The sequence below is a fragment of the Balearica regulorum genome, chromosome Z (assembly GCF_011004875.1).
Source record: "Balearica regulorum gibbericeps isolate bBalReg1 chromosome Z, bBalReg1.pri, whole genome shotgun sequence".
NCBI lineage: Eukaryota > Metazoa > Chordata > Aves > Gruiformes > Gruidae > Balearica > Balearica regulorum.
Window position 1 is genome coordinate 48,660,712 of NC_046220.1, and position 119,929 is coordinate 48,780,640.

Here is a 119,929-nt window from a genome sequence, read left to right on the forward strand (position 1 = left end):
CCTCCTCAATACCTCCGAGGAAGTACCTGATGTTGGGGGAATTAACAACTTGGATTTTTAGGTTTCTCAGCTTAGAGGTGCGCAGGCGGATGCTGCAGTAACAATTCTTATATGGTCATACGCGTCTCCTGGTGGCCATCTCAAAAGTAGTTTTATGTGAGAAGCAGTACCCAGAGTTCACATGCAATGAATGAGTGCAATCCTTGAGAAGCAAAGTGAGCGGCAAGGAACCGAGTACATGCCAGATCCTTGGGTCCAGGCTGACAGGCTTGGCCCTGCACAACTGGCAGAGTCCCTACTGCCAAAAACAGGCCAACATGTTCTGTCACACTTCAGTGCGCCACCATAGCCTTGCACACCAAAGCAGCGCATGGCCTTTCATGACCCCTGGCAGCCGTGTCCCCTGGGGAGCCAGGACCCCCAACCACCTGCCATCCACCTGCCTTGGGCCCCCATGGTACCCCAAAAAACTTCCTGCGCCGACAGTGCCCACAAACACAGGACAAGAAGTGGAAAGTGACGAGGGGGGGCAGCCAGGGCCACGGGGACGCCGGCCCGCGAGTGCCGTGGGAACGACACACTGGGCGCACACCGGGCAGCCCCAACTGCCTCGGCCCCCTGGGGCGGGCGGGAGGAGCCGGCCCGCGGGCGGGGCCTGGGCCGCGTCGCGTCGCGCCGCCCCGCCTCACGACGCCACACACCGGCACAAGAGGTGAGGGAACCGCGGCGCGGCCGTGAGCGCGGGCCGGGGGTGGCTGGGGCAGCAGCTCGGTTACCCGCTGCGACTTCGGGGGGCTTTGCCGGGCGCCGAAGGTGAGGCCTTCTGAGGGACCGGGGGCGCCTCACTAGAGGCCCTCACGGTCTAGCCGTGGGCACATACGTATGTGCAGTGCCTCTGTGTTTTCTTGCCGCCTTCTTCCCTCCCTGTGGGCTTGGGGGGGGGGGTGTCTCGCCGCGATGCGTGGGGAGCTTCGGCGCGTGCTGTCCGGTTTGGTGGGGATTTTTTTCTGATTTTATTTTTAGCGCTGTTTAGTTCCACGCCATGGAGGAGGTCTGTGGGGGAAGCCGGGCGGCGCGGGGCTGCGGGCTTAGCTGGGGGCGGTGGGCTCCCCGAGCTAGGCTCGGGCAGGTGCTGAGCCTGGCGCGGTTGGTCCCTGTCCGGCCGGGGGAGCCCCGCTTCCACCCGAGACCGTGACGGTTGCAGCCTGAAGGACTGGCAGAAAACGCGTCTCATTTCTGGGGTTTTCGTGTGTGTTTGTTTTGGGGAATTTTTCTGTGAACTTCCACGGACTTTCAAGTCTCTTAATTGTGGGATTGTAGTTTTTTAAGGAAAAACAAAACCAACAGCGTGTGAGGGAACTGTGAGGGGTAGGTTCCTGTATGCCTTAGGCTTTGGCTGTTCCAGGATTAAATTCAGCTGTGGCTGAAGGAGCTTATTCAGGTGCTCGCAGCCCATCCCCGTGGAGGTCCGACTGGGCGCCACAGGGCGACTCCTCGCTGCTGCCGGGGAGCCTCTGCAGAGCCGGGGTGCACTGACACCTTTCTGTCCGAGGTGGTGGTTTTGCTGAATAGCGTCCGACAGCAGGAAACTCTTTAAATAGTAAACTTACCTTTTAGTACCATAAATTGGCTTTCCTAAAGTAGCAGTATTTCCAATATACTGCTTAAGTGATCAGAGGTTGTGGTTGGGGTTTTTTGGTTGTTTTTTTCTGTTGTGGGTGGGGTTTTTTGCCCCTCCTTTTCTTTTCAATGCTGCTTCTTTAAAACAGAGCTCTGGTGCGTGCTGTTGCTTTAGGAAAACTTTGTGCGGATGTTATGTTAGCTCTCCCAAAGGAAATGTAAATATGCGTGTTTCATGTTGCTTCTAAAAGGATATTGCTTAAGGTGAAGAAACAGTGGTCTTGTTCCTTCTATTTTGTTAGAGAGTTATGTGTTTATGTAAATGTTTTGAGCTAACATTTGGATAACGTAAGGTGGAGGAGGGCTCAGATCAAAATTAAAACCACAGAAACTCATCTTAAAATGAGCCTAACATAAGGAGCATTGGCAGTTTGGGAATTAGTGAATGCATATTGCAGTACCCACAGGGTCTTTTATGTCTCAATGTAAATTTATAGGAAGTTTATCATGGTACAGGTGCTTTTTATTAAAGTCCATTAAATAGTCTCTCAAAATTATTTGATCTTCAAAGCAGAGAATATGCAGTCTGATGAATGCCTAATGTAGTTGTTACTCTGACTCTTTGAGAACGTAAAAAAACATAAATAATTTTTAATTTGTCACATCTCTTCTTCCACCCAGATACTTTCTCCCATCCTTAATGTATGTTTTGCCTTGTAGCCATCTCAAAATTGATTCATGACAACCAAAATTGAATACAAATATTTAAATCTGTTTTGCTTTTAAAGGTCAGTTTCTGCTAATTAATATATTGAGGGGAAAAAATAAAACATGATTGTAAAAATGATCCTTTTAACTCTTTTTGTTACTGCATTTCATATCTTTCCTGGATTCTTCCCTTCCCCTAATTAGATAAAACAGGGAGTAGAAAATAATGTTCTAAGTTTAGGAATTTATTCTTAAGCCATTAAAAACAGGAGGAGGTTTCTTTAACTGAGTTCAGTTAGTGCTAGTTTAGGGCTGTTTATAATCTTTAGTTATGTATTTAGGTCTTCTTGATATCAGGAGAATTGAAACACATGCCTAAAAATAAGCATGTGCTTACATGGTTTGCTGTTACAGTGTGTGTTTGTGGAATGGTGTTGACTTTTTCCAGTTTTGCTTCTTCTTTAGCCTGTGGGTAGCTAAGGGGTTTCTTTTTTTACTTTTGACATCAGCAGAATGGGCTAGAAACTGTTAAAAAAAAATGCATTCTCTGTTGCTCGCATAATGTAGTCCATATAGTGTTGAAAATGCGCTTACTGATTCTTGCAGCTCCATGTGTACAGTGTCTACTCTGTGTTTATGGTCTGTGTAACCAAGGTATGTTAAGGATGGGGCTACACTCTTTTCAGTGGTGCCCGGCGACAGGACAAGGGGCAACAGACACGAACTGGAACACAGGATGTTCTGTCTGAACGTGAGGGAAAAACTTCTTCACTGTGAGGGTGGCAGAACAGTGGAACAGGCTGCCCAGAGAGGTTGTGGAGTCTTCTTCTCTGGAGATATTCAAAACCCACCTGGAGGTGATCCTGTGCAGCCTGCTCTAGGTGATCCTGCTCTAGCAGGAGGGTTGGACTAGATGATCTCCAGAAGTCCCTTCTGACCCCTGCTATTCAGTGTTGGCATTATCAGCTACTTTAGGATAGAAGCTGGCAACAGCCTTTCCTTAAGACCTGGGCAGCTGTTCATAAGGCGCTGCTTCCCCTTCTCCTCCCTTCCCCCCTACCAGCTCCCACTTGTTTTTAAGGGAGGCTAAGAGTTGGCACACTTCTACGCAGTTCTCTGCACCCTGCAGGATATAGTGCTGTGCTAACAATTGCTGAGAGCCTACCTAAGTGTTTGTCTTCTACAATGATTGCAGAATGTATACTTGTTGGTGTTGCAGTGTGGTTACTTTGGTTACTGCTGGTAATTATATGGTGCAATAGTTGAAATTCATACAGTATGGAAGCTAAAAAGCAAACTTCAGTAATTGGGTGAAATAAAATGTGCACTTAGAAGCCTATAGGTGAGCAATTTGGTATATGCTGTAATGTTCAAAACTGCGTTGTTCAGAACTGAATAGCAAACTCTGCACAAGTTAAATGCAATTAAATGCTTTTCTAAATGAAGTCTAACTGACAGTGCTAGGTGGGGATTGGGAAGAGGGTCCTCATGCCTTCTCTGCCATCCAGTGTTAGATATAGCTTAGACCATTTTTCATTCTTTTAGGTTTGTGTTTGTTTCCATTTTATACTGTACCTGCTTGTTGTGGGCTTACACCACTGATACTCTGAATTTTATTTTCCCTAAATAGATCAAGTGTCTGATTTGTCATCGCACATTCCTGCTGTGGTTATGAGGTCATGCATCTTGTCTTATTCTTCAAGTTTGTACAGTCCAGAAAGAGCTTTTTCTTCTTATATGTGAGGAAGAAACTTCCAAGTCCTCCCTCAGTGAGCTGGAAATCCCATCTTTCACCTTCCCTCTTCATTCTCCAGTTGTGAACTAGAAAACCGTATCAGCCTGCTGCGAGGTACATATCTACCGTTTTACTGTTATTTCCTCCTTGCTGTAAATCTAGCTGTTTTATTTGTGGTCAGCAAAGTAGTTGTAGGGAAGTTGTAGGTGTTGCAAGTGCCTTGTATATTTTCACCATTGTCCCAGTGTGCTTGTGTTTTGGAGTTTGAAATACGAGATTTTCTAAAAACTAAAAGTAAGAGTAAGCTAACATTGGTTTCTTCAGTATGTCACAGCTATGATCTGCATCATAGTCAAGAAGTTAATTGTAAAATTTTGTGTGGTGCTGTGTGTGTGCATAGTCATAAGATGCTTCTGTCTAGTAATACAGGTGCTGGATGATGGCCATTGTATTATTTTTAATTGTGCTTATTTTTATTGCTAGCTCTTTTAGCTTGAGACTCCTGTCTTGTATGACTGCATGCTACCTGGCCAGCCCCTGTGTTTGGTATCTATTGCTTTTTATGTGACCCATGTTACTGCGGTATTTCAAATTCTACAGATCGTGATATACTTAGTAAAATATCTCTTTGAGGCCAGGGAACACCCGTATTACACACCCTGGAACTGAGACATAGAGGCTGAAAGATGCATCCAATGCTGTGTGTGAAGCGTGTGTCTGCAGGTCACGGCCCAGTGTTAGTAAGATGATTTTTATCCTCTTAGTGGAGACCAATTCACTGTGAATCAAAACTCATACCATGAAAAAAGTACCGGGGATCTGGAATCAGGTTCTGTGTGGCTCACTTTGTCTCAACAAACTTAGTGAGTTGGCAGTTTTCTGGCACATGAAGATATAAATTGGAAAGCCTAGCTTGGTGTCTTAAAAAATTGAATATCATACAGTACTAGAAATAGTGCTGTAATTTACAAATGCAGTTGTTAAATCTTGTTCACAACTTCAGAAACACAGCTGTGCCATTTGAACTGGAGGAAGCTGCTAGCATTTAAGTTTATAGCTTGATGAGCAGTGTGCTGTTTAATGGGATGTTGCCTTCATCACCAAAGTTGACTTAAAAATACTACAACTGTTATGGCTGTTTGCCGCTTTTTTGACTGTAGTTGCACAGTTGTTGGCAAGACTTTAATTAAATATTGGATCACTGAACTGGTCCAGGTTAAAAATAACTTTGCAAGATCAAAAATTGTCTGTAGGGCAGCTATTTTTCAACTGACGTTTTAACTAGTGCAGTTTGCTGGTATGGCCATTTGTGGGTTTGTGCTGTGGGGGTGTGTAAATGGCAGTGGAGAAGCAGAAAGAGAAGTGGAATTAGTAGAGTGGAGGCCTGTTAGCAGCTTTTGCTCTGAAGAAAATAGTATGTGCAGTTGCTGTTTGCTTTCCTGTAATCTAGTCAAGAGGGGGAAACTTGTTGCTTGTTTGCAACAGCTGTTTCCCCCCACCCTGTCCTCAGTCTTCATTGTAGTCCAAATCTTACTTTCTGTGCCCGTCAGGGTTTTTTTTTCCTCTTGTTGCCGTGAGCTATAGCAAAGCCTGTGGGCAGTCCTGTGTCTGCACAGGGAGTGAACAAGCTGAATTCTCTTTGGGTTGTTCTGTACCCAGAACTTCCCGTCCTTCTCTATCTGGGAAAGTAATTTGCTTTTTTCTCCTGCTGAGTTTGTTTTCATGAGAAGTTCTTGGCCTGGGTACCAGTGTGAGTCAGCTAAATGCCAGAGGATACATCCATGCAGCTAAATGATGGCTTGATTGTAGCAGGGGTTTGTCTGTCACTCTCCAGGTCCCAGGAGCAGCTGGAGGAACAAGGAGGTACCAAGGGTGGCAAGCTGATGGGAGCTGCAGGTCTGTACTGGGGCTGGTAGCCTGTGCTGGCGCCTGTCCTGTGTTAGTTTGCTGCTCTTGCTGACTGGTGTGTGTAGAAAGGTTTCCCTGTGCTGGAATGGCATTCCCATTTAGTTATATAAACTCTTGGAAAGTGTCCTGCCATTAGCCACAAGACCGTGATAGCCAATGAGCGTTTCCTTTTGGATTCATTACAAACTGTTGTTTCTTCCCCAAATCTAAGGTTAATTTTTTTTTCAGTTCATGAAGAGGATTAACTGCATGAGATAGCAAACCAGTTTGAGACATGCTGATTACTTATGATTTTTGAGGCAATAGTAGGGTCACAGGCTGTGTGTCAAATGTTGGATGTTTGGTGTTTTTTTTGGGGGGGGGGGGTGGAGAGTAGCTTACTAAAGGTATCTGCTGGTCTCTGAGTAATCTGTAATCTGTTGCTTTACAAAATTTGGGAAATGTGTATTCTTTGTTTGCTTTTTTTCCCCCCAGCAAACTCAGTTGTTGGTACACCATCCTAAGGAGTCAAGACCCAGAGAAATGGGGAGCAGCCAAGTTTTTATTTGGGTAATGTAAAATCCATTGCAGTCGCCCCTGTTGCCTACCTCAAATTAGAAGATTAATGAAAATACTTCTTGTGGGTCAAGATAGCAGTCTTCATGGTTATGTACCTTCCCTAACCCAAGCTGTGAAGTTCTAGGATTATTAGAAAGGAGTTCAGAAATACATAACTGTTACAGGAAGGCCATGAATGAAAATCTTCAGAGGATGATTGAACTAAATGGAAAGATTCTGGGATTCCCTGGATACTCCTAAGAACTTTCTGCCTTGAAAGGTTCTGCAGATGTTCTTTCCTTTTGTACCTAATTAGACTCTCAGTTTTATTGTGTCAAGGCTTTTTGCCTGAGACTAACGCAGTGTTTTTATGAGACCATGCCTAGGTTTACAGTGTGGCAGTTAGCACTGCTGCATGACAGATGTGCCTATGCAGTGCTATGTGTTTGGCTTGTCTGCTAATCACTGATGACCGTAACTTTTTTTAACCTCAGAAAAGAACTAAAACAATCTCAGATAAGAGCACTGAACTATATTTTTCAGTAGCGCTATCCAAGTTTTTTGGATCACTTTATTTAAAGTTACTTCAGGGTCAAGTTTGACATTCAGAGCTCTAGTAAGGGATGTGTCATGGACCTTTGTCTTTAGTGTGTGCTTCTCTTGTTCTAATGCCTTACAGATTTGAAAGGGCTTGTGTACTGATTTGTCTGAATACACAAATATTTTTGTATGCATAATTCTAAAAAAATATTGCTAAGGCAATAGCTGTTCGGCCTTTTCTCTCTAATGCGTCTGCTGACCATATTAGGAAAAGTTTATCTGAGGATGGAGGGGTGAGAATTTACCTTCTTGGCTGATGGAGAGGTTGCTATACAGTGTAGTCTTCTGGCTTATGAGTCAAGGTAAAGATTACTGTACCTTACCTTCTTCATACTGCAAAGCATAATCAGCAGATCCACACCTGCAGGTGCTGACTAGGATCTCCTCTGTTTTTCTTTGTGATATATTTTATGTGAGTCTCTTCAGAGAGCAGAAGGGGTGGTCCTGATTTGTGTGGTGTGGAGATTGCCTCTTACCCGGCTCCTGGTCACCAGGCTGCAGAGAGATAAAGTGATATTTCTGTGGCTCTGAGTGGTCTTATATAAAATCCCTCAGAGAGCTCTGGATAAGTAGTCTGGAAAGAAAAAGGCATGTGTGGCTTACCTTGCATGGAGAAGCACACCCTTAAGTCAAACTTAAGGTCAAACAGGTTCTGCCAAAACTGGTGTCTTTGCTTGAATTTGAGTGATACAGAAGTCAGTATGGATAATGGTATAAAGTGTGGTGCAGTGCATGAAGGCAGGCACACACAAGCCTTTGAGGGATTGGTACTGTAGTCCCTTATTTCCCCACTCAACCTTGCACACACTTTGAGGAAAAGAAACTTTCACATTCAGAGTGGTAGCAGAAGGTCCTGGGAGAGAAGAGATGTCCCACCAAATTCAGTCATGTTGTTCAACGCAGAAACAAAGGAAATATTATGAAGAGGTTTTTGGCTAGGAAACAGAAAATGTTTTCATGGGAGTCCACAGCTTCTGGTTTTGTTTCTAATACAAACATGATGATGTAACGAGTCATCTCATTAAATAATGATACTTGTACATTTCGTGTTATCAGGTTTTGTTTACAATATAAACATTTTGCCAGCTATTCACACATCACTATAGGAGGACACTAAAGCATTGCAAATGGAAAGAACATTCTTATGTATTTCTGAGTGGCAACAGAAATCTAAATTGGAACCTTACTTTGCTTCAAGGCTTTGCCAGTCTTTACACTAGGAATAGCTTGAAACTACTAGGAATGTGGATGAGTAAGGATCATCACCTTTTTCCTCTGGCTGTTAGACTTCTACTGAAATGTGTGGTGGTGATCCTGTACGGAGGCGTGGTGTTGCTGGGACTACTTTAATCTTCAGTCATGTCAATATGATTCTTAGCATATGCAGAAAGCAGGCATGACATTGTCAAAGAGGCAGTTTGACATCTCATTTCTACGCAGAAGAACACATGTAGAATATTTATTACTTGATGTGCAAATAATGGAACTCAAGTATGAGATATTAAAAGTACCTAAAATTAAAACACAAATACCTGTGTAATTTTAAGATACCTTTTAAAATTCTATTGTAACTAGATGAAACAATGAATTTAGAAAGAAGTTTTGGTGATACTGATTCTGAGAAGGAAGAGTTTCAGACCTCTTCAATAATCTATAGTAATTCAGAAGGACCTTTTAAATGGCAATGTGAATGGCAAGTTGCTTTTGTTTCATTTATGTAGGAATACTTGCTAAAATGTTCACTGTTTAACTAACATTTCATTTATTTGTTTTTAAATACAGTTTTTCGGAACCAGGACTAGAGAATGAGTAGCTTATAACCATAAATACTTAGGTTAAGATGGTTCACATGCTGCTTCCTATCTGAAATGTGTTCTTAAGGATGTCTTATTCAAAGTCTTGTGCTTCAGTGTTTGAAAAAAGAAATGCCAACAGTAGGAGTGTCCTACTTGTTAGGCCTCAAAACTTTAAGTCTTGGAGTATTGTAAACTGTCATCTTTGCTCCATCACAAGCTCTCTGGAGTTATGTAGAACACAGGCAACTAATTTTGACCTATCTGTAGAGAAATATTTTAATTGTCTGCATATTCAGTGTACTGCGCTGTTCTGATGCAAAATAGCAAGAAACGTACCAGTGCCTAGCTAGACTGGATGTTTTGTAAGGCTATCCCATGCCTTTGTTTAGGGTCTACAGGGTTGCTTCGCTTAAGGTTACTGTTGTGCTAGAAAACATAGCAGGTTTTGTTGTGTGTTATATACCTAGGTGTGACTTTTGTCATATGCTTTGCATACACTTACATTGGAGTCTGAAGTGTTAATGCAGACAAACCCCACCTAGGACTGTCTTTGTTATTTGACTACCTTTTTGTAGCAGAGTAGCAAAACCAGAGGTGTTGAGCAGCGAATGAATACTTTGAGTCATTTACAGCCTATACAGACTGCAGTGAAGGCAGTGTTTCCCTCATTTATGTCTCCTTACCTCAGCAGACTGGTTGTTATTGTTATGTGAACACAGGTCTTCCTCTTGTGCTTTAATTAGCCAAGAGTGAGCATACAAAGCTTCAGGATAAAAGAAGAAATACATTTGGAAGAGCTCTTCAGAGTTACTGGTTCTCAAATTGAGATTATTGCCTTCTGTGAGCAGCTGAACTGATCAGTTAATTTCTTTCCACCAGCAATCCAGTAAGTCATTAAACTAATTATTCCACTGCTAATTTGTACTCTCACTTTTTTCCTTTTCTATATAGGCTTAGTTGTAAAGGGTTGTCTGTAACATGCACTTGTCTCACTCTTAGTTTTAAAAGATACTATGCTTGCTGTGGGAAGGCTGATTATGTTGTAAGATAAATGTACCTTGCAACACAAAGGAATTTATCTCTGTTTCAGCAATGTACATTAACAGTATTTTTTTACTATATGAATAGTTAAAAATGTTGTTTAGAAAGGAAAAAAGAGCCATAGTCTGCTCTGTCTCTGGGGGCTCCAGTTTCTAGATTTAGCTGGATTTCTTTGGGATCTGAACTCCATTGTACTAAAGCCCAAACAGAGCATGTCTTGCGTGTTACAGACCTCTGAGTTTATTCTGACAAGTCTTTTCAATGTTTGAAAAGCTTCTTTGTGCTTCATATGCTTTATGTCACAGAGGTGGCAGGAACTCTGCAGGGCAGAAAATGCATCTGAAGATTGACATGTCAAGCTGACTGTCAGAGAGCAGTACTCTCTTTACCTTAGTTTCTCCAGAGGCAAAGTTGTGTAAAGGATCCCTACAGTAGTTGTATACTGCAGAACTCGTCTTTGAACCTGCTTGAGAAAGATCACTGTAATTTAAGAACATTGTGGTCAGACTTGTGACTTTGCAGCCCCAAAGCATTTGTGCATCATAGGAGTATCCTACCTCATATTTTGGTGCTTGAATTTGTTTACCTGTGATGTAAGAATGATAATTTTTTAACAGCTGTTTGACCTTGTGGAGGTCAATCATTAACTAGTAAGCAGCCATGAACATCTGCACAATTACTAAGTGCAGTTACCTTTAGCACTTGCCTTGACTCCTCCCAGTTTGTGCATACACATTGCAGAGAGTACCTGTCATTCAGAATTGCCCTTTGCATCTCACCACTTAAATCATGGTTTCAAGTTTGGTATGAAGTGATGATCTGCGACTGCAAAATGTTGAAACCTAATCAAGACCCTTTCATGCAGTCACATTGTTCATTTTCCCTTTGTTAATTTACTGCACAGGCTTCTCATCCACAGCTTCTCCGTCTGACGTATGTAGGAGCTGAAGTGGTGAGATCTGAGTTTGGGTGTTCTTTGGGCAAGCAAGAGAAGCCCCTGCTAGGATTAAGTGTGTGCCCTGATGCAAAGATTGGCCGGGTAGAAGCCTTGTTCCACAGCTCTTCCATACTTGCCCACACTTCTTTCATGTGGGCAAAAACCCCTCTGGCCCTTATTAGCAGTCTTCCCAATGTCAGCCTTGCTGGTGCCCTAAATCAGCTGTGTGGCACGGTGGTCTGGGCAGATGTGCCCCGGTTCACAGCTGGCAGAGGGAGACAATGCAGTGTTGATGCATGTCTATGATAGCAAGATGTGCATCTGGGGTACATGTAACATTATGATAAAGAACTGATGCACCTACATAATCTCTGGCTGGTTTGGCTCTATGTTTAACTCATAAATGAATTGTGAAAGTCACCTGTGTTTGAAGGACTGCCTGATCTCTTTCGCCACGAAGTGGTATTATACAATGAAGGGTAGCTTTGCATGTTTCATTCTTCTTATGTCAGATTGTGTTTTAGTAATTAAAAGTTCTGTCTGAGGGGAAAAAAAAAAGGCTAATGAACAAACATCTTTTTATTAAATGAAGGCATTTAGTGATAAGTGCTTAACTTCATTATTTTAAAGAATAACATATATTGCCAGGTCATAATCTAACTTTGATTGTACATTTGCCTTTCAAAAGAGAGATACTGTGGACTGACTTTTTTTTTCCCTTGCCCTGAGGCAGCCTACCAAGACACTGGAGTAGTTTATTTCGGAAATACACACACACCACAGTAGTTATGATAAAATCTCTTTAAAACTTTTTCCATGTATGGCATTATCACTGTTTTTATTTCAGCTGAATCTTACATAGAATTTATGCAGCTAATAAAAATCCCTCCATCTTCTAATTTATTTGCCCATGCAAGCCTTATCTATATTCTTAATGTGCAATATCAGGATAGCATCATTAGGTATAGCGAATGTAAAAGCATATGAGTACATAGCCTGTTTGGAATGGTTAAACTGGAGTTTAAAATGCCAGTGGCACTTTCAGCTGCCTTCAGATGAAGCTAGATGTGTAATAACAGACTGGGGTAGGAAGTAATTTATAAGTTGTTTGCTTGGTTTTGGGGTTTTTTTGGGGCACAACATGACATTAGTAGAAGAATTTAGTTTTGCTTTGCTATACCTGCAAATGATGATATAGTGCATGATGAGAAGTGTGGGTCACAAAAGTTGAGTGAAAAGCAAAAGATGCCTTAGGATATTTTTGTTGGCTGCTATTGAGCAGTGTCTGGATTTTTACATAGACCTTCAAAGCAGAAAGAATTTAACTTGAAACTTCAGGTCTAATTACAGGGATGGTAAATTTCTTTCAGGATTTTAACTTGTTTGTTGAAATGTAAATATTTTACTCAGCTTTTGCAACACTGTAATAGTGTGCTAAAGCATCACAAATTATATGAAAACTGCTAGAAATATATATGAGTTTATGAAGTAGTTTGAGGGGGTAAGTAGATAGGCATAGTGAAAAATGAGATTTTTTTCCCTTTTGCAATAATCTCTAGGAATATTAGTGATGAACCTCTGACTGGAATGTAGTAACTGCTTGGGTTAAAACTTTGTTGCAGGAGCAACCGCATTAAATACTTTGATTTTGCTTGCAGTGCTCATCTAGTATTGTTTATCTTATGTTTTTAAGCAGAATACATTTGAAACAGTAGGGACTGTTGCATTTAGAGGCAGCAAAGCTGAGGCTGAAAAGGTTGGGAGCAAACAATTTTTGATTTGGATGTTTTGGTAGTACTTCTGCTCATTGAAATCAGATGCAGCTGTTGACACAGGGAGGTGGAGGGTCAGTGTTTTTCTGTGTGACCTCAGAAGTATTCAGTATAAACATAAATTCTGTGAATTTGTTGCTTCCACCTATCAACTGTAAATGGTACTTAAAAAGTGCTTTGCAAACTCTGAAAAATACTATATAGTGTGTGTCTCTAAAGCAAGAATGGTAGTATGGCAGTAATATACTGGAGCACCCCCAAACTTGGAAGGGGGAGAGATAAAATTCTTCAGTTTTCTTAACTTATGTGAGTCTTGCTGGATACTGTGTCTTTGCCATTAAACTAAAATGTAAAGTTACAAACACAAATTTCATAGAGCACACCTGATGCAACTTTGCATTTTATTGAAGAATTAAAGCTAGCTGGTATGTGGAAATGAGTAGTTTGGCAAGCTGCAGCTGGCTCTTGTAACCTCAGTTCTGGTTGAGTAGGCTTGTTATATAGGGCACTGAAGTAAAAAACATTTCATGAAGTTCAGTATATAAGGCTGAGGCTAAATAAGTTTTTATTATTATTAAAAACTTGCACTTAGATTGTCAAGTTCAACTTGCTCTGCAACAAGCTGTCACTTAAAATGTGGGGTATGAGAAGATCAGGGCTTGCCATGAGAACTGTTAAGTCCCTGCAGCTTCTTCTGGCAGAAGTGAGGGATGCAAAGGTGCAGCCCTTTACGTGACAGTCTTAAGGACTAAACAAAAAAGTTGTAAGAGCTGTACCTTCTGAAAGAAGAAATACAGTGTACTGTGTGCAGGAACGGGTAATGTCTTTATGATAAGGGCTGCTGTCCACATTGTGTGTTTCCTTTGGTTTGTCACTGTATCGCAGTAGAGTGGTGCGCTCTGCCTGTTACCTGTCTGTGTGCATGATAAGCAAATGCAAGCTGTGAACCTGCTTGTGTTGTAGGGTCCTTAAACTCCAGCAGCACACACAGTTGGATGAAGCATCTATGTTATTTAGTGGACCTTGTGAATGTACTTCATGCTATGTTTTCTATTAAGTGACTTTTTATTTGTACGTATAAAGTATTGGGATATATTCTACTCTGCCATACGTGTTCTGTTGACCCACAGCATTGTATACATGTAACTGAGATTCAGACCTGGCATTCAGTGAATAATTAGCAAAGCCAGCAGTGGTGTTGGGAAGTTACAAGGTCATTCTTGATCCTTCCATCTGTTCATTTACTTTATCTTCAGGAGAATAAGGCTCTCTGCAGCGAAAGCAAACATTTCAGTGAGCTAAATCCTCACACAGTGAACTATCATTTCAGATGTGTGCAATGGCTATTAAATGTAGAGAGAGGAAAACAATACCATTTATTCCAGTTTTAATTTTGAGCTGACAGCAGATAAGAAAGGCAGGTGACAGCAGTAGCAAAAGTCAACTTGCAAGGAATATTACTCTAGGTAGCCTTAGAATGGTATGTGTGAGATTATTTGATCTCCACCATGTTGCATTCTGCTGAGTTAGCACCAAAGATGATTAATAAGGTCATCTTTAAAAATCTATGTACAGGGGTGAACTGTATACCCAGGTATCTGGGTTTCACTGTGAAGAAAAATTCCTGTCCCTGCTCAGCCAGAATTGGATAGATTTAGATGTGGTTCATGAAAGGTGATTGGCACTGCAGCTCCTGTACCTCCTATTGACAAGGATTTTTTTTTTCTTTTTGTGCAGCAATATTGCTTAAGAATGCCAGTAATTGACAGCAAGTTCAGTTAAAAAAGGACTTAAACAGGTGCAATGTGAAGTAATTTGTCTGTTTAGTTGCTGTCACAAAGATTTGAAAGCCAGGAGTCGATCAGATCTAATACTATGTTGCAGTGCCACATGATAAAATTGTAAATTATTCTGAATATGGTGTAAAATGAATTCCTTTTATGAAGTCACAAACTTCCAACATCAGCTCTAGTATGAGAGGCAACCTGTTATTCATTGATTGGTAATTCACACTATGCAATGATTTCAATAAATGTAGTAAAATATTTGCTTTGGTGTTCTTTGCATTTCAGATATTGTAAGAACATATCTTCGCATATGTGAGAATTGTATCTTCATTATGTAGTAAAAAATGTTAGTTTCCTAACATTTTTAGATAACTACTTTTCAATAAAAATTTATCTTTTTTAATATAAGAGTTATATGGGAACAAATTACTCTTCCATTTCACAGTTCTGATGTTATGTTCTCTTGAGGATATTTTACAGTTTGTCACTGCATGTTAGCAACAAGTTGTTTGTATTTTATAATCCTTTATCTGTGTGTGTATATATATGCACAGTATACATAGAAAGAACATAACAATTGTAGAATATGTAATATATAATTTAGAAAATATATAACATATATGTATGTAAATTGTATATGCATGTATAAAAACATTCTTCAGCTTGCTTCTGAAAGGACCTTTCTGGACTTGGGTAGGTTTTACACTTTGTGTATTTCTTTTCAGTCTAATATGCCTACCTATGGCTTAAATAAGTGCTTTTAGAGATTAAAAAGCATATGCTCTTTTCCTCTGTTTTCAAAAGCTTGCTCTGGCAATATTCTTAAAATCAAATTTGTTTCTAGTAAAATGGAAGTGATGACAGTAAGCTTGTTGATACAGTATAGGTTTTTTCTGTCTTGAATTATATTATGGAAGGGAAAAAAGGGCTGTTAAGGAGGTAATTTCAAGCCACATTGTCTTTGAAAATGTGGGAATCATTAGGAAGGCCTTCCCTGCCCCCCCCGCCCCAGTCTTACTTTGACCCTGTAAGAACTTCAACACATCTTGCATGATTTCATAGTTTTAAACATAGAATCTTCACAGGTTGCTTAGGCTATAGATGTCTGTCTCTTGCTACTTGTCCCACTGCTAGAAGGAAATCTAGAAGATGTTTTATAAGGTGCATAGGGCCTCTTTGAAGTTGTAACTCAAGACAGCATCTTGTAAGCAGCCAGCAAGTTGGAATTCTTATGTACTAGTTGTGCAACTCAGGCACTGGAATTTAAAAAATACTGTTTCAAGTCACACTGAAGCTTTATAAGCTTTGCAGGCATGAAACCAATGTGTTCTCTTTTCAGGTGTTCTTAGCTATCAAGTGAAGTGGGCAAAGCTGTATCCCAGGTGCTTGCAAACACTGATGTTTAAGCCTTGAGTTCCTTCGCCAAAAGAGTTTGTGCTAGGGGACAAAAGAATTAAGATAGAAAGTGTTTCCCGGGTCTCTTGCCAGCTAAGTGTGAGAAAGTATAGTGTACCCCTTTATAACATTTGAAAACATACAGAATTATGCTTCCTGCTCCCTTTAGTCAGCAGTCAGGAGAATGGCTAGAAAGCAAAACCCATAGCAACTTGTTTCTTGCTGATGTTTGGTGAAAACTTTGTTTTTCACAACAGAAAGGAGAAGTCTAAACCCTGTCAGGGAGTTCAGCATGGTCTCCTTCTAGGATGGTGGAAATTTACAATGCCCTTTTATCCTGCATCAAATCCAGCTTGCTTTACAATCCACAACTTTTCTGAATTGGTATGATTTTAGTTCATGAATTGAAGTATGGATACTTGGGGGGAGGGGGTGTTTATAGGGTCGTCTTGCCCCTCTCTGTCCTTCTAGCAAAGTAGTTGAACAGGTGATATACTTGCCTGTTGCTCTGCTGGCTGGTCTGCAAATTGTATTGCCAATAAGTTGGAGAAGATTGACAGTTTATCCTTGCCATCTGCTTGTGTAGTTAGACAATATGTTAGTTTAATAAAAAACTGAAGCAAACTGTAAGGATGAGGAGAACAATGACCTAGAGTAACTAGCTGGTTTATTTTCAGGAAAGCCTGCTTTCATATCACTTCTCTTCAACTCTCCCCCTCCTCTTCCAACCCCAAATGCAGACAGACCACAAACTGATATTTATCTGGTAGTGTGTAGGATTCAGGCAGTGATCAGTAACCAACAAAACTGGGGAAAAAAGATGACTGTTGTTCCTTCATGGTGTTTCAGCACCTGAAGTCATTGGAATAAGTGCAGTTAAAGCTTCAAAATACACTGTTTTCATACAGGATTGTAAACTGAGCTGCTTTTGTCAGTTTAAACATGTCCCCTGTGTGCTTATTGCTGTCCTCTCTTGTAAAAAGTGATACAGGTTAGTCCTGACTGGATCTACAGCATATTGCAGATGCAGCCACCAGGACCTCATATTTTTCCAACTGTTCAAAACCATATTTCTTAACTCCAGGACTTTGTTTTGAGTCTGTGCTACAAGCAGCCTCAAACTACTATTTCAACAAAAAATAATTTTAAAAAGTGTTTTCATGTGAGGTAGCTACAATTTTCTTTCTCAGGGTGTTTCCTTAAATACCATTCATCAGAGATGAAGTGCCTGTTGTTGGGTTCTGCAGTGTTGGTAGCTCATGCAAATTGTTTGGCAATAAACAGTTTAAACAGTGGAACATCTTAGAGGAGAGAGCCTCAGGTTGAGGATGGTACATGAAAAGAGTTTTCATTTTCTAGACTGTTACAGGTCCACACTTTTTTTTCTCTGGTTCTTCTACACTGTAGCAGGATGCATCCATAAGTCACCTGCCTGCTCTTTATTGAGCAAGGTGATCTTCTAGAGTGATGGACCTCTCTCTCCTGTCTTACGTTTTTCTTTGTTTTGCTTCATCTCTTAGTATTTGCATAATGTACTTGTTTGGGATGACATTTACAGAGATCTCTGTTAGATGTGAAATACACTGGACTCTCACTGTTTATGCTCTAAACTGGGGGAGAAGAGAGGCACTACATATGAGAATAAATGATAGTTTTATTTATGTGTATGTAAATATATAGTAAAAGTAACTTTTACAAAGAATAATGAGGTCTGAATTTTCAGACTAGAAGACACTGCATTGATATGACTTCATTGTATTTTTAATAACTAATGAAACAAAACTGAGATGTACATTTACCAACAAAATAATTCATTATGGAGTGAAAAATAACAGAAACCTGTGGAAAGTTCACAACTTCAAACTTGACATCTTTTCTTTTAATGGGCATCTTGATGAAATGTAAACATTCTACTGCTGTCTAGGCAGCCTATAATTAGTTACTACATGGTATTGTAACAGTGCTTTTTGTTGTAAAGGAAACTCAGGAACTATTTTTCTTTATGTTTAGGCCTGATTGCCCTAGAACACTTCTAGAACACCTGTTCTCCTCTTACCTCTTTTTGTGAATGTAAACATTTTTTGGTGCCATAAACTTGCTGTAACTCTCCCTTCTTCCTGACTGGAACAAAATTTTTGAGTCAATATTTTTATTACAACTCACTCTAAGTTCTAAATGAATCTTAAAATCACCCTTTTAAGGGTGACTGACCTGTTCCTCAGGATATGTAGTTACTTTGCTGTAACTATGTTCAAATAAAATCTGATTGAAAGTACATGTTTGCAAAATGTGTTCTGAAATACAAGTGGCTTGAACTCTCTGGAATGTACAGAGACATAGCAGTATCTCACAAAATTTTAGTTGCTGATGCTTATGCTCCATAAAATAGATGTTAGGAACAAGGAAATCAGTTGAACAGTGAAGCAAACTTCAACTACCTGTCTCACCCTCTTTTTAATTGATTTTAAGTTCATGACTGTTACAAAATTCCTTGAAATCGGAAATCAGATAAATTGCAGCCTGTATACACTGCAAGATTTTTCCACTTTGAAAAAATAATGCATTAAATCTTTTATGGACCATTAGCACTTAATATTAATAGACAAATAAAATCTCTTCTGCAGCATTTACCTCAAACGATGTAACTTAAACGGTAGTGTGCTGCCCTCTTCATTGCTGCTCTTGTCTACGGCATGATAAGTGGTAACCCATTTGAAACTCGTGTCTTAAGAATTGATGAGGCAGAAAGGGATATCTGAAAATGGAATAAGAGGGGAAAACCAATGAGGCAGTTGTTCTCAAACATACTAGCAGAGTTAACAAACACACATACAGTAGAGTAAAAAAAAAAAGGTTTCTGATATTATTTTTGAAGTCATTCCTTATTATACAGACATTTAAAAGAGTCTGAAGGAGTGAAACCAAAATTCTGCTGAAGTCCCAGTGCAGAACAGCATGATTAAATCTGCTGCCCTCCATGAATTCAGTGATTATGGGTTGTTCAGAATGCACTCTAATTTTGGCAGTCCAGTTTCTTCCAAAGCAAAGTCAAAACAGGCAATAGCAACAATAATGGCACTTTTAAAATATAGCTGATCCTTGCAGTAATGTGGCTTGTGTATAATTTCCATTTTTTGGAGGTGAGGAGTAAAGAAAGTGGCAGGAGTGCTATGACATGCTTCTGTAAAGGAAATAAGGATGTCAGAGACTCTGTACTTCCATCATTAGACATACCTCTTTGTCCTGTGGGCTCCAGGTTCTTGGCTATATAACTAAAATATAGACTTTTTTCCCTGTAAGAGATGGACCTGTTTTCTTATCTGAAGATACAATTGTTGATGGCATAGCATGTGAGAATTTCTCATTAAAGGGGAGTTTCATATGTGAGCCTGTCTCTATACTTACAACTAATAAAAGCATTCAAGTAGTTTCCCTTTTAGACTGCTCTGAACTGTGGAATTTCAGGAGGTGGTGGTTTACTATTAGTTGTTTCCTTGGGATTAGTTTTGCTGTTCCTGTTCTGTGTGGATACTTCTGTATCTATTGCAGTAAAGGTGAGGTTTTTCCTCAGTTTGACATAGGCCCTTCCACTTTCTTTTTTTTGAAACAGGGCCTGGTTCTGCAAACAGCTAAGCATTGGAGTAATGTTATTAAGGCCATAGTGATGCAGGAACTAAAAAAAGACACGTTTCTTTAGAACCAATATTGCTTCTCTTATTTTTAAGCTGCCTCTTGTGATACTTAAACTTGTTCTTAATTATTTTATAAATGTTGTCCAGAAAAACACTTCAAGGGAGTGGGTGTGGACTGTTCGTCACTTACTTAGTCAGTCTTGGCATTATCATTGCATTTTTGCAAATATTACAGGCCCATGGAAATAATGATGCATGGTGCCAAGTGATAGGAGAAAACTATATTGGGAAAAGAGTACAGTGACAAAGTTAGAGTATAAGAATGTAGTGGTGAAGCTTGCTCATAGAGGTTCACACACACTGTAGTCAAAATACTGTTGCTTTAATGAGCTGCAAAGGCAGTTCTTGGACTCATACCTCAAATTTAACACTGATAAAATGGTGAGTTCTGCAAGAACCCTACTCAGAATGTATTTATGGACTATCTTCATGTTCAAAAATATTAACAAATGTCATGTGACAGTGGGGGTGAGGGGAAAAAAAATGCTTTTTTTCCCCTTGTTATCAAATAATTATTTTTCTGGTAAGAATTATATTACAGCAAGCTGCAAAATGGGAAAAACAAATGTTTCCAGTTATCCTGGGACCACTAATATAGTGTAGTAGTAGAATTTGGAGATTAAGCTAGAAATTGTCTGGCAGGGGTATGAATCAATTGAAATAAGATAGTCCTGATACTGAATAGCACTCTGAAACGTCACCTGATGAATGACATATTCGCACCTAGGAGTTATGACATGTCCAGGATGAGGCACTGTGAGAACTTCAGGCTTCTGCATGGTGTCTCCTCTCCTGTGGGATGAGTAACAGAGCCCTAAAAGCACTGCATGGTGAGTGCAGTGCTTCATGTTTGGGCCTTGCAGCAGACAGCATGTGACTGAGGTCTGTTCAAAAATACAAGAGGTGGACCCCTTCTGTGGTTATAAACTGCTATGTCAAAATTCACACATGAATGCTGTTTGTTGAAATTGCATCTGTGAGATGTAAATGCAGGTATATTGCAATAGTGATAACTTGTATGTCTCCCTCTGGGTTTATAGTTAAACTTGTATGTGACCTAGAAGAAAAAAATAGTATGCATGCAACCTTTATATTCTCTAGTCTCTTTAATCTGTGATCTATTTTGCATGGTGTAATGACAGAGTAAAAGAAAGGGCGCGTGAGGCTTAGATGTCTATGGTAAAGACTCTGTTGTCAAAAAAGCATGTTGCAGAAGTAACTTCGCTGGTTTACTGTGATTGTGTGTCTCATCCCTGTAAGGCAAATCCTCGCCTCTGGTAACAGAGGTAGGAAAGGAGCTGAAATGTCTCCTGTTTGCAAGAACAGTGTGACACAACTTCTGCAAAATAAGTACAGGTTCACATCTTGCTCCTTTGACTGCTTTGCTTAGCTCGGAGGTACCTTTTGTCACCATCAGGTTATCCCACACAGAGAATATGCAAGCAAAAACTCTTCTCTGCATGCAAATGTTACTTTCTGCTACAGTGCACCGGGACTTCCAATTCTGTCTGTCTTGCATGGTAAAACACCATTTGGAGGGTCATCACAAATGTGGACAGTAATACAACCTTAGTTGCTTGACAGGGTTTAAAATTATGCTTTACCAGTATCTCCTACTAAAGATACTTGAAATAATAATGCAGGGGGAATGTTTCCCAATATTGACAGCATGTGCTACAAAAAATAGAAGTAGTGTTTAATATCTTGCTGAATTCCTCAGTACATTTGTCTGCTTTTGTAAAAGTTTCATCTGATTATTAAGCTATAGAACTGAAGCATTATTTCCTTCTGCTCTGATTTCCAGGTATCAGAATTCTTTGTATGTTTGCTTTTGTTTTAGCCAAAATTTTGCATGTGGATAATAGTTTAGATTGATCCACCTGCAAATATTGTTGTACTTGATGTATTCCTCACAGAGGTGCATCAAACTACGCAGTGGCTAAAAGGTACATTTGTATGGTGGTTGGTTTGGTTGTGGTTTTTTCTTAATTAAAGAAATGACAGCAGAAAAGGATATAAAGTGGTTGTCTTCAAGGTTGTGATACTCAACTGCCTACTGAAAGCAGATTAGGAGGCTTGATAGTAGAGGTGTGAAGAATTTAATAAAGACACTGAACTTTCCGAGAGAAGTGTAGGACTGATTTTTTCGGTTTTGACTGTCTAAAACTGCAACTACTTTTCATAACAGCACTGTGCCTATCATGCAGTGCAATTAAAAATCCTGTTTAAGAGTTTGGGATCACAGTGTTACCTATATGTGTGTATCTGTAATTTTTCACTGAATGTGAAGGCTTAACTTCTGTCTCTGTGTTCCACCTAATAATAGTTCATGGTAAATTTCTGAAAGTGATGAAGCCAAGGCAGGACAATCCTTTCTTTTAACAGTATCTTATTATAAGTAAATGTGATTTACTGGAGCAAGCTGCTCAGGTCTGCTGACCCATAACAGGCTTCTGCACAAGCCAGTTCTGGTTTGTTTGCACAGGCCTCCTCCAATGGTCCTTTGCAGATAGATCTCTTCAAGCTTTCCTGCAACACAGGAGCAAGTTACAATGGTTGTCTCTTGATAAGCTCTACTGCACTTTGGGTTTGGCTGGTTTCATTTGCTTTCATCTGTCTCCATCTTGACCATGGATTGATGCTATTTTGTATAGGTGGTAGTCACCTGACGATAGGCAAACAGGGCAGGACCAAATACCTCATGCCTTTTCTGTGAGATAAACGTAGTTATCTGTGTTTCGCAGTGAACTGACCTTTCTGTATGTTGGGACAAAACCACTTGTATTGTCCTGGGGATAAAAGTCAAGTTTGTTTTCTTTGCTCTATTCCCCATAGCATAATTTTATACTATCAACTGTTTATTGACTTCTTTTATTTATCTTTTCCCCTCCCCTGAGTATCCTTTTGACTATGCAAAGTTAATGGCACTGAATGCCTGTTTTTAATAGTCCAAAGCAGAAAGCCTTTCTTATCCATGTATTTCTTATTAACATGTATTTCCCTTCTACTTTGGCTCCCTTGCTCTTCATCCACTATTGCTTTCCATTTCTCCTTTCCTCCCAGTTCAACTGTGCAGAGTCTCTTGCTGAGTCTCTCCCTTCCTTTCTTGCCTGTTTTTATCTTTTTTCTTTGTTCCCCATCCCAACTTGCTCAGTGTTCACTTGTACCCTTCCTGTCCTATGTGTGAAAGTCTTCAAAGTGAAAGCAAGCATGCTTTTCAGCTAGTTCTACGTTTTTTCCCTGTTGTAAGGGCATAAACACAGCAAAGGAAATGAGCAAAGTGAAAGCCAGCCCAGAGAGACAGGGTTTGAATAGCCTTGGCTGCTTTCTTAGCAAAGAGTGCACACCCTCGTGGAGATATATGCCATGCAGGTATGAAATACCCCTATAGATTCCTCTTCCATCTGCCCACCCTGATACACATCAGCTCTTGGAAGCTGTATTTGTTATGCAGAGTACCCATGCTACCTTAAACTCAATGATATGGAAGGGAGATCCTTCCAAACCTGTGTACTCTGGCTGAGTTTGGGACCTGCCGGACCCCTTGATGCAAGAGGTTATTTAGAGACAGATGCAGCTACATAGACAAATTGTTTGGTGGAGCAAGTAAACAAGGATTATTTAATTAGAAAACCTAATTATTAATTCCATGATTCAGAGAAACTCCCATGTAAAGTGTCTACCAAAAACCATTGGAAAACTTCTCTTTTTCCCCTGTGAGGGGAGAGTGGTTTGCCATCCGCTGCTGGGTTAAGACTGTGTCTTTGTCCATCATAGCCTCATTTAGCATCACCCTGGCAACTCCATCCTCCTGAGCAAAAGTGCAAGCTTAGACCTGTATCTCTAAACCAGTGCTTTCTGCTGAAAGCCGTTTGCTTTGAAGGTAGATATGGATGTTGTCCAGTTTTTCGGGCTTTTATGCCAGACTAGTGTTAGTCACTGCTAGGTAACAGCAGGTTTTTTTAATGTGGTGCAGCACCTTCAGTCTGATCTTCTGAGGCATCTTACAGTGTCTAGCCTTTGTCTCTGTCACTTGCATGTGTGTACATTAACTTGCATACACACACAAACACACCAGCTGGAGCACCTCAGTAAAGATTTTTAGTTGATCTCCTAATCTGCTGCTTAAATGAATGGCCTTCTCTTACAAGCATTTGGATAATACCATGCTCTGCAAGAAAACCGTTCGTACCACCATGACCATTTTTGTGACCTTCTGCTGCACCTGCTCTGCAATGAAGGGGCCATCTCTGTCCTGTGCCCATCCTTGCTGCTAGAATGATGAGGAGAGGGGTAAGCATGCAGGGTAGCCTGGCTGGCTGTTGTTTCTCTCGCTGTTTTCTTGCCCTTTATTTGGTGATCCTTAGTAACTACTGCAGGGCTGCAGTTCGGTACTTTTATAATAGTATTGTATTGCAAGCAAAACTGAAGACCAGTCTCTTTATTTGCTATAATGCAAAAGCATAGTTAGCTAGTCCAAAATATTAGTGAGTATCCATTTTTTCTTACCTGGCTAATCATCAGGCTACTTATTCCTGGGAACGAGACACAAACCTGAGAGATTCAGAGGGTAGTGAGTGCACACTTCTAACAGCAACTATGGAAAGGCAATTTTCTATAAATGCATTTAAACATATGTGGTGTTCAGCATACTGATTTATGTCACCTTGGACTAAAAAATAACCCAGTAACCAGTAAAATCATAGGCTGCAAAAGGTATTTATTTAATCAAGTAAGGCATATCAGAAATGAGAGTATCACATTATATACTAATTCATAAGAACACTCTGTTCTTAAATGTATTAATTTTTTCCCACTTTGGTTTATGGAAAAGATATAATGTTCATAGCCAGTGACTATATTATGTTGTTGAAATTTTGTTCTCTTTCTAGCTAATGATTCATAAAACAGTATGCATTAGGCAAAAAGTATGATTACTGGGTGGGTTTTTTAAAAATGCTGAAAGCTGTATTTTTTTCTTTTGAGAACCATGGTGTGGGCCGTTAACTGACTTACAGATAATACTGTATGGCTTTTCTAACCTAGTCATAATGATGCTTTTAAGCCAGATATAATGATGCATTGAGAGGTGTAGATGGTCTTTGAGGGCTTCAGTGGGAAGGAAAGAGATTCTTATTCAGGCCTCTCAAGAATTCAGAGACCCTGTTCATTTGTGGGAAAACTTGCACTCATTTTCCTTGGAAGAGCGGACAGGTTCTGATCTGTTCTCTTTAAAATTCAGTGGTGTCAGGCTGTGTATGGTTCTGCTACAAAGTGCTCACCCACTGCTTGCTCTTGTTGCTGATAGAGAATTGTCTCCTTTTTGTTTTAAGTCCTATTGTCATTGTATTCACTAATTTTTTTTAATTGGAAAGCTAACTTATGTGCAGATGAATCCTATGCTAATAGTGATAGCTTAAGATTTTGAATTTTCATGTAATATTTCCAGCTATTTAGAAAAAAACAGCTAGCCATTTGCAGAGAATTTCCTGGGGAGGAAGACTCTGGTGGTGCTTCTATATTGTTTATGAACTTGCTTTTTTTTATACAAAAATAATCATATTTGTGCAATTGATGTGGAGTATTAACCACACCTAAAAATAATGGGGTGTTTCAGATTTGGCAAAAATATTTAGTAATGACTTCATTTCACTTTCTTGCTGCCAAAAATGTTCAGGGACAGGTTTTTCAATTCAGTTTGGCAAACTGTTGGAAAAACAATTTGCTTATATCATTTGGCTGTAAATAACTACTTGAAAATGTTTATTTGAAAACATTTGTATCACCATTTAAAAATTCTGTGGCTAGGTTTCCATGCCTTAAAACAGCTGTACATATTTCTTCATAAGATATACCTCATGTTCCTTAATGTCAGTAGGATAGGTATGTATGTGGACGTGGTTTTGTTTCTTAAAGTACTCTACAACTATATTCATAATTTCAGATGAGTGCCAAATTCAGCATACTGTCAGGCAAAAAAGTAGTCAGTTGCTTATTCTGATCTGCCCGTTGAAGACTGACTTGGAGAACAAAAGCATATGGTTCCTTATGAGGGTGGTAGTAACCTTTACTGTTAAGCAGCCAGGTGGTCAGAGAATGGCATAACTTTTTAAAAATTCAGCTGTGAAAGGGCTGTTTCAGTTTGACAACTAGACAGCAGCTATGACAAATAGCAGCTATTTCCTTACATGCTGAGCAGTTCTTTCTTTAATTGGTTTCTGAATTTTATTTTATTGTATTACTCTGTTTTTTTTAACTGCTCTTGCCTGATGTAGCCTCTGAAATTTGTTTTTCTCCTTTGATGCTTTCTCTGTAGTTAAAGATGTTAGGAAGCTCATTTAAACCAAGATGACTCCAGCTTTTGTGCTTTATAGGGCATTTGATAAAATGGGATAATGGTCTCCTTTGCATAGCTTTGCAAGTGGTTTGGGAAAGGTCTCAGAGGAACTTTTGCTCTATAGGAAATAGAGAGCTTGTAATCTAATGAAAGGAATTTTGGAGATGTAGGAGTTGCTCTGTGCTGAGAATGATATGAGAGAGTTTTTTAAAAGTAATTTTCAAGAATTAGGTGAGCTTTCTGTTAAATTCTAACTAAAATTAAGTTGGAAGGGTCCAAGGAAAACTACTAATTGCAGTTTGAACTTTCCTGAGGAAACTAGTGAGGTTTAATTAGTCATAATAGACTTATTATTTAGTACAATAACTTAAAGTGTCTCTCATCTTAATTTAGACATAACTTTCAAATTTGGTGCTTACATCAGTCTTCTGTATCCATTCTTGAGTGACCTTACTTTTCACACAAGCTAGGCCCCTGAAAAACAAGTTACTGTTTAAATAAACATTTGGGAACCTAACCTTAGTCGTGTGTTACTGTAGATATTTCCCCCTAGCTAATGTTGAGCTGAGTTCTGGTGCTGTGGCTAACACTTCTTTCCATCTGTCCCTCAGTCTTGCTTCCTGGTTTTGTCACAAGTGGACTTGCAACTCTGAGGTTATGTGAAAGCATGTGAGTGATTGAAATAGCGGGGACAATTGATCTCTCATTCAGCATGGGTCAAAGGGCTGAAATGTTGCATCACCTTCCTCATCTCCTTCCAAGCTTCTTGATCTTTGAGGAGTCCATGTAAAAGCTGCATTAGTGCACCATAATGAGGATGCTAGTGAGTGCATGTTTGGAAGGCAGGACCATAGCAGCACCAGCTTAGATCAACTGAAATTGTTGCAGATATACAACCCAAGTGGTACATGGTGATACTATGGAAACCAGGAGGAACGATGACAGGATATCTAGATCTTTCCCTTCCTTCAAGACAGTACCAACTGCATTTAAAACAGTTGTCTGTGTCAAAAAACTTCCAGTGTTACCTATCACATCCTCCAAGGTAATCTGTTCCACTCTTCAATATATTTTTGCAGCTGTATGGAAGGGCCCTCAAATGGAGACAAAAATAAGATTTTAATGTTAAAGGATTATCTACTGCCTGAGCAGTCACACACCATTCATGGTGTTGTGTGCGCGCGCACACACACACAGACTTACTCTTGGCCATGCTTTCTCCTCTTTCAGGCTTGACCCTAGGTTTCCCACAGCAGAGTCTCAGGTGTGAGATTTTATAATTAATTTAATTGAAAGGTGCAGCTGTAGGATCAGCCTGGGCTGGGTGCTGCCAAAGAGAGGGACCCAGGACAAAGAAACCCCGGGGCAATTATACCCTTGGGACCCACACGCCTGCCCCTGATGTGCCCCTCCTGTGCTGTCCATGTGTCCTTTAGTCCAATGGTGATTTTTGGTCTGAGGTCTTCTAACATCTAATTGGATTCTTCTTCTGTGACCAGGCAGGCTCTTATCTTGTTGACTTGCAGTTTCTGCAGTTTTCCCTGAAGGTTGGAGCCTCCGTGTCTTCTGGTTTACGGTCCTTGTGCATCTGCCCTTGCTGGTGGAACATGGAGAACTGAAGAGTCCTAGACTTGGGAAAAACAATACCAAAACATTAGTGTGATATCAAAATACTTTCCCATGCTGAAAGACTAAACACAGCATTGTACTAGCTGTTAGGAAAACTACTAGGAAAATTACTGAGAAACATACCTCTGTTGCTGCCTAAAGGCTTCAGCAAATCTAGCCACTCATGCTAAGTGAAGCTAAGCAAACAGCACAAATCACACTCTAATATAAGTAATTTATTCTAATTAAAACCTGCTTATTTATGTTAAACAAATAATATCCCTCAACATTTAAGACTTGAATTTCTTTCATAAGTGGGCTGCTGAAAAGCTTTACTTAGCATTCAGTAAAAGCTATATGTACAAAATTTATACTTGCAGGACCCAAGGTAAGAAAGTGTAGAGAGCTTGGAGATTATGATTTCATGATAATGAAATTATGCCCTCTGTTTTGGTGTATGTGAATTATTTTAACAGCTTTTGTATGTTGTCCATTCAACAATCTTTTTTTGAATATTCTAAGCAAATCTTCTTTGTTATGTGCTTCTGTTGTAAAGGTCTGTTTGCATAGCAATTTTGAGTTGGTGAGGAAAAATATAGCTGACCTTTTGTTGAGGTAGAAAAAGGTGGATGAGTAAAGAAAAGACAATGGTCTCAAAATATAGAGCATTACACTGTTGTAAAATTCTTGTTTCATCCACATTTTTCTTCATAGTAATTTGTTTCATGCTTTTCTGCTTTTGATCTTGTGTGTTCACTCTATACTTTTTATATTTATCCATTTCATCTATTTTCCTTTTTTTTTTGTATGGTTCTTTCTAGAATTTCAGATCACTACAGTTGTTGGTTTGACAATGTCCTCTTTTGTCTATATTCCCTGCCCAGCAAGGTGGGATTGTTTGCATGTCTGTTTCTGTCATTCCTTTAGAAAATAAGTAACACTTCCACTGACCTCCTTTTCCCCTTGTATGAGACTTAAGTACCCTTGGATCTTACCTACCAATTCTGTGAGTGATACATCTTGTCTCGCTTTGCTTCCAGAAATCATGACCACCATGTGATGTGATCCCTGTCACTCAATTTTGCATGTACTGTCAAAGGCAAATGTAGAAGAATTTTCCCTCTGCTTTTTGCTTGCTTAATCAACCATTTGTCCCAGCATGCTACAGTATTTTGTTGGACAGCATGCATTATGCGGTGGTGTTATCTCAAAGTGCAATCGCTGGTATGTGTTAGTAACGTTAGGACCATTGCCATATCAAAGTTGCCAAAGGAAAGGAGCAGAGCTCTGATTCTGGGCTCTGCAGTGTCTTCTACCTGTGCCCTTCACTGTGATCCTACAGTAACTTCTATTTTCTCCTATTGCATAGAGTTGTATATAGTGTGCAGACGTTTCCTTCTTTCACTTCTTTCAAAGAAAACACCATCTTGACAATTTTTATTCATTTTTAACTCCAGTTGGCTTTCTAGAAAGATTGCTAATCTTCTGAAAGCTACTGTTGTTGGCACATGAAATCTCAATTATGAGAACATAAGTAGCAATTGGGAAGTCGTCTTTGGCTATGTACAAATATGCCTTTCTACTTCGTATGCTTTCAATCTGTTACAAAATAATGAGAAATTAATGAAGCCATTTCACTTTGTAAAAGGAGGGCCTGTTAGTTCCTGCAAAATACACAATGTGACGTCAGTTATGTCAGGGATCAAATGTTTGCTCTTTCTGATTGCTGGTCTGGGATCAGTGATTTGGAGAAGTCTCATAGTTCTTAATACATGAACACCATCTACTAGGCAGTAGCAAGTTTGCTCTGCTTTAGTTGGTATTTGGAAGGACGTAAGGGATCCTTCAGTGCTTCTGGGAAGAGCAGAAGACACAGCAGTTGACAGTAGAGGCTAACAGGCAGAAGAGGAGTGTGACAGATTTAAGACTCTTGGAGTGAAGCTCTGAATTTGGAAATTCACGGAGGGGGAAAAAACCAAACAACCCACCTCTTCCTAGAGGGCTTTTAAATTATCTGTGAGGTGCAGAATTTAAAAATACAGAAGTTATAAATGGAAAGGGATGTTCTGTTGAAGGAGCATGGTATGCTATATTTACAAGGACTTCTAAACTTTGAATCCTTGAATAAATTTGCAGTTTTATTTCTATTGTTGTAAGCAAGTTTCCATCTGAAAAATCACAGCAGATTATTTTCAAAACAATGTGATTTGTTACAGAAAATAAAATATGTAACTATAGCTTGTGCTGTTACTGTGGCTGTTTCTGTGACTCTGGACACTACAGTTGTGGAGTAGTCTGTTTTGCCTTAGAGAGTAGATTAATGCATTAGGAATACCACTTTAAATGGGAGAGAGCAGAACTCTTGTAATCTGTCACATTACAGGTAATCAAACTGTATTCTGAGTATTTGTAAACTTTGGAGGGGGTATTTGCTGAAGTTCTAACTTTTTATTTGTTTTCCCTTTCTGAAAGCTAGAGTAGGATAGATGATCTGACACTTCTTGCAGTAAATAGAAGTATTACAGTAGAAACACATAGTTTATAATATAAGTAACACTGATAAATTACTTTTCAATTCAGCCTGCAAACTGAAAAACAATTGTACTCTATTTGATGATTTCTTTTAAAGTGGTAATAACTGCCGTATTCCTGGAAATAGGAGGTCACTGTAGAAATCAAACAGTGTCAGAATCTTACTATTGTGCTCGGGTTAGTTACTGACAGCCTTGAAAGATCTGGCAGAGCACTGAAACTACTGTGTGTTATTAAGCTAGGTAAATAAAGGTGGTGTGAATAGCTGAGATGACTTAGACTAGGTGAGCAGTCTGACAGTTTTGTGATGCTTTTTGCTTGCTGCTTTCTCCATAGCCTTTGTGCTGTCCTGAGGTTATCATGAAGGCCATGAGAAGGAGGAGATTTTTTTCCATTTTACTTTAGATGTGAATTTCATTGCTACTTGTGATCTCTATCTCCCTCTTATTTTTGAGGCAAAATAAAAAAGTAATTAAATTTAAAGGCTAATTGGGGCTTGAAACTGAACAACATCAGCAGGGTTGTCTTAAGAATAATTCTTTTTTTTTTTTTGCTGGGCATAACAGCTTAGTGCAGCTGTTCACTCTGAAATTGTTCATCCTAGCATTCATTAGCAAAACCAGACTCTTCCAGTTTTCACTAATGTAACAGTCCTATCACAAATTTCACCTGGAAGGTTTGACTTTCACTCACTCTTAAAACCTCCATAACCAGTTGGAGGTGGGGGTACTTGCCAAGATAACAGACTAAACCATTCTTTTTTTTTTCTTCAATCTTCTCCCCCTCTCCTTTACAATTCATACAATGTTTTTTATTCTGCCAGATAAGCAGAAAAGATAGATTTTTTTGTTTTAGCAGGATAAATGAGTAGTATCTACAACGCAGTAAAAAGTTTTCTCTGCTTTCACAGTTGGTGTCTGGAAAGATGCAAAAGATCTTTCAGTGCTTCTGGGAAGAGCAGAAGTCACAGTAGATGACAATAGAGGTTAAGCAGGCTAACAGGCATTATAGGAATCAAATTAAAGACTCTCAGATTGAAGTTCTGAATTTGCAAATTCGTGGAAGAAAATAGAGTTTTTCAGATCTGAAGCTTTTTCAGAATTTCTAATAATTGCCAGTGCATTGCAATATGTAAACATTGACTTCATTCTCAGGATATATTCGTGTAAAAAATATATACTAGCTTTTATTTCTTACATGTTTCAGATATAGGGACATACAGGTATGTTAGATCTTAGATGGCTACATGACCTCTGCTATAAAGAAGTGAATCTATTCCACAGACTAGTGTCTGGGGTAATACTTTAAATAAGAGAAAAAAAAACAAAGAAAAATAGCTGAACTGTATATGTATTTTGTTATAACTGAATGGCCACATACATTACCTCAGTTTTTACTTCAGGGCTATGTAACTGTCCAAATACTCACATACAAAGAATGTTCACTGACATTAAAATACATAAGGTTTTTGAAGAGGAGGTTAACTTGTGATGACTGAGAAAGCTGTAGGATGTTTCATTCTTGCTGTGTGCTCTACACCAAATTATGCTTATTCCTTTCACTTGTTTTCATCTGCCTAGCAGTGCTTGCAGGTTGTTAAACACAACTCTACGTTGTCTGGTCACCTCAGAATGAAGGGAATTAAATAATGAAAATTATAGTCAGCATTGCTTTAAAGCATAAAGAAAAGTTCTGTGAAGAAGCTAAAATGTAATAAAACCATTTTTAGTTTCACTTTTCCCCTGATGTTAACAATTCAGCTCTCTCCTTAGCATTCTGAAAATAATGCAAGGCAAAAAGCCTCCAAGGTTGCTTCTTCAGTTCCTGTTCCCAGGGACACCCAGAATTATGCTGATATTTTTCACTTTATTTCCTATGGAAACAAAATGTATGGTATGCAATTTTCTGTGTATGTCAGAGGATGTTTTGTGTGTCCCGAGCCCTTTGCTTTGCAAATAATCTTGTAAATAATCCTACTGTTCAAATTCTACTGGAGAGGGAAAGGGAAAGCTCTTGTTAGTTTTGATTGGCCTAAATTTGACAGTGGTCCGGAGTACCAGCAAGTTTCATGGAAGACTAGACAAGAGGAGATGATATCTAATGACTGGGAAAACTGGTGCTGATGCATATGTCTTATTAGGTGGCAGAGAATCCAGATGGGAAGGAGGCTTTATAAATGCATCATCTGCGAGAGAAGTTTCTTCATTTCCTAAGAAGGCATGAGCTCCAGTCTTGATCATCCCAAGGAAGTAGGGGAGTTAGCTTTTTTTGTGCCTTTAGATGTTGAAGCTACTCTCCTGTTGCGCCAAGGATACCGTGAATGGTTTTAGGGCACTTGGGGCAGGGGGGGATCACAAGAGGACAAGTACTTAGAGTAGTTTTTCATTAATGAATGTGTTGATGGATTTCTTCCACTGTGGAGCATTCTTGGTGTAGAAGCTTTTCCCCTTCCTGCATCACTGTGTAACAAAGATTTCCAGTTTCACACTAGAGGTGAAATCTGTCAGTGTATGACTCTGTCACCCAAGTGGAAGCATGTTGCCATATAGATCTGCAAGTCCTTTTAGTGAGTTGAGGGACTGACTTGTCAAGCTACTTTCATGCAACCACCAGGAAAAGTATAACTGGGCAAAATCTTACCAGTAAAAGTGAGTTTTGCAGAAAATGAAATGGCTGTGATTTTCATAGTTACAACTTTAAAGCAGCATCTTTTAATACAACAGAAGAGTGACAAGGGCTACCAAGGAATTTAACTGATTAACTCTTTTCAATGGAATACACTATAAATGCTCTTTATAGAATTAGAAATGCCTGGTAACATTTTTACACATCATGCTGACAAACTGCCGTTGTGAAGAATGAAGTCTTGTGTTGAAAACTTCTAGTCACTTAGGACGGATAAAGTGACTATTCTGATCATCTGCATTTTTTGTCTGGTGCTGACTTAATATCCTTGGTATGAATTCAACATGAGATTGTGTGCTTTTCTGAGGAGTCATCTGCCCTATTCCGGGGGTTTTGTGTCTTCCTGGAGGAAGAGAACTGTTCAAGGATTAGGAAGTGGCTATCTCTAATAAATAAGTTACCTGAAATGCATGGAAGAACAAGAACCAAATTTCTGGATTAATTCTAAAATTGTGTATTCCATCCCAATGCATTCACTTACCAGAGAAAAAAAAAGTGTTTCCTGAAAATCCAGTTGTGTGTTTCAGATTCTTAAAGATGAAAAATGTGCACCAAACAGCCTATTGTGTTTATATATTTTTGGTCTTAAACAGGCATAATTACTTCTTGTATTCATTAACTTATAATATTCTCCCTGTGTGCACTGGTAAATTTTAAGTGTAATTTTGTTTTGTTTTTTTTTACTCCTCATATCTAAAATGATAGATTATGGCAGGAGAAAAGATAGAAATATGTTTTCTTTCAAATGTGGTTTCTCTTTCTAAATGTAGAAACCTGCCAGCAGTAGAAGTTACATGGCTTGTATTTGGAATGTGATTCCTAAACAACATGTTTTATCTGTGCTTTTAAAAAAAAAAAAAAATTATTTAAGAAAATAATCTAAGAAAATAATGCTAAGAAATACGTTCTTCAAACAGATATTGTTTTCCTGATAATAGAAAGAAGGCAGAACTAATCTTTGGTTAGATGAATTAATGCATGAGGCCTGTAGGAACCTAACAACAGTGTTTGTCATGGATGTTGGCTTTTGTTAAAGTTGGTGGGAATTCTAAAGCTCACTTGAAATTGAGCTGAAAGGCCATTCAAGTGTTAGTACCAGTACCTGTTCCTGTGAGCTGGGCCTAAGCAATTAAGGTTGCATAAAACTAGATAGTTACTTATAATCTGGCAAAATTAATGCCTTGTGCTGTTAGTAAAAGGTGGATTTCTGCTATATAAGTGTCCTCGTTTTGGTAGGGATAGAGTTATTTTTTTTCCTAGCAGGTGGTATAGTGCTGTGTTTTGGATTTAGGATGAGAAAAATGTTGATAACACACTGATGTTTTCACTTGTGACCCAGCAGTCAAGGGCTTTCCAGCTTCCCATACTGCCCTGCCAATGAGAAAGCTGGGGGTGTCCAAGAAGCTGGGAGAGGACACAGCCAGGGCAGCTGACCCAAACTGGCCAAAGGGATGTTCCATACCATATGACGTCATGCCCTCTATATAGCTGGGAGGCAGATCAGCTCAGGGTCTTGCAGAGCATCAACTTTGTGTGGTGAGAAATTGTGCTGTTCATCTTACTCTTATTCTTTTTTCTCTTACTTTTTTTGTCCTATTAAATTGTCTGTATCTCAACCCACAAGTCTTAATTTTTTCCTCTCCCATTTTCAATTCTTTTTCCCATCGCACTGGGAGGCAGGCAAGGGGGAGGGTGATGAACGGCTGTGTGGTTGTTTTAGCTGCCTGCCAGGTTAAACCATGACCATAAGGAAAATGCAATTAAAAATTCAAGAACAAAAGAACAGTAGCTCTGGCTATGCATGATATAAAGCACATGAGAAGGCACCCAGTACCATTTCAGTTGCTGCAGAGCAGAGAGAAAATACATGAAGTAATACTTGCTTTGCAAACAATTAATAGCATGGATTAGGAGATAGTTGTCACAGCAAATATCTTGAAAGATGTTTAACACAACCCTAGTTAAGTTAGAGCTGTGTGCTCTGGTTCTCAAAAGATTAGGAACCAAAATAATTCTATTTATGCATATTCTAGGAATATAATGTATATTCTAGGAATATAACGCATATTCTAGGAATGAAATAAACTGGCATAGATAGGAAAAAATTACCTTCCTCATGGTGTGTGAGGTTTTTGTACTTGGTAGTTACTGAACTTGGGTTCTCATTGTCTGTTTTCCTATCCTTGGCAGTATTTCAGGGGTGTTTTTTCACATGAACGAAGCATTCTTGAATAATTTGTCTGACTGTGCTAGGAACATACAGGCTTTTCTTCCATGTCTGGCATGAGTGTTTTCTTTAGCTAACTTAGTGCTGAAAGTTCCCATGTTGGATTCATACTCAGCAAAAGTCAACTATTTATATCATATCTTATAAAGTTTTGGGAGTAGTAGATCAGCTTATTATATCAATAGTCTTGGGGTGCATGGAGAACAACAGTCTGGAGGGGGTTGGTGGTTTTATCCGGGTATCAGTTGATTAAACAGTCTTCCTCCTGCTAGTGATTAAAATGACATTTCTTTTCCTACAAAAGCTGTTTTAACAGAAGTTCTTGATGTCTGTGTTCATGTACTGATGGAGTTGCAAACATTGGATCAGTATTAATTTGTATTAAATGTGTGAATACAGGTAAGAAAACTCAGTTTTAAAAGCTATCAAAACTGAGTTGTTGCTTTTAAGTAGGAGTTTGCTGTGTAGGATGATGCTAGTACACATAGAAGTAAAGGAATTATTGATTAGATTAATTGCATGAGGACTACAATGAAGAATATAGCTCACTGCAGTAGGAAAACGTTGGTATGTAACATTAGAAGAATTTTTCTAAGGAGGCATTGTTTTGTTCTCAAAATCCAGGTTTCTATTTGTAGTCCCCTTTTTTCTCAGGTGCAATTAATAGTCTGCTCCTCTGAAGAGGAGGAAAATATTGTTTTGAAGACTTTTATGAAAAGGTTTCTTAGTGGTGTTACGTATACTTTTCAGATTACTGGAAAATTAAATTCAGGGAATGAGGCCTGGGAATTACAGGTTTTTAATCAATTTTTAGTTATGTACAAGATGCTATTTGTACTGATTAAAGACAAATGAGATTTTTTTCTTCTGGTGTGGTTGAGAAATGAAATTGAAGAATAGCTTTCCTGATGTGCCTTAAAACAGATGTGGAAGATGAGAGGTAGAGCTCATTCCAAAGAGTTGTCAAATAATATCTGATTATGTAATATTTTCTCATATGTTTAGTCAAACCATTTTAACTATGAAATAGCTCACCTCAACAACACTACTTGCAGAAATTGTGCTGCTAGTAACTACTGTTATGGAAAACTTCCAAAATTAGTGTATTTGTTATCTACAACTATTCAGTATGCAGTCCTCCAACCGTCACTCTTATTGCTTATCTTTTTGGCTTTGGTGGAATTAAAATATGGGCTATCCCAAGTGAGGGGAGATCATAAGGTTTAGTATTTAATTTTCAAAGTCCTCATGGAAGAGAGCATGTAATTACATGCTCTGGAGTGTTGTGTATGTCTACTGCTCTACATATATGTTTTATTGTAGGGTTGCTTGTGCCACAGTAGTGAAATATCTAAGGCAAAGGGAAATTAGACTGCACTGATTCTATCCTGTGTAATATTGCTAGTTTCTAAGAACATTAAATGACCCATTAGTAACCAAGTTATTTGAGATGATTTTTGAAAAGCATTAGTCGTAGCTGCATTCTTGCTTGTGCTGAAGAATTGTAGAAAAAGGAAATCTAAAGCTATTCTGCGAGATGTAAATTTGTGATGGGATAGTGATAACAGATATTTCTTTTAATAGGTTCTGGAAAACGTTACCACCACTGATAAATGGCTTAATCTTCGCTCTCGGCTCCAGATGATTTTTTGTTCATCAAGGTATGTGTGCTTTCCTTGTGAACTCTTCACAAAATCTAGAATGATTTTAAAACATGTCCTTGTAGCATTTTGTCTGACCCAAGTGGTCTCTAATGTAGTGGTTTATTCTTAATCTAGCATTGCTTTACAGCCTTGACAAGATGCAATGTCAAATAATATCCTTGCTCCTTTGAGGAGACAGTGTGTTAATGTAGCCAGAGGCCTTGGACCTCTGAGATATGCCACTGAATATCTGGCTCACAAGCTTCATAGTTTTGCACATCATTGTATGTTTCAAGATGATCTCATGCAGTCTGCTGAGGAGCAAGATTTTACTGCACTGTCTTCCTGCAGACTTGCATAGTGGTGTGGGGAAAAGTAGAGGTTCATGTCGAATCAGTCATATACTCGATGTGTTCCTGAGGCAGTGCTGTCCTTTTAGTTTGCCTGGAAAATTCTTCTAGGAATATCCTAGATATGTCACTGATCTTCATGACTTGCTGTTCTCTAAAATGTTTGAATTTAGTAAAAAATGAATAACAAGTTGTATGGTATTTTCTGAACACTTACTTTGTTAAAGCAGCTACTTTGTGTAACTTAAGCTTCTGTTGTTAGATGTCGTCTGTTACTGAAAACGGAGATGTTGCTACTGGAAAACCAAATGAAGAGAAAACATATAAAAGGGTAAATAAGACTTACAACCTTTTTGTTGCATGTGTTTCCCTTCGTATTGGTAATGCAAACCTGCTGTAAGTGAAATGTATTTCACAACTGACTAATTACAAGAACAAACAAAACACATTCTATGGATTTTTGAAAATAGTTTATTCCTTCTGTGAAATCGTAAGACACTTCTACCCACTGCAGAACTGAATATTTGAAAGCTTGTTCAGTACAGCTGTAAAGTAGACAGTCTTGCTAGATTGATGGAAATTCTTTGCTCTTAGCAACAGATACACCTCTGGGCATAGACACTGTTGTTAGAAATTTAGTACAGTAAGTTCCCAAACCCTTTGAATGTTTAAGTGATGTGTCTGGACTACAAACCTACCCTACCACCTACTCAGTACTTTGCCGAGCAGTACACATTTTGTTTGCTTTGTTTTTTTATAGAATAATAGAATGGTTTGGTTTGGAAGGGATCTCAAAGATCATGTAGTTCCAACAACCCCCTTGTCATGGGCCAGGACACCCTCAACTAGACCAGGTTGCCCAAAGCCCCATCCAGCCTGGCCTTGAACACTTCCAGGGATGGCACATTCACAGCCTTTCTGGGAAACCTGTTCCAGTACCTCACCACTCTCACAGTAAAGAATTTCTTCGTAATGTCTAATCTAAATCGACCCTCCTTCAGCTTAAACCCATTACCCCTTGTCCTATCACTACGTGCCCTTGTAAACAGTTCTTCTCCAGCTTTCCTGTAGGCCCCCTTCAGGTACTGGAAGGCTGCTATAAGGTGTCCCTGAAGCCTTCTCTTCTCCAGGCTGAAAAATCCCAACTCTCTCAGCCTATCCTCACAAGAGAGGTGCAATTATTTAAAAAAAAAAAAGTTATTTGAGAAGACATACTTAATGTGGAAGCATGCATCAATGGTAGCAGCATAGGGCTATTTAGATGTTGTAACAGTAGCTGATAATCATTTTGGTTTTGTTTTTTGGTAACTGATTGTCTGGGACCAGAATTATTTAGGTCCACCTAGCACTGTTGATAACTAAGGGAAGCTATAAATGCATATTTTTCTATATATGTCTACATAACCAAATTTTTAGCCACTGGATTTGGTCATTTTCTTGACAGATTACCTCAAAGAAGTTGTAAAATTTTTTTCTTAATTTCTGTGATCTAGCACAGAGATCCACATTCCTCTACCATGGGTTAGGATTTTTCACTTCTGAGTGTTGCCTACAGCACTGCTGGTAAAGTCAAGGAGAATAATAAGCTGCTGTTTCTTTTCCCACCCCTTTTGTTGGCAGCTACACTTTCAGTATCTGGGTGGCTTTAAGACCCCAGATAACTTTCTCAGAACTGAAAGCAAATAATTTTTTGAGAAAATGCTTTTATTTCTTTTTAGATAGGTTATGTTCAGTCTCCCCAGCTTATGACTTTAAAATATTGAAGTCTAAATTGTTCTTGACATTTAGTACAAGAAAGGAAGAAAAGTTCAGTGCCTGAGGTGGACACGTTTGCAGTTTTATATTGTTAGACTAGACAAGACGAATCCTAGTAGTCCCATCACAGGTGAGTTTCCATTGCCCCCAGTCATCCTCCATGCTCTTCTCTGTTCCTGTTTGTGGTGGGTTGACCCTGGCTGAGGGCCAGGTGCCCACCAGAGCTGCTCTATCACTCCCCTCCTTTTCTAGACAAGGGACAAAAGGTGCAATGAAAAGCTTGTGGGTTGAGATAAGGACAGGGAGAGATCACTCACTAATTGTTATCACGAGCAAAACAGACCGAACTTAGGGAATTCATCTAACTTATTTCTCATTCCTCTACTCTGTTTTGCTTAGTAATAAAATCAACTGTTAAGACACCTCCTTCCACCCCTTCCATCTTCCCGGGCTCAACTTCACTCCTGGCTTCAACCTCCAGCCCCCTTCAGCAGCACAGGGGTATGAGGAATGGGGGTTATGGTCAGTTCATCACATGTTGTTTCTGCTGCTTCTTTGTCCTCAGGGGGAGGACTCCTCTCATCGTTCCCCTGCTCCAGCATGGAGTCCCTCTCACGGGAGACAGTCCTTCACGACTTTCTCCAACGTGAGTCTCTCCCACGGGCTACAGTCCTTCACAAACTGCTCCAGCGTGGTCTCTCCCACGGGGTGCAGACCTTCAGGAGCAAACTGCTCCAGCGTGGGTCCCCCATGGGGTCACAAGTCCTGCCAGCAAACCTGCTCTGGCGTGGGCTTTTCCCTCCACAGGTCCTGCCAGGAGCTTACTCCAGCGTGGGCTTCCCATGAGGCCACAGCCTCCTTCAGGTGCCTCCACCTGCTCCGGCGTGGGGTCTTCCACGGGCTGCAGGTGGAATCTCTACACCCCCTCATCCTCCCTCCATGGGCTGCAGGGGGACAGCCTGCTTCACCATGGTCTTCACCACAGGCTGTAGGAGAATCTTGCTCCGGTGCCTGGAGCACCTCCTCCCTCTCGTTCTGCACTGACCTGGGTGTCTGCAGAGTTTCTTACATCTTCTCACTCCTCTCTCCGGCTGCAAAAGCTTTCTCTGTCTTAAATATGTTATCACAGAGGCACTGATTGGCTTGGCCTTGGCCAGCGGCAGGTCTGTCTTGGAGCCAGCTGGCATTGGCTCTATCAGACACAGGGGAAGCTTCTAGCAGCTTCTCACAGAAGCCACCCTTGTAGCCCCCCCGCTACTAAAACCTTGCCACGCAAACCTAACACACTGTTCAACTTGAAATTCACAATATTCCAGAGAAGTCTTTATAATGCTTCCTCACCGTGGCACAAATTCTTCCATGTATTTATTGGAAACACATCTCTGACAAAACCTAGGATTCACGACCACGTCATACTGGGAGATCACAGTGACTGTCATTTCCAAATTCTGCACTTTCTCCTGAACCACCAGTTGTCTGTACTTGTATCTTATGCCAGTTGAATTCCTTTTCTTATACTTACGCTGTCAGTTGTTAGGTGTTCAAGATCCTGTGTTGCATATGCCCCATAGTTTAGTGTTATCACCAAATACATTGTTATGCTCCTGCTGTTTTGATAATGTTAATAAAAAAATTTTAACCCCATAACTTATCCACTCAGGGCTTACTGGTAGCATGTCTTTGCCTGACGCTTTCCTTTTTAAGAATATATTTCTCTTCTTAAGCCATATTCCTTACAGACCTCGCACTTTCTGTTAATTCTCACCTTCTTCAGGTATTGTGTGTAACTGTTCCATTTTTTTTTTACAGAATTCCAGAAGAATCAACTACATATGTCTAGAAAGTTGGTTACAGGATGAGCTTGGCAGGACCTGTGTTTGACAGGGCTATTTCATGCCATTTCTCATTTAATTCCATATTTTTAGGTAACTTTCACAAGGAGATCTTTCTCTGAAGTCTTGTTTACAGATAAGACCTGCCTGTCTTTTATTTCTTATGTCTCTTTTCTTCACTCTTTTATACAGGTATTGCATTTACAGTTCTCTAGTCATATGTTGTTGCACTTGGTTTATTTGGCTGGAAAATACTTGCAGTTCTGTCCTGTGACTTCCTGTGCCACTTCCTTAGAAATCTGGGCTAGGGAAGAGCTTGTTTCCTCAGCTGGTGGTTTTTCAACTACTTGGGCAGTTCCTGTTCCCATCTACCACTGCCCTTGATTTCAGTGGAAACACTTAGGTGAGATGCTCATGTAGTTCTGAAGTCAGACTGTGCTTGCTAACTCATTGCTCAGAGGCTTCACTTGTACTTTTTTTTTTAAAAAAACCCCACACATAATAAAGGTGAAGAAGCTTGTGCTGTTCAGCTTAGAACATCAAAGGACGGTACCTTGGCTTGAATTGTGGCAATTCTGGTTTTTACTCTACTCTGCTTTCTATAGCACAAGGGCACCTGTATAACTGCTGTTAAGATGGAACTGACTAAGTTTTATGAAGGACTTTGGCATGGGACCTATGGTACTGGTGTGTATCTTGGACTTGGAATATTCTTGCATTCAGGGATGTGCTTCCTGAAGAGGTCTGGTAGCCAAAGAAGTTGCGTGATGAGATGTGGGCACAGAGGATTTCAGCGGAACAATAGTGTAGCTGGAAGCAGAATGAGTAACTAACACGTAGTTCAGAAACACAGATGTTAGAAAAGTTTTTTGTTATGTCAAGTTTTATGTGGGTAATTAAGGAATTTCTAGTGATAATTCTGGGAGAGAATCATCCTGAAATGTGATAAGTTTCAATGTCAACCTCACCCCAGGTAAAAGGTCACCCTTGCAGAGCAGAGAGATTAGTGAAGGAAGAGTTAATGTCGTCCTGCCATTATCTCCATATAGCTTATGTCCATTCATCTTTCATAATAGCATGCAAATATTGTGTCTGTGCAGCTTTAGTCATATATATATATATATAAACTACATACAAACAGGAAAAGTGGTGCATGGAAAATGTCTAGTTTGTCATGTAAAATCCAATGACACATAAGAGAAAATTAAATAAATATCTTGGCTTTAGAGGCATTTTTCTTGTGTCAGATCCAATGAGAAATAAGTCTAACTAATCAATTTGTATTAAGCAATATTTTAGTTGCTTGATTTGGAAATGTAAAGGATGAATTATCTCATAAAGGAAACTTGAGGGAAAATTAGAGAAAATAATTGCAAATACTTGGGATTTTTAAATCAATCTTTTTTTATGCAAGTGTAAAAAATTAGTATTTTTGTAATGGAGATAAAGGTGGATTTTATCTAGTGTAAATTAAGCTGCTTACCTTAGCCAATACAACCTGTCCCATTGATATAGAGATGAATGATGGCTTACTAAAACCTATTTCCACCAGAAAACAAATTATTTCTAATGGGTAGTTGAAGAAAAGCATTTTTCTGCTGGGGCGTGTAGAAAACCTTCACACTCTTTTCCTTGTGGTTCACTCCCCCTTACTTCTGAAGACTCTGGAGCAGATGATGTGGATAATGCTTTAGGTAGCAGCTGAACTGGACTGACTGTATGTGTAAAGGACATACAGCTGCAGTTGCACATAGTGATGTGGACTCAGTTGCTGCAGCAGATGGAGAATGGGTGGGAACTAAAGACTCCTTAATCCTCTCCCTCTTCTGTTGTTCCCTCTTCATTCTGTAATTCTGCTGTTCGCATGCCCTTCATACTATCAGGGTGTGCACTGCTGGGGGTGGTGTTCTCATCTAGTGCACCTCATCTCTCACAACTAGTTAGCTGTGACAGATTAGTTTGTAGCTCTATGCTAAGAAAAAGCGTCTAAATCATTCACTGGTGAAAATGGGTAATCTTCAAAATGTGCTTGTCCTTTCTATGTGTGTATGCATTAGTGTAGTTTGGCCTGCTATAACTCTATCATAGTTTGGCCCTGGGAGAGTTCCTAAAGGGATTACTTGCCTCTTCATCCTGTGGGGAAAAAGGAATCTTGTTTACAATGGAAAAGTTTATTTCTAACCTCTAGTATCTCTGCTGTGCAGTAGCAATATGTTCCAAATGTGTGCTGAATCTTTGTAGGTTAGTTATAAAAGCTATCTGTACATTATAAACATCTGTTTTCATGGTTTGTTTTTACCTGACAGAGGAAAACTTAAAAACTTTATCCAGAACATTTCTGACTTCATTCAGGATAAAGCTTATCAGAATAATTAGTAGTCTGTAGGCCTATCAGATGCATTTCTGGGATTTTAGATTCTTCCAATATTTTCTTTAGGATTTTGTTCAGCTAAGCTAAAATAAAGGTAGGTATCATTCTTTATCTGAATTAATTTAATCTGCATTTCTTCAGTTTCTTACAATAGGCAAGTTTTGGCCCTCTACCTTGGCAGAAGAAAATCTAACTTGACAGCTGTATGAATGTAAAAACCTTGGAGCTCCAAGAAAATATCTGACGCTACTAAAACCTTGTGTGAGGCCTTGCATGAGCTTTGCTACAACATCCTTTCAGACTCTGAAATGTGTAACTAGACCAAGACAGTGGCACAGTTTCTATTATGAATCATGCTTCTTCATTCAGCTCTAATTGTTATTGTTGCTTTTAGTTTCTCTGCCACTGCAATCTGGCATAAATGCTCTTCTAGCTTTAATTGTCTAATACTATTTAATCAAAATCCTTGAGAGATGATGGAACACAACTTCCCATTTGTTTTTTTTCTTTTGAAAACTACAACCTTCCCTTGCATATCCTCTCTTTTAAAATGGTGCTATTTAAGGTGGGTCTGTGGGGCTGTTCAGCTGCAGTCATTTGCTACAAGCATTGTAATCTCTGAAACTCCTTCTGGGTTTTCTCTGTATCTGTAAATTTCAAGAAGTTGCAAGTTTACAGTGTGACTATCACCTAAAAAATTTCAGTTGCTCTAATCAAAGAACATAGTTAATGGAGGAGAAACTTCAGATATATTTTCAGTGCAGCTTTTAAGGTAGAAGAGCTCAAATAACTTTGAGATCAAAAACATCTTAAATTATGCAAACTGTGGTCAGCTCTTTGAGGATAGGGGTTTTTTTGGTTGGTTGGGTTTGGTTTGGGTTTTCTGTTTGGATTTTTTTAGAAAGGAAGAAACAGAGATTTTAAAAAAAAGAGAGGCTGTGATTATTTGCTCCATTTCATTCTCAAAGATCCTAAGCAAAGTAGCAAGGGAGACTGCATCAAAATGCAGTCACCAGACTGTAGCTTCTCTTGGATATCCATCACAGTCTTGTCACTGAAATCTGCGGTATGCAATACCCACTTTTTTCATTTCCTCCTAATATTTTGCAGACTCTGTTGTGAGAAGCTGCTGACACACATGCAGCTTTTGCGTTGCCATGTCATCAATCACACAGCAGTTCCTAAATCTGCTTCTTGACAGAACAGATTTTGGTAGCATCCTGATGCTTAATACTAGGATGGTGGCAAGAATGGGGCACAGACAGTCTGTCAAAGCACATTAAGCATGTAGAAGAAAATCATTCCAGAAAAGAAAACATATATATATAGATATATATAGTGCACTTGTTGTGGAAACCTGCTACTAGATTGCCAAAATGTCTGCTTGTAATCTGAAGGCTGCTGCACGTGTATACAATTAGACTTTGTTTCTCATTATTATATATCTTGCAGCTCTTCTGCTTAGCATATTACAACACTTTACGTAACCTGCTCAAAACTGCGTAAGTGTGAGTCACTTTGCCCAGGAGCAAAGGCAATTTGCCTGAAAAAGGAAATCAGCTACCTATTGTTAGAGCTTGCAAACACGTACCAGCAGCATTGCTGTACCACTTCTGGTATTAGCTTATGCTCTGTGTCTGATGTCTGTACGCAGGGTACTTACTACAGACGTTGAAACTTTGCTCCTGGAGGTTTTGCTGCACTGGGACTTATATTTTCAATGGCACACTTTTGAGCACTTTGTACATCTGCAAAGGTACTGAAATGACTGTCTTTAGTGGCTTTGCCTGGAGCAATGGCTACTACCAAACTTACAGGTCTCAAATTCTTTTTCTCAGAGAAATATAAGAACCAAAGCACTTGAATTCATGGCTACTCCTGAAACTTCAGCATAAATGTTGTGAAATGGAGGAGAAATGAATTGAAAGCCATGGAGTCACCTGAATCCAATTTTGGAAAATGAAGGCACATCAGATTCAGGTTCTGTCAGAAAAATCAGATAGCAACTGAGCGGGAAGAATCTAATGTGTGGATGTCTTAACTGTTTCCTGGGAGAGCATCCTGCAAAGTTGTTAAAATTATTCAAAGAACTACAAGAAAACAACTTTTACCAGTGTTGAATGGTATTTATATAAAGAGGGGAAAAATTATACAGTATGATCAGTTGCAGTTGTTTAATGATCTGGCATTTATGCTAGCATTAAGCATAGTATGCCAGAAGAAGATAGTCTACTGTTTACATTTTAATAGCACAGCTATTGATATGCATAATTTAGAAAGCACAGCCAACATTATATTGAGCAGCATGTAGTGCTGCAATAGTTTGTACTGAGACATCACACTAGGGTGCACAGAAAAAGAATGACAAAAGAACATGGCACAGACAGTATAAACTAAACTTTCTGAAAGAAGAGATACACCCTGGGTATTTCTACTCTGTGCTGCAGACTTTTTATTTTTATATGTCTATGGGACCATTTCTAATTAGACCTGCATTGTACAAATACCTGTCTGTCCTTCTGGTTACTTGGAGTTGTAGATTGCTGTATTGTAAGAAAAAGATTGGGTAGAGTTTTCCTCTGGAGGTCACAGCTGCTTCTTGCAAAGCAGACTAGTCGCACTAAGGTAATTTTGTTCTGTAGGAAGAAAGAACAACATAGTAATAACTGTTCACCCCCCACCCTGACCCCATATCTCCCATCAGCAAGATGCAGAGGTCACGGTAATGGGTAGAAATCCAGCTTCATGAAGTATGACCCGCAGCAGCTAGGCAAATATTTGGTAGAGAGAAAAGCAGTGTGAACTGAAGGAAGAGCAAAGGAGTACCGTGGCAGTAATGACCTGTGGTTACAAGTTGTGGAGAAAAAGTAAAAACTAGTTCAGTCAGTGGAATTTTCTAATAACTGTATTTTTATGTTCCTGTTTGTGATTTAATGTAAAAGGAAATGGATAGCTTAAATGTCGCAGCTGCAGAGAATGTGCTGAGATGGGGTAGCCACCTCCAGAAGCTTCAGCAGAAGCAGCTGCAAGAAGTGTTGTTTCAATAGGACTGTAAGCACAGCAGGTGCTCAAAGATGAGAGTGCTCTAGTGCAGAAGCAAAGGACTAGGCAATAACCACACATCTTGAATCTAATTGCAACTTCCTCATGTTCAAAGAGACCTCTTTTTGAATGTTCATTGAAGAAGACGCACTGTTTTTCAACAGGCACTCTCTTTAGGTGATTTGGCTTAAGAATTTATACAATTTGTGGAGACTTAGTATCTTTTCAGGAGTCTGGTGAAGATAAACTGTGTTTGCATGGGAGTGATAGTGTCCATGGATTCCTGGTACTTATGGTAACCAGTATAACTGAAGAACAAATGCTTACTCGTAGTAGAAAATTCACATGTGGCTTGAATCATTTTGACCAAGTGAAACCCTGTGAATTTCACTTTAACTTACTGAGAATGCTGCCTGAAGGAAGGCAGCTATTCTACACCAGTCCAGTTCGTTAAGTCCCACCAAGCAGTAGAACGAGCTGCTGAGGGGGATAAGAGCAGGCTTCTTCACAGACAGTAGCAGAAAGAAATGAACTAATGGCAGTTATGTTGTGGGAAGCATGGCTGCAGAGCAATGTTAATCAGTGGTGGCTTCTGCTCAGATGCCTTTTTCTCCCTATCTCTTACACTGAACTAGGTATCTACCATTTCATTAGGCAGATTTTAAAACCTGTTTGAATGACAGTAAAACAGAGGGTGAAAGAAAGCAAATATCATCTTGCCTTCCAGAGTGATAATGAGGTAGAGTTGCTGAGCCAGTTCTTTTTTTTTTTTTCATTGCTTTATAGCACCTGCAATAAGGCAGGTGTCTTCTGGAAGGATCACCATCTTTGCCCCAGAAAGCTCATAGGCCAAACTTCAGCTGCAATAAAATGAATTATAAAAAGAGAACAGATAAACAAGGACAAAGTTTACATTGACGCAGTCCTAGGGGACATCCCTAGGATGTCTACTTTTAAAGAAGACAAGAGTGTTAGAGTTATGTTTTTCACAAGCTACTTGTGGGAATGCATAAAGATTTAGGAAAGAACAATTGAGAATTAAAAGAAGAATGGGAAAATGACTTTGTGAATGACAGTAGAGGGGAACTTCTGTTTCATTACATAAAGGCTGCGTCCCTCTCAGGTCATCTCTGCTCATGGTTTGTTAAAAGATTTGTTTTCTGTCACTAATAGTTCCTTACAAATGTGGAGAAAATACAAGAAAACTTGTTTAGTAGAATAAGCCTATTACCGTGTCTGAAGTCTTTGTGCACTGTGTACTCAGAACCATCCTTTACCACCACGTCAGTGGTTAGTTAGGTTTGCCAGCCATTTACAACCTTCACACTCTAATGAAAATAATTATTCGGCAATGTATAATACACTTTCTGAAACTATAGTACCTATTTTTTTGTCATCCCTGGATTTTTTTCTTAAAGGACGGACTCTTCCAATTGTTTCAATAGCTTTGTCCCTAACTTGCACAGTTCTTAAATAGCTTCAGTTCAGTTGGTTTTTTTTATCTGTGTAAACTGTCTTTACATACATTATGTGTGTCTGAATAACACATTTCTTTTATGAAAATAACAAATTTAAATTTTACAGAACTGGCCTGAAAGTGATTATCTGTAGGAAAAGCAATGTTAAAATCCTGCTTAGTACATTTGTGTGATCATGCGCAAACTTAATACCTGATTTGAAAGGATTTAAGTTCTCATTTATTTTGCTAGTCTGAAAAAGGATTTCAGCTTGGATTGATGTAGACTAAGTGGAAGACCCATCTGTAGAGAACATTAATTCATGAGACAGCACATCTAGTGCTAGAATATTTCAGTGATGTAGATATTCCATATGCCGAACTGTGTTCTATATTATATTCTGTTTTCATTCTGTAACCAGTTACGCTTTGTGACTCAGCATATAATTTTTCATCTCTATATGCCTTTTAGCAGTGCCATACTACAAATATAGAGAAAATATATACTTCTGCCCCTTTTTGTCAGGAGTAACTATATTTCATCAGAATGAAGACAATTTAAGCTTTTATATGCACAGATAAAACTGTGGAGAGGCAGTAGACAGGAGGAAGACTAAAGTTTCATTTTGAATATGCTCATATTGTGGACAGCAAGGCAGACTGACTAAAATAAAAAATGTGGAAATACTAAAGGTGGAATTATCTAAGAATTATGAGGTACAGTGAAGGAATTTTGTAGCTTGAGGTGAAAACAGCAAAGTTATTACAATAAATCCCTCTATTTGCTAATCTGTTATTTGGATATAGAACAATGTAAAGAGGGAAGGTGATCTCATTCGCTGAATGTGGAGTTGGGTCTAGCAGAGTCTGTCTGGGAGGCTTTTTGTCTCAACAGTCTAGAAATTGTGGGACTTCTCCTGGAGCGCCTTATCCCCAGTGCATCTCCTCCTGAAATGCAGCTCTTTCCCTTTGCTGATCTGTTCCCATTTAGCAGGCAATTGGTGGTAGGTGGAAGAATAATATCCCTACCTGCTTTGGAATACAGGCGCTCTGGGGCAGTAGTACAGGGAATGGGCAATTTCTCAGTTTGCACGGCTGCAGGAATTGTAATTTAGGTTATGCTTAATCATACATTTTTATGTTGTCCTTCTCAGTATCTAAGTAAGGTGCAGTTTAACCTGAATTTGTGTGGAAGTCTTGCTTTTCTCTCCTGAACTACCTTTTGTGGAAAAACTAGAGTGAGGAGAAAAACTGTACCTGATTCTGGTTGTGAATTGGAGAGAAATCCAAGGCTACCACTACCAAGACAAGAGTGTGCTGGCCGTATGGCACAAAGTACTGAGCTAGCGTTAAGTGCCGTGTCCATTGAGATGTGTTCAGGAGGTACTGACACATTAATTTTGAGGAAGCAGGCTTTTTGCTAGTTCAGAGTTCACTTGTCCTCCTGCAACCAGTAGAAAGACAAACATATGTCCTATCCAATTTGTTTTATGCTGTGAGGGTGTGATTATTTTTTTTTTTTAATTAGCTGGGTGGCTGACATTAGGGCTTATGTGAATTGGGGAACTGATCCTGCTAAAAACTTGTATGGGCTTTTTTGTAAACTGGCTGGACACAGAAACTGTTGCTGGCACAGTGGGAAGAGTACCAGTGCATAGATTTTGAGGGCTGGAGAGGGAAGAGCAAGTAGCATCAGAAGTGAAGATTAGTGTAAGTCAGTAAGATATTGGCTGGGCTGAGAGAGATGGGGTGGTGTGCCTACTCCCATTCAAGTTTCTGTTGTTATATGTTGCCAAGGAGGACAGATGCTGGTCTGGCACATTAGGATCCACAGTATCAGAGCAAATAAAAGGTAGTTTAGTCTGAAACTGGCAATGTTTTTATGGGTTTCTATCTTCATTGTCAGTACAAAAACCACTAAAGCACCTGTGCAGTAGACAGTCATACCCCAGTCAGAATGGGGTAAAAGAATGGTAAAACATTTGCTCTGTTGTGCCCCTAAGGTAGCAAAGACAGTTGCTGTCACAGTATGCGCCGTTTGCTACAAATCCAATTAGTTTCGTAGTCTAAAATCCATCAGCTGAACTTTTTTATCCTGCTGATTATTTTCATTCTTTCAGAAGATGTTGATAATAGGTTAAATGATCCAAGAGTCACTGTACAGTTACTGTACACTGTCAGCTGTACAGTTACAGCTGACACATGGACTCAGGGACACTTTCTGACCTTCTGCATGAGGCTTACAGGAAGAAAAATTTATTTCGGTCTCCAAAAGAGAGAACTCAGGGCACAGAAGGTTGCTGAATTTTATTGCTTGCTCTACAGCAGAAAATAAGGGGCTTAGATTTGAAACTAGGTTTTGCTGCCTTCATGGCATTAAAGTTACCCGAGTAAGGAAAAATGTGTGAGAGTGTTCATTTTTTCCATTTGCATTTGTAGATCCCAATAAATATAACTTTGTAGTAAGAAAATGGATAAATCAAGAACATTTCTCCTAGGCTTGAAGAGCAGCTTTTTATCTCTTCCTTGGATTTTGGTCTTAATCACAAAATAATAATAATAATAAAGTTAGACCAAGGCAAGTGTTTGTATTGAGACAAGTTCCAAGGTTTATTTTGTTTCAATTTTAAGGCTTCTGAAAACAAAAATTTGTCTTTTGCTAAGCGGGTATTGGATGACCAGCATTTGTTGATGTCTTCTAAAGTGGTTCACAGTTTACTTTGGTCAGGAATTGCCTTTTTTGTTTTAAAACAGTTGTTAAAGTATCCTGAATGATTTAATAATGTTGCATCTTCTGTTAAACCCATTGCTGTGGTTGCTGCAGAAATGATGGGTGATTGATAATGGCACTCTTGAATAGGAGTGGAAATAAACAAGAACATAACCTTGTAGGTAAGGTCTGCGCCATGCTAGTCAAAAGCCTTACATTCTGCCCTCCAGAGACTGTAGGTCATCTTTTGAATTTGCAGAAATCCTGCAGGAATTTTTTTATAAGCTTGAAAGGCGATCCAGAGTTTTCATCTTGAAATTGCATTGCCAGGTTACCTGCCTTGGTTTTTGAGATTTTTTTTTTTAATGGTTTATCCTCTCTCATTAATAAAATGTGCTATTTGCTGCTCTTTCAGACTTAGTCCCTCGCTGTGGCAGCAAACAAGATGGGCATCCAGCTATGAAGCAGAAACCCTATTTGTATGTGTATTGGTTTGATCAAAGTTACATAATTACTGCTTTTGTTGGGCATTAATCATTCATGAATAGAAGCCTTTCAAGGAAAGAAAAATGTGAATCTTCTTATGATACAAAGCCAAATCTTTTTAGTAGTCAAAGTAGCAGTCTAAGAATGGTGGTGTTGTTCCCACCAAATTGCCTGTTCTAAATTGTTATGCAAGTGCAAGTTCTGCTTGCTGTGCAGTCTTAATTATTTAGGAGCTACACATCACTGTCTTCTATTTTCTAAAAATAAGCAGTCACTCTAGCATATACTGTTCTGAGAACTATAACAAGAGTAGTTTTACATACTTGAACCGTTTCTTATGTAATTCCCACTCCTGAAGTGTTTTTTCAAGTGCTGGAGTACTTCTGACCATAAAACATTTGGTGTTCTTTGCTTCCACTGATAAAGTCTCTTGCTTGTTTGGTGGGTAGGAGGTAAACCTGAAAACCAAAATGGTATCTTCAAACTGGTCAAAATACACCATGCCAAGGGAAGGTACACCCTTCCTGATTGCCTTCTTTCCTTTCCCAATATTTTTCTTTATTCACTTCTTCCACCTTTTAAGTCCCTTCTTGATGAATTTCTTATTTTGACTATTTTCTGCCATTTTTAATCCATCCAAGATTGTCTAGTCAGCATGAGAAAGTTTCAGACGTGTTATCAGTTTATGTATATACAGTTTCTATCACAATTTTGTGCTGTCCTTTTGAACCCTTCTCTCCCCTGCAAGCCCTGTTTGTTGAATTAAAATCTATATGCATAGAGTGAAATGACTTATGTTCAGATTTTTCGTAACTCATTTTCATTTCTCTCTGGGTTCCCCCAGTAAATGCACCTTTTGCATTGACTGTTAAGCAAAACTTAATAAATACATTTGTATCCAGAATCTCCATTTAAACCATTAGGCTGCACTGTGATGCCTTGGCATGCATGTACAATTCCCTGGAATTTGGACTATTTTTTCTGGAAGCTAATGCATGCTGTTTCAAACACCTGAAGCAGTTTAAATGTCCATTTAGAATGGAAATGTCATTAGAGGATTGTGATGGATGGCTATAGGCTGTTTCATAAAGACAAGCAGGGAAGAAGAGGAACAGGAGTTGCACTCCTAAGGAGTCTATCTTAAGGAGAAACTTGAATGTATGGAAGTCAGCTATGGTGGTTATGGAAGCCTTATTGAATGCCTCTGGGTTGAGATCAGAGGGGTCATCTCTCAGGGTGATCAGTAGGCATCTGCTACTGACCTCCAAGCCAAGATAAGGCCAACGAAGCAATATTTGGGTCAATTAAACAAGCTTCAGGTCAACAGAACCTGGTTCTTATGGATGATTTCAACTACCAAGACGTTCATTGGAAGAACAATACAGCAGCTCACATGTTATCCATGAAGCACCTGGAACGTGTAGAGGACTGTTTCCTTATACAAATGTTAGATGTGCCAACCAGGAATGAGGCACTGCTGCACTTGCTACTCAAAAACCAAGAAAACCTGCTTTTTTAATATCTCAGTTAGTGATAGCTTTGGCTGCAGTGATCACAGTAATGTGGAATTTGAACCACGCTGAAGGTTAGTACTAAGACAAACATTTTAGATTTTTAGAAGAGCAAACCAGCTCACTCAGAGCTGAACTGGGAGAGCTTCTTAGGGAAGCTTCCATGGAGGATAAAGGAGCTAGCAATTGCTGGGAGTTTTTCAAGAACTTTCTCCTGGAAGCACAAAACCAGTTCATCCCCTTTAAAGGTAAGGGAAGTAGGCAGAGCAAGAGACTCCCTTGGCTTAACTGCAAGCTTCTGAGTCTGCTCAAAACCAAAAGGGATGAGTACCATAGGTGGAAAAGCAGACAGACACTTATTGAGAACTGCAACAGCATTGCCAGGGTGTGCAGAGATGCAGTTAGAAAAGCAAAAGTTCAGCTTGAATTGAAATTGGCCAGAGATGTCAAAAACTACAAGAAAGGGTTCTTCAGATATATAAACAAGAAGCAGAAACAGAAGGAAAATATTGGCCCGCTGTTAAACAGGAGAGGTGAAATAGTCTCTAAGAATGCTGAAAAGGCAGAGGTTCTCAACATTTCCTTCACCTCTGTCTCTACCAGCACTGTTGGGCCCCTGGCCTTGGGACCCAAAGTCCAGGTTGATGCAAACACAGACCCACCGTCAGGGAAGGAAGAGTTGGTATGTGAACTATTACAGGAGCTTGATTCTGGCAGATCGATGGGCCCTGACGATAGCCACCCCAGGGTATTAAGACAGCTGGCTGACGTCATTGAGAGGCCACCCTCCACAGTCTTTGAGAAGTTGTGGAGATCAGGGGATATCCCAGAAGACTGGAAGAAAGCTAATGTCACCCCCATCTACAAGAAAGGTTTAAAGGAGGATCTAGGAAATTGTAGGCCCATCAGTCTCGTTTTAGTCCCTGGGAAAGTCATGCAATGAATCCTTCTGGGGGGCTATCACAAGTCAAATGAAGCATGGGATTGGGAACAGCCAGCACGGCTTCACCAAGGGCAGATTGTGCTTGACAAACCTGGTCACCTTCTATGGCAAAGCAACCTGCTTGGTTGATGTGGGGCGAGCGCTGGACATTGTCTACCTGGATTTGTTAATTTGATAATTGCAAGTTACTCCTGGGGAGATTCCAATTGGACAAAAGAAGAAAATGTTTCACAATGAGAACCATTGGCCATTGGAATAATCTGCCCAGGGAAGTGGTGGATTCCCCAATGTTGGATACTTTTAAGATTCAGCTGGACAGGGTTCTGGGCCATCTTGTCTAGCCAAGAAAGGTTGGACCAGATGATCCTTGAGGTCCCTTCCAATCTGGTGTTCTGTGATGAGTTAAGCCATTGGCTAAATTATTTGGGCAATCTGAAAAGTCTCAGTCTGTACTACCAGATAATTGGGTTTTGTAGCTTTTGCTAGAAGATAATGTTTATTTTAAATCTTTTATTTGAAAAGCAGTCATCTCTTGAGTCCAGGCGGTAAAGATGACATGGCCTTGTTATGAAAATGATTAAGAGTTTATCATATGTTACTGATAAAGAACAGAAATCAATTTTTAGCAAACTTATTCATGAATTCTTACTTTCTACACAGACTGCATCCTCAGCTATTAAAGGTGCCATCCAGCTGGGAATAGGATACACAGTAGGAAACCTTACATCAAAGCCAGACAGAGATGTTCTTATGCAAGACTTCTATGTTGTGGAAAGTGTTTTCCTACCAAGGTAAGGACAGGCTTATTCAATTTATTTTCAATAGGATTTCATAATGAAACTCTAACTAGTTTCAAACAAGTATTGCTTCCTAATTCTAATGATTTGGGGTTAGAGTAAGGTTAATGTATAAGAACTTGAAAATTATCCTGTCTTCATGTTGTCCTTGAAAATGAAGGTAGGGAGAAAACTGGAAAGATCTCACTTCAGCTGAAGATCTGAGACTTGTCACTTAAAGACACAGAAAGTAATTGTGACACTTTCAATTAAAGGAGCTGTTAATTACAAATGGATATGATTTGTGGATCTATATGCCATTAAGTATTATGTCCAACACTCACATGTTTGTTTGGTGTCTAACAACTGAGAATAATACTTGCCATTTTGTTGAGGTGTTTTCAAAATTTATGAAAATTCAAGTCCTGTGGTGTTTAGAGTAATATAAGAATTTCCACTACACTATAAAATTCTATCCAAGACTTTGGTATGTGATGAGGCTCAGCTAGCTGACTACAGGTTGTGTACCATTACTGCTTTGTATTTGGCCACCTCACCTTGTATCACTGCCAAGTTGATGGTATAGAACTTGCAGTAATAAAATTATACTGATGAGCAAAATCAAGGTCATACTCATTTTGGGGGTTCAGAAGCTGAAGTGCAGTTTTCAAAGTTACATGTGCTAGGAATGGACAAAGAAGATTTAGAAAAAATGTATTTCAAAACCAGGATGAGTTGGTCTGTTCGGTGTTGTCTGGGTTCTTAGATGTGCTAAGTACCAGTAGTGCCCATCATGTCTGTAAGGACATGCTATCTATGCAGTATTCCTGATTTGGGAATGCTTTCTATGAGTTTTTCGAAGTTTTGTTCATGTGCAGTTTCATAAACTATTTCTAAGTACTACTTCATAAACTATTTCTAATAATTTAGGATCTTTAAATACTGATGTTACTAAAACAAAGTTAAACTGACAATGTATGAAGTAATTGCAGGTGCTTTAAAATTGATCTCTCCATGTATATTGCTTGATTCAACTTCTGTTTTCCTCTGAACTGAGGTATCCTTTAAGGAGAAGAAAATTTCTTATGCGAAATGAAGCTTTTACATTACATTCTTTAGCTCCTAGAAATTCAGGGTTTTCATATCTTTGTTCTGGTGTTAACCACAAGTTTGTGCACAGTTTTGTAGTCTTCCTCTTACAGATTAGGTAAATATAGAGAAGTTAACGTTGTGCATGTGTTTTCATACACTGTAATCACAAATTTATTTTTTTAAAAAATCCAAATAACAGTTGAGAAATTCGCATATCATGTAACAAAGTTTTTATTGGTATTAACAATGAAGTGAGAGGGAGTGAGGCGTATTTGTGAAATGTGTGACTCAGTGATGTAGGTTTCTGTAGTTTGTTTTGCTGTGATATACCTACTTAGTGCTCAAAAATTAAATGAAACATTCTTGCTAAAACTGTTGCATTACATAGCACAGTTTTGGAAAAAACTCTGATCTCTATCTCTTTTTTTTTTTCACATTGTTTTAAAGGAACAAGTGAAATAAAATGGTTTGTAATCCATAGCATTGTGTAAGTCATGTCTCCTGTGAAACTTGTACGTACATTCAGAAATGAGATTTGCCTGTTTTGTGTTGGTTTTAAGGGAGAGCTGGGAGAGATCCCTTCTGGCTTAAAAATAAGGGCGGAAGGAATAACCAATTTGTGCTAACAAAAAATTTACTATAAAAGCTTTAGTAGCACATTTCTGGGAAGTTTCCTGTAAATAAATAAATCATATGAGAAAATTAGCCAAATGAAAGTAATGGCCAGAGCAACACAGCTTTTTTTTTGCATAGCTGTCTGGTAAACAGGAGTATATAATAGTGGGTCATCTTGACTGGAACAAAGATCCTCTCTATAAAGAGCACTTACATAACATTCTCTGTGAAACTAAAAACTTACTGTCCATAGTAATCTCTTAAAATCATGACACCTGATTTCTTATGCTAATGCACAGAAATGTTGAATTTCAAGTCCTTCCTATGTCTTAATGTAACATGCGCATTCATTTATCTAAAATGGATTTAATCCAAAGTGGTAATTTGCATAAATTATAATAATTTAGGATTGCACATAATTATACAGACTTCTTTCTTGTTGGTTGAGGGTGTTGGGATGTGGAGTCTTTCATGATGGCATTATGTGCGTCACTCCTGAGTCATATCTATAGGTAGCTTTGCCCTAGTCAGAGGTAAAAAGCTAAGGTTCTATGTTCTTTCCAGATAGGGCTGTGCTCCCAAGGTGCACCTCAGGTGCTCTTCACCTTTTCCTAGGACAGTACCTACATGTGAGGGCAGTACTCTTAAAGTCATTAATGACTTTTTTTCCCCTTTGGATGGATCTGGGTTGAAAGAAATTAGTTGCACCAGTGGATCCAGTGGACTGACCTCTACCTGGAAATACCCTGGAGCAAACTGAGGTTAAGTTAGCTTTTTGCCAGATGTCCACAGCTGGAGGACAACCTGACAGTGCAGCAAGTGTGGTGCTTAAAGCAGGCGCTTACCAAGCAAGAAGCAGCATTTTTCCACTTACTTTGAGTACACATAATTCAGCTGCAACTCCAAGCAGCCCATTAGCTGAACTTCCCCTTTATTGTGGCCAATTCACAGCAACCTGTCTCTTCACAAGGTGTCCTGCTCCACTTTCCTCCCATGTCTTTCCTGCATTCACTTCGCCTTATCTGGGTCTGGCAGCGAGGTGAGAGGACAGCTGTTTTGCAGAGTCACAGGCACACCTGCTGCTTTGGCAACAACAGGAGCGCTGTTATGGTGGCAGCGATAAAACAGACCTGAGCTAGTAGAAATGCGATCAAACAGCAGCCTGCGCGCTAGTGAGCAAAATAGTGTTATCTGTGCCTTTTTATTGTTAGGGGAAAATAGTCAACAATTGTTTATAAATTTTACCACTTGCAGAAGGTAAATAGTCTATGCATATCTCTCAGCCCCTGCAGTAAACCTGAGCACCACCTGTACCTCAGTTCTGGTAACCATAGCAAAACACTTCCAGCAGTGTTCAGGATTCATGAAGGATGGAGAAAAATGCCAGGAGAAAAAAAAGCGGTCAGTTCAGACCTGAACATAACTGCCCTGTTTATTGTGGGAGCTACTGATGTAAATCAGGAGTAACTCATGGATTGCAGATTATGCCTGGTTCAGAGTTACTTTGTAACTGGATTAAATTGGTCAGAGTTTAGCTCAGATTCATTTAGGTGTTTATTTCAGGAGGTGACTTTGGAGTGAAGTACAGGTATCTCTGTACAGTGGGTGGATTTGAGTTGCAATGGTGCTTGCTTTCATTTGTACATTGTAGTGGTGGAGAGGGTGGAGAAGTGCCTTTGTCACTTTCTGCTTCACACTGTGGCATCCCCATTGTCCCTTTCTCTTTGGGCTGCCCAGGAGTTTATAACATGTTGTTTTTGGGAACTGAGTTTTTACTAGGGGCTGCTATAAAGGAGTTAATTGAAAACCACTGTCCAGACTGAGTTTAAGTGGCACTATGTAAATATCCTCCTTGGATTGAGAAACAAATGCAGTCTGAGTGATCCAGTTGATTCTGAAGACAGTGTTTGAAGTCTCCACCCAGCTCCCTGAATAGGGTGAAACCACAGGGGGAACTACTCCAAGTAACCACTCCTCTGGCTTTTAAACACTGCATTGGAAATCCAGCACCATAGTTTCTTACCTGGTGCTGGTACTGCTGTAGCAGTGGCTGGAGGGTTCAGTGGGAAGGTTGTGCATCCTGCCTGTGCTGTCTACACTCTGTCCTATGACTTAGCTGTGCAAGGCATATTCTCCCCTTCCTGTGTTATACTCTGTACTGCTGACTTCCTTGATGGAACCAGTTCATTTCTCAGTGGCATGTTTTGTCTCCAAATCAGTCATTTTTTCAATGTGGCAACAGCAGTGTTTTGCAGCTGTTTGGTTCAAGTATGGAGCTGGTTCCAAGTAATGTGGCCATGGTTATAAAGGCTCATTGCTGAGCTAATAAGCCTAGCTGTGTCAGGCAGTGGTGGCCTAAGCTGGTTGCTGTGCCATGGGGCCATCCAGCTGCCTGTGAGTTGGCAATATGGGCAGCTTGCTAAGCTCTCCCAGCAGATATATACTAAGTAGGCACATTTTCTGCAGTGATGCTTGGCAAGCCGAGCAGAAGCTGCGCTATTCTGTCAGCTAACTTTGGCTAGTCAGTCATATGCAACTTCAGAAATGCAGAGCGTTTGGAGCAAGGCAGTATGTTTCAGGCTCCATCCCTTTTTGTGTTCTTGAATGGAGGCTGCTGCTAAGCACAACTGAGTGTGACCTTCTTGAAGCAAGCTATGAATCAGTCTTCTGCACTTCCCTTGCTAATAGGTTTTATTTTCGCAGTCTAGACCCTGCATATTGAGAACACTTGCTATAGTTGCTAATTTAACTAGTTGTCTGTTAGATGCTGTTGACCCATATGCACCCTGCAGCTACTGTTGTCTGTACTGTGAACTAGTTCAATTACAAATTGCTTTCTTGTGATGCTAATGCAAGATTATGCAGTGCTTTCTGCTCTTTAATGTCAAAAACTTAATATTGTATTATGATACCATTGTGGATGACAGCCCAAGTAAGTAGTCAAAAGTACTGAGAAAAGTAAAACCTTGGGCATATTTTAACCAGTCTAGGGTTTTACTATACATCTAAAACTGAAATGTACTGTGTTCTGGTGTGTTTTTGAGGACTGATTTAGAGAAATGAGGAAAACTGACACCTGCCCTTGGAAATTTCTTTGTACCAAACCTGTGTCATAAGTTACCTGATGGACTAAGTAGTCTGTCTGTACTTAAGGAAGTGTAGAATGCTCTGCAAGCTCAGTGTGAGTAGTACTCAGATATTAACACTAATGCTTAGTTGTTGTGTAACTTATGCCACTGTATTTGTTTCCAGTTGAGCAATTTCACAAGACAGATAAGTGGCCTGAAGCCTTTGATAAAGTGCTGCTGCTGCTCTTTGGTGCTTCAGTTGCGTAGCTGCATGGGATGACCCAAGTTCTGACATGCTTTTTATGGTTTATGAATAGAGTGATAGCACAGATAGGAGGAAGTAGTTTTTGTTTGCAAAACAAATAGTATTCAAAATGGGGATGCTGTGGCAACAAAAGCAAAAACATGTTCATTACGAGTTACTGGTCTTAGTTCTCTTACTGTCGATTCTTGGTAAACCTGTGATAACCTGGACACTTGTGTGGTTCTGTAGACATACTTAAACTATTTTTAAAGTACTCTGAGATCCCTTGTTTTAATGCCATCTCTGGTTAGTTGCAAAAGATGTATCTTCATCATAAGAAAATGTATGTGTATTCAGCTGTTACGTAGATATGATTGGCTTGACTTTTTTTGACAATACGTACTATTCACAGTTGTATTTCAAAGCTGCCTTGCAGGGACTGCTTAGGATAGCATATACTAACCGAAAGTATAGGAGAACTTACAGTGAGAAACAAAGATATTACCACTGGACTTTATCCCACAGTATGGAAAAACCAAACACACATCTGTTTGTACAGGTAGCCGTAATACCTGCTTCCATGGTGTGGGAAACAATTGCTTTCCTGAATTGATATATAGGAAATGAACACACAAAGCACTACCTTATCTGTCACCTTATCTGTCAGTATGTATTTATTGGATACAGTTTGTAGAGTTTAAACACATTTTGATGTATTGTAAAAGAGCAGCTTTATCTAAGAACAGTGAAACTGAGATTGGATACTCTTAGTTTTTAATATTGGAAGTATTTAATTTTAGATGTTTCATTTTGATTTTAAGATATTAAAAAAAGTCACTTTCACATGAGAGAACTGAGGTGTTCCACCTCTTCACTCTTTTTACAATACATACAAGAACGGTATACGCAGGCCCACGACTACAACATGACTATTTCTTTTGTTAACAGCTACATCAGAGCCTATTAATGTTGCCCTGTGATAAGGCTTGCTACCAAGAGATGCAGGTAGCCTCCTCTGCCCCTTCAGATAGGTGGGCTCTCTCCTGAGTACATTCTACCAGGGTGAGGCTATAGTAAAAAAAAGCTGCCAAGAAACATATCTGGGTGTCTTGTTTATCAAAATTTTTGGAAGCCATGAGGTTAGCCCTTAAAATATGTAATTAGTTTTAGTTCATTTTTGGAGTGATATTGCATCACCTGCATTTTAAACCAACCCGCAGCATTTACTAAGAGACAGGTTAAGATGCACATACTGTAATTTCTAGGTGTGCTTGATTTTAAAAAAAAAATATATCTAAAATTTAAGTATTAAAGCACACTCACATAGTAAGCTTAATCTTTCTTTTTTTTTATTTTACCTACCAATCTTTTGCTTTTGTGTGGTCTTACACCTAAGGTTATTAAAATACCTCATAAGTTAGAATTGCTTACTAATCTTTCCAAAGACTATATTGTTTGTCATAGCTCATATGCACAGACTTTAATTCCTCAAGACTGCCAGAATCAAAGCTGATATTAAAAGCCTTTATTTTTCCTTTTCTTTATTTACTGGTGGTTTAGGGCACAGGTCTATCTGAGAGCAAAATTATATGATTACTTTTTTTTAATAGAGTACATTTCTATTATATCCACAGCTCCATTTTGCAGATTAAGTTTTTTGTCAGCAGATCCATGGGTAATTTTCTTGTTCAACTTCAAAGACATAATCAGCCCCATGAACCTTCCTAGCCTGATTAAAAATTGTTATACACAGTGCTTTGTGCATATACTTTAATCCAGCCAGAGTGAAATGCACTTGTAAAATGTGCCAAGAAAATGTGGGGAGAAACCATGAAATACATTCTCTCAAGAGCTAATAGAGTGGAAGGTGAATAACTTCATGTCTAAATAAGGTAGAGGTGTATTTGCATCAAGTGTTCTGTACAGTGGAAACTGTCCTTTCCAGGTAAGAGCAAGGATGTATTCAGCTGCAAGAAACTTGACGGTTTTCCATTACTGTAGGAAATTACTGGAAGTGAGGGTGCTTTTTCTGTTAAAAGTAGCAACAAGAAAACCTTACAAAGTTTCATCTAGAGGGGTAACCAATAAATTTTGAATTTGTGTCAAGCTTGCTTCTTGCATCACAGAACAGCTTACTGTTGAGATCTTGTACATTATTCTATTAGGCAGTGAAGCTGAAACTAATTAATGTGTTTAACAGAAATTGTAGGATATGATAAAAGCTCTACAGACCTTTAGTGAAAGGGCATTTTTAAGATGATTATACAAAGAATAAAGAAACTTGTCTGCCCAGTGGAATTGACTGTCGTATCTGCAATAAAATAAGATCATGTGCTCTAAATACATGGAATTGCCCTCTGAGTAGATGCTTTTCCAAAACAATTGCTCTGTCTTGCAACTATTCTGGAAATAAATCTCCACTTACTATGCATTCCTGTTCACCTGCAGACCCAGTATTGGTCATTTTACTCCATATGCACTTATGAAATGGCTTAGACCCATGCTATTATCATAGCAAACCTCCTATCTTCATTTCAGCCTGGTGAAGTTCCAACAACAGTACATGTTCTGGTATAGTAAGGACATGTAATCTATTTATTGTCATGCTTTCACAAAAAAAGCTTTTGAGTTATGGCTGCAGGAAGCAGATTTATAATGGTATTTATGTACTGAAAGGTAGGATTTTTTTATTAGAGTCTAGACAATTAATTTTCCCTGGCAATGATGAGATGCTTCAGCAGAGAACACTCTCTGTTCTGTTCTTGCCTGCATCTTTACAACAATTAAATGCATTTACAAGTATGCCCCCAGGTTCCCAGGGTAGCTATACATTACCCCTGTGGCATCCTCATATTGCACAAAAATTCAATGAGATGCATCCAGCTATAAAAAACTTAATGTCAGACAAGACTGGCAGTGTTCTGAGCAGCTGAAAGACCTTATAAGAAAAAGCATTAGCCAATCTTAACTATAGAGAGAAACAACCATCTTCAGCCTAGTATCCTACTGATTGCCATTTTTTACTGTATAATGGAACAATGAAATACATTTGGATTTTATTTTAATACCTTGGAGTTGTGATATGGTAGACTATAAAGTGATCAGACAAGTTCATTAAGACTAGGCAGCCTTCACTGTTAACTGTATGTTTTAGCACTTCAATAAACAGCGGTATTCTAGTGTCTTTGTATGTATATTTGGTCATCCACAACCATCTTTTTATTTGTGATTTCCAGAGAGAAATCAGGTTGATTTTTTCCCACCTTTTGTCTCCTATTCAACAGTCTGAAGCATATGTACTTCTGGAGCCTGAGAAAGCTTGTTCTCCAGCTCACATTGTTCAATTAGTAGCTGTTCAGTTCTATTGGGTTTTGGCAGTATGCGTGCAGGGGCAGCTAGGTGGGTTGGGTAGACTTCTGTCATCAAGTTGTTATTAATGGAAGGTGATGAGTTCATATGACCAGCATTAGCTGTACAGGTTCAAAACTCTTAAATATTTTCATTATATTTAATTTAGTCTTTGCAGGAATATTGCTTAGAGTTTATTTATTTACATATTTTTTCTTTTTTTTGTATACTGTGGATATTCTTCTGAATAAGTTAAGGTAAATGAGTAAAGAAGTGCTGAAAGAGCTGATCTTGGCCACTGTGTCAAGTCTTGGATTTTGTACTCATCTATTTATCAAACCACTTGGAGACTGACCAGACTTTGTCTAAAAGCTGTTCTTGTTTGTGTTGAAATCATAGTGTCGACCTTTACTCTTCTGCTTAAAAGCCTTCTTTTAGTTTCCATCATAAATGAATCCCCAGGCAGTTTTTATATATCTTTTTCTTTTGGCAGGATTTTGCTGCTGACCTTTTCCTTTAGCTTAAATTACGTAGTATTCATCTCAAGACTCGTACAACTGCAGCCTAACAATACATTGAGATGGTAAATACAAAGTAAAGCGCTAAGGAGGCTACAATGATTTGTATTATTTTTTAATTATTATTCCTTTAAGAAAGACTGTCTTCCAGGCTGGTTACTCCAGTAGTCTTTGTGCCTCTTAGTTTGAATCTGCATACCATTTTCCAGAATTCCCCAAGGAGTCTGTACCCTGCATTCCTATTTAACCAACTGAACATGTAGGCTAGTGCTGGTTTAGATCAAGGTGGGGTAAAATACATGACATGACAGACAAACAAACAGAAAACCTCTTTAAGGTCAGCAAAGCCAGAATGGCTTCCCAATTCTGGACTGTACTAGCAAGAAAGAAGACATACCATAACTGCAGTTAGTCTGCAGAAGAGACTAGTGTTGAGGATGGTGTTTCATAAATAAGGCTGAGCCAATCAATGTTTGCTGCCACCAAAAAACATATGTAGTTCGGCTTCCTTCCCGCTGCACTGGCGAGATGGTTCTGCCCTCTGTTGTGGTGTCCTTAGTATCTGTCTGGCTCCCCTGCAGACCAATTCAGGTCACCAAGCTAGTGTAAAATTGTTTTACTGTGTTGACTTCCCAACTTTTTGCAAGAGGTGGGGGTGACCCATTCTTCATTGGTAAGCTATTACACTGGCTTACCTTGGCCAGGTATCAGAAATTGTAGTCTTAGTTTAAACCCCTTCTTTACGCAAATGGGTATGGGTGATGAAAAATAGTAATTGCCTTTAAGGCGGGAGAAAGGAATTTGCTGGCAGTATTTTGTCTCCCACAGACATTTCTATTACACTGAATAATGGTGATAGGGAGGTTTGACTGCATTGATGAATCTTGTCTCAGAAGGCCGATGATTGAGTTAGCTTTATAATAAAACTATCTGTAAGAGGAGAGTTGCTAAAAATGGGCCAGTAATAATTGGGTTTGGCTTATTTTTGTTTTTTCCTTTCAGTGAAGGGAGCAATCTCACCCCAGCTCATCATTACCCTGACTTCAGATTTAAGACGTATGCACCTCTTGCCTTCCGCTATTTCAGAGAACTTTTTGGTATCAAGGCTGATGATTACTTGGTAAGAGCTTGCAGTTTTCCTTTGAGTTACAAATGATTAGAAGGTATACTATTTTCATAGTGACAGAAGAGGGTGCTTTAATGGTGCCTGAATGGTTAGTAAACGTTGTGTGTGGACCGGTCTATATCAAGTGAATATTTTTAGTGTTTTAAGAAAATTTTAATTCTTCATCTTTGAGAAAATTCCTATAAACACCTGCCTTGTAAATTGACTAGAGTAACTTGAGTATTATTGGTCATTCAGGTCATTATTTCTAGAGAAGTTGTAATCAGTACTTGTGTGACTTCTGTCAATTCAGTTCTAATAAAGTGCTCTTGTGTTATTTGCATTATTTATTCACTTTATTAAATAAGTGTCTGCAAATATTCCCATCTTGCCTTGAGAAAAACAGGTGGTGGGCTAAAAAAAATGCATTTTAGAGTATCTCCTTTGTCTGTATTTTATAGCTTGAAGACTTATTCCTTCTTGTTAAAGGATTATCTACTGCCTGAGCAGTCACACACCATTCATGGTGTTGTGTGCGCGCGCACACACACACAGACTTACTCTTGGCCATGCTTCCTCCTCTTTCAGGCTTGACCCTAGGTTTCCCACAGCAGAGTCTCAGGTGTGAGATTTTATAATTAATTTAATTGAAAGGTGCAGCTGTAGGATCAGCCTGGGCTGGGTGCTGCCAAAGAGAGGGACCCAAGACAAAGAAACCCCGGGGCAATTATACCCTTGGGACCCACACGCCTGCCCCTGATGTGCCCCTCCTGTGCTGTCCATGTGTCCTTTAGTCCAATGGTGATTTTTGGTCTGAGGTCTTCTAACATCTAATTGGATTCTTCTTCTGTGACCAGGCAGGCTCTTATCTTGTTGACTTGCAGTTTCTGCAGTTTTCCCTGAAGGTTGGAGCCTCCGTGTCTTCTGGTTTACGGTCCTTGTGCATCTGCCCTTGCTGGTGGAACATGGAGAACTGAAGAGTCCTAGACTTGGGAAAAACAATACCAAAACATTAGTGTGATATCAAAATACTTTCCCATGCTGAAAGACTAAACACAGCATTGTACTAACTACTAGGAAAATTACTGAGAAACATACCTCTGTTGCTGCCTAAAGGCTTCAGCAAATCTAGCCACTCATGCTAAGTGAAGCTAAGCAAACAGCAAAATCACACTCTAATATAATCATAAGTAATTTATTCTAATTAAAACCTACTTATTTATGTTAACTAATATCCCTCAACACTTCTCAGTATTCAACTGTTCACATGAGAAAAAAGTGATGCATTTGCTGCCATCGTAAAAGCAGGGTTTAATTGGCAAAACCACTTTGTGCACTGCCAGGGGCAAGGATCCACTATTTCTCCTGTAGTTCTGCTTTTGGAAGGGTAGTGTAAAAGCGAAGAGCTGGATTGTTTTTGAAATGCTTACCTCATGTCCCATTTGTCTCATGGTGGTCCACCCAACAAATCAGAGTCCCAGTACAAATTAGCAATTTCATATGTCAGAGTTTTGTTGTTAACTTCCTTTGAATGAGTTTTTAGATCTTTTTTGTTCCATTATCGATAACTGTTTCTTTACAACCAAAAGAATTTGAAAGACCTTGAGTGAGTAAAAAAGAAAAATTGATTATATGGTGCTAAAACATTACTTAGTATATTTACTTCGCTGTCTTCTGTTGTGTTCCAGTGCGTTTGTTATAAGGGTGTTTTTCCTTCTTGGACAATGAGCCTAAAAGCAAAACTTAGCTGGTTTTGCTTTTATTTAGGTGAAATGTGGGTGTCTGATTGTAGTTCTTTAGCACTGTGTATGTCATGAGGGCTAGTAATACAAAATCCAATAATTCTGTATAAAAACAGGTAATTCCTTTGAATTATAGATGGTAGTAGCAAGGAAGTGCTGTTGGGTTGAAGTTTGATAGAAGTGTCATTATATAATATGTTGTTTATCTATCTCTTTTTATGGACTTGGTGAAAGATGAAGTATGCAAGCTGTGTAGCCAGCTGCTAAAAAGTCTGTACTTCCTAGAGTAAAGCTATTGTCACCTGCAACTTCATTCCATCTAAGGAAACATTTGCAGTAGCATAAATTAAAGGTTATAGAAAGACTGCTTGCTGTTGATAAGAGATTTGTGACACTCATTTTAGCTACAAAATGGCTAATCCCTGAAGGAAATTCCTAGCAAAATTGTTGCAGATTCTTTTTTTGCTCTTGCCACAGCAAAAGACACTAGTGGCGGATTTCCATGGAAAAGGGGCAACTACAAAAGCTAGTTTCAATATTAAGTGCACCTTCTTTTCTTGAAAATGCAAAAGCAGGATTCCTTCAACAAATAGGTATATTTGTGAAATATAGTTAGAATTTCACTGTGTGGTGTTGTAACTGATGCATGCCTCTGTTAGGGTTATACTTACTCTGCAAGCATATTAGAATCCATTTCTGTTTCTGATTCTAAATGGGCATCTCTTTGCAATCAGACCAGTTGGCAGTCCCTTGTGATCCAGAGGCAGATGTGATCAGATGGGTACTATGATCATAAACCAAACTATTTGTAGCATGGGACCCTCTTCCCAATTGGTTATGACCAAAACATCTGGTTAAGAGTTCGCTCCCAATAGCATGCGTCAGGGTTCTGGCTGAACAGTCCCTCTTGTTTCTGTGAAATCTGGATCTGTCATGTAGTGACCATAATTCCAGTTAAGGGTCTAAAACACTTTACTGTAACAACATACCAAGTGATGGTCCAACTGTGGCTGAAGGGGAAGGGAAGTAAAGTAAGAGGAGGAGAAATTACAGGAAGCGTATGTGAGATTACACTGTTAATTTGCAATGACAAAGGCCGAAGATTTACAGTTTCAACTTTTCCAAGGAGGTTGAGCGGTAATGCACTGTAGGAGTCAGCCTGGATAACGAGGGTAAATATGTTTTGAACAGCTGGTAGAATTAAATTGTCACTGGAAACCTTATGGAGTACTGGCATTTTGCAGGGAAACTTCTTGATCATAAAGTACTTAATTGTCAGGGGCTTGAGGATTTTCTTACTTTTCAGTTTTGATTTGGCTTTCATAAGTGCCCTGTCAAAATTAGCTGGGCTCTTTGTATAGTAGCACTTGGTGGATAGACTTTTATTTTACAGGAATGAACTCAACTGCAAAATGACCGACACACAGTGTTGGTCAAAAACTTGTGCTTATGCTATACTGTTTTATTGAGCTTTAATGTTTAGGATAATTGGTTTCCAGTGCTTACAACAATGACAGTTACTTAAGAAGCTTTATATATTTTGGCAAGAAAAACACAGGGGTTGCAATACAACTGCTGATTTGCTCTTTGTTGCAGACCAGTATTGCTGTTCTATCTCTAGACAATTGCTAGTATAGGATTAATAAGAAAGGTCTCTTGTGTTAGGTGGAACTGAGTGAACTCCAGAAGCAAGGAGAGAAACAGGAAACATTTTTATAGCGTGCAAAAGTCTCTTAAAAATTCTAAGTATGGGAAAAGCCTCAGCTGGAGCCAGAATAAGAAAATGCATTAACACAGTTGTTTGAGTCCATAGGAAACATGCCTCTTTACTTCAAGTGTTCACAAAAGAACATATTTATTAGATTTTCTTGTATAACTTTTTTTTGCTATCACCACCTGCTGAAATCAATGGCAAGACTCCAGTTGAATTTAATGAAAGCTATTGTCAACAAACAAAACTTTTTTCTTTTGGAATTGCTCAACTCATCTCAGGCAATTACCCAATAAACCAGGTATTTGTTACTGAAACAGTTATTCCTTTTCTTCCGAGAAGACCAGAAGACATACTGCATTGCTAAGAATAATTCCCTGGTGCTCACACTACTCACAACTCACATCCTGTTAATTTTCTTTCTTTCAAAGACGCCTTGAAATATTGGATTGTACAGTAAATCTGCAAGTTTGTAAAATTGGTGATATATAACCAAGGAAAAGTGTGTGTGAAAGAGAGTTTAATGACATTGTATTTTAAACAAGCTCTCAAATTTAATATAAACAGATTTTTCTATGTTTTTGAGCTTAATGTCTCCTCTCCATTTAGTTTGAATGAAGCATGAAGTGTGAGTTAATGGTGATTTAATAAATGTACATTAGCCTCTGTGTGAGATCTGGTTCTACTAGTAAGGAATACTCCTTGGTGTCTTTTTCCTCCTTAATGTGATGGTTAATTATTACAGTCTCCCTGTGGAAGAGAAAGCCTGTCTATGCATTCAAAATAATGGCCCTCCAAAGCCTAATTTTTCCTACTTACTGGTATTTAGTTTTTCTATTTCAAACAGTTTTCAATCAGAAAACTACATTAGCAGCCATACTGCAATTACTATTCTAATGGCTTCAATCCCAATTTCGCAGGACTTCCCTATTTGTCTATAGTGAGAAACCTCTACTTCTGGTGTCTTTATCTAACATCTTCCTGTACCTGTTTCATAAATGGCTATGAAAAGTGAACAGTTGCAGTGAAAGTGTCATCTTAAAGCTTCTGACTCAAGAATTTGCAGTCCTGACAGTGTGGGGACGGGCTCTCTTCACCTCAACCATTCACTTCACTCTGGGGAAAGTTCAGCTGGTGCAGTGAGGTGTGAAGACGGGCCATATGCTTGGCTGCCAACTGCTCTTCCATGGTTGTGCAGCATGTCCTGGGCAGAGTGGAGTGTAACTGCCCTGCCAAACCTCAGCCAAATTACTTGTGACCCAGCTTGCTGTACAGTAGAAGAGTTGCTGCAGTTGAAGACCAAAGAATAAGCTCTGTGATTCTCCTGTGTCTATTTTAACCTGCAGTTCTTTGTATTAAACTTGTGTTTGAGAAATGCATGCATTGGCAGTGAAAAACATTTTTTGTCTCTTTCAGTACTCAATCTGCAGTGAGCCTTTGATTGAATTATCCAACCCAGGTGCCAGTGGGTCCTTATTTTTTGTAACTAGTGATGATGAGTTCATCATCAAAACAGTTCAACACAAAGAGGCTGAGTTTCTTCAGAAGCTTTTGCCGGGTTATTATATGGTAAGTAATTGAAGACTGTATTTTACCTATGTTTTTCATGTTGTACTTCTGAAGATTCAGTTTAATCTGTTGTCTTTTAATCTTTCATTGGCTTTATCCATATTTTTTGTAATATTTTTGACACTTTTACATGTCTTTCAACTTTGTACCCCACACACCCATCAGAAAGAATAGATATAAATCAAGAATATATTTAAGATAATTGTTGTTCTTTTAGCATTCAAGATGAAGCTGAATATCACCTTCTGATTTGATACTAAACTTTGCTTCTAATGAGCTAGTAGCAAAAAAAATTCTAAATTTCTAATTCAACTTTTTTCTCCATTTTGTGTTTGTCTACCCTCTGCATTTCACTCAGAGTGGACAAAGAAACTAGACCGGTCAGTTTCACTTTTGTTTCTGGACTCCTTCTAATTTCCATTTCTTGTGTGTTAGAACAATGATGTAAAAAATATTTTTATCCATACAATTTGTTTCAAACTTAATTCTTAAATGGAGCTTTTTGAGGGCTAATATTAAGTCAATTGTATTGGTTTATGTGTCAGTCATCAGAAAGGGAAAGCATTGGTCCAGAGTAGAACTTAATTCTCCTTTTGTCTTTTTTTTTTTTTAAACAAAAGCCAGTCATACATATGAACAGCGATTCTTCTGGGTGGTATGCAGGACTTCAAAGTATTAGAGCTATGACTGACTTTGTTTGCTTTACTTTAAGTAAACACTTGAAAAGTTACCCACTCGTACTACAAATAAGGAATATTGTCACTATCACACTAAAGTAACATGGATTCACTGTTTGTTTAAAAATAATGCAGTGACAGCATGAAAAAGAGCAATGGTGGCAGGTATTTCTTTGTTGTTTCTAATCACGATTATCAGCTCAGCATAAGTTTGAGTTATTACAAGTAAATATAAGGTCATTTTGTTTTTCTGGGAACATTCTCACTACTACCATATGCAAGGGTTTTCGAAGTGTAAAACTTTAATCGCTCTGATTATTTCCTATGAAAGTACTTTCTTCCCATAGCTGTATGTTGTGACTTAGTAATCATGTAAGACTTGAAGTAGTTTTTCCTCTTCTTGCTTTTTTATGCCAAAAACTGAGAGTAGGTGTATTCAGAAGGAAGATTTTTGCTCTCACCTCTTATCTTCTCCTAGTTAATTTTTTTGCCTATTGTGGAATTTGGTTTATTTCACACTTTTCTGTTCTGCTGGTCAGTTGTGGTTCTATTGTGAACTCATACTCCTGTGGAGACAACTTGGTCATTTGGCACTAACTCTTGATTTGAAAAGTCTCATGGAGACAAGGGTTCTGTTTTTCAGAATCAGTCAAGGTAATGAGAACTAGATTTGATCCAAACTCATTCCAGCAGGTGGAATGCAAAGGAACGGTTGTTGGTTGTTCAGGTCAGAATAAATGAATTAAATCCTTGGGATGCTTTTAGGTTTGGCCTAGTCTGCTATTTCATAGGATGTGAGAAAGAGAAGCCTGGCATAAATACAACTACTGCTCTGCTCTTGGCTTATGTAAGTTCCTGGCAAAAGGGCAGTGTTTATGGTAGCTTTCAGAAATACAGACCCACAGAGAAAATCACCTGGTCAAGGAAAATATACTGAATAAGAATATGCACAGTTTTCCTGATGTTTGTTAATGTCCTTTGCTATTAAAAAAACCTTTTTTGTAAGCATGATGTTTTTTCAATAGACACATTTAAAAATACTTCTTTTGTTTTAGAACCTGAACCAGAATCCCAGGACTCTTCTACCCAAATTTTATGGGCTGTACTGTGTTCAGTCAGGAGGCATTAATATTAGAATTGTTGTCATGAATAATGTTTTGCCACGAGCCTTGAAAATGCATTTCACGTATGACTTGAAAGGCTCCACATACAAACGGAGAGCATCAAGAAAAGAGAGGGAGAAGACCAACCCTACATTCAAAGACTTGGATTTCTTGCAAGACATGCATGAAGGGTTGCATTTTGACTCTGAAACACACAGTGCATTGATGAAAACATTACAGCGGGATTGTCGAGTGAGTAAAAATTCTTGACTATTTAAACTTATGTGTTCACATCTGTTCTAGATTTACCTTAGCAGAACAAAGCAGGATGTGCCTCTCTCTATTGTTCAATGGTCATTCCTTTTCCATGCAATTTAATTAGGAAAAACTATGGATTTGAAAACACTGATGGAGCCTGTATTTTAGTTAAGCTGTTGGGATCTGAGATCACAGAATCATGGAACGGAATATGTGAGTTGGAAGGTATCCACAAGAGTGACTGAGTCCAACTCCTGACTCCACACAGGGCAATCTAAAAGATAAACCATATATCTAAGAGTGTTGTCCAAATACTTCTTGAATACCAACAGGCTTGAGGCCATGACCACTTCCCTGGGGAACTTCTTCCAGTGCTTGACCACCCTCTCACTGAAGAACTTTTAGTTAATATGCAATCTGAACTTTCCTGATGCAGCTTTAAGCCATTCTCTTGCATCTTATCACCCGGCACTAGAGATCAGCACCACCCTTCCTGCCCCTCTCATGAGGAAGTTGGGAGACAGCAATGAGATCACCCCTCAGTCTTCTCTTCCCTAAACAAACCTAATAGCCTCATCTGCTCCTCACAAGTCATGCCTTCTAGCCCTTTCACCCTCCTTTGGACACATTCTAATATTTTTATATCCTCCTTATATTGTGCAGCCCAAAACTGCACACAGTACTTGAGGTGAGGCTACACCAATGCTGAGTATAGTGGGACAATCACTTCTTTCAACCAGTTGGCTATACTGTGCTTAATGCTTACGAGGGTACGGTTGGCCATTGTGAGCAGCAGGCCACACTGCTGACTGATTGACCTTGCCATCCAGCACAACTGTTAGATCCCTTTCTGCAGGGCTGTCTCCCTGTTAGCCTATACGTCCAGGATTACACCGATCCATCTGTGGAAATACAGATTAATATAGGAAAGTAGTCCAGTAGTTGGGTTTTTTTAATTCATGTTCTTGTTTTCCATTAATTTGGAGATTTTAATGATTTGAGGCACAATAAATATAGCCCTGTGGTACCATTGTTAAATGTGGTAACTGGATGTAGAGCTGCAGTCTCAGTACTGCTTTGGTAAATCAGCCTCTTTGTCAATTAACAAAACCTAGGAAACTGAACAGGGGAGGTGTGTTCATCAGCAGCAGTCTTATTTCTGGAGCAATTTCTTGCGCAGCTGAAAGGTAGTGCTTAATGTCTACATAACATTTTCAAGGCAGGAGAAGGATATCTGCCATTAACCTTTGAGAGGACTTTGGCGAATGGAATCAATGCCTTTTGTGGACAGGGAGAATTGTTGTAAAATGGTTTTTTTTTTCTGTAGCAAGGGTAAGAAATTATAAAGTAGGAAAAAGGGGAGCCATCCAGGTCTCTAAGTTCCACAAGATTCACAGAGATTGTGAAAAGAAAAGATTGGCTTTGTCTGAGTGGAATCCTAAGAGTTTTGTAATAAAACAGCAAAATGCGTAGGCTGAACTCAGCACATAGAGGCATCCTGAACATCAGAGTTTGTTGTTCACTGCCACCTGTGGTGCAAGATGGAAAGCATTGTTTTTTGAACATGAATAGTCCTTTTTGTTTAATTATCATAGAAGTCTACAACGCCTTGTACTTGGTTTGTAAAGCTGGGTGACCTAATGTTCAGCTGCATATTCAGTGTGAGATGTTTCTCCAACACTACACATTGTTATTTCTGTAGCCTCTTGCAGTGAACACTTCCTGAGCTCCTGCTATGTGTGATAATGCAGAATGCATTAGTATGTCACATCTGGGGATCTGGATGCCCTTTTGTGCATTCCTCCCACTTGTCAAAAGTTACTTACCAAGTCAAAGCCTGGGGGGGTTCTATTGTATAGAAAATAATGAACAGAATCTAAAAGAGGCAACTGGACTGAAAAGTAAAAACAAGAATCAATCGTTGAATTGTTACATATAAAGAGGACTCTTACTGGTTCTTTGAAAGTATAGGTAAATTCTTGCTACATGTTATTTGAGTGCTGAACTAAACATCAGGTTTTTCAGTGTGTAATCTTAGATTGACAACTCTAAAGTTAGTCTGGAGTTCTTAAAGGCCCAGGTAAATCTTAATATTATTAAAAGAAAAGAAGAAAATTATCTTTAAAAAAATCAGTGTGTATACATAAGTATATATACACATACTGGAGTATAGTGAGGTATATATATACACACACACCCCGAATGTTATATGTATATAAAAAACTGATTAGTGTTTTTTTCTATTCAAATAAGTCTTACTTTCTGTTGTAGAACAGAGTGCAGTTACTGTTTCTTTCACATAGCTGAATTTACTCAACAAATGAGGTTAGATCTGACTACCTGCTTTGTACTGCTGTCTTTAGAAAGAATAGAGATACACCATTCATTTCAGGAAAAGGACATGAGTTTTGCCACTGCTTTTTTCTGCCCATATGGCATTTGGATGGCTACTTAGCATGAGTGATAACTGACCTAGGTTTTTAGTGCTTCAAAACTTGTCATCTCTTTTTCCTTTCACTCCAAAGTGAGAAAGCTAGTGTAGGCACTGGAATTAAAAATTCATTAAAGAAAAGAAAATTTTGATCTTGCCAATATTTCAGGACTAAGAAATCTTCTGTGTTGCTTAAATTTGGATTATGTTTTCATTGTTCATACTTGCAATCAGAATCAGTAAGCAATGGCTATTTCCTGCTTCTTTAATATGAACATCCTCAGCTGGTAGCACCTCTCCTCCTTAAGTTTAGTCACTAAATGCAAAGGCCTGGCAGAACTTGCTGGTGATGACAAAGAAGGCAGTAGGGACCTGCTGTGATCTGTCTCTGTTGTCATTCAGCAATGGGCCCACGTTTTCCTTTGTCAGCCTTTTACCACTACCATAGCAGTGGAAGCTCTTCTTTGTGCCCTTGACATCCCTTGCAAGTCTCAATTCTATCTGAGCTTTGGCTTCCTTGACAATAATTGCCATCCCTACATGCCCAGGCAATGTTTCCTCAATTCCGCCATTGTAGCCTGTCTGTCCTGCCCCCATCCTGTGTGCTGCCTTTTCACATACAAGCTGTGCTATGGCTTCCTTGCTTAGCTGAACTGGCCTCCTGACACAAAACATCTCATCAGATGACAGAGCTCCCTCACCAGGGAAAGGTGGTAGCAGGTACGGCAGTGGTGGACCACTGCTGGGTTATCAGTTCCTGTCTGTCACACTTTACTGCAGATCTGATGAGATGCATGATGTACCTGGTTAGAGGATGGAGCTGAGTGGCTTGTGGTGATCTGTTGTGGGCTGGTGCCTCCAGCAGCCACTTCAGATTGTCTGCTTTGGGACGGGTACAGATTGATAGCGTTCTCCAGCTCCTGCGTCCCCTGCTTGTTATGTTCGCGCTCAAGGTGGTAGAGTCTAATAGCTCTGTTCACAGACCAGTTAGCACTTTTTGCACCTTAGCTAAACCAAGGAGTATAACATTACAATGTTCCTAAGATGTAATACTCTTGAGTTTATCATACATACAATGTACACAATTGAAAATTTGAACTAGCTTTCAAATTCCAGACCTTTGCTGAGACGACTCATAGCTCTCCTATCCTTGCCAGCAGGCACGATCATAGTTACTGGGGTGGGCGAGGGGGGAGGCAAGAGACACACAACAAGCAAACAGTACTAAAAATAATTTCACTTGCCTGAATAGCTTTCCTAAAAATCTTTGCTTTGAAGCCGTATTCACTTAGAGTGCTTTAATTTGCAAAGCCAATGTGCCTGTATTTTGTATAATGGTAAATACTTAGAGTATTGGAAGGTAGTTTCAATACTTGTGATTTATTTTTAGGAATCATACTGTTAGCTACTCTGATCATTGTATAAAATTATGAATTATTAAAGAATAGAGCAGATTCTCCAATTTCCAAATAAAATTAGTCTTATGAGCAGAACAGTTTCTGTTAATATTTATGAATGAGACCAAGAATTAAAAGCTTTATGGCACATCAGCAAGTACTAAGTAAAAACAAAGTAAGTAAAGACACGAAAAACAGTTTAAAGTGCATTTGGGGATTTCTTTTTTTTTTCTTAAAGATGCAGAAAATTAAGCTCCACATCAAAATTAGCTACTGTTATGTTTTTTTATAATCACCTAATCCTGCAGAAATTTTTTCGGTGTGGAGGAATACTTATGTGGGGCAAAGGATAAGCTGTGGCACCAAGTGATGTGTTACGTACAAGTAATGTTAGCACAACTCTGTATGAGAGAGGCTAGAAGTGAATTAATAGTATTTTATTTTTCATAGTTGATATGGAGTCAAAGCTAGGCATCCATTACTACTTATTTGATCTTTACTGGAGTTCTTAAGCTTTTTAATAACTACAAATTACCTCTGTTCTGGGCAGAAAGCATGGGGAAGACACCTGTTCTCTGGTACAAGGAATTCACAGTACAAACACACAAGTAACAAAGTTTGTCTTTTGATCATCCATGTTAAAAAATGAAGATAGAGTTTTATACAGGTATTGTTCAAAAATTGCTCTAGGAAAGGTACACCAACATATCTCATCAGAATATGGTCCAGTGGTTTGATTATGAAAACATTCTTAATATCTTCCTTGTTACCTCTTAAAGTACAGAACTGGTAACTGTTTGTAAAAGAAAAAAAGGAAGTTCCTTGTAAAACTGACAGTATCCTGATTATACAGAGATATTCTACAAACTGTTTCTCATGTAGTTACCTAACAGAGCATGTTAGTATAACTTTAAACAAGAAACATGAATTTCAGGAGAACAGATAATCACAGGATTGTTTATTTGTAAATCTTTGCTTCACATGCTTACACAGATACAGTATGTTCTTGAATCTCAACTGGTTGCATGCAGGAATTTGGGGTATTCTATTAAAAATAGCCTGGTTGTGTGTTTTCCCTTTATATCTGCTGCTGAATCCAATAGAAAAGAATATTGAAAAGGGCTGAAAGGAGGAGTGCATGTAAATGCAGTTAGCTCTATTCACTAGGCAGATGGAAAAAAAATTTCCAAGTATTGTTCCTCTTGCTCTGTACTTTGCTGTTAATGTCTACTTAGTAAGATATTTACCTGTATGCACTCAGATAACCTCTCTTTGTCAGTCAGTGGTCAACTCCCAGTATTTCTCCCTCTTCTTACATAACACTTTCATATATAAATGTGGAGATGAAAAAACTCTGTATGCAAATCAAGCAGTATTTATTTATCCTGAAATTTGGCATAAAATCCCCCAGCAAAATTGTGAAGACATGGTATTCTAAAACCTGAAGATTTATTCCCCACCTATTTAAAAAAGTGGGGAAAAAAGTGAGCCAGACTTTATAAGAGTAATAGTGATTTATTTGTTACTTAAAGATGACTTTTTTTTCTTAATGAAGTATATTTAAGAGCTGGCCTATAAACTCGAAACTGGTTCTTCTCAGTTAACTTGGTAACCTTAGGGATACTATGACACCTGTCACACTTAAAACTACAGTAACAAACATTGTTTTACACAAACAGACAAGGTAACTCACTGAAAACTAGCGAATTGTGTCTTGCAGTAAGTAAATAGATTTTCTGTCTCAATAGGAAGAGTATTTTTAGAGTTATCAGGTGAAGTGCTAATGATCTGCCAGTAGGCAAACTATGCATGTTTTATGATTTCTTGCTGGGGATATTCCAAATTCATAAAGGTGAAAAAATAAATTTCTTCTTCTCTCTGTAAATACTATTACTAAGAAGTGAGATTCAAATGATCTTCACTATTTCCTTCTCTACCTCTTTGCTTAAGGCATGTCTTACTGCAGATGAGGAAACCAAGACCTTCCCTGACAGATGAAGATTGTCTTGGTGTTGTTCCCTCTGTGGCAGAACACTTAATGTTTATAGTGCATTTTTGCATTAGAATATTAGATCATTTAATCATTAGAGAATTATTAGGTGCCTCATAGGAGTATTGTCAGGATTCTTTAGCTAGAATTTCCACACTATCTGGAGGATTAAAGTTTGTGAACATCATTTTTTTTGTCTGGTGGTCAGAGTAGGAGTTCAAATCATGGGGTGTTTTTCTTTCTCACTGCTTAAAATTTTTCAAGACATGAAGGACAAATTGCATTGCTACTAAGACTTTTAATTAGAATTAGAAACCAAACAACAGAATTCAGCTTTTTGTATTATGGGATTTCCCTTCTGGTAATTTCAAATAGAAATGGAGCCTATTTATTCCAAAGTTGCACTTTACCAGAATTATTTTTATTTGGTTTGATGCAATACTGTTAGTTTAGGTTATTTTTTTTTTCCCCTTTTTCAGATATTCAGTAGCAATGGTGGAGTACAAGTCGTATGAGGAGCAGCTGAGGGAACTGGGGTTGTTTAGTCTGGAGAAAAGGAGGCTGAGGGGGGGGACCTTCTCGCTCTCTACAACTACCTGACAGGAGGTTGTAGCTGGGTGGGTGTCTGTCTCTTCTCCCAAGTAACAAGTGATAGGACAAGAGGAAATGGCCTCAAACTATGCCAGGGGCGGTTTAGATCAGATATTAGGAAAAATTTCTTTATGGGGAAGGGTTGTCAAGCAGTGGAACAGACTGCCCGGGGAAGTGGTTGTGTCCTCATCCCTGGAGCTTTTTAAAAGACATGTAGATGTGGTGCTTAGGGACATGGTTTAGTGGCAGACTTGGCAGTGTTAGGTTAACTGTTGGATTCAATCTTAAAAGTCTTTCTCAACCTAAACAATTCTATGATGCTATGAAATGATCCTGGAAAAGCAAATGACATAGTTCGTTAGAGGTGCTTTCTACATTTATAAGAATTTCATGGAAGTGTTGAGGAATGTTCTAAGCAAAAGTATGTGGCTATCCATTTTTAATTTGTAAATTAACATTAGAACAATTAATAGACTGATACCTGTATTGCAAAATATCTGTTACAGAAGCAATGGCAATTAATACAATTGTGGTCATGCAGTTTTTAAGAACAACAGAATAATTTCAAGATGTTTTTACTGTGAGAATTGAATGGCTTTTTAGAGTCTGCATTTTTTTTTAAATTATATTAGGAAAGAACACTATGGACTTTTCTATGGAAATCACATTTCAAATAGGGCCATTAATGGCTGTGTTGGGTTTGTGTGGCAAGGTTTTAGTAGCAGGGGGGTTCAGGGGTGGCTTCTCTGAGAAGCTGCTAGAAGCTTCCCCTGTGTCTGATAGAGCCAATGCCAGCTGGCTCCAAGACGGACCTGCCACTGGCCAAGGCCAAGCCAATCAGTACCTCTGTGATAACATTTAAGAAGGAAAAAACCAAAAAAACCAGAGAGAGCTTTTGCAGCCGGAGAGAGTGAGAAGATGTAAGAAACTCTGCAGACACCAAGGTCAGTGCAGAAGGAGGGAGAGGAGGTGCTCCAGGCATCGGAGCAGAGATCACCCTGCAGCCTGTGGTGAAGACCATGGTGAAGCAGGCTGTCCCCCTGCAGCCCATGGAGGAAGGATGAGGGGGTGTAGAGATTCCACCTGCAGCCCGTGGAGGACCCCATGCCGGAGCAGGTGGAGGCACCTGAAGGAGGCTGTGGCCCGTGGGAAGCCTGCGCTGGAGCAAGCTCCTGGCCTGACCTGTGGATCCGTGGAGAGAGGAGCCCACGCCAGAGCAGGTTTGCTGGCAGGACTTGTGACCCCGTGGGGGACCCCATGCTGGAGCAGTTTGCTCCTGAAGGTCTGCACCCCGTGGGAGAGACCCACGCTGGAGCAGTTTGTGAAGGACTGTAGCCCGTGGGAGAGACTCATGTTGGAGAAGTTTGTGAAGGACTGTCTCCCGTGAGAGGGACTCCATGCTGGAGCAGGGGAACGATGAGAGGAGTCCTCCCCTTGAGGACAAAGAAGCGGCAGAAACAACGTGTGATGAACTGACCGTAACCCCCATTCCCCGTACCCCTGTGCCGCTTTAACCCAAATTTCAGTAACCCATTCTACAGCACATCCTTAAAAACACTAGTGTTGGCACAACTTGAAAGAGTACTGAACTGCAGCATAGGGCAGAAATAATAGATGGCGTGGCATGGAGGTGGAGAGTGTGCTCATCTTAGATGAAGGGCCTCTCTGTCAGAAATGGTAGTTTATGGAAAATGGAGATGGAATGGTAATGCAGATCTCTTGTATCTTTATGTATTATCACTCCTGTAGCATCAATTGAAATTCCAAATTTCTCTTTACTTCTACTTCAAAAATCAGAAACCAGTTTGTAATTTTTAGGAATATTAGTTAACAATGTTTCAAGAATTCTTTTGAAATGGGAAGTAACTCCAGATATGGTTTAGGGGTGTTGGTGATTTACTTTCTTGGGATAGATTGTTTCTAAACCAAACCCCTCACTAGGCAATTGACATTTGTGTACTTGTTTCTAAGAAATGCTGATTTTGTGACATAGTCCTTTATTTTGTGGGATTTTTATATATCTCCTTGTGCTGGAGAGTAATTATTAATTCTGTGTAAAATCAATCTTTATGTTGGTTCCTATGTCCCTTTTCCAAAACGCTTGTAAGACAGAGGAGGTGCCTGCTTGCATGGCTATCCTTTTAGTTTTTGTGTTTCATAAGCTTGTGAAATTGTATTTTTTGAGTAGCATTTTCCTTGATTCTTTTAGCAAAATGACCTGCTGACTTGAGTTGTTTTGCATGGTTAGCAACACGAATGCAGATTTCTCTGTCAGCTTGGCTGGCTGCATCTAAAATAAAAATGAAATTCCATGGCGGAAAATACTTGCTTTGCTCTATTGGTCACTGGCTTAAATAGTTGAGTGTAATTCTGAGATGACTCACAGAATGCTTTAACATCTGATTAGCTCAGAGAATTTTTCCGTGTTCTGAAACAATGTATTTTGTAATGCCATTTCACTGGGGGTTTTTTATGTGGCATGAAAGAAAAATAGTGCTTAAAGCTAGAAGGGGATGAGCGACACTTGCCATCTGGAAGTTGTCAGAGCAGCTAAAGCCAGCCTTGCAAGCAGTACTTGGTCACCAAGTGACAACATCATGCTGACAGAATCTGTGTAGCTAGTGAAATAACACATGTATAAATACAAATGAGATGAACAATTTAATGTTGAGTTAATGAACTGAATATTTGCTTGTCATTATCAAATACAACACTTAATCATGCTGTGTACTAACAAATAAAAATACACTTGCTGAAATCTCAGAGTGCCATTTGCTAGCAAGGTGCATTTCAGAGTGGTTACCTGCATAAAGATTTAATTTCTCTGACTTTAACTACACAAGGAGTGTATTTCTGGGAGTTAATGTCAATTTCTAGTGATCTCATATGGATGACATCAGCTTTTTTACAGGGCTTTCTTATTTGCTATGAATATAACCCTTTAATAGTGTGATTTGATTGAGTGTTTTTTCAGTAGATTAGGATCGCGTTTTGGTACCTTTGTAGCAAAAACATGCTGCTGCTTCTCAAAAGCAGTTCCATCTAAAATTGTCAAAGCTACTTGCAAGCAACCCTTGACCTGGGAAAGGGCTTAGACTTTTTTGTATTCTCATAGGATACTGCATGTTCAGAAATAGGTTGATGTGCTGCGTTCTGTAAGTCTTCCTTGGCAAACCAGATTTAATTTGTACAACTATGTGTGCAAAATGTTACTTACTCATTAAAAAATAATCATGATTTGATGTTTTAAATATTAACGATGATACATACGTGAGAACCCTTCAGATATATTCAGCTGGAAATCCCACTGACTGAAGTAAAATTTCAGTCTTAATACAGACTGAAGAGTTTGACATGAAGTAAGTTTTTATTGAATGCTGATGTTTGAGATTCTTCCTTGTTACTCTGTTTAATTATTCTTATCAGAATTTTCCTTAGGAACAAACAGGGGAGTAAAAACATGCTTAGATTTGGTCAAAAGATGTGCATTTGCATAAGGAGTGGCTGGTTTGGTTATCAAATTTCTAAGGGGAGGTAATCAGAACTGTATATCAAACCAGTAGGCAGACAGAGGGGCAGATCATGTTATGTCCTGAAGATGCTTTGTAGACTGGACAATCGTGCCTCTGAGTAGGACCATGAATAGTGCATCCAGGGTACAAGGGCCAGAGTTCATATGCTATGAAGAATATGTACTGCAGTTAATCCATTGGATGTGCTGGTGTTTCGATTTCATAATGAACTGGAATAACAAAACAGCTACTTGTTTTTATGATGTTTTTTAGTAATCCTAGAACAAAGTCACAAATAGAGATTTTTAGTCCATTGCGTAATACAAGTAGTATGTGTTTAAGTGACAGTGGTGAATTGATGCAGTCAGAAAGATTGGTTTTATCACATAAGAGGTCCCTGTGGAAGAAGCAGCACATTATACCACAGCCTTCCATGAGGCTACATGCAATCCTAGACATGAGTTATGTAATTAGTGCAGTTAAATCATAATGTGTCTAATGTAATCTAATTCAAAAGGCGGTAAAGAATAGGTTGAAGGCAGAGCTGTCAGCAGTTATAACTGTAAAATAAAAGTGGCAATGCTTTTTCCAGGCCTGACTAGCTGCTGTCAGTCTGGCTTTGCATAAACAGTGTTGCTGACTGTACTACTAAAGCGAGTGTTTTTATAGAGGATGAAAGTTTTTTGGTTTTTTTCCAGCCTACCCAGAATCTACTTTCAATATTTGGTGGCAGGCATCCACTGATTACTTATTTTTAATGAAAAGATTATATAGTAATTTCTTTCAGAGGAAGTCTGAGTAAAGGGTAGCAATAAGCAGTAAAGAAAATTCTAGAACTTGTTTGGCACCAAGTGTCTGTGCCTTTGTGCCTGTCAGCTGTGCTATTTTTGGACTTCACAACCAAAAAAACCAGGAAGCTGTTAGCCACCAACAGTCCCACAGAATGTGCAATAAAATTTCGTTATCTTGTTGTATGGTAATTAGAATATGCTTTTTCATTGTTTCCTGAAACCCTGTGTGAATTGTCATCAGAGGATGCTGTTGACTACTGAGGGCCATATGTTAGCAGCCTTTTTCTTGTTCCATTTGAACTAACCTACCCCTGTGCAGGATTACTTGGAGCAAGTTCAAATCTACCATGTCTTCTAAATTCCTCCTTTGTGTCTGGAAATCAGAATGAGGCTATGCCCTTCTACACTTAGATTACAGTGTGTTATACTTTGTTTCTTCAGTTTAAATGCTTACAATGGTGCTAAAATTAAGACATCATGTTCCTTATGAAATATAAATGCCGGAGATTGAAAAGAATTCAGTTGTATTCCACAGTTGGCTTCTACTTAATGTAGTAAGTACATAAGAAACACAGATGGCAAGGAACAGAGCTTTCCTACTTCTTTGACTTTAACTTCCATGTCCAAGTATATAATTATCTCTGGGGATGTGTTAAGTAGTAGCCTCCATTTTCCTCCTCATCATTTTGCAGACCACTAGACCTTTCCTGATGATTGCTAACAAATCTCATTTTGAATTTGCAAATTGTGTCTTAGAGTTCACAAGCCATCTCAGTGTTTTGTGTAAAATATTTATACTTTGATAGTCTTCATCAAAACGACATACCTGGAGTTACTGCTCTTTGTCATCTCTGCAAAATCACATTTTGTTCTCGTTCACGTAAAAACATGTACTATTGCCTTTTGATTCTGTGCCAAAAATTACACCACTATCTTAGGGCATTGTGTGCTAAAACATGTCATGAATCATTGCTGAGCTGCATGAGGTAAATGAGGTGAGTGGCACAGCATATCCTTCCTGCTTGCTACCAGTTTTTCTCCCTCTACTTTGCACTGCTGTTATATAAGATATTTAGCTGTCTGCTGACAGTTTGGTTATATTACTAGATGGATATGATCACAGCTTGTTTTAGTTCACCTTTGCATATTGATTTGAACTGGTTTTCCTTTTAATGGCAGTATGCCAGACTTCATAATGATGTAAGTGACTAGAAACTTAGTACATGAGCATGCAAGAAGAAAGGGAACTTGCCTACTGACAGAGGTAAAAATGGTTGGTAAAAACTAGAAGAGAAGGCTGGTTGGTTAAGTCATGCTTCAGAAATAAAACTGCGTAGATAGGCCCTATTTAGCCTAACAGAGGGATGCATGATTTTGGTAGCCAAATCCCATCAGCTGTTAACGAGAGGGTGGTAGCAAATACTTTTTTTGACATTTGAGAGTTGTCCAAGAATACTTTCTCAGTTATAAGCAGGAGGTGGAGGGGAGGTAGAGAGTAGTCTAGGCAAAAATGATCAGTAAAGTCTGGAATATGCTTTAGAGGTGACCTTAATGTCTGTAGTTCATAAGTATATGGTGGAACTATTAATTGATTTTTTGCTATAAATAAAAAAGGTGCTGACTGCACTTGTCTTCCCTCACTACAAAATAACATTAGGTTACATTTCAGCTATGCATCTTTCTTTCCCACTTGTAACAAGAGCATTGAGTTAATTCGGTAACTAGCACTTTGACTTATGTGGAGTAGGAAAGATTTTTGTTTAATTATAATTTCACACATTTTCCTAATAAGAGAAACTTGTGCTTTGAAGGCCTGTGTTTACTTAGGTTTTCAAAATTCTGCTGTGTAATTCATATTGTACGTAGTCTTTTTTTGTTTCAATACAGCCATTTCTTCTTTCTTGATAGGTTCTAGAAAGTTTTAAGATCATGGATTACAGTCTGTTACTGGGAATCCACATACTGAACAATAACCTGAAGGAAAAAGAGGGAGAGAGTTCCCAGAGCACATTGGATGCAAAACGTCCTGGAGGGCAGAAAGTTCTGTATTCCACAGCCATGGAGTCTATACAGGGCCCTGGGAAGTCTGGAGACTCCGTCCCCACAGAGACAACAAACACGTAAGTGCCATAAGCTGCTCTTATGGTTGCTCTTAAAACTTGCACATTCTGTTTCTTCAGTCTGTGCCACTTGGTATTAAGAGGCAAAACTTTCAAGACGACACTGCATTTCAGAAATTGAAAGAGTAAGCCTTTTTTCTTTTTTTCCAAAAGCTGGACCGTCAAGACTTGCTGCAGAACAGGAAATTAAGATGTTGATTAGTAGATTGATCATCTTTAAATACATGATAGCAAATTTAGTTAGTTCAGAGTGACTTATGTATGCAGAAGTGCATTCATTTATAAAAGAGATGTTAGGAGACAGCTATTATAGGAGTCCCAGGTATAATCTAATTTTAACTGGAAGCAGCCTGATGAACCATAAGCACAAACTATTTATTAACATTGAAATGGATATTCCTACAGTGGTTATTTTTATCTCAAAGTAGTATACTCAATACATAGAATTATGTTGCAGTCATATTGATGTATGATATTTCCTGAGATTAAGAACTGCTGCGTTTCTCTTATTTTCCTATCTAGCGAAAACTGCAGTAGAAATTTAAGTATATAGGTGGTAGTTCTTCTGTTGTTTCCTTTGAAATGCATTCAGTGATAGTGAGAGCATTACATTTACTATTCTCATTCTATATAATCAGTCCTTCATTATAATGAGGGTTTAATTTCAAATTAAGGATTTACTCTTCTGATTCTCAAGGGACCTGTCTAGCCAAATGCAACTTATGATATAGAAACGTGTGCTTAAACCCACAGCAAACAAATGGGAGAATGATGATATTTAGCATTTATAGAGAGTTTCCGGATGTTCAGAGCTCTAGAATATAAATTAGACAGAGCTGAATTTCACTGATTTTTTTTTTACAGCATTACTCCCATTCACACAGAAGATGGTGAATGTTCTTGTATGGTGACAGAGGTATTGCACTGGTGGTTTTGGGGGGTATTGGGATTTGGTTTTTTTTTTAACTAAAAGCCAAAGCCAATTATATACATCACTCAAAGTCCCTGTGGTTATTATGTATGGAAACCCACCTCGGGCTCCTACATTGCTTGAGCTAATGTAGTGTTGCCTGAACAGTGTAGTACTGCTGCTGAAAGCCTACTGCAGCAGCTGAGTCCTTCCTTGGCCCCTTGCATGATCTCTTTTCTCGTATTGACATAACTGGTAGTGTGTGAAACCTCACTGAGGTGGATGAAAATAAGCCTAGGTCTTAGAAAAAAGTCCTCTAGGCTGACAGAATATAATTTTGTAAGCCACTTAACACTTCTGAATGTCTGACCAGTTAATTGAGCTGGAGTTTACAGTACTGGGGTTTTACAGTAATTTTAACTCCATTTGTTCTTACATGGTTTCCTTTGTGCCTAGAATAATAAACTTCCCCTGGGGTGCAGGGCAAGTTTGAGTAGATGGTAGCCCTGTTTTGTCAGGGGAAGAGACTACTGTGCTTTAGTGGCAGAATGGGGAATGTACTCCCAGCTATGTCTTTGGTAGATGTTTCAGGTGTGTATTTGTTTCTCAATTCTTAAAAAACATTTGAAGGTATTGCATGTGTTGCATCTTCAACCTTTTTTTCTTCCAGTTTTGTAGTGGGTCCATCAATGTCAACAAAAGCTGAGAAACTGAAAATTTTACAAACAACAAACCCTTCTTTCTAGGTGGTGGAGTAGGAAAAGAGAGTCTTAGGATGAGCACCTTGTTCTTTAAGATCATGGCTAGTAAATACTCTGAACCAAGTGGAGATCTAGGCAGTTAGGCTTCTCAGCTTGATACTATTACTTTTTCAGTCACTAATCTGTCTGTAAAGAAATTTTGGAAAAGCACATACTTAATTTTTAGTAGAAAATACACAAAAGAAGCTTTTCAGACTTGGAGTAATGTGTAGGCTCTGTACAGTTTTGTTACATGTGACCACTAAAGTGACAAAATTCTCCTTTAGCTGGGCAAAATTATTTATTTTCCTTAGTAATAAACTAAGGTATACTTTTCTCCAATTTTCAGACCATCTAAATATTTACAATTCTATGTAAAAGTTATCCTAAAATACTCTTTGTTTATAATGGGTATTTACCACTGGATCCCACATACTTTAGGTTTGCTATTTAAAATCAGTTGTATGCTGAATGACCCACACTTGACTGACTTTGCACTATGATATCTAGCTTTAATGTTGTGCCTATTTCTTTGGGTTTGCAGGTGGGTACTGTTCACCTGCTAACTAATGATCAGAGATGTCTTAAAAGATAATCTAACTACATTTTTGTTGTTTCCCTTAGAATGGGAGGTATTCCAGCTAGAAGCCATAAAGGAGAAAAGCTGCTTCTATTCATGGGAATTATTGATATTCTCCAGTCTTACAGGTAAGTTGAATTTAAAGTTTTTCAGTAAGCTATTCTGAAATTACTTACAAATGTGGAAACTTTATAAAGCAGTTCTGATTTTGTTTTATATGGTTAGGTTAATGAAGAAGCTGGAACATTCTTGGAAAGCTCTTGTTTATGATGGAGTAAGTACATTTTATTTTAATTTTTTTTAACTGCTTATATTTTAGCTAATGGAACTTTGACTTATGTCAACCAGGAAAGAGCTAACTCCGGTGTATTTGTAGTCTGCTATCACCACATGGTTTGGGCTGTTGCTGAAATCTTTTAGATCATTTCTCAATATATGCTCTGATTTTTTTTCATCTTTCAGAAAGCAACTAAAATTGATCAGTTTGTCCTTATAACTAACAAAGGACAATGGCCGCTTAAGAGGATATTGATGAATCTGTAACTGAAAAATCTACATAATGTGAAAAAAAGCATTTCAAATGCTAGGGACATCTTGCAGAATATGGCTGTGTAATTCAAACTTACAATTTCATAAATGAAATACCTAAGAAAAGTTCTTGAAGAATTAACCTTTAAAATTGAAAAACTTGTAGGATTCACTTGTTTTGAGTATGCCTGAAAGGTATGATACAGTTTACCTGAGGTTTTCCAGCTTATTTCGTGGCAATTTACTTGCGATTTACGAATGGAAAATGTGATTGAAACCTTTTTCAACCTTGTAGGACACTGTTTCAGTTCACAGACCAAGCTTTTATGCAGACAGATTTTTAAAGTTTATGAATACAAGAGTTTTCAAGAAAGTTCAAGGTAAGAAAGTTGTGACTTTTACTCTTTTAGATATTTTTATAATTTTATAACTTATCATTTTTTACTTTTTATAATGCTTCTGTCTTGGCAATAAAAGAATTCTTTCTTCAACATCATGTAGCACTTACATTGCCAGAAGTTGGGTTTCTTCACTGGATATAATGGGATTGTACTTTAATATTAAAATTACAGAGAATTATTTATACTTGAAGGTGCACAAGTCCGTGGAACCTGAGGAGATGCATCCACAGGTCCTGAGGGAACTGGCGGATGAAGTGCTAAGCCGTTCTCCATCATATTTGAGAAGTCCTGGCAGTCCAGTGAAGTACCCACTGACTGGAAAAGGGGAAACAGAACCCTCATTTTTAAAAAGGGGAAAAAAGGAAGACCTAGGGAACTACAGTCTCACCTCTGTGCCTGGCAAGATCATGGAGCAGATCCTCCTGGAAATTATGCTCAGGCACATGGAAAATAAGAAGGTGATTGGTGACAGCCAGCATGGCTTCACTAATGGCAAATCGTGCCTGAGAAATTTGGTGGCCTTCTACAATGGGGTTACAGCATTGGTGGGTAAGGGAAGAGCAACCAATGCCATCTACATGGACTTGTGCAAGGCATTTCACACTGTCCCGCACGACATCCTTGTCTCTAAATTGGAGAGACGTGGATTCAATGGATGGACCACTCAGTGGATAAGGAATTGGCTGGATGGTCACACTCAAATGTTGTGGTCAACAGCTCAATGTCTCAAGTGGAGAACAGTGAGTGGTGTTCCTCAGGGATCAGTATTGGGACAGGCGCTGTTTAACATCTTTGCAATATGGACAGCAGGATCAAGTGCACCCTCAGCAGGTTTGCTGACGACACCAAGCTGTGTGGTGTGGTTGACGTACTGGAGGGAAGGGATGCCATCCAGAGGGACCTTGACAGGCTGGAGAGGTGGGCCCATGCGAACCGCATGAAGTTCAACAAGGCCAAGTGCAAGGTCCTGCAAGTGGGTCGGCGCAATCCCAAGCACAAATACAGGCTGGGTGGAGAATGGATTGAGAGCAGCCCTGAGGAAAAGGTCTTGGGGGCATTGGTTGATGAGAAGCTCAATGTGGCCTGGCAATGCATGCTTGCAGCCCAGAAAGCCAACTGTATCCTGGGCTGCATCAAAAGAAGTATGACCAGCAGGTTAAGTGAGGTGATGCTGCCCCTCTACTCACCTCTGGTGAGACCCCACCTGGAGTCCTGTGTCTAGCTCTGGGGTCCCCAGTACAAGAGAGAGAGGAGAAAGCTGAAAGTAGCTGAACTAAAAAAAAAAATACGAAATTTAAAAATATTTTAAGTAGAGTGAAGGAGTCTTTAGAAGAAAAAGAGACTTCGAAGTAACCCTAATTATTGATTCCCTATATGTATGACATGTTGTGATAGCTATTCAGGAAAATATTCTTTTAGAGAGTCTTATTAATGAATTGATGGATAACTCCTCTATGAGTTGGTCATGTTACTGAAAGGAAATTCAGTCTGAAGTACCATAAGTGCAGAGAAGGATGGTGACAACTGCTGAGATTCATTCAGTGTGTGTACAGTGAGGAAGGCTGTAGGGAAGATCTAATATACCAGCAAGGCAAAGATGAGTGCTTAGGATTCACTGTGGCCCAGGCTGGTCTTTGGGAAAAGCTATCCTGGTTATCTGAGCAATGAGGTTTTTTCGATGATTATGGCAAGTGATATAAAACCTTATTGTAAGACATACTGATCAGCTGATTTAGTATGCATCCATACCAACTTACTCTTTTACTGCCAAATTATGTTTTTAAATCTGTGGAGGTGCTGAAATTGTACCTTTTTTTTTTCCAGTAAGAGAAGGAATGTTTCTGCTTATCCTCTAGAAAACAGTGTTTTGTGAGTGTCAAAAATTTGTTAATTCTTGACAAATAAATACAAACTGACTGGCTAGAACTATGTAGTTTATAGAGGAACTTATGCTCTAAAAGGGATCCTAGTTACCAGTTTGATAATTCTACTCATGGACCTGTATTTGGTTTGGAGTTGAATGCCAAAACATGGAATGGACATTTGGCTCAAATACTACAGGAGGAGTATTGAGCATATGGCATTGTATCAAACTAATAGAAAGTGTTTTTTAAATACCTTTTTGCCCAATGTTATGCTAGTCTCTTAACATTGTCATTAGTTGTATGGGAGAAACAAGTCTATGTGGATAGAGTAGAAAAAAAAATACAAATGAAGGGTAGATTTAAGTGAAACAAGAATGACCACAAATACTAGCACAAATTAACAGCCTAAGTTGTTAAATCCTTCAGAAAAGAATTAATATAAAAATAAACTGATGTAATATGACAAAGTATAAAGCAAAATTCAACTGAAAGGAGGAAGGAGCCTCCTGAGATTCAGATATCTCAAACCCATAGAATAATTTTGCCAGAGAACTGCTGGGACTGGTGAGACAATACTCAAAGGAACTGCTCTGCACTGATAGAGAGTAAGGAGTAGACAACTTGATACTTCTGTCTGTTGGACAAAATGAATGTCTTATGCAGCCATATATGTTTCCTGAACATTTGAGTCTTCTCTCAGCTCTTTCTAATTCTGACTGCTGGATTTATGTCAGCACAAAACACAACTCACTCTGTATTTGAAAGCTACAATGTACAATGAAGAACATTATGCCTAATTTTCTGTCTAAACTTAATTTGTCTCATTTTTCTAGGCTATTAACCTGTCTTAATATCCCACTCTATTGATCTGTTCTGCATTCAAGCTATTAATCTACTTTTATACAGATTAATGGTTCAAATGCATTATCATTCTTTCATAAAATAAAGAATTGGGGGTGTTCCTGTCTTCAGGAACATTGTTTCTAAACTTTGAGTTAGGCGTTTCAGCTTAAACTCTTAAGCCCTGTTCTGAATGTGTGCTTTTTTTCCCCTACTGCACAGAACAAGCCTCCATAACTAACAATAAAAATATAATAAGCAGATTGAGAATTAGCTGCTGAGCTAGCCTCTGCCCATCTACTATGTTATTTTTCTAACAATATCCTGGAGCTATGCATCTGATTCTCTTCTTCAGTCTTTAGCCAAGTGGCTTTGATGCTTTTAATTTGAATTTTGTAGTAGACATCAATATGAACTGCTGCAGTGCATCTGAACTAACCTTGCAGCCAGTGCATGGAAGTCAGCAGCTGCCAACTGAAAAACACTAAATGAACTGGCTGGCACTTGGACAAGAACTACAAATGGGTGTCATGGATCAGTAGTAGTAGCAATGATCAGATCATAGGTTTTCACCCAAAATGCCATTGTAAGTAGGCAGGCCCTGGTAAGGATTATGAAGGGCATGCTTATACCTAAGGGTACAAACCATCAACATTGTGGGGTTTATTTTCAGCTCACTCAGAGCTGAACTGGGAGAGCTTCTTAGGGAAGCTTCCATGGAGGATAAAGGAGCTAGCAATTGCTGGGAGTTTTTCAAGAACTTTCTCCTGGAAGCACAAAACCAGTTCATCCCCTTTAAAGGTAAGGGAAGTAGGCAGAGCAAGAGACTCCCTTGGCTTAACTGCAAGCTTCTGAGTCTGCTCAAAACCAAAAGGGATGAGTACCATAGGTGGAAAAGCAGACAGACACTTATTGAGAACTGCAACAGCATTGCCAGGGTGTGCAGAGATGCAGTTAGAAAAGCAAAAGTTCAGCTTGAATTGAAATTGGCCAGAGATGTCAAAAACTACAAGAAAGGGTTCTTCAGATATATAAACAAGAAGCAGAAACAGAAGGAAAATATTGGCCCGCTGTTAAACAGGAGAGGTGAAATAGTCTCTAAGAATGCTGAAAAGGCAGAGGTTCTCAACATTTCCTTCACCTCTGTCTCTACCAGCACTGTTGGGCCCCTGGCCTTGGGACCCAAAGTCCAGGTTGATGCAAACACAGACCCACCGTCAGGGAAGGAAGAGTTGGTATGTGAACTATTACAGGAGCTTGATTCTGGCAGATCGATGGGCCCTGACGATAGCCACCCCAGGGTATTAAGACAGCTGGCTGACGTCATTGAGAGGCCACCCTCCACAGTCTTTGAGAAGTTGTGGAGATCAGGGGATATCCCAGAAGACTGGAAGAAAGCTAATGTCACCCCCATCTACAAGAAAGGTTTAAAGGAGGATCTAGGAAATTGTAGGCCCATCAGTCTCGTTTTAGTCCCTGGGAAAGTCATGCAATGAATCCTTCTGGGGGGCTATCACAAGTCAAATGAAGCATGGGATTGGGAACAGCCAGCACGGCTTCACCAAGGGCAGATTGTGCTTGACAAACCTGGTCACCTTCTATGGCAAAGCAACCTGCTTGGTTGATGTGGGGCGAGTGGTGGACATTGTCTACCTACATTTCTCCAAGGCTTTCTATACAGTTCCCCGCAGCCACCTCCCAGAGAAACTAATGTGTTACGGTCTAGACAAGTGGCCTCTGTGGTGAGTGGGGAACTGGTTGACAGGCTGCACCCAGAGGGCTGTAACTTAGTGACTTAGTCAAAGTTGGTTAAGCGACTTGATTTTTTTTTTGTCCTATGAGCAGTAAGAAACCCAGAAAAAGACAAAAGTGCTTCACTCATAGATGAAATAACAATGCTTTTGGGTCTAGTTGTAATATAATATTTGATAAGTGGTTTTGTATCTGGATGTGTTCTTTTGTCTGTACTCACAAACTAGCTTTATAGATGGCTTGCTTTTCTATATGCTGTTAAAGATGTGCAGGGAGATAAGATGACATCATTCAACACCTATGTTCATTTCGTAATGCAGCTTTAAAGTCTTCACCTTCAAAGAAACGGTGCAATTCCATCACAGCCCTAAAAGCAACATCACAAGAAATAGTGTGTATGGTTAGCCAGGAGTGGAAGGATGAAAAGCATGGCATTCTTTCAGAAGGACAAAGCTATGCCAGCCTTGATGAAGAAGGTAATGTCTTTCAAATCAACAGCCTAAACAATGTTTTTTAAAGGAATTCAATATAAGTTCTAGAAGCCCTGTAACTAAAAGTTTCTAATCTGGCTGATCTGTCAAAACTTCAGAGTCAGGTTATTCTGATGGAGACAGTTACTAGTCATATTTGTCATGGACCTTCAGGAGCAAGAGGAAATCAGAATCAAGATTATAGTATTATGTTAATCTTTTGGATTTCAGGGGATCCTGGAAAAATTTATCCAGCCCAGGTAGTGGTTTAAGGCCAGAACCAGTGCTATTCTTTTCACTGACATTTAAAGAAACATGTCACATGAAGTGTTTTGAAGCTGGGCTCATTATTCTTAGTCTCTTTGAAGAGATACAGACTTTGCCCCTTTCAGAGCTCATCTGCAGCTAGGCTCAAAGGAGAACCAGCCTCCCAATTCCATCTGAAAACTGGGCCCTGGTAGTGTGAGACCAGTCCCAGAACTTAGATGAATTCATCAGATACTATGACTGTTTAATATTTGACCTTGGCGTTGCTCTGTATGCTGCTGAATATACTGGCTAGCAGCTGAAATTCCCCCTGTTGCACAAAAGAGTGCAGGTATGGGCACATAAATATTACAGTCTCATCAATTCAAACATATTAAGCTTCAAGAAGCTGTTGAGAGCACTATGTGACTACATACACTTGCATAAAGATTCTTGGATTTGATTTGAAATGAAATTTGTTAATGTTGTTCTTCATTTTTGTGAATGCAGTACTAGATTCACGCCACCAACCGGATCTAGTGCCGAGCACACCATCTCTGTTTGAAGCGGCTTCCTTGGCAACTACAATTTCTTCTTCTTCCTTGAATGTAGATGAGCATTATCAAAATGGTCAACCTGTGCTCTGTTCCAGCAGGTAAAGGCTGTATATGTGGTAGAGGATTCCCCACTGTTCTGCTAAAAGTCTACAATGTGTGCGATGAAGGGGGCTCTGCAAAAGAAAAAGCAGAAGGGGCAAATGTCTGTGTAGCTCAGTCTTGAACCTCTCCAATGAAGGAAGGATGCCATACGCCCATAGGATTTATTATGTATTCGCTTGTTCTTGTATGTATTATGATTGGGGTCACAAAATAGAAAGCATAAACACAGCAAAAAAGTTATACTATACTTTGAATTTTTTGTCATGTTCCAAAACTAGACTGGGCATTAAAAACTTGCTTAGTCCTTAGTCTGTACCATAAATCAAACTACATTAAGAACAAGGTAGGAAATACTTCTTGTAACTTGGCTGTAGCCTAAAACAGCTACACAAAACTGTGACGTGCTAGGAAGAGAGACCTACTTTCAAGTTGATCTTTATTCCAAATTTACAGTGCTGAATGGTCTGCTTTAAGTTCTTTCAAAATGACCACTTTCTGAAGTGAATTTCTATGAAACTTCACCCATAGGTGTGATTAGAGCCAGTCTAATTTTAACCCAGGAAGGATAAAACCAGGAAACTCTCAAGAAAAGTTGTGCTGATGCTTGTGAGCTAGCTTGAATGTGATTTGAGTTGTTTGAATATACTTTAGCCATGACTGTCCAATACCATGCTTATGCCAGTAAGTCTTGTTGGGAGACTACAGCGCATGCACAGATGAAGTGTGCTGTGTCGTGTCGTCTTGCCTGCTTGTGGATCTCCTTACCATGTGTCATACTGGAGAACAGCCATTTCTTTGTTTTTGTCAAGAAGGGTAACTGCTGTGAGCTCAAGTGTCTTGAATTTTGTTTGGAATAATTTGGAATCCAGGACTACACAGTGTCTATATAAATTTGTTAAGCTTACTCATGTGCCAAGATGTAGTTCTTTACTTTAAACTGCTTGCTGTCCAAGAAAATAAATTTATTTTAAAAGCAGTCTTGAGGCAGTAGGATTTTACCTTCTATTAAAATTTGACCAACTGCATTTTCATAAGAAGTAAAATGACTTGCAGAGTTACTTGATCAAGGTGATATTTGCAGCTTCCATTTTCATTAAGTTGAAATAAATCTCACTCATGTGGCATCTTCCATAGGTCTGATGTTTTGCTATAAAAAATTGAAAGGAGCTATGGTTTGGGGTGTAACAAAGATAAAGTTTTAATTACAGAGCCATCACAAGCTGTCCCAAAAACGTATCTACACAAGCTTTAGGAAATAAAATTACTAGTGAATACACATTAGTAGAAATAGAGCTCCTTGAATTCAACTTCTATCAGTCTTGTCCAGTTTGTGACAAAGTTAGCTGTAGGACTTCAATATTCCATGATCTTTTACCAAGTTTTAATTTTGCTAGAAATAAGGTAATAGAGTACTGGGGATTTTTGTTTGCTTTAAGCATCAAATAAAACTACAGAACTACTTTGTCTTAGCATCATTCAGCAAAGGAGAACTGCAGAGTTGTCTGGATAAAGAGTTCAGATTTACTGCAAACAAAACATTTCAAATACACTTTATTCTGCATAAATTAATTGTAGAGAAAAACTATGAGTAAGTGCATGATATTTTCCTGTAAAGATATTCCAAAATAATTCTGAAATAAATTAGGTTTTTAGCAGATCTATACTCTGGTTGTATGTTAAGACTTGCTTACTCTTCATTTGTGATTCAGTCCATGAAATAACGTAAAACGTAGTACATGTTGTCAGTTATGCAATTACCCTGTGCATCCTTATCTTACAAAATCAGATTGGAATTGTAGTGCCTGCAGTCCAGGTTGCATTCTTTCAATCCTTCAGTACAACAGGACACATTCTTTAACATAGCAGACCTTGTACCAGCATTGATCAATATGTGGCTCCCTCCATGTCTTGTGTCAAAACAGAAGATCTTGCTCCATAGCCAAGAGAGCTGCCATGGGGGCTGACCAGCAAGCATCCATGGTCGTCTAGATGTATCCTTTTCAGCTAGGGCCTGGTGGCAATTTTTTCTCCTGACCAAGTACTGGTTCATGTCACAATCTCAGTATGTACAATGCATGAGGATTAGCTTCCCTGTCCATAGCTAGCGGCTTTCTTTCAGGATTTAAGAAAGCTGCTAAGGATGCTCTGTATTAAACTAATTTCTCCAAGGTGATTCTGGGCACTTAGTTTTGCACCCACCTCTGCTTTCTGCATCAGTGCAGGGAGGTTCTGCCTTCTTGATGGTATTGAATAATATATCCAGGTGAAGTTTTATTTATGCTTTTGGAGGAACTTCAGTCTTCCTGTTAGAAAAGGTGTCAGGGAAATAAAAACACCAATGCTACAATGATGCATTGAGTTGTAGATATCTTAGATTTTGCTTGCTGGAGTTCTGCTTTTAAGTATTACAAAATGTTATGATGCACTACTCATCACTTCGCCATTTGTCTCTGATAAACAGAAAGTCTGGAGCAGTCTTTGAAACAAAGCCTGAATTAATGATTTGTTTACAAATGTGAGCATGCTTTCAGTCTTTAAATATGTAATTGACTATGACATTCTGCTTCAAGTTATTTAATAGAATTACAGTTTAGTATCTTCTTTGTTAGGCTTTTTCCTCCTCCTTCAAAGTGTCCTGGCACAAAGTAGAGAGTACACAAATTACTTTTTAACCAGTCAGAAATCTCTGGTTTAGGGTAATAAAGGGAGATAATCCTGCTTTCATAGTAATAATACAGTATCTGTACAGCTCCTTGACTCCTGTTAATGCTAACGAACAGTATGTGCCCATACTAGTGAGAAGACAGATGCTGTTATTTACCTCATTAAAAAGAGAGTAGTAATACTTTTGGATACCGTGAAGCACATGCTGTATTTTTAACTTCGTTTTTTTCTTTCGGAATTGCCCTCTGTTTCGATTAACCATGAATGTAATCATTCTCCAAGGACAGTGAAGTGGCATTTTATATGAGAAAGAAGCTCAGTACCATCTCTCCTCGAGGGCGCTCAGCACTCATGGTAGGAAGCAAGGAACTGCTGACAATGTGGTTAAGCAAACAGAGATGACTTTCTAAGCTGGAACCCATTCCTGAGGCTGTATCATGTGAGGAAGGCTTATGTAGACTTGGCTTAGTACAGATTAGAACTAGTATAACAAATTGGTAGATAATGCAGAGCTGCATTTAGGGACTTGTGATTAGAGCAAAAAAGAGAGACTGAGCAGCAGTCATAGAGCTTATTAGGAGTGTTTTTCCAGACTGCTAGCTGATTATTTTTCAGCAAGTTATTCCTCAGTCCTTGAAGAGTTAGAGGAAACTCAAGGTGTTACCCAGGCAGTGTGAAGAGGAAATGGTAAAACTAGTGAATGAAGGATTAGTGGGGAGGGGAAAGTGGCTGTATTTTTCAGCATAAAGGGAACTTTATCTAAAAAAGGAAAGTAAAAAGGAAAAAATGGACAAACATGACATATGTTATGCAGCAAATGTAGGCTTTCTTGTTTGTCAAAAGACATCTGGTTTCTGTTCTATGAAGCTGTTTCTCAGTCAAGTGGTTCTGTCATAAGCAATGTCAAGAATTCATTAGAGAGCAAAATTTCACAATTTATTGCCTCTTATTAAAATTTTCAGAGATTTTCCACTCCTCAAGTAGGTTTATATTTGGTGCAGAGATACTTTAGTACCTAAAAGATCTGTTTTCCACTTGAATTTGTTCAGTTTTGAGTCCATGTACGCTTCTTTGAAAGAGTTTACTTTTTCTTAGGAAGTGTAATACTGATATATTATATCAGGGATTATTTTTATAGCAGAAGTGATAACAGATTTTTTCCCCCCCTCCAGGTAAAGTTTTCCTAATAAGTACTGATGAATTAAATTAAAGATTACAAATCTGAATGTCCTGAACAGCATGACTGTTGTCTCAGTTGACATTGCTTATACAGTTGCAAAGAGCTGAAGGAGGTTAATGCCTTTACAGCTCCTTCTGGAAAAGTTTTAAACAGGAGTTTCAAGATGCAACAGGAAGTCTCTTTGCAATGTGTCTTTCAGCAGGTCTTGTGGCTTCCAGTCACAAACCCAAAAATCCCATGATGCATAAAGGGGTACTTCACTCTTTAAAGCAATGCCAAGATACTGCGGGTTATATAAGGAGGACTGCTGAATTCTTCTGATATGTTTGAGCCTAGGAAAATAATCTATATGAAACAAATTCTTGTTTCTCTTTATGCATTCTGTACTTCCTTTCCTTAAGATATGTAGAATGGACTTCTGCCTTCTCTTTCTCCTTCCATGTTTCTGTCTTTCAGTTGTTTGCCTTACCTTTGCATTGCTGTTTTTCTGTGCAGACCACTTGACATTTTGGAAGGCTTTGAGGGGTTGTGGGGTTTTTTTTCCCTGAAGCAGTGAAAACTTCCTGAAGCATCCAAAATTTGAATTGAAATGTCCTATGATTAGATACTCTATCAAGCAACCTTTTCAAAGACAGCTTAGAAAATAAAAGTAAAATCTTCTGCTGTTTTTTCAGTGGAAGAGATTTGTAGGTATTAGTTTTCCTGTTGTAAGGAATACTTAATCACACCTTTTGACAGTCTGGTTTTCTATGTAAACAAACTTCTGTGTGTTAGATTTAAATGTTCTGTCTGTCCATTCACCACCCTTAGCTTCTGAAGCTTAGACAAATTTGTCTGAATCTGATTCAGAGTGGATTAAATTCATGCAAGCTTCATGAAAATAAGCAGCTAGATGGAGAAAAAGAGACGTGAATGCTCTAATGCTAGGAACAGATGCACTGAGACACATTGGGGAATGGCCAATGGGAAAGAAAGAACATTTGACTATGAAGCAGCATGTAATTGGGGTTTCAAGAAAAACAAGGCTTCACAGTTCCCCTATGATGGAATTACTTTTGCTTCTTTTTTTTCTTTTTCTAATTAAGAACCAAGATAGACTGCTTTAGCAAGAGAAGGGCAGCAGCACAGTTGACCACACTCATTGTGGCTGATCGTTATTGAATGGGAGTAACTGTAAAAATGGTTTTTCTGCTTGGCTTTTCTTTTTCAATCTAAAAATTAAGGATAAGAACTCAGTGCACTGTTGAAATTGCACAAAACCTCTGTCCCACTGAAGTGTTCTTTCTGATAAACTGTATATAGGGATTCCTCTTGTTCTCTCCTGTGCTGCTGCCCCCACACCCCCCCCCCCCAGTTTATCTGTGCCTTACTAGTAGTCTGCATTAAAACTGGCAATCAACGCAGCTGTGATCATGCTGTTGTGGAAATTTTTACTTTTAGTTACCAATTGCTGACAGCTGTTAACTGCTGTTAAGAGATTAATTATAGGATTTTTTTTTACTCTTATGCAGAAGTTCCAACTACATGTCACTTATTTAAAAGAAAAAAAAAGCTGTCATTAGTAAATCTCATTAATGTGCTGTTAGCAGCTGTATTTTCTTGTATCTCAAGATCTTTATGCTTTAAGGTGTACTGCGTTCTTTTTTTTTTTCTTCCTATTATAGGATTACAGCTGTACTAGTTAATAACATCTAAATGCTAATGCATAATGTCTAAAAGTGTTCAGGGGTTCTTAATCAAATAAACAATTTATGTTTATTTGCTTATTCATTGTGCTCTATAGGAACAATACTGTGACAAGGTTAACAGAGCAAGAAACTTGGCAGAAAAGCAGATTGAAGAATACTGGTTTAAAGACCCTAACACTGCTATCTGCAGTCCTGAAGAAGCCTCAAAAAAAGCATTGTTGGATAAAAGACTAATACATATTTAATGTAATCTTACAGTTTAATATTTTTTTAATGATATAGGCTGGCATTAGAAGATAACAATGCCATCTAAGTGTACAGAATTTGCCCCTCTCTGGAGGTGTCAGAAGCTAGTATTTGGGCTTATTGTAGTTGGTTTAAGAAGCGTTTGTGGGAATAGAAGAGAATCTTTCTTGCCATGTAAATGCTTGTCCTGGAAACGTACCAAAATACAAAATGTCAGTCTCTGGCTTCAAATGTGAAATGTAAAGCAAATCTGGATTATGCACTAGTTTCATTAATTTACTAAGGCATGTCTAAATTTCAGTGGTTTAAGTCTCATACATATACCTAGTATGATGATCTTTTTCTTGTGGAGTTCATAGTCTTAAAAAAGATTAATCTGAAATTTGCTTTTCCTACTAGCTTTTCACTGAAGTCTAGCTTGTAATAGTTACTTTCATAGCCAGAGGAATACTGAGTAATCCTGAAATTCAGTGTAAATGGTTAAGGATTATCAGTCATTAGAAGCAAGTACTGAGTGGTTAGTATTAGTACGGTGGGATCAGTGAGGCATCTAGATTTTCTGAAAAAGAAATACAGTTCTTTCTCCATTTAAAGTTTTCTGAGCCATTTACACTTAATCTTTTAGTTATTGCAATATTAGAGAATGCTTAATAATGTATGAGGCTGGAAAAAATTAGTTATAATGCTGCTCTACTGATGTATTATTTAAGTATGTGAAATTACTCTTAATATATTCAGTATTTTTTTATAGGTATTGGGATTCAATATTAAATACTATATAGCAAGTAAGAATTCAGAACAGACATTAACTCCAGCAAAACAAGGAGAGCTGACTGATTCTCAGATGTAAACTATTTGCTTGCCCACTGATATCTGAGGCTTGTGCATAAAATAAAGGCTAGAAACTCTAAATAGAAATTATTAGTAACCGTGGCAAAACAAGAGGCTTTGTATTTTGCCATGTTATATTTACCCTTATTGGAGATTCTGAATAATTTTCAATTATTTAACTGTGAAGCGTGGCAAGAAAGCAATAAGAAAGATAATTTTTAGAAGGTGTAGCATGAGTATTTCCTCAATGAAATTTTGTGAGATAGGCAAGTATTTTGTAAAGCAAAGGTGTTGTCCCTGGAGCGGATCAGCGCTGTCCCAAAAGGCAAAGGTCAGTGTCCCTGACAATGGAAGAAGGACCTAACAAGGACTAAAGGACTAGTCCTGTGAACACAAGTTCTTCAGTCTGGAGCAAATGATCCAATGTGGTGGTTTGTAATTAAGCTCGAATGAACCTTTAATTTCACCTGTTCCTGCTCCAAGCCTATAGATATATATTTGATATATAAAAGGTACATATTTTTTTTCAGAAAAGTAGCTTAAGCAATTTCATAGATGACTGTGTTTCCTGTTATGAAAGTTCGTCCTCTTAAAACATCTCTAGAAAGAATACCACCACTACATAATTCAACAGGATATTGACCAAACCATAGTAATAATAGAAGAGAGAGCAGTAAATAAATATAGTACCATTTACATTGTACCTGTTTAATTTATTTTTTTTCTCAAAGGTACTGTCTGGAAGTTTCTGATAAAAGTTCTGGTGAATAACAAGAGATGTCACCCCCTGCTTTTTGAGTGTTTCCTCAATTGTAGTGCTGTATAGATAGGTAGCCTCAAAGCAGAGACTGTTCCAAGTTTTATTTCACTTTCATGACCGAGGGACCCTTCTTTTGGTAAAAGGTTCACCAGGTGGCTCCAACCATTCAGAAAAATAAAAACCTGAAAAATTGATGTTCTGTTTGCAGTAGGCCAATGTACATCTGAGGTTCTCCTGGTACTTGAGGTGTTACCTGACTTTACCATCAGGTAACTGGGATTTGCAATTGTTAAGGAACAGACATTGGTAGCCCTATGGATGAAATAGGAGCTCAAGAATGTGTCCCTCACCAGCAAACATATCTATAAATTTTTAGTGGATCTTTTTAAATATCACTGTTGTAAGTGTAAAAACAGCACTACATATCTGAAAGCAGTGAGTCTTCCTGTAATTTGCACCAAATTGCAGTATCATGAAATACTCAATGTGGCTTCGTACTGGAGTTCTCTGTTCTGTCTTCCCTTGAGATGTACTACTATATCATAAGCCAGTCTGCAGAATTATCGTAAACTTCATCAACATCACTTTAAAGAGTAATGAGTTATCATTTTCATGTTTTCTAATTTGATGGGATACTTTGCCTTATCATGCTTGATAAACAGTGTGACATAATGTGACATTACAGTCTGAACAGTGTGTTGGGGGTTGCTTTTTTCTTTTTGGTACATTTTAAAAGCAGCCCCTTATGTTGCTGTGAGCTTCCTTGTGAGGATCTCTGCATATCTACTGAAGTAGGAATGCCTCAGTCTGTGCTTACTAAATTAGTTGGATCTAATTCCATTCAGCTGTTGATACCCTGTTTGTAGCACTTTTTGTTGTAATTTGTTTTAATAGAGCCCTTCACAGAAAAAAAAATAAATTATAAATTATTTAGCCAATGTTTCTGGAAGTAACTTGGTTGTTTATAAGTAGAAGAAAAACCTAAACTTCTTTTAACTTGAAGTTTAAAATTATTGAAAGTTAAATACTCAGATGTGCATGTGAAACTCCAGTGGTAATAGTAGTTATTTAATGCATAAGGAAATGTTTCCTTGACTGAATTTGTCCCTCTGCATGCTGCTTTTCATATGCTGTACTCATCCTTTCAAGTCTAACTTTATTACCTTATTTTTTTCTGGTGACGAGGATCCAGAGCAGCTTCTCAGAACAGACCTTGAGTGTACATCCCTCCAAGGGCTGATACACATTGGAGTGTACCTCTCAGTGGATTTGGCTGTTAGTATTTTGTAATCTAGACTGACTTCCTAAATTCTGATTGCTTACACCACCTCTTTTCAACTACAATGTCAGGTGCAACCTACTATGTCAGGTACAAAAAGGACAGGTCTCATCATTTTAATTAGCACCTGTAAAGGTGTATAGGTTTGACTGTCATGAAATTGATGTGCTTACTGTGATGTTTACTGATTCACATATCGTGGTTTTCCATTAGGGTGAGTGTAGTAGCACAGATTCACTGTCAGACTCCTTCACTTGAAGCAGCATTTAGATCAGTCATACCTATTGTTTTCTCAGGTCTGTAGTTTTGAAGTTTGTCAACAGAGTTATTGAAATATTACAAGGGAGTTTTACTACATTTGACCTACTTTTTTCCAGACACACATGTAATTTATAAAAATTAAATGCAAGGTTGTGTTTTAGAGGTGATATAATATTTCTACATTGTAAACATTAGACTAATTCATTTAGTTCAACAGGGCTGTAAATACCTGTTGTCCCTGTTCACATTTATATGTATGCAGGATGGATTTTCTGAAACAGTTGGTATTGAGTTGTACCTTAGAACAATAGTTGTACTGTTTATTTATCCTACAAGTTATCCTACAATGCCGAGATTTTAACAATCAAAACTCATGATGCAATGAGCTGATAATTTTTTCAAAAGCTTTATATAAGAGTCTTCAAACACATTGGACATTGCAAATGTGCTGCTATTTAGGGGATAAATATTCTGTGGCATATGTAACAGGAAAGTGTATTTCATGTCCAAAAATAGACATCAAAGCCTATTTTTATTACAACTCTTCACAATGGTGGAGACACAGTGGCTCATTCTAATTAATGGCTGTTGTATTTTGGCATTATTTGAAAGAAGCTGATATAATTACATTCTTACAAGAGCTGTTCTTCACACTGCAGGAGAAAAAAAAAAAAACCAAAACAAACAACAACAGCAAAGAACTAAAACCAAGATACAGCTCAAACTTCTGGTTTGGTCAGTTGTTACTACCTGGCACTGTTTCTGCCATTCTTCAAAGGTTGTGCAGTGACTTGGAAAGGAGGCTGAAGAGTTCTGCCTGTCCTGCAGGCTGCCTTGCAAGTAGACACATTATGATATTTGTTTTTCCACGAAAAAAACAGGAATCTTTTATTTCTAAAACTGTCACTTCAGTTTAGTATAAATAAAGCATGAAGGACAGAAATAGTAATTAAAATTCAGGAGGGTTTGAAGGACACTAGTCATTATTATTATAGATAATCCTGTCTGCTTATGCTAGTTCTTTGACAAAGTCTATTTTTTTTCCTTATTCCTTAAAAACTTAATAGGATCTTACATATGTCATCCTTAGATTAAAATGTGTAAAAGTTACGCTGTTCTACAAATCTGTGGAAAGTGGGTCTTACTTAGTTGTTCATGCTGAAGATCCTGTGCCTAATACTCTGTTTTTCATATTTGCAACTAGCAATCCTTAACAATCTTTAACTTTTTGAGCTAATTTGAGTGAGGATTTTTTTACATATTGTGTCCAGGAGAGCATTTTAGAAGGACTTCAGAAAATAAAGGTTTTATTTTATTTTCTACTCAAGAGGAAGAGAACTTGAGCCTAGTTTTTGATCAAATGTGTTGAAGTGTGCTGATTTAGAAGATCAAAGTATGGCTTTTCTCCTTGCTTCAGTGTAAGGACAAAAAATGCTTCTTAAAATAGGATCCACATTAACACTAAGAATGAGACCTTAAAAAAAAAAACCACCAGCTGCTGCTTCTCCCCCCTTCTCATACAAAAATTGGAAATTTTGTTCTTATGCATATTTTCATGTAGTTCATAATCCACTAGTTGGGATGCATGTTCTTCGTGCTGTCATTGCAAAGCAAGTACAACAAACAAAATGATTGTTGTATTCTGCTGTGAAAATTATTTCTAACTAAGCAGCTGTGACTAAGAAGGTGTTACTGCATTATTACACATAAGTCCTATACTGCAGTTGCAGCAGATTTCAGCTCCTGGCAGAAGTGCTTGCTTTCATACTGACACCAGTATGGGCTCCAACATGGCAGAGACTTGAACTTCCACTTTCTCTTTCATACACGTTACAAATTAGCTTCCCAGACTGGACAGTTCATGTTCTTTTAAATAGAGAAAAATGTCCAGTTGTTGAACTTAAGGTATATGAAAGAAAGTTCTGTCTTGCAACAGTTTTCCTGTGCTTCTTTTAATAAACAATTCTTCATGCAGGAGATGAGCCTTACTTGCAGAATTTATCTCTAATTATTCAGTGTGAAAGTCACAGCAGCAAGGAGGTTCCTATCTGCTGAAGTTGTGGATCTTTGATTGTAAGAAAAAAGGTGGTCCGGCATTTGTGTTGTTTCATTCTCTTCTATTATGCCTGATTTTGTTCAAGGGACTTTAGTTGCTGCTGGTTTTCTGTATGTAAGATTACTATGTGTTTGTACTTTCTTCTGCCCCTTTTTTCCCTTTTCTTTCTGTATGTTAATATATATAAAACACATTATTTGTTTCTATATATTAAATCTCCTTTTTAGGAAGTTCACTACTAAATAACCAAATTCTGACATTTATAGGAGCTCTTCTTTGACTTAACATGCTGGTTTTGTTTCAACCCTCATTTTCTACCTGTGGAGTGTATTTCTGTAATGGGTAGGAAAAGAGACACACTCCAAATCGGAGATGGCATTGTCTTTGTGTTATAGGTAAAACCAGTAGTTTAACAATCCCAAGACCAAGTGCTGAACTCACACTACTGTTGTTTGCTATTCACAGCAAGCTGTGAAGCAACATAGATTATATTTAACAAACTAAAAGCAAAAGAAATGCAGTGCCTTCTAATGGAAAAATGAGAGAGTAGTTGAAGAAAAGTGTCACGTTAAGCCAGTGAATTAAACTGAAATAATAGGGAGGACTAGGCCTTAGTCTTCTGATGCATGAAGGATATCAAATAAAATGCCACTGGTGTAAATTGCAGAATCCTCACCTTGTCTTGAGTTCAGGTTCCAGCAGTTTTCTGGAAGTGAAGGAAGTTAAAAATAGCAGTAAAGGTGGCAGTGATATGGCCTGGTATGTATATGAAAGGAGTAACTTTTTTTTTTGTCTTTAAACCTAATCCAATGCAGGAATGAAAGCCAGGTATACACCACAGCCTGCTCGACTTGCTTTACAGTTAGTAAGGCAGAGCAATATTTTCCAGAAGGAAGGGCTGACCGCTGGGTTTGCATATTTTTATAGCAGTAGTAGCTGCTCACTGCACGTTCATTTAGTATCACACGGTTTTCATGTATGGGCCTTTGTATGTTCAGAGGCCTGAACTGTGCAACAGCAGAGATCAAATTTCTACGAGCAAAAGTGACTATCTCCGCCCTCCCTTTGTGCCAAACGTAGTATCTTTCATGCCAGAGCTTATTTTGTGGGTGATGATAAAACATAGTCTAGCATTTGGCAACAGCCCCTTTTTTTTCCCTTCCTGTCTGTCCTCCCCCCTTCAGTAAAATGAAGCATTGGCAGAAAACTGATGTGCTGAAATGTTGCTCAGCAGAATACAATTAACGGGTGTGAGAAAAACCCTACTAAGTTAGTGGGAGCTGGGTCACCCTTGGAACAAAAGAAACAGTCTTCTATTGGAAAGATGCCTAATATGCTATAAAATAGAACATTGTAACGTGGCAAATGTAATGCTGTGCACTTAATACTAATATGACATGCGGGGTGACTGATGAGGGCATGCTGGTTTTGCCCTTTCTGAAATTATACTCCATTTGAAGCATACTTAACCTACAAAGTACTGCAAAGGGATGGGGGAAATTAATCATTTCTGGACTGATGGCTGTAACTATATTTTCATACCCAGTTATAATGCAGAATTGTTTTCTTTTTACCTTGTGTGTAAATAGATAAGCACTTTTGAAATATGTCTCTGCAAACTGACAGTTAAGTTTTCAAGGCAGCCTGGAGTCTTAGTTTCTGGCAGCTAGTGAGAACAAGCAATAATGGGCACCTAATTCCATTAAAATACCTTTGAGAATTTCAACTTTGTGGTTCCAAGTGTGTTTACAAAACAAGATTCCTGTGTAGTTTCACATTCTTTCTAGATAGTAGAGAACAAAAAATTGTATCTATGAATGAAATAATACAGTGCACCTGCTCTGTAAATACCACTTCCTTGCAGAGCTCTGCTAATTACAGTACACTCTTGTTCTCCCACTTCCCCTTTTGAACTGTTGGCTGCAAGTGATCCTTGTATCTGCATGAGAAAGTCTGATGCTACTGTTCCTAATTACTGAATCTTTTTTCCCTGTTTTGAATTAAGAAATGCTGCCAAAATTTACACTATGTGTAATGTGGAAGTAACTTAATTTGAAATTAATGAAATTATCCCACATTTACTGTGACATAGTTTCATTCTTTAAATAAATATTAGAGTTCAGGAACAGTATTACTTCCTGATGAAATTCTAGTTAATGCAAAAATAGAAACTATGGTTTGTGTACATTAGTCAAATATGAGCTGCCAACTATCTAGCCATTGTCAACACATCTGTATTTCTCCATTTACATTCCCTCTTTTCAAGTATTTGCAGCTTTTATGTTTGAGATAAACATATTTTAAAATTTTGAGCTATGACTGATGTCTTGGTAATTTGCATATTTGGTTGACTGTCGTCTCCCTTCTCTTTGCAGTAAAGGGTTGCCTTCAAGTTCAACATGCACTTTAGAAGACAGTGCCATCTATTTGACATCAGAGCAGAGCACAGTAGAAATGGAAAATGACAATGCTTCAGTTTTGGATGTCTACTTAGTAAGTTGTCAAACTGCTTCTGATGGGCTTTTTCCCCTGTAATTTCTTTGACACTAGGCTCAGTAAGTGACTAAAATACATGCTTAACCTCAAGATCCAGAGGTTCACTGAGGTATTTCTTACATGAGACATATGCTTAAGTATCTTGCCAAAGCAAATCCTTAAAGAATCTATGTGCCTGTTAACTATTGTGTTAATAATGAAATATGCCAAAATGCCTTTCAGTTTTTCTCTACTGGTAGGGGTTTTTTCCTCATTATTTGTTTTCCACAGGTGGCGGGGGCGGGGGGGGGAATCTTTCCTCTTAATGTTGAATGTTCCACAATGTAGAAATTAAATTTTCTCAGGAAAATTCTGTGTTTACACCAGTGATTCTGAAGCCAGTGAAGTAGGGCTCAATATGAAGTACACTTACTCCCCTTTGTGCTCTGAAGGGTTGTCCAGTTGTGGTGGCTGGAGTATGATTAAAAATGTACCTTTTCTTTGCTGTTGTGGTTTCTAGTGAGTAGTTTATCAGATTGCTGAGCTCGGGTCTACATCTGTGTGTTAAAAATTCTCTTGGTATTTACAGCTCACATTCCACAGTTATAAAGACAGTAGGCACCCAACTCCGGTTCCAATTGAGTGAATTGTGCATATAACCCTTTTACACCATTTTGAAAGTCTCAGTATAAATATAGGAGGGAGCAATGTTAAGCTTGGCTGCTTTTCCAAATGTTTGTTTTCCTAAAGTACAAATTAAGCCATTCTGATACTATCCTAGTAATATTTTCCATCTGCTTTCATAAATAAATGTCTGTGGCCTTTGGGGCAAAAATTGTACTAGAGAGGAACGGTCAAAAAGGAAAGTCTGTTCATTAAGTTTCTAGTAAATGTTTCACATAGGCATGGTTGTTTCCTTTATAGATACAGTTCACTACACTCTTTATTTTTCTTATCTCTAGAGTTTCCTGATTTTTGTCTTAAAAGATCTAGAATATCATATGATCATAGAACAGTCCAGGTTGGGAGGGACCACAAGAGATCATCTGGTCCAACCTTTCATGGGAAAGGGAGCCCAGATGAGGTTATCTAGCACCCTGTCCAATCACATCTTGAAAACCTCCAGTGATGGGGACTCCACAATGTCCCTGGGGAGGCTGTTCTAGTGATTGATTGTTCGTCCTGAAAAAATTTTTCTTGTGTTGAGATGAAACATGTTTGTGTCTGATCCCCATGCTGTTCCTCTGTAGACCATACCACTGACTTTTTTTTCTTCTTCTTAGCCAGAAATGCTTGAGTATATACAGTACCCACTTAATAGCTACTAATTTAATAGTCCAGCACACTTAGGGCAGTTGTTTTCTATCCTGCCTCCACTGAAACAAGACAGTAGCAAGTACCAGTGGGCAATTAGATGAAGAATTGACTTAACTGTGACCTCAAGTAGCCCATTAAATCAGCCTATTCGTGTAGGATTTTTGTTAATTGGGCTTGTTGCTGATACAATGTTGACATGAGTCGTGTGTTAAGAGGCACTCACAAATCCTAGAATGTTATGGGAAGTGGACAAATGAGCAATCATATGCAGCCTAACCTTGCTAGCAGATTAGCTGACTTAGTGAATAGTGCTTTAAACTAATGAACTTAGGGGGTAGGATCCTGAGCTCTGACGCCTACAACATATTCATAAGGAACAGGGTGGATGAGCACACCTACTAGAGTAGTGGGGAATGCTCCCCAACCCTGTACAAAGGCAAGAACCCGAAGTCCAACCACCTCAAGTGCATATATACCAATGCATGTAGTCTGGGCAGCAATGAGGAGGAACTAAAGCTCCATACCCAGACAGAGACTTATGGTGTGATAGGAGTTGCAGAAACTTGGTGCGAAGACTCGCATGACTGGAAGACCACAGTGGATGACTACAAACTCTTTTGGAAAGATAGGAACGGAAGAAGAGGAGAGGACGTGAAGTTGTACTTCATAAAAAAAAGAGAAATAAGACTATATGGAGGCAAGCTATGGAGACCACGAAAGTTCTCTCAAATGCCTTTGGATCAAGATTAGATGGTTCATCACCAAGGAAATCTTTTGTTAGGTATCTGTTAATGACCCATCCAACTAGGGTAATGAGGCTGATGAAACCTTACTTTGGCTGCTCAAGGAAGTCTTAGGCCAACAGAACCTGGTCCTCATGGGTGACTTCAGTTACACAAACTCTGTTTGGAGAACAACATAGCAGTGCACAAGTTGTCCATGAGATTCCTGGAATGCGTGAGGGCTGCTTCCTGCTGCAGGTGCTGGACATGCCAACTAGGAACAGTGCGTTGCTAGATTTATTGCTTACAAACTGAAAAGATGTACTTGATAGTGTAAGTACCAATGATAGCCTTGGTTACAGCAATCACAACATCGTGGAGTTTAAGATCCTGCTGAGCATACTGAGGACCAGAAGTAGGACAAAGGCCCTGGATTTTAGAAGGGCCAGCTTCAATATGCTCAGAGCCCAGATGCGAGGGATTCCATGGGAAGCGTGCATGGAGGGCAAAGGAGCTTGTGAGTGCTGGGACTTTTTAAAGAACAGCCTCCTGGAAGCACAAGAGCAGTCCATCGTCTACAAAGTGAAAGGAAGAAGGAAGAACAAGAGACCACCCAGGCTTAACAGTGAGCTTTTGGATATGATAAAAGTGAAAAAGCAGCATACCAGCTATGGAAGGGTGGCCAAATACCCACTGAGGACTACAAGAACCTTGCTAGGGAATGCAGAGGTGCAGACAGCAAGGTTAAGGCTCCACTAGAACTGAAATTGGGCAGAGATGTCAAGAAGAAGAAAACATTCTTCAGACATATAAGCAGTTAAGCAGAAGCCTTGCTTCAATCTTGAGAAAGTGGTGGAACAAGTCCTCCTAGAAACTACTACAAACCAAATGAAACAGGCAGTTGGGAAAATCCAGCACAGATTTACCAAAGGCAACTCATGCTAGTCTAACCTGATCACCTTCTACAACAAAATAACATCTTTTCTTGAGATGGAGAGAGCAGTGGATGTTGCTTACCTGGATTTCAGCAAAGTGTTCAACACTTTCCCACAATGTTTTCCTGGACAAATTGGCAAGACACGGATGGGCAGGAAATCGTCTCGCAGGCTGCACTCAGAGGGTGGTGATCAATGGGTTTACTCAGTCTGGCAGTCTGTCACAAGTGAGGTCTCCCAGGGATCAGTACTGGGCCCCACACTATTCAACATCTTCATAAATGATCTGGACGATGGGACCGAAAGCAGCCTCACCAAGTTTGCTGATGTCACTAAACTGGCTGGTGAGGTGAACGTGTCAGAAGGGAGAGCCATCTTACAGAGGGACAGGCTGGAAGAGTGGGCTAGCAAGAACTGTATGAAGTTTAACAAAGACAAGTGCAAAGTCCTGCACCTGGGACAACATAAGCAAAGAGCCCAGCACAGGCAAAATGATCTGTGTGGCTGGGGAGCAGCCTTGCTATGAGGGACCTGGGGGTCCCGGTGGACAACGAGCTCAACATGAGTCAGCAGAGCACTGCTTCACCAACCAAGGCAAATGAGATCCTGCATCTGCAGGCACATTACTAGCAGAGATAGAGGCATGATCATCCCACTTTACTCAGCACTTGTCAGGCCACATGTAGAGTGCTGTGTGCAGTTCTGGGCCCTACAAGTCAAAAAAAAGACATAGACTGGAGTGGATCCAAAGGAGGGCCATGAAGATAATTAAAAGGCTGGAGAACCTGCCCTATGAGAAAAGACTGAAGAAGTTAGGTCTTTTCAGCCTGTAGAAAGGAAGTTTCAGGAGGGACCTCATAATTTTCCAGTACTTAAGGGGTGCCTACAAAGAGGATGGAGGCTCTCTCTTCACAAGGGGCAATGGGTAGAAGTTGCATCTGGAGAGGTTTCATCTTGATATAAGAACAAACTACTTTTACAGTGAGAACAATCAATCACTGGAACAACCTCACTAGGGACATGGTAGTTTTTCAAGATGCAATGGGACAGGATGCTAGATAATCTCATCTAGGCTTCCTTTCCCATGAAAGGTTGGACTAGATGATCTCTCGAGGACCCTTCCAACCTGGGCTGTTCTGTGATTCTTTTGGCCCCGCTTAACAGAGAAACTGTTTCTTGTTGGTAACTTTTGAATTTGGTTTATAATATAACAATGTTGTTTATCACTAAGACTGCTCAACACTGTGAAGTGCTTTTCATAAAGTTTGAAGTCTATAGAGTGGATGGTGGAATGTTCTGAAAATCTAGTGACAGGCATAGGTAATACCTTCTGTAAAGCTGTCCTTAGGAGTTTCAGGTGTGTTGATCTCTTTAGTTAGCTTTCAGCTTGTAAAGTTAGCTTTCATTGTTATTATGTCTGGGAGACTGCAGTAAGTGTATGTCTATTTCACTGATCAGTATCAACAGAAAAATAAATAACCCCCAACTCTGGACATTATACAAACACCAAGTGTTTATTCCCCTGAGCAAAGGTCTGGAAGAATAAATAGGTCGTAAGTGGAGAGAGTCATAGATGCTTTTTTGACCTAGCAGTACGCTTTCTCTGCACCCCAAAAAATCCAAACTCAAAATTCAATAATCAAGGCAATGTAGTGGCATATAACTCAAGAGTCTAGGTATGCAACAGGTGACAGCTTCAAGGAAATTGGATACTGTGGCTAAGCACATATTACTTCTGAAGTGGCAAACTCATCTTGAGAAACTACTTACCCCGGCTGTCTTGGTCCTGTCCCACACGCTGTATTGATGTCTCCTTAACTATTTTGAGGTTGCTGTGGAAGTGTACTGTAACTCACCCTGTATGCATGCTGATGTGTTCGTGGAAGAAGAATAAGATACTGTTTTGTGCACTGATCTTTTAGTTCCTAATGCCCCCCAATATCCGTCCTTCAGCAGACCCAGAAGCCTCTGGTTGGGAAAGTCCGATACTAAAGGATCAATGATGTGTGTTATCAGTTTGATCATTCTGCTGCTAAGCAGAAGTTACTTTTATTTTTATAGGAGGATGATTAAATGCAGGCTAGAAATGAAAGATGTATGTTTTTGAGAATACTAGGAAGAGGTCAGTCATTTCTAATATGTGTCTCAAAAATAAAGCAAATCAATGATCTTTGCATTAGCTGATTTAAGCCTCAATTGAAAAGGTGACAAGATACATTTTGACCTTTTACAAGCATGAGGAGAAAATGTAGCTTTAAATGGCATTCCCAGATTTTCCTTTAATCCGTAGTTAATATCTTTGTCTGTGTTTCTACTGCCAGGCAAGCTGCTGTAGTCTTACCCACTAGATAGTATAATGAAAAAAAAACTTGCTTCAGTCATTCCACTAATCCTTTGATGTCTCTGCCTCCTGCTTTGAAATGCTAAACTTACTTGGACAAATTTTAGTGCTTTAGTAAATTAAGAGCTCTGAATTTTTGATCCTATGAATGAAAAAAATAGACATTGTAGTAAAATCACATTGTGTTAACTTACTATAAGAAAAAGCTTAAAAATGGCATTTGGCTGAACAGTGCTGTGTACAAATTCAGATAGTCAAGTAAGGTGAGGTGGAGCAGAGACTGTAAAAAAAAAAAATTTTTTTTTCGTCTTACAAGTAAGAGCATTGGTTTTGGGGTGTTACATTAAGGGAACACCACGTAGACTGACACCGTGCAGCTGATCTCAAAATTGAGAATTTACCTGGTAACAGCAAGAGTTTTTGTTCCAGGACACAGGTACACGGGTGAGTTGGCAACTGAAGGGCTGGTATGGGCCCAGATTTCCTCGGTTCTGAACAAAGACCAGATTCAGCAAACCAGCATTTTGTGCACCTGCCACTGTAAGCAGCACTGTTAGGAACATTCTCAAATCCAAGTTTACTTTAAAATTCTATTGGTTTATTTTCTCTTAAATCTTTTAGCCCAGATGATAACTTAAGAAATCTAGCTTTTATGAATAAAGTATGACTAACCATGATCTGCACTGAGCAGTAAGTATAAGCCAATCTACATTTCCAAATACTCTAGTACCATACAGTGGGAAATACTGAATATTCTATTAAAATTATTTTAATTTTTAATTAAAGATTGAAGAAAGATAGAAACAGATATATAAAATAGTTGGAAATTTTAAATGTTTCTCTGCAGAGTATTAAAACATGAAAGGGTTCTTGCTTTTATGAATATGTAATACAGTGATAGATTAGATACTTAGAAGGAAAAGATGCCATCTGATATAAACAGAAGGTGTCCTGCACATAAGCCAGTAACAGAGAAGGTAACACTCTTCTATTTAGCTCTTTGATGTAGAAATCTACAAAACAGAGTAAAATGGTGTTTTCCTTCTTCCTCTGGAAATGAACTTTGTCTCTTTTTAAAGTTCCCCTGAAGCCCTATTTATTGGTATCAGTTCAGGCACCATCAGCTGACATACAAGCAGAAAAGCATTAAATGTCATTGAATGCTGTTGAACACTTGTCTACTGTGTTCTATGGAATTTGATTAGTAGGAGATATAAGCCAAATCTAGCAAAAGTCTGAGACAAATGATCCTGAAGACCTTAGTCCAGTGTTACTAAGGACTGGTACCTAAAATGGAGGACCTTAAAAGTGAAATTCTCACTTTTAAAGTACGGAATAACTTAGTCACCTTGTTCCTTCTGTCCTGCAGTGAAGTCCCAAATTCTTTGATTGAACTTTCTGTCCCTGAAAGAGCAACATGTGCAATTATGAACTACTACATTGTATTTTCTTAGCTTACTCCTGAAATGACTTATAAAGGTAGCCGACATATTATTTTGACAAACTACAGTATATCAGTAAAATCAGAGTAGTAAGGCTTAAGAATTACTTTAATTGGTTCACTGCAAGTAGGCTTGATTTTCTTTGTACTTACAATGGAATAAGAATGTGCATGTAAATAGCACAGTGACAAACTTTGAAGTTTGCTCTGTTGTGATGCTGTACATCTTAATTCATATGTTGGTAAATATAGAATTTAAATCAATAAATATATGTCCTGCCTATAGGAATTCATTAATGAACTATTTTGTTTAAAGAAAACTGTGTATTTAACTATAATATAAGATTCTTATGTAGTACAAGAATGGTTATGTGGAAATACAGCATTGCCTCCTGTTGGTGAAAGCTCACAAAATTTGTATATAATTTAGAAGTCACCAGCACTGAAGATATCGTTGCAAAGGATTGATAAGGGCTTCAGTACAATAAAAGAATGGCATGACTGTAGTGATAAGCAAGCCCAGAGTATTTAGAGTCTGGTTAGTGTGGCTATGATTTGTGTCAGAAGAATTGCATAAATAATAATATGACATTTAGAATTATTTATGTTGTGGTTTATGTCCAAATGCCAATTTTATTACAGGATTTTGAAGTCTTAAAACATCACTGGAGATTAATTTTGTATTGCAAAGCTGCTGTAGATGCATAGATAAGCAGATTGTTCTATAAAATGCCTGTTTAAAAACTCAAAACTGTCTGGCTCTTCTTACTCTTCAGTGCTCTTCCTCTTTTCTTCTGTTCTCACTCCCACAGTTCAGTGTTAAAGCCTGTCTCTGAGCATTTCCTAGTGCATATTCAAGCCCTTCTGACCACCAGGTTACTGTCTAACTACTCATCTTCATGGTTACTTTCTCTTACAAATATTTTCAACCCCACAGCTATTTTCAGTTTAGCACCCTAAGCTCTCTCTAGTATAAACTCTTCTTTCGGAGAAGATGATTCCCACCTGGCTCTGATCAAATGAAGCATCCTAGTCAGATGCAACTTTGGAGAGGGGATTGTGCTTCCACCATAATTCCTTGATGAGGTGTTTGGTTTTCATTCAGAAATATTTTGCTTTTCTGTCTTTCACAACATTTGATTCAATTCTAATCATGTTGTAGTTTTCTTCAGTGTGATGTTGTGGAGTAATAGAAATGCAGCTGAAATTACATGTAAAAACAAGCTAAAAAGTGTGCAGTCACACTGTGCTGCATACTTCAAACTTTGATATGTTGCTCTTTTTCTGGAGGCTTCAGTTCCTCTGCCTCACCATTTCCTCTGAAGATACCGATGGAAAAATATGGTAGATTGAACAATAATTGTGGGACTATGAGAAGGGAACTCAGGCCTCCTCACTTATAGCCATCCTTTCTTTCCCCTGAGAGCAGAATAATCCTTAAAATGTTACATGTGCATACTGGAACCAATCAAGCACTTTTTTTCTCAAAGTGGAATCCTGTTTGTTTAAGGCTGAAGGGGGCAAAACTACTTGTTTTACACAGTGAGGTAACTGCTCCTTTTCTCTTATCTGTCTTATCCCGATATCCATCCATACACGGTCTTAAAAAGAGAGGAAAGAGACCTATGTCTCTCATAAAACCGAAACCTGTTGTGAGGTGAAACAACAACCAGGAATGTGAATGTAGTTTGGCAGAGATGTTCTTGCAGAAGCAATGTTATGTAGGAAGCAATGTAACAGCAACATTTCAGTCACCCTTGCATGAAAATTAGACATGGGAATTATGCACTTGATTAGATTAAAAAGGTACCATTTCAGATTACAAGTAACACATAAAAAATGCCAGCACATATTGTCACTAAAAGACAGGTTCTCGTGCCTGGGGCTTTTAATGTACCATATGAGGAAATCAATCAGCTCAAAACCAAATCCTTGTAAAGAGAACTGGAGCACAAAAATGCTCCAATACAAAAAAACCTCAAGTAGGCCTAAACGTTGTAAATCTATTATATACCCAGCATGAGACATCTCAGACAGTGATTACAGGAATCCATCCTGTAAATTTTCCTTTATTTATCATTTTGGACCCAATTGCCATGGCCAAGCTCAGTCTCTAACAAAATAATGTTTCTTATATCTGCGTATATAAGTAACCCCAAAATCTGTGCAGTTGTTAGAGTTGCTTAGAGAATCATGTTCTGTGCCTTGAAATAGATGGAGTTTTTTCCAGAATAATATGCACAGAACTGAACTGTACCTGACAAAGATTAACATCTGAAAATCTCACCTCCTTAAAATGGCATCAATACTATGAACAGCATTTCTGTGACTAACTCACACAGCAATTGCTGCTAGTTTCTGTCAGGTCTGTTTTTTCCAACTCTGTTATGCAAATTTTGCTGATAATTTTTTCCATCGCTGAAATGCTTTAGAAGGATCAGAGGAAAGGGAACAAGAAGCAGCTAGTCATACTTGCATTAGTGGAATTAGTGGAAGCATAAAGCTAGCATCAGTGATACAGCTAGTCTCCTTAAAGAGTGAAAAGTAGTGAGAAGACCAGAGGGTCTGAAGTTGTGTTGGGAGACCATTATATCTGTCAAAAATGGACCAGCAGTCATTCGGATCTGAGTTTTCAGCCAGAAACTAGATGGTGCTAGTGAAAATTTAGACTAATTTATCTTGACTTCATAAAACATTTTGTTTATTGCTACTAGCAGTTTTCAACTTTGCCAAACTGATTCTTAAATTCTTTTTTTTTTTAAATCCTTGTTAGCCTTATGTCATATTCTTTTTAAAATATCGGTTTCTTTAATTTTAGTCACTTGCCCAACAATTTCACTTTGCATATTAAATTGTTCTGTATCCTGTAAGTACATACTGCTTTACTTCTTTAGCACATTCAGGTGTTAATATAGCAGTAGATAGACTTTCATTGCCAGACCATGGCTATCTAGAGAGAGAGAACAGCCTCTGAGAAATTAGCACTGTGCTCACTAGCATCAGTGATTATGAACACCTAACGCTGGTGCACAATACAGTAACAGGTTTAAAGATTGCCACAGAATTATATTGAAATAGCACTCCTCAGGGTTCAAGGTCTAGTGCTAGAAGTCATAACTAAAATATTGATTTAAATCTACTGCTTACATTTTTCTAAGATAAGCTTTAAAAATGCCTTTGGAGATTTTTTGTTGTTGTTCATAGTCAAGATTAGATTGTTGTTGAACTATTTAAAGGTTAGTTAAATGCTTGTATTGAAAAGTACCACTTAAAGGTGACCTTAAAAATCTGTTTAATAAATGGAAACTTATGCCCTCATATTTTTTTAATAAGGGTTTAGAGAAAGGTCACTACAGATGCTTTTTTTTCTGGTTTTGTGTCCTGCTCCATGGTGGATACATTAGCTGAGATGCATTCAATTTACTGCAATGTTTTGTTGAGCTGTCAGTCTATCCTTCGTTTGAGCTGTAGTAATAAGCTGATCAGCAAACAACAGTTTCTCTTCAATTCATCTCTGACTCCATAGAGATCCTAGGAAGTAATCAACTATTCATATTACATAACCGCTGCTTCTGTAGAAGACACTGTAGAAAACTCTAATTCATTAATATTATTAACTAATTTTTTTGGTGTGAAATAGAATGATTGCTATGACATCGACTAGAACATGAGTTGTGCCTGAAAGTTTTTGGATAGATACAATTTTTCAACTAGGGAAGGGCATCATGCAGAAGCATACATCATGTATAAAAGTCCTGTTAGAAGACTGCTGGCTTTCCCCTAAAGCTTTTAAGTAACAAAGGCCCCAGTTGATTCTGCAAGGTAATAAAAGCTGTTGTGAACTGCTGAGTGTTCTCAGTTTGGACTGTCTTCTCTGATGTCCAGAGTGTTCAGCATTTTGCAGCAGCAAGTGGTTCTATTTCATGTAACGTAAGTGTACTGCAATGTCTGCAAAACCAAAGGGTTTAGCTGTTGTACAAGAAGAGAGACCCAATGCTTTTGATTAGGGGGCAAGGTAAGAAAAGAATCACTGCCAAACTGTGCTGCAGCCTGTTTAGAGGAAGAAAGTTGTTACCTGTTTGTAATTCTGTGAGAAAACAAATAAGCACAACTCTTGAGTTGACTTGTCCTTTCTGTGTTTCCAGTAACAAGGAATACATGAAGAGTAAATCTAAGAGAAGTGACCATGGTTAATGAAGAGCACTTTCTGCACTCCTGATTTAAGAAGGAGGAATTTGCTGAGCCTAACAGATGAAGAGTAATAATCAACTGATCTTATTCTAAGAAGTGTCAGGATCTTTGAACCATAGAAAGGATTGATGCACTTGGCAAAAATGACGTGAAACATTCCATTCTCTGCTATCATACACTGTTGCTTGCTGAACTGTGAAGAACTCTGTGTTCAGGTGGCTTTCTACTATATTGCCAATCACTATTTTTGGATTTGAAAGTCATATTTTCTTATTGGCTCTCTAGTGTTTTCATTTGCATGCTTTCTGTAGCTATGCATAAGCAAAATCTATTATCTGCTTTACCTATTTAAAAATAAGCACAGTGGTGAATAAAAATTTCATTTGTTGTGATCCTTCAGCTCTAATCACTTAGGTCCATGTCAGTGGAAATTGGAATTGATGTCATACAAGGCTTAGGGTAAACCTCTGCACATACTATATGAAAATGAGCCTCTAAAGATATTTTCACTGTTAGTGAAAAGGAGAAAAAAAAAGTTATTTATACCAAGGCCTTATGTTGTGTACATATCTTGTCTTTGAAATATTTTTGATTTAGTTTATTTCTTGTAAAAGAGAAATTATATAATTTATTTAGTAAATACTACTGTAAACTATAGTTTTATTGATGAATAAAGTATTTTGTTCTCAACAACATCACAGCTGTCAACCTGCTTTTGATCTGTACAGGACTTACTGTTCTGGTATTTCTCTACCTTCATGAAATGGTCTTGAGAGGCATCTCAACAGATAGGACAGCCACTCTATAATGTGGTATCTGTCTTAATCTTCTACCAGCTCTACAATGAAGAAGAAAATCTTGAAATTAGAGTAGAAGAGGCAAAGGAATATACTCAAGAGGCATTGCTTCATAAAAGCTTTTCAGGTTTTTCAGTATGGGCAATCATTTTAAGATAACTACAGAAGCTGTCTGGTTTCCTTAATTTCCCTAGCAGCAGAGAGATAATCCCAAACACCAGTGACCATAGATCCTAGATTTCATGCTTTGATGTGGTAGTGTATTTAATAACTACACAGGTATCACTTGGAAAGTTTATGCAAGTTATTGGTAATAACATTTCTTCTAGGAGTAATTGTAGCAAACCTGCTGCATTGGCAAAAACCAGAATTTGGCACTTTAATTCCTAAAATTATGCTTTGTACTTTGCAGAATTTTCCATTTAAGGTTTTGGTGTGTTGTTTCTTTTTTCCTTTGATGTAATCCCATAACAGTGACATGGAGGGGAGTATTATTCCTTAGTTATGCACAGAATAGAGAAATGGAAAGGTTTGGGGTTTTTTTCCTCTAAGATGTAGCGTCTTTGGCTTAACTTAGAGCCTATGTCTTATGATTACCTCTTTTCCAGGCTTTGAAATTAAATTGCTTAATCTCAGCAAGATAATTCTTCTGCAGCATTCTTAGGAATGCAGGAGACCAATCTGTCTGCCCTGTGAGCAGAAACATTTTGTACATCTATGTGAACTGTCTGCTTCGTGCACAGTGTACAGCATATTTAGGCTGTGTCTCTTTGCAAAGTAGCTATTTCTGATTAGTTTTATTTGGGGAAAAACGTGAAATTTCTTAGTTTAAGCACCAGATTAACCTTCATAAAGCACATACATGCTGCTCTTTTCCCAATTACCTAGCAGACTGTAGTGTCTAAATCATTTGTCCTTAGGAAGACCCCTGAGGACACACAAGTTAACTGCAACAATTCTATCCAAAACCAGAATGTCTGTACTAAACAAGTCAGAGACTGAGCTGTCCTTTGTGTACAGTCCCTTTAACACAGTCACTTATAAATGAAAACAGTCACTTAATGCTTGCAAAAGGAAATCCTGGATAGACTATGGAGCCTACTGGGAAAACCTTCTCCAAAACGTGCACTATTGGGGGAGGACGGGGTGACTACATGGTTCCACTGAGAGGGAAGAGGGATTACAGATAAGCAATGTTAATGATCAACAACTTGATACCCATTCCTTTCTCTAAGACATGAAATGGTGTAAAGCTTCAGACATCAAAGACTACAGGAGCTTGTAAGTATGTATATGTTTCATGCCTACGTATTTCAATTCTCTTCATCTTGTATTGGTATTTTGCATTGGTAGCACTTAGATGAAAATTTAAAGACTTTTAAACATAGCTATAAAGCTGATGAGACAGTGCATGTTGGGTAAAAATAAAATATATACAGAAGGCATAATCAACTGGGGCATTAAAGTATATTGGTCTATTTCTCCAGGTCTAAACAGATGGAACTCACCACAGGGAGCAAAATTTGAAGAATTAGGTCACAGACATAGGCTATCTCTGTGCAGTGGTATCTGAATACTCTGTCCCTGCAATCTGCCTAGAAGGAAAAAGCACAGGTTGATGTCTGCTTAGAGAAAGGTAGGGAATAACTCCAAATTTGTATATCTGACCCTATAACTTAATTATATGGCATTCAGGGGGTGAGTTTTGCCTTTGGTGGTACTGTATAATAGTTGTCCTCAGAAAAAAAAAAAAAGTGCCTTCATGTCCTTGTACTAGATTTCAGTGGTTTGAAAATACCAACACCTATCCTGAGATTTGTTTTCTTGTTGACTTTGCTTATACTTCAGGCAATTTAATATCATGTAACTCAATGCTATTTTCCTAAACCCTTGACATGAGACAGTGATAAGTGTAAAAATATAGAAGCTTAGCTATAAGAAAACTTATATTAACTAGAAAGCTGCTTAAGGCCTAGAACTATTTTAAAGCCTATAATCGTGGGAAAGGGGTTTGTAATCAAGGTAATAGCTAACTGACCATGGCAATGTACAATGCTGCTACGTTCTTTGTACAGTCCCT

The 119,929-nt window shown here is 38.7% G+C and overlaps 1 protein-coding gene across 4 annotated transcripts; it reads left to right on the plus strand.

Annotated features, from left to right (window-relative positions):
• Window positions 1-678: 678 nt before the first annotated feature.
• On the plus strand, window positions 679-117,747 carry PIP5K1B (phosphatidylinositol-4-phosphate 5-kinase type 1 beta). 4 transcript variants are annotated; one of them, XM_075739247.1, is made up of 16 exons: window positions 679-712; window positions 3,959-4,177; window positions 36,502-36,578; window positions 37,173-37,241; window positions 53,677-53,807; window positions 63,680-63,797; window positions 68,652-68,804; window positions 70,537-70,836; window positions 83,463-83,674; window positions 85,949-86,032; window positions 86,130-86,178; window positions 86,728-86,812; window positions 91,611-91,766; window positions 92,517-92,661; window positions 106,006-106,123; window positions 117,007-117,747. In XM_075739247.1, the coding sequence occupies exons 4-16, from the start codon at window positions 37,173-37,175 to the stop codon at window positions 117,007-117,009; spliced, it is 1,623 nt and encodes a 540-aa protein (XP_075595362.1). In that variant the 5' UTR covers window positions 679-712; window positions 3,959-4,177; window positions 36,502-36,578; the 3' UTR covers window positions 117,010-117,747. The 4 variants fall into 4 exon arrangements, with proteins under 4 accessions (XP_075595362.1, XP_075595361.1, XP_075595364.1 ...); XM_075739246.1 differs by lacking the exon at window positions 679-712 and adding an exon at window positions 722-813; XM_075739248.1 differs by lacking the exons at window positions 679-712; window positions 3,959-4,177 and adding an exon at window positions 34,041-34,226.
• The last annotated feature ends 2,182 nt before the right edge of the window (window positions 117,748-119,929 follow it).

Coding starts and splice junctions, on each gene's coding strand:
- PIP5K1B (XM_075739247.1), top strand. CDS start 37,173: ATGTCGTCTGTTACTGAAAACGGAGATGTTGCTACTGGAAAACCAAAT. Junction 53,808..63,679: donor GAAAGTGTTTTCCTACCAAG/GTAAGGACAGGC, acceptor TTTTCCTTTCAG/TGAAGGGAGCAATCTCACCC. Junction 91,767..92,516: donor TGCCAGCCTTGATGAAGAAG/GTAATGTCTTTC, acceptor TTGTGAATGCAG/TACTAGATTCACGCCACCAA.